Genomic DNA, 136586 nt, shown 5'->3' with positions numbered 1-136586 from the left:
ATCTGAACATTGCATTGCCTTAGTTTTCTTCGGTATGGTGACAAACGTAGACAGCAACCATTCTTGCGGTATTATACCAGTACTGTATATTGTATTGAATATATGCAATATTATGGTTACGGATTTATCATTCAAAAGCTTCAGCAGTTCTGTAGGGATTTCATCAGGTCCGTTTGCTTTTCCATTTTTAGCGTTTCTTATTGCGTATTCTACTTCTTCTTTCAATATGTCTGGCCCAGTTGCATTGATTATCTGAGTTAAGTTGTTTCTATCGTCTTCAAATAATTCATTCAGTTATTCTGTCCATCTTTTTATTTTATTCTCTAGATCTACAATAAGATTTCCATCTTTGTCTTTAAGTTTACCTATTTGGCATTTCTTGATGCTTCCTGTTATCTCTTTTACTTTTTTGTGCATATTGAACGCATCGTACTTTTTCTCATAGGTTTCCATTTCTTCTTTCTTTGCAATTCGGAAAGGCCCAAAGTATGATACTTGGGGAAATCGGAGATAAGAGGATATGGGAGTACTGATGAGGTGGAAAAGACCTCCGAAACCGGTATAGACTCTTCCTGCTCTCTCCGATTTAACCAGAGTATTATGCAGCTGCTGCATTTTCGTGTTGCAAACAAATTGAAAATGTTTATACATTTTTAATTTTTGTATTCTGTGATATTTCTTTTCCGCAGATAAATTTTTTGGTCATTGTCTGCTTTTCCTAGACATTATGTTTCTTCTGTTATGACTCCTAAATATGTAAAAGTTTTAACTTTTAACTTGTTTTATTTTGTTGCTTAAATTTCTCTATTAAATTCTTTTCTTGTTTCTCCTATCTGCAAACTTTTGTTTTATTGATATTTATCTTCATTACATTTATTTCAGGAAATACTTCGTTCCATTTTTCCAAATTATTCGGCATTGATGTTCTCATTGTATATTTTTTGTATTATTCTTAGTAACTTCTTGTCTATTCCTTTTTCTCTTAGTATTTTCCATTGTTTCTGTCTTGGTACTTTATCGAAAGCTGTTTCTAGGTCAATAAATGCTACATATATTTTGTTTTCCCGTTGCGGTGGTTTTTGCTATATGCTGTATAGCAGCGGTGCTCAAAGAGTCGATCGCCAAAGTTTTTGAAGTCGATCGCGATTCACGGAAAAAATACAAATGAAAAACATGTGGACCCTAATTTACTTCTGCATACATATGTGAGATGGTTGAAATAATTAGTCCCGAAGTAATTTCTTTCCTAGAAGAACGAGGGGAAAATTTACTTCAAAACGAAAAGCTCAGTGATCTGGCTTTCGTATCAGATTTAGCAAATCATTTGAACCTCCTTAATTTGGAAATACAGGGTAAAAATAACCATTATCGATATGATGAGCGCAGTACATTCCTTTGTCAACAAATTTTTATTATTGATTAATCAAATGAACAGAAAGAATTTAAACAACTTTCTATCGTTGAAAAAAAGGTTAACCGCCCATTTGAATTATATTTATTATGAGACGGAGATGCAAGTAGTTCATGGCGAGTTTGAAAGATGCTTAGCTGATTTTAAGAAACTGACAGATATTGTAACATTCATGTCTAATCCATTTTCTTGTGAAGACCTGGAAAAAATTGCCACTGAAATATTAATTACTTTTAATATGGAGATCATTTCCCTCCAAAATGAGGCACTGAAAATAATTTCGGATACTTATATACACCTATTTGGTCTTTCATACCGTATAACAAATATCCATCTTTGAGGCAAATAGCTCGGAAGCTCATAGCATTCTTTGGATCAACGTACTTGTGTGAGTCTGCATTTTTTCAAATGAAGGTAGTGAAATTAAAGTATAATAATCGGCTAACTGACTAAGATATCTCATCATGGAGGAAAGGCAGTTTTGTTTTAATTTGATTCAGAGTTGGACCACCATCTACAGATAGCTATTTCTGCATCTTATGATTCATCAGTATAGCTATGCAGTCCGATCTCTGAAACAAAAATCAACAATCCTGCCTTTTAAAGGAAATCACCGCGATGCAGTAATTCCACCTTTGAGACGCAAAACAGCGGCATCTCTAGTAAAACTAGGAAGACGACGAAAAGACCCAGATGCAAAGTTTACTGTAATAAAATAATTGAAATAAAACAATAAACAATATTTTAAATCCAAGACTTTTCGTCGAAAGAAACTACTTTCTGGTTACATCCAGAATCTCCGGCTTTATAAGCACGGATACGACGAATATAGAAGAAAGTAGAAAGGACAATGGTCACGTATCTACTCCCTTTTCGTCTAGGAAAAAGTGCCGAAAGACAGTTTTGAGTACTCAAAAATCTGAGTAAAAAACAACAAGATAGCTATTTCTGCCTCTTATGCTTCATCAGTGTAGCTATGCAGTCCCATATCTCATCATGCTTGCATCTGGCCCTCGATAATTCTGTACCATCATATGAAAATCTTGTGAATATTATGCAGTGCCATGCCAATATTTCTTTCGACCAATTCCTCTTTTTCCGTCGATCTTTCCATTGAGTATTAACTGCAGCATCCTGTATCTGCTACCTCTCATTATATGCCCCAGATATTCAAGTTTTCTCTTTTTTATCATCTTCATTAAATCACCTTCGCCTTGACCTACTCTGTTTAAGACTTCTCTGTTTGAAATGCGTTGAACCCAAGATATTCTGAGCATTCTACGATACGAACACATCTCAAAGGCTTCTAATTTGTTCATCATGTTAACCTTCATGATCCATGTTTCACATCCATATAGTAATACAGGATACACATAACATTTTAGGAACTTGATTCTTAGTTGTAAGTTCAGCTGAGAGTTGCTCAGAATAGATCTAAGTTTCATAAATGCTCCTCTTGCAATTTCTATACGAGCTTTAATTTCTTCATCCGGATTTAGTGTCTCGTTTATCCAACATCCTAGGTATTTAAAATGGTTAACTTTTGTTATTGATTCATCATTGACAATTAGTTGCATAGGGCCGACGTCTTGTTTACTAACCATAAGTAACTTTGTCTTTGTTGCATTTATGTTAAGTCCGTTATTGGAGCATTCTCTAGTGACTCGATCTATAAGGAATTGAAGATCTTCGATATTTTCAGCCATGATCGCGGTGTCGTCTGCATATCTGATGTTGTTAATAGTTTCTTCCCCGATTCGAACTCCACATTGTCCTTCCAAGGCTTCATTAAAAATTATTTCTGAGTATACGTTAAACAATAACACCTCTTTGAATGCAAATTTTGTCTGTTTCTTTGCCGTCTACCAGAATAGAAGCTTCTTGATTCCAATACAGATGTTGTAAAAGTCTCAGATCTTTATCATCTATTCCAATCATTTCTAGATATTCAAACAACATATAATGTTGAACTCTATCAAACGCCTTCTCAAAATCTATAAAGCAGACGTAAATTGGTTTCTGTACTTCCCATGATCGTTGAAATAATGTTAACATTGAGAACAAAGCTTCGCTTGTTCCCAATCCTTCTCTGAAACCGAATTGTTTGTTTCCCATTGTCTCTTCACATTTCTGCTTGATTCTATTAAGAAGTAGCTTGAGAGAGTGGCTCATGAGACTAATTAGTCTAAAGTCTTTACATGATGATGTATTAGGCTTTTTTGGGAGTGGAATAAATGTAGACTCTAACCATATCTGTGGCATCATGCCAGTCTCGTATATATGGTTATAAATGTTTGTTAGTTGTGAGACATTGTCGTCATCCAGAAGTTTGAGCCAGTCTGATGGTATTTGGTCAGGGCCTGGAGATTTCCCATTTTTGCTCTGTTTGATGGCTTTCTCTACTTCCGCTTTTAAAATACTAGGACCAGTATTCGTATACTTTGTGGTGTTATCCTAATAAAATTAGGATAAAAAACATGACTTTAATTACAACTCTCTGAAGTTACAACTTTTTATTAAATAGAAATGTGCAACAAAAATTTCTATTTTTAATAAAACTGTTGTTTTTTACTAGCAGTCGATCGCTGGACGCTTCCAGTTTATGTGGTAGATCCCACACAGTATAAGTCTGAGCACCACTGCTGTATAGGTACTCATACCACTTCTAAATTCACTTTGTGGTTCGTCTAATGCTAATATGTGTTCTGTCATTATTCGTAATAGTTTGCTTATTATTTTGTGTAAGAGTATTTATTATATTCTCTCTTATCTCCTTTTTTGTTTATAATTATTATAGTGACACTTTCCAATCTTTCGAGATATTTTTTCTAATATTTTATTAATTATTATTTTTTCGTACTTCCGGGCCTAAAGTGACAACTTCACTCCCTTGTGACAGGTACTAAAGTGTCACATTTAATCCCTCCGGGATTAAATATTGACGAAACTCCCGGAACGATTAAATCACAAACAAACGAATTTAAGGGATATTTTATTGAAAAATATAATTAATTAGAATGGTAATTAACGTTAATATTCAAATTAATATTGTGACAGTTCGTCATATTGACCAGTCTTTCCTGGGTTAATGCAGCAGGTAACTGACGAGTAACAGATAGGTCCTTTTCATATTGAACTGGTGTTTGTTTCGAAGATCCTGCGGAAACAGGAAGCGAGAATGAGGACTGTGGCATAACTATAGTGGACGAATCGGCGACTTGACCAAATATTTTATCTGAAATTTTTTGTTTATTTTTAATAGACGATTCAATATATCCCTCGGCCACGTTGGAGGATTTCCATCCTCCATGTCTCTTCAGCACGTCTATTGTTGCTCCCGAATCAGCTAACAAAGACGCAGATGTGCGTCTAAAACAATGTCCCGTATAAGACGTCGCATTTTCTAATTTCAAGAAAGCTGCTATTTGCCGTGGAATTGTACCAAACATGTTTTTTCCTACTACTCGCGTAGTACATTCTTTGTTGATGTATTGAACAAAAAATTTTGAATGAGTTGTCCCTGTCTTTCGCAATGCCACATATTTCCGAAATATCGCCACAAAACTGATGGCACTGTTTTCTGAATTTTTGATCACAAAATTTCGGTCAATTTTATTTTTGGTGTTTCTAATCGCAATTAGGAAGGAATCGCCCAAATCTCTCACATCGTCGATTTCTAAATCAACCAACTCTTTTCCACGACAAGCTCCCGCAACGCCCAAAATAAGTGCAACCTACAAAAAAATTGATTTCTTAAAATTTCTGAATATAAACAAATTTCCAAATTTACCTTAAGCATTAAATATTTATCATCCGGAGCCTCCCGTAAGAACTGATCTACCTGCTCAGACGTGAGAATTCTTGACTTCTTTGGCTTAAATCCCTCATTTCTTCTCTTCAAAAAAGCTAATAATTTTGGAAATTTACTTATATCAATATCTTCTCTAATGTTAATAACCGATTTCAGCATTGAGTAATGTGCCCAGAGAGTTGAGGCACAAACCGCTTTTGATTTATCATCGAAGTAGACTAACAGCGCATTTTCAGTAGGTTGTCTCACATTTTTTAAGCGGCACCACTTTTTAAAAGCATCGTACTGCTGCTCGTATAGTTTTCTAGATTTCGGTGGTAACAATTCTTCACCTACTTCGGCTGCTCTTTTATCAATATCAGATACACCTTCTTCACTCATGATACCAATAATTATCAATAACAATGTTTCTTTACAATGACACTAGTAATGACAATGTTTCTAAATTATAACTGTCACAACGCAATGTTACTATGGTAACTTATTTTAAAGACAGTTTATTAAATGAGTTGAAGAGAGAAAAAACTGATTGAAATTATTGAAATAATTAATAAAATCATACCGGAAGTACGAAAAGTATCGTATATACCTTGCGACTGAAGTACATTTAATCCTTCAGGTAAATTATGGCCCTCCCTGCGGTCGGGCCATAAACTTTACCTTCAGGATTAAATGTACTACTTCAGTCCCGCGGTATATAATGTACTATTAGTAAGATTTGTTCTCCATTTTTCCATATTTTTTTATAATGTCTATTGTTAATCTATCCGCTTCAGGATATTGCGTTTTTATTGCTTTTTCTAGTTTTCCTCATTAATGTAGTCCCTTTACTTTAATTGTATTTTATTTTGCCATTAATTTACATACAAAGTTAACCTCATTCACACAGTTAAGAAATGCTTTTGATATAAGTTTCCGCAAAAGTGGAGGAAACGACAAAAAGAAATTTAATTTATTTTTAGAATTTTAAAGCAAAACTAACATTTTACATACTACATAACGTCAAATTTTATAATATAATCCGTGTGATCGGAGCAGTAAGTCACTTGCTGTTACGTGGAGTAAATTTCCGACTATTTTCGTATGCTTGAAATGATGACGCACTGGTAAAGAACCATGGACTCAAGTGTAACTTATAATTTTTTACAAAGGTGTTCATAAAACACTTTAGCATTAACATTCCATTGATAAAATCATATAAAGGCCTACCCAGCTCTCAGTTTGTTTTAAATTGGATATACAGGGTGTATCATTTAGAATGTCCAATCTCTGAGTTGTAGATTCTAGACCTCAAAATATTAAGATTTAACCCAAATCACTTAAATAAAATATGGCTCTTTACTGAGTTACAGGGTGTTTTATTTAAAAATTTAAAAACTATTTGACGTATTCTTGTCATACTTTGCAGAAAGTGTGGCTGCTACACACCCTATTAAATTGTGATAAATAAACGTTGTTAGCTACTACCAGAGGCGTACGACAGGGGATAGTGAATGGTTGACCGTTCCCAAATTCTACGCCACTGGGGGAATTACTATTTTACCGCAATTTTTCGCTTCTCCAATACTTTCTATGTAAATAGTATACTCTTGATTGGTAACGATAAAGTCATTAGTTTTCGAGATATTTGAAGTTAAATAATATGAAACGGCACAGTTATTTTGATTAATGTATTGTGTCGCTTCATTTTTAACTTCAAATATCTCGAAAACTAATGATTTTATCGTTACGAATGAAAGTATATTATTTCCATAAAAGTATTGGAAAAATCTAAAAGTTACACTAAAATATCTATTTCGTCAGTGGCGTATATTTTGAAAACTAATAACTTTAGCGTTACCAATGAAGAGTATACTATTTACACAGAAAGTATTGGAGAATCGAAAAATTGCATCAAAAAAAGTAATTCCCACAGTAGCGTAAAATTTGGGAAGGGTCAACCATTCACTATCCCCTGTCGTACACCTGTGGTAGTAGCTAGAAACGTTTATTTATCACAGTTTAATAGGGTGTATCGTAGCCACACTTTCTGGCAAGTATGGTAAGGATACGTCAAATAGATTTAAAGTACTGGTTAAAAATAGTTTTTAAATTTTTAAATAAAACACCCTGTAACAAGCCACACTTTATCTAAGTGATTTGGGTTAAATCTTAATATTTTGAGATCTAGAATCTACATTGGATATACAGATTGGACATTCTTAATGAATCACCCTGTATGCAAGTGCACTGGTTACCCCGAGTAAATTCAGATTGGTGGCTGTATCATTCTAAATTTATTGGTTAGTTTAAGTGGCTTATGATTTTTGGAAGTCGAAATGTGAAGATGGATGAAAGAGTTTTCCTGTGTTGTTACAGTACAAAAGATTTATTTATTAGACTAGAAATGTTTTGAGTTTTTATATGGCGAGTTGCCAATTGCCAGGACGAGAACTAATGATGTCAATCTTATTATTTAGGTGATAGGTACGGTTACCTTGTAACTTTTTACAAATAATGGAAAATTTAAATTATGTAAACAAACCAATCAACTTTTTACAAATTTATAAAACGTACAAGCCGATAAATAGCGGACGTGGAAGAATCTACAATTTGCATTCATCACCTGTCCGCTTATCTAGATAAAATTACAACAGGATTCTGCAACCTGAGTACTCGTATATAAGTAAAATAAAAAAAGGAAAGGCAGCTTTAGATTTAATTCGATTCGAGGGCCTCCACCATCGGTTTACATATGAGGACCCTAGAAGTAAAGGGGTATAAGTGAAATTTTTGTAAATATTGAGATAATTGCACCACTGAACTGGAAATATTTCATTGTATTTGGTGGTAAAGAGATCTAAGCGATAAGTCTAACAGGTGCTGCTTTCTAGCGCCAAGTTACTTAACCTCCAAGCCAACTATGAGTAGAGCTTGGAAGAGAAGAGATACAAGTGTGCTTGTACCCCTGTTCCACTGTGTCAGACTGTTAGTTGAGTTTGTTATCATTTTGGATGGGTAGAGCCGGTAGTGGTAATCTTCTTCTTCTTTTGCCCTTTAATTCGTCCAATTCTGAACATAGGCTTCCCCCAGTTTCCTCCATTCGCTTCTGTTTAGTGCTTTCTGTTTCCAGTGCGTTCCTCCTATTTTTTTAATGTCGTCTCCCCATCTCATCTGGGGTCGTCCTCTTGCTCTCTTTCCTGTCCATGGTCTCCATTGTTGTATCGTGCTATTCCACCTATTGTCCGTTTGTCTAGCGTTATGACCTGCGAAGCTCCATTTTAGCCTGGTTATATGTTGACCTGCGTCTTTGACTTTTGTTCTATTTCTGACCCAGTTGTTTTGCTTTTTGTCTGTCAATTTTACTCCTAACATTGCTCTCTCCATGGCTCTTTGTGTCTTTATTATTTTATCCATGTTTGCCTTGGTCAAGGTCCATGTTTGGCATGCGTATGTGAGAATTGGGAGTATGCACTGGTCAAACACTCTTGTTTTTAAGTATTGTTGTATTTTTTTATTCTTTAGGACCCATTTTAATTTTCCAAATCCTGCCCAGGCTAATCTGACCCTTCTTTTTACCTCCGCTGTTTGGTTTTCCGTTATTTATTTTTATAATCTGTCCCAAATATATATAATCATTAACCGCTTCTATTGTGGTGTCGTTTAGTATTACGTTTCTATTGTCTTGTGTGTTTGTCATTGTTTTTTGTTTTTGTTTGACAAAAACAAAAAGCAATGTTAAAGTAATACTTTATTGTAAACTGCAGTGTTTTACGTTTTCTTTATGTGGCACGAATGTCAGGCGCCAAGTAAATATCAGAAAATATCACATTGTCTCATAATCCTTCCCCCATCTGCATGTGAAACACATAACTCGATCAATTCGACATATAAAGTCGCATTTAGCGACAATTGTGGAGGTCAAAACAAGAGTCATCTGACAGTCAAATTTTGGCTCTACATTGTTAGAAACACTGATATTCAAACAGTAGATCATCGCTTTTTTATAAGTGGCTTAGTTTAAGTTTGTTATAATGAGTGTGACCTAGACTTTGGTTTGATAGTTAGAAAAGAAAAGAACCACAAAGGACCTGTATGTACATACCTCAACATTGGATGGAGCTTTTAACTTCTACAAGTAGAAAGTTATTTACAGTGCAGATGGAAGAAGATTTTTTAGACTTTCAAATACTTGCGCCATACTTCAAGAAGAGCATAAGTGGAATACAAAGTATGCAATGGTTACATTTTCAATTAAACCTTTAACCCTATTTTAGAAGAAAACAGCTGGAGGTAGCATAAAAGGGTTTAGTGAGCTATCTGTGAAACCCACTCGAGCTGACAAAAATTCTGCCCTTCTGGCAGATTTCTTGACAGTACTGATTGACAGAAGACCGCTCATTCAGCAAGCTAAATATTCAAATCTTTAACAGTTACTCAACTACGTACCTCCAATTTACCATGAGCTTTTCACAAATCTGTGACATGATGATCAAGCTGGAGAACTAGCAAACTCAGAAGAAGCAGAAGTCAAAAATGACGATCTGGATCACCATTAAAACACTAATGTCGACGAATCATAAGTCAATAATTATGTATTAGTGTTATGGTAAAAAATAAATTTCTACAAAAACTTAAAGATCTTTTTAGCTGTTTTACCTTTATGATGCATTTCTTAGAAGTAAAGGGGTACAAGAGCTACTTAGCAACCTAAAAATGGCTCCAAAATAAGTAAAGTTAATAAAAGCATGATTTTTTGTTACAACTAAGAATAATAATGCCTACAGCTACTAAACCGCAGAAGATAAACTAGCATTAAAAAATCATGGCAATTACAGTAAAGGCTAAACTTTGAACCGCGTTTACTCAAAATTTACTTTTTGACACTTATACCCCTTTACTTGTAGGGTCCTCATATAGTAACGCATCCGTACGCATGTAATGTTTTATTATTTTGCTTAGTGGGACAGCCAGTGGGATCCACCACAGGCGGCTCTGAAGACTCTGGTCGTCGAATTAAATCTAAAGCTATCTTTCCTTATGGGTCGGCCCCAAAATCGCAACTGTCATTAACACGCCTAACTTCACGCGTAACTTTGATACGAGAATTATAAAAAAATATGCATTGAAATCCAGATCCCGTAATTTTTTAAACATATACCATTTTTATTCAAAAATCCACAAGGAAGAACTTCCTGTAGTTGGCTGTATACCATTAATTACAAGTAAAATTTAATAAAAAAAATTTGTTCTGGTAAAAGGTATATTAGTTTAAAAAGCCCTATAGGGCTACAAACATAAACAAAACGTTTTCGCTCTATAACAAGAGCATCATCAGTGTTACAAGCACATGATGAGCCACCCAAAAATACAAAGGTTAAAACCTTTTACAAATAGACTAAAAGTCTTATATAAATATAAACATCCTAAATTATTAACCCACTTAACACCTGTGGGAGTCGTATGTTGCCCTAAAGCCACATCCAAAGGAATTTTATCCATCCCATGTCTGTTGCCTCTTATAACACAATGACCTAATTAATTAACCCACTTACCACCTGTGGGAGTCGTATTATGTAGCCCTAAAGCCACATCCATAGGAATTTTATCCATCCTTTGGATTTTAGGATGTTTATATTTATATAAGACTTTTAGTCTTAGTATTAAAAGGAAATCACCGGCGGATTCGGAAGATCACATTGTAAGAAACCAGATAGATTACATTTTAATCAAATCCAGATATAAAAACACTATAAAGTCTGTGAGAACATACCCCGGAGCTGACATAAATTCAGACCATAATCCACTAGTAGGCGTAATGAAGATAAAATTAAAAAAGATCCAAAAACAAACAAATATACCACGATTCGATGTCTCAAAGATAAAAGAAGAACCTATACGTCAGAGTTTAAAACAAGAAATAAATGATAACTTAAAGAAAATCAAACAAGACGTGATAAAGACAACAGATGTTAATGACAAATGGAACATGATACAAGAAACGTTTGTAGAGGCAGGAAAGAAAATATTACAGACAAAAATAAGAAAAAAAAACAGAGATGGATGACTTCAGAAATCCTAGAGTTAATGGAGGAAAGAAGAAAACATAAAGGCAGGAATAAGGCAAAATACAAAGAAATACAGAGGTTAATAATAAAGAAAATAAAAGAGGCCAAATCCACCTGGCTGACAAATCAATGCAGTGAAATAGAGGAATATTCTAAAAAACATGATAGCTTTAATATGCATAAGAAAATAAAGGAAATCACAAATACACAGCGAAAAAAGAAAGATGGCCTTCTTAAAGACATAAATGGAAAAATTATTATAGAAGTCAAAGAGAAATTAAAAAAGTAGAAGACAATAATAGACAAGAACCGGAAGAAATCGATAGCGAAACGGGACCAGAGATCATAATGGAGGAAATCGAACAAGCAATACGAAACGGAAAAACTGTAGGTCCAGACGAAATACCTGCAGAATTACTGAAATGTCTAGACCAGGGGTGGGCAAAAGCCGGCCCGCGGGCCGGATCCGGCCCGTTTGCTTACTTTATCCGGCCCGTTGAAAAATTCTTCTTCATCAAATTTATTTATCTAAATGCTCTAAAATGATACTTATAGCATTTATGACAAAAATTTTTTTTGGACAGTGCAGGGAAATAACTCCATTAAAAAGATTGGCGGGTACACAACGTTCGTTCACAGTATAGTCTTCCGGCCCGGGAGACATTTTGAAAATGTCAGTTTGGCCCTCGCTTAAAAGTATTTGCCCACCCCTGGTCTAGACGATGAAACTCTACCTGTACTACTGGATCTGTTTAATGAAGTATATAAAACCGGAAAAATACCTCAGGAATGGTTGGTGTCCACATTTGTAACAATACCTAAAACAATATATGCCAAAGATTGTTCGGACTATAGGACAATATCACTAATAAGCCATACCCTCAAAATATTTCTAAAGGTGATTCATGGAAGATTATACAGAAAGCTAGAAAATGATATGGATGATACCCAATTTGGGTTCCGCAAAGGACTTGGAACAAGAGAGGCATTGTTTGCATTTAATGATATTTATTCCTGTTTCATCGACTTCGAAAAAGCGTTCGACAGAGTCCGACATGAAACTGATAGAATTATTGAAAAACAGAGATATAGACAGATGAGACTTACGAATTATCATCAATCTGTATTGGAATAAAAAGGCCAATATAAAGGTAGACGAACAAGAGTCCGAGAATATTGATATAAAGAGAGGGGTAAGACAGGGTTGTGTACTGTCGCCGTTACTGTTTAACGTGTACAGTGAAGCCATATTTCAGGAAGCGATAGCGGAACTAAGTGATGGAATCTCTATAAACGGAAGAACAGTAAATAACATAAGATTCGCTGATGACACCGTTATAATGGCAGACACCCTTGAGTCGCTACAAGAATTGTTAAATAGAATTAACGATTATTGCATTCGATATGGACTCAAAATAAACAAGAAAAAAACTAAATTTATGATTGTCTCAAAAACACAACATGGAAATGAAAGATTAATACTAGAGCAAACCCAAATAGAAAAAGTAAAGACATACAAATATCTGGGAACCTGGGTTGATGACAAAAATGACCAAAGCAAAGAAATTAAAGTCCGAATTGAAACTGCAAGGCAAGCATTTATAAAAATGAAGACACTGCTTACAAACAAAGACCTTCAGTTGCCTCTCAGATTGAGGGCTCTAAGATGCTATATATCTTCTATATTACTATACGGAATGGAAGCTTGGACATTGAAAAGGCAACATATAAGAAAAATAGTAGCGTTCGAAATGTGGTGTTGCAGAAGAATGTTGAAAATTCAGTGGGTTCAAAGGATTACCAATGTTGAAGTGCTACGACGTTTAAATAAGGAGTTAGAAATTATGAACAGTATAAAAACAAGAAAACTAGAATATTTGGGTCACATTACCAGAGGAGAGAAATATGAGCTGCTGAGAGTTATTATGCAAGGAAGGATCCAAGGAAAAAAAAGCATAGGAAGAAGACGCATCTCCTGGCTGAGGAACCTTAGAGAATGGTTTAACTGTAGTTCATTACAACTGTTCAGAGCAGCAGCCAACAAAGTGACCATAGCCATTATGATATCCAACCTCCGCTAGGAGATGGAACTTTAAGAAGAAGAAGACTTTTAGTCTATTTGTAAAAGATTTCAACTTTTTATCCTTTTGTCGTCACTGCAGCATCTATTTGGCTTGCATATTGTAGAAGCCTTGGAGGTGTCACCAGGGAAATGAACCAATAAGTTTTTTAATTTAAAAATCTTTTAGTAATATTTTAATATTTTTCAATATTATTAGTGTTGCTATTAAGATTGAAAAGCTTTACCTTTCAATTGCCATATGACGCTAGTCACCTAATCCATTTACAGTAGTTGCAATGTGGGGATAAACTTTCACGGTTGGCCACTCGGAGTATGGAGCTGCAGGACTACGCCTCTCCGATGATGACTCCAATAAGAGTCGAAAATCGCCGATTCAGAGTGCTGTGGTGCGCTCCGTATTCTAAGTGAAAAATTAAGATTGTTTTGCCTTCGCATTGCAACTGAATAAAAATGGTATACATTTTTATTTTTTATTAAGTTTTATTTTTATTCAGTTGCAATGCGAAGCCAAAACTGTCTTAATTTTCACTTAGTTTAGAGAGCGCAACCAGCACTCTCATCTACGATTTCGCCTCTTACTAGAGGCTCATTAGAGAATGCATAGGTTGCTATCTCTGAACCAAGTTTAAATTACCCAGTCTATTAGTCCCGGCATTGCAACTAACGTGATGGTAGTAGGTGCCTAGTGTCATCTGCTAGATACAAGTCAAAGCTTTCAACTTAATAAAATATTGAAAATAATATCAAATTGAAAACCTATTGGACCATTTTCCTGGTAACGCCTCCACCGCTTCTAGAAATTGCAAACCAGATGGATGCTGAAGCAAAGAAGACACGAGGAATTCTGCAATTTGCAATTCACAACCCCGTCTGTTCAGCGTGGTAAATTCCAATGGAAATGGACCTATGTTACTCAATAGGAGTAATACTAATAGAAAAATGTATATCATTTTTATTTTCTATTAGTATTAGTCCTATTGAGTAACATAGGTCCATTTTCCGTTGGAATTTACCACGCTGAACGTGAATTGGGTTATGAATTGCATGAATTTTTGAATTCCCTCGTGTCTTCTTTGCTTCAGGGTCCATCTGGCTTGCAATTTTTAGAAGTGTAGGTGTTACCAGGAAAATGGCAGAATAAGTTTCAATTTGATATTATTTTAAATATTTTTAAATATTTTATTAAGTTGAAAGCTTTGACTTCTTTCTTATTATAAAGTGAGTACAAAGACATACATAATAATTTTTTTTTGTAATTCCACCTTCAATTTACCATGCACCTCTCGTAAACTATTACCGATAAGGTAGAGTTGTCGCTGTTTTGGGCCGCACCCTTTCCTTATAGTGATTATATTTCTCACCAGCGACATCTACTGACCGTTTGTGAAAGCTTAAAAGGTAGCCGATATGTTACACTTTGTTTAAGATGTTGGAGTTTGTTTTATGATGAGATAAATAATTCCTTTATAAGATATAAATGCAATAGATACAAAACTCGGAATTTACATGTTTACGACCTTTTTTCATGTTTAAACTGTTACGCAATATTTGTCAAACACATAATTTGCCAATTTCTACAGTTCAAAAATATCACATGAATATTTACTGGCGGTCAGTTTCAGTTAGTCTTTTATTAATTGGAAACTCAATTTCGAATTAAAATTTCACCCTTTTATTTAGAAATACAAATACACCTTTTGTTGACTTTTTATTAACGGCCACAACTGTTAGCTGTCATGCTCTGCCAGGCACATTCACTTTTTGAGATGTAAGCCATTTTCATTTGTACAGTTCTACTACTCAAAAAAGCGAATCATCAATTTTTATGTGGAAGGGCGACCACAGCCATCATCTTCAACGTATCTCGGCCATCTTGAAAACGTTCAAACCTCTTTTGAACACTGCACCCATTAAATATTGATTATCATACTTTTCTTAAAAGCGTTTGATAGAATCCAATTAAAAGATGTGATACACCTACTATATGACAAAAATTTACCACTGAATATCATAAAACTGATAGAAAACATATATGTAAGAAATAAAATAGAAATGGAAGTCAATGGAATAATCACAGAACCCATAGAAACAAACACGGGAATCAGGCAAGGCGATTCACTAAGCCCTCTACTGTTTAACATAATGTTGGATGCAATAATAAAACAAGTGAAGAAAAATAGAGGGTACAAAATGGACAATAAAAAATACTCTGTTACGCTGATGACACCGTGTTAGTAGCAGAGTGCGAAGACGACCTACAAAGATTATTGCACGACTTCAACATTAACGCAAAAGAAATGAATATGAAAATATCAGCCCAAAAAACAAAAAGCTTAGTAATTGCCAAAGAACCAATAAGATGCAAATTGGAGTTACACAATCAAATTATACAACAAGTAATGACTTTCAAATATCTGGGAATTAATCTGTCAGCCGACAACAATATCGAAGAAGAGGTAAAAGACCAAATAATTAAAGCCAGTAGAACGGCCGGATGCCTAAACGACACAATTTGGAAAATCAAACACCTAAGATTGGAAACAAAGGCCCGAATATATATATATATAAGTCAGTTATTAGGCCAGTTATGACTTACACGGCCGAAGCAAGACCAGATACAAGCAAAACACGAAGACATCTGGAAACCAACGAAATGAAGATCTTAAGAAGGATTGCTGGAAAAGGACTACAGGATAGGGTAAGAAGTGAGGAAATCAGACGCATATGTGGAATAGACAATATAAATACCTGGGTAAAGAACAGAAAAGAAGAGTGGAAGGAGCACATAAGCAGGATGTCTGAATCAAGGATAGTAAGAATAGCCAGGGACAAGTCACCGTTAGGCAGGAGAAGTATAGGACGCCCAAGGAGAAGATGAAATGACAACTTAGGGGGAGAATGAAAGGCACCGTTGAAGAAAAACAGGCAGTACTGCCTATATAAAAGAAGAAGAAAAAGAATACTTTTCTTCCAATAAATTGTAAGTTTCGGTAGCGATGCTTCCAAATTCCATGTGAAATTTAACAACAATTCGTTGCTCTAGTGTCATGTTTACCATTTTTCCGAAGGAACAGAAAAATAGTCGGTCAGATGGCTTAGTGGGCTGAGGCGCCCGATCGACAAATCTAGCGGATTTACGATCGAGGTTCTATCCCGGCACGGTCGTTGAAAAATAAAAAGACCAACGACGTAGTATAAAATTCTACAGAATCTACGACTTGGTCTGAAATAAGCTGGTGTCTGATCGACCACGGCCCATGGAGGAGCGGTAGGGTAAGGGATAAGGGCTTACGGCTTGATGATACTCCTCCATAGATCCCTACCGGAAGGGCGTTGACTCTTAATAACGGTGTATATATAGAGAAAAATAACTAATGAAACCGAACGCTACACTATACAGGTGTGGTAATCTGAAAACTGGATATAACACGCATAATTGGTGCGAAAAGAACAGTATGAGGCTGTTCTGCTAATAGAGAGAGACCGAATATAGTATGAAATTAGTACCGACATACGAGCTTGTTTTAACACCCATTAGATTGAATTCTTGTTTTGTCAATATGACATCCAGTTTTGATAACGAAAACGTCAAATAAACGTTTATTTTTCATTATTAATGTTTCTGGTTTTATTTGCAAAAAAAAACAGAATAAAGGAATAACCTTTACAACTGAACATAAAATTCAAATTATTAAATGGCATTATTTTAAGTAAAGTATAGTGGCGATCATATAATCGGTAGGTTTTCATTTTCATTCGAAGATCCTGTACTAACAAAATCTACAGTTCGCATTATTTTTAAATTTGAAAAAACCGGTTATGTCAAGAATACAGTAAAACCTGTCATATCCGGATCAATGTGGCGACAGACCGATCCGGATATGAAAGAATCCGGATATCAAGACCACTTCTTTTATAGTCTCTGACATGTTTTCTCCTTCATACATTCCAGTAATCAACGCCGTCAATAACTTTCGTCGATAGACACGTTTTATATATTATATAATCAGTGGCGTGCGGTGACTTTTTTGAAAGGGGAAGCGATTCAATAAGGATATAAAAATATTTTCTTAAGGGTCGAGGGTCGAGCCACTTTCCACCTGATAACACTCTGATGCGCAGGGGCTCTCTATCAGCAAAGTACTTAATTATTATGTGAGACGTCCTGCGTACAAGGACTCACACACTAAATCCGTGACGCGTGAATGCGTGAGGCACTCTATTCCCTCTATTTCCAGTGACTAGTGACCTATCATTGATCTGTATTGCTAGCTCGGGCCTTGAGTCCTCGCGCCGGGCTTGGTTTTCTAAAGAAGAATCCTATTTAAAAAAAAAATTATACTCCGAGGCATTTTCCACAACAAACAACTTTCACTAAAATGACACTTATTGATACTCGAGGTCTATTCTCCTATCAACTTCTGATAATTGTTGAATGCAGTCTTTTTCAATGTATAATAGGGCTAACTTTCAACGCCTGTCTTCGCTTGTTGAATTTCTTTTAAACTCTTAATTTGCAACTCTTAATGCATCTTAATACTGCAAAACTTCATTCAACTGATACACTTGTGGCTGGGATAGTTGGTAGTACTAATTCACACAACTTGACCACTTCATACAGTGACTTGTTTAAACCAGTAGTTATAAAGAAATCCCAGATTTCTGGGTATTTCTTTATCATTAATGTCAGTTGTTTCATAAATGACACTTAACTGAGAATGCAAAGCTGGGATATCAAAAAATTTTCATTATTTAATCGTAATGAAATAAATTCCTCTGTGGGAAATTTTGATGAATTATAATTAGAAATATTAAGATTATATATATATAATTCTACAAATTTTAAATCGTTAAAATTTTGAAAGCTAGAATTCATTTGTTGTAGAATATTATCAGAAGGTCTCTTTGTTTCCTATGTTTTCTCTGTCTCCGAAATTATCAATCTTCATTATTTTTCTTTCATGTTCAAACCCCATGTTCAGTTTTATCCCAAATATTTTTAAACTGCTCTCGTTTTTTTAATTATCGTATTAATAAAGTCATCAATTTGTCTTATACAAAATGCAGTACCATTTGATTTCTGTAAAATGTCAAATAAAAGATCAGTAAAAGGAAAAATCTCTGCAAAAAATTTAAATCGAAATATTTTTTAAGCGAATGTATGTAATACCTAAGCACCCCTTAGCAGCAGTAACAGTCGGAGCATCTCACTTTCGCGAAGGCGATAGGATAAGCGCTTCCATGGTACCAAAATTCGCGCGACTAGTGGGTGCGGTCATTGAACCCTGACCACTTTTTAAACGGGACAACTGTACGACAAGCGGCGATTTTCAGATGCGCTTCTGTCAGGAGTGGACCAAATAGTTGAATTGTGTGCATATTGAGTTCGTTCGTACGCGATTAATTTTTAATATTTTTCAATGCCTATTGCCTAGGTAATATGTAGATTACTTGGATTAGGGAAAATTTTTTATTATTAAATATTAATTAATAATATATTTTCTTATATCGACGTATAAATAGGGAAGCGGCGCTTCCCCCGCTTCCATGGACCGCACGCCTCTGTCTATAATACATTATTTCGCCCTCTTTTAGTTTTTTTTGGTCGAGATGGGACGGTGCGTTGTCCAACAGCAGGACTGCCTTTCTCGGTAGATTTTGGTAGATCCGGACGGCAGAACCGTCCGGATTAGGGATGGCAAAAACAAATTGTACATCGATATATTGTATCATATAATACATCGAATGAAGATATCGATATACGTTATATATCAGACAAAAAATATCGATAGGTGCGATATATCGATATATTCTTATATAATTAAATAAAATAAAAGAATTACTAAAATAAACTACTAAAAAAGTAAATTATACAACATAATAAACAAAAGGATGAGGTTTTCTTCAAAATTTAAAAGTAAAGATGCACTTACGTATAAAATCCTTTAATATTTTTAATACATACAGAGTATCAGTAAAGAAGTACATACAGTATCAATACAGAATTTTTAAAACTCTTATATTAAAAATTACTTAAATTATAATTATATGTATGTTTATATAAATTTATATCTTATGTATGTATATATATATATATATATATATATATATATATATATATATATATATATATATATATATATATATAGATTCAAAATAAATTTAATTCTTGTGGCAGTGAATTCTAAAATATTAATTTTGACAACCGTTTGCCTGCTAAACGGTTCCTTGTTTTGGTAGCAGTTGCTTCTTCCAACACCAGTAATATTGACATCTTGAGTTTTAGGGTTTTTGTCAATACAATACAGTTATTTTAAAACTTTATAGAATGTACTACATGAACGTTACAAATGGTAAATTTGAGATCGTTTTATTTGGGTTTACATAGCCTGTCCTCTTGAAAAACATTGTTAAAAGTTAAAAAATATGGTACTACCTGCAAGCCTGCAACTTGGACAATAAGTTAAGGGCAAGGGTGGGTATACGACATTCAAATAAAATAATACTGGTCGAAAATCTTGATTATAATATTTTTAGAGTGTAGTAGTGTAGTAGAATATTTCTTTAGTACCCATAATATACTAAGCGTCTCAAAAAAAATAAGGATATGATTTACATTATAAGATTTTATTATAATTTTATATCTTGCCAATATGGCATATTAATCTTGTGTGGGCGATATATTGAATCTCAAATATCGATATATTTTCCGATATATCGAAAGTTGAATATCGATATAACTTTAATTTATCGATACATCGTTGCCATTCCTAGTCCGGATATTACAGGTCCGGATGTGGCAGGTTGTACTGTAATTCTTGGTGAGATGCATCAATTATTGTAGAAAATGCACGGATAGTGATGAAAATTTAATTTAAAATAGTTAAAATTATAAAACTGCTATTTTTTAGAATCATTTTTTTTTTAATTTATGCAGTTAAGAATTTAATATGTTATTTTTCATGAAGTGAGATTAAAGAAACTGTTGATTTAATCTAAGATATGAACCTGTTTTTATCATTTTGTAATTATATCGTTGAAATATTTCCACAGACCATCTAAAAAATAAACTTTCTTTCGGCAAAAATGTACAGACAAAACTAGCCATAGTGCTTACGGGTATATCACAGACGTGGTTACATGTTATTCTCTCAGGACATATAAGCCTATATAATATTTTTTCTCAGTTCGTTGCGTTGTTTTAATGCCCTATAGTAAGACACATTTTTCCATACCTGTATAAATTTAAGTACAAAAGCCAGAGCTACTGCATTCGTTATATTCGCGGTGTGCGAGTACTTGGAGTGGATACGAGAAACGATCGTGCGCGAATAGCGGAGAAATTTTTTCAACTGTCTTACATAATTCATGTTGTCAAGTGAAATTGGCAAATTGACGTATATTTCATACCTACTGTCATTGAAGTAGAAAAATCATATGTTATTCACAACATTGATATGATATGCAATTATTATATAAAAGTACATTTAATTAATTGTATTTTGCTTGCAGTACTGCATTTTAAAAACTAATTTTATTTACTACATACAATCGTTTACCTTTTAATAACATAACCTAAATCTTACTTTTTCTTCTTGTAATTTTTTTGGGCTACGGCCTTGACAATTATCCAACAACCAGGACCAATATGATTGGCCAATATAATTAAAAGTGCGAAAAAAGTTGCTGAGCTATGAAACCAGGTGTCGCTTTTCCGAAATTGCATGGTCCCAATATGGCTTTACGCTAAATGGTTATTGCTCTCTGACATTTGACGCATGACTTTTCTTACAGCAACGTCAGCCCCGTTACTAAAAGTTGATCTATATGTACCTAAAAGTTGATCATGTCGAGAATTTTGTGAAATGATCTTTTAATTACTAAAAAGGAATTGTTTATCTGTGGTTATAACTGGTATTATTTATATTAGTACAAAAAATTACGAACAGGTATTCTGAATTTGGAGTTTAATTGTCTTGTGAGACAATTATGTGAAAATCCGAGTCAAATGGTGATAAATTTTAGCTTTTATATTTGTTTATTGGTAACAATATTGTTTTTTAACGCCATTTGTGGGATTTTGTATGTAAAAACGTGTAATAACTATAAAAGCGAATTCAGAATTAAGATTCGTCACATTTACAATTTATATACGTAATTCACTTTAATAAACAGCGACAAGTTACCTATTTAATTAACTTCTATCCAATGACTCTTCATAATGCAATTTCAGTGGGTAATAGTACGGCAGTATAACCAATAGGTAGTGAGCATCTTCGAAGTTGAATATAAATAGAAGCATCAGCAAAAATGCTTCCTGATATAGGACGTAACACAGTAAATAGTAAAGTATGAGAACTTAATCGAGGTTGTAAAGAAATGCTCGTATTTATTTATTGGTTAAACTGTGGTAATATGCCGATGTTTTAACCAGCGAGTTATTCACGAAAAATTATTTAAAAGTCGAGGAAAAATTATTCATAATTCACAAATGTGGTCTAAAGATAATAATACACTTCTTCATAATGAACGACACATCAATTTTATTAAAAAACATTCCAAATTTAAAACCTTTTGGACGCGTTTCGGCCCAACACCAGCCATCATCAGCAGCAACAGGTAACAAACCAAACAGGAAGGAGAAAAAATCAATCAGTCGGCTCAGTCTAGTTAAATTATACCACAGAAATCTAAATTTAAAATTAAACTACTTCACATGTTGTAATTCAAAAGATATTTAATGATAAAATCATTTAAGGAAGTACACATACCCAAACTTATATGGCCAGGGGTGGCCAAGCTCCTTAATAGTCCGAGCCATTTTTCAAAATTTGAAATGTTTCGAGAGCCACAATTAAACAATTACCTAAAAAACAGAAGGTATTAAATTTTTCTCTCGCAGTTTGGATTTCACGAATTTTAAAGTGAAATAAAATGGTTAACATCATTGTTTCAAATATTCAAATAATTTTACAAGCAGCCTTTGCTAATTCAGGATACTTCGATTCTTCATCATCCTTCCATCTTTTTCTGGGACTGCCTACTTATCTTCTATATTATATGGAATCACCATCTATCTCAAAGCAATATTTATTTCTTTTGAAAAAACTTGTTATTGTTGCAAAGAATGAGGGTTTTTATTGAAAATAAACAAATCGATAAGACAATCAGATAGTATAGCTCGGTACGGTATAGGTTATTTGCTTGAGTTGCAAATTGAACGAAAATAAATAAACTAACTTTTGCGTCCAAAGACGAAAATATGCCTCATGTGGGTTATAGAACTTACAATGGGGAAAGATTATTGGTCTTGTGGAGCAAGTAATGTTCTCAGAGGGACAGAGCTGTAGAGCTAGGCGTAATATAGGGCGTTCTGTCCAAAACCTACGCTAGGTAACAGAAACTAGGAAGCTCAAAAATAAAGAAAGGGAAAGTCGCCAAAAAGTAATGACGGCTCGCCACGATCGTTTAATTGTCCAATCAGCTGGAAAACACCTACCCATTTCTCACCTTCGGCTCCAAAGGCAACTTTTGGAAGCTACAGGTGTAACTGTTTCAGTTGAAACGATAAAAAGAGTTTGTGTCAAGAAGTATACAGCGGGAGACAGTTATGGGTTCTCGAGTTATCCAGGCAGCACAAGATTGATCGCCTAAATTGGTGTCTTCACCACCAAAACTGGAACATTGGGAATTGACAAAATGTGCTATTTTCAGAAAAAGTCGGGAATTGTGTTAAATTAGATGACCCACGAAATCGTGCACTTAGAGGTCGAGGAAGACAAGCAAGAACGAAAACTGTCAGATTTGTTCACAAATATACAAGGGGAAGTGTAATGTTCTGGAGAGGAATCGTGATCCGTAAAAAAACTCCTATTGTTTTCATCCAATAAACTTTAACTGCTCACAGGTATGTTGATAACCTGTAGTTAGACTCTGGAGAGGTGCAACAGGAGAAAATTTAATTTTCATGCATGATAGTGGACCTCCACATACCATTAAGGTACGATTCCGAACAAGACCGCAAACTGCAAACCGCAGACAGACCTACTGGTCATCGACAGACCTACTGGTTCATATGGTTTCTTATGAGCTTGATGTCGAGTAGAGCGGCAGTGTCGCCGCCGCACGCAGAACGTCGCCACCGCAGGACTGCACCAGAACCAGTAGTGTCGCCGACCGCAGAGCGACAACACGTATTCTTGCTGTTTCCAAATTGACTGAAAAGTGAAAAGAATTGAATTTCTTGTGAAAATGAGTATTTCAAATGAATAAGAAGAGCAATTAATTAGTTGTATAGCAAAATATTCAGTTAAATAATTGATTGATTCGACTGTTACTTGATGGAAGTTCATTTTATCTAACAATAAAACACTGAAAACGTATGTTTTTTATACTTCCGAAACATCTGTAGTCATATAGTTATAATAAATTTTGTGGAGGTATAGAAAACAAACATTTTCAGTGCTTTATTGTTAAATATTCAGTTATTTACGACGCAAGCTTCCTTCAAATTGTCTATTTTTAAATAGAGACCTAGTTGACTTCCTTTTTCTTTTATAATGCAAAAGTAAAAGATCGTCGTCATCTTCTTCCATCAAAAGATATAACATTAATTCATCGTTGTTCATTGCGTCTGACATCCTACTTATGCGACTTTTAATATTGTACTATTATAAATTCCCATCGTGCAATGCTGTTGTCGCTATGATATAGATGCAGTGCAGTTCTGCTCGGAATTGGTCTGACCGCAGACGACACTGTCGCTGCAGTCTGCGGTTTGCGGTCTGCAGTCTGCAGCCTCTTTCGGAATCGTACCTTTAGAGTGACAGAGACATCCTTAAAGCAGAAGGTATCCCTTGTTTGGAGTGGCCTGCTTGCTCGCCGGAGCTTATACCTATAGAGTATTTGTGTGATATGCTTAAATTAACTTATTAATTAACTAATTGGCTTAAATTAAATTTAAGCATATCCCAGCTCTAATTAAAAATTAGAGCTCGCCGAGATAATCCACAAAATACCGCACGGCTAGTACAAGCTGCTCTTGAAGAATGAAGCAACCTACCACAAAAGAATGTTGATAATTTCTGTTCAATTTTCACATGCAAAAAATATTTTTATATTTTTTGCTGCATTAAATCTCTTATTACAACCCTTACTTTAAATAAGTACCAGGACAACCCTGTCCTCTACAGTACCATTCATCCCCTCCTAATCTTACCCTCTCTCGTAACCCTACAGACAGACAATTTTGGGTTCGCGACAGAAGAAAGCCCTCTCTATCATCATCCGGTAATACTATATTATTAATCTATGATCATCAGCGGTTCGACCGTCAACAAGTACCTCTTGCAACACGCGAGGGAGCAATCTCTCAACTCTTACACCCGCAAAAGGGTGATCTCTCTACCATCAGCCGTTCTACGGTCAAGAAGTAACGCTCTTCGGCTATACCCACACCCACCGTAGGGTGAGACACGTGAGGGTGCAACCTCATCTCGACCTTATCAGCCTTTCTTTTGGGCTGAAACGAAATAGCAATACGTACGTTACGTGCACGAATAGTAATCATAAACAGTAATTCGGGAGTGACGTCATACACGATTTCGCAACAGTCAGAACGCGAGGCACGTGGTACGAAAACAGTCATCTCGTGTGTGACCGGCTTCCGCTTCAGTGTCCCGGACAAGGCTTCACAGTTTGGTAAGACTTTATACACATGTTAATATTGTCTGTATAAAACCTTATATTTTATCTTCCCTTTTGAATCTAACCTAACTTACAGTCCACATCCTCGGAAAGTATATTCATGCTTTCATATATGTACAAGTTATCGTACAATTTCATTAGCAGCGTGCCCACGCAAATATAAGCTTGCATAAGGACTAGAGGTGATAACACTGACTACAAAAAAAAAAATAAAAATAATTTAAACATTAATCGTTTTACATTGAAATTTTTTATGTTATTGACTTTAAAACAAGTAGTTTCAATTTGTTTGTTAAATGCTTTATTATTTTATTTAATGTTTATGTATTTGTTATTAAATTGCTTTAAAATAAATATTGTTTGACTTCGTGTGTTTGTTTTTTTAAATTCGCGCGAAATAATAAGAAATATCAGATGATTCCATATAAGTTTGGGTGTGTAGTAATCTTATTGTGTTTCCCATTAAATATATTTTGAACCACAACATGGGGAATAGCATAATTTTAAATTTTGATTTTTGGTGTGTTTTAACTAGACTGAGCCGACTGATTTTGTTTTGTTGTTACCTATTGTTGCCGATAAGTCCAAAATGTTTTAAATTTGTAATGTTTTTTAATAAATTGATTTGTGGTTCATCTTGGTGAAAGTGTATTAATATAAAAAGCGATATACATACGAAATTTACCTTTCTGTCTATTAAATAAGAATATTTTCCAACTTGATTGTATTGAGAGTCAAGGGCCACTCATATCAGATGAGGCAGAGCAGTGCCGTTTTGTGTTTGTTTTTTAACAAATACTGTTTATATTATAAGAGCTAGGAGAACGATATATTTGAATATAACAAAATTAAGTAGCTTTGACAAATAGACGATGACACGCGTACCTAGTCGCTTTGATTATTTTACTGATGTTTAGTGTCTTTAATATGTTACTCGTGGTTTAAGAAAATATTGCTATTGGGTTATTCCCTCTTGTCTGTCATTGAAAACCTCCCTAAAGATTTCTTTAGAGTTTAGTTTAAAAATACTGAGTGACAAAACACAACCCTGTTGCACTCTACGTTTGATGGATAGTTTTTCAGTATGTCTCTATTTTCTATATTTTAGCAGTCTCCTATGGTAGTGGTCAAGTCCTACTGTTCACAGGCAATCGAAAGAGTGTATAATGTTGTACTCGGTCGAATGTCTTCTCGAAGTCGATAAAACAAACATAATCGTGCTGTCCCTGCTGTCGGAACTCACAACTTTTTTCTAAGAGAATGCGTATACAAAATTCCTATCTATCGCAGTCTATTTCTAAATACAAATTGTTTATTGCCCATTCTACTTTCGCGTAGAATGAATACTCGGATCAGTATAATTTGTAAAAGTATCTTATAGTAGGGCAGCCCAAGCGGGGATTTTTGCAGTTACTCGAGCGCGTCAGATTATCATATGGGGAGAAACCTGGTATCCTGCAAATGTACCTCTACCATATATTGGCTCTTAACACAGGAAAGTTCGTTAAGGGAGGCCCGAAAAAAAAATCTATCCTTAAAAATACTCGAAATTGTCAGATTAAGATAAGGTAAGTTAAGTACATGCAAAAGAGTGTATATTTCAAAAATCTGACGATTTGACTTAAGTAAGGAAATGGGTGAGTCAAAAAGTTTCACAAAAAAAGCGAATATTTCGCGAAATGAAAGTCAGATCGAAAAACTAAAAAATACGTCATCAATATTTTTCAAAAATCTGTCGAATGGTACTAAACATGACCCCCACGGGGAGGGGTAGGGGGTAAATTTTAAATACAAACCCCGCGATATTTCGCAAAATGAACATCAGATCAAAAAACTGCAAAATACACTTTCAAAATGTTTTTGAAAAATCTATCGAATGGTACTAATCACGACCCCCACGGAGGCGGGGTGTGGGGTTACTTTAAAATCTTAAATGGGATCCCCAAATTTTTATTACAGATTTGGATTCTTTACGTAAAAATAAGCAACTTTTATTCGAGACATTTTTTCGAATTATGGATAGATGGCGCTATAATCGGAAATAACGATTGTTGGAAATGGAAAATTAAATTAAAAAATGGCAAGCGTCCACTAAAATGGAAAATTTTATTTAACTTTTTTTGATTTTAGGACCTAATAATCACGACCCAATAGGTTCCCATAACGCTCGAGTGACTGCAAATTTAACATACTTTGCTCCCCTACTATTAGTTGTGTGGCTCATTAAACTGATTAGTCTAAAAGCGCTGCTTTGGTGGACCTGCTCTTCTTTGGTAATAATAAACAGTGACTCCGACTAATCATCTGGTATTTTTTCTCCGTTGTTTTGGTTAAAGAAATTGGTTAATACGTTGACGGGCAGAACATATACAGGGTGAGGCAGATAACTGGCCTATTAGAAATATCTCGAGAACTAAAGGCAACAGAATCATGAAAATTGGAATACAGGGGTTTTGAAGGATGATCTATTAAATGAAAATATTTTCATCTCTTTGCAACTTCCGGTTATACCGGAAGTTGATTATAACTTCGTTTTTTTTAATGGGACACCCTGTATATTTTTACATTTTTGGATTCTCTTCGATGTCTTCTTTCCTAAACTATGAGGATTTGTAATGTTATACAGGGTATTTTAAAAGATAAATACGTTTTTTTATTAATTTCGTAGCAATGTCCACACCCTGTAGAATTGTAGTAGTTTGACAACTAAAACTCTACTTACGTTCAAATGATTTTTAATATAGCCTACTATTGTTAAGAATTATTAGTATAGCTAAATTTTTAATTTTAGTATACAGGGTTGGTCGAAACTCGGAATGAGTATTTTCTGAGTTTTCTTAAATGGAACACCCTGTATTTTAGTATTGTAATGAAATGATATTTTATGGTACTTTTTTATTTCTTAGCATTCCCTATACCTAACTGCTTTAATTTGTGCTTAATTGTTAATCGCACCAACAATCTTAATTACGTAGGTATTTTGATAGCTAAACCATTATTGGTAATTTTAAGGATCAGTCTGGATTAATATGTATTTATTTCTGAAAGATTATTTGTAATTGAATATTTTCACGGCCAACCTAATAAAATTTTACGTATTTTTTGTTGCAATTAATGTTTAGCTTTAATCACCAATAACTCACAAATTAAAGCAGTTAGGTATAGGGAATACTTATAAAATAAAAAAGTACTATGAAATACCATTTCATTACAATACTAAAATACAGGGTGTTCTATTTAAGAAAACTCAGAAAATATTCATTCCGAGTTTCAACCAACCCTGTATACTAAAATTTCAAAATAAGCTACACTAATGATTCTTAAAAATAATAGACTATATTAGAAATCACTTGAACGTAAGCAGAGTTTTTAATGTCAAACTATTGCAATTCTACAGGGTGTGAATATTGCTACGAAATTAATAAAAAAACGTAAATATATCTTTTAAAATACCCTGTATAGTATTACAAAATCTGATATTTTAAGAAAGAAGATATTGAGGAGAATCCAAAAATGTAAAAATATACAGGGTGTCCCATTAAAAAAAAACCAAGTTATAAGCAACTTCCGGTATAACCGGAAATTGCAAAGAGATGAAAATATTTTCATTTAATAGATCATTCCTCAAAACCCCTTTATTCCAATTTTCATGATTCTGTTACCTTTAGTTCTCGAGATATTTCTAATAGGCCAGTTATCTGCCTCACCCTATATAGACGTCTAATTTCCATTAATGTAATGTGACACAACGTCTATAGACGACATTTCTAAAATATCGGGTTGTGGCGAAAAATCGGTGTCAAAAAATGTCACATTATTACATCTACAGATGTATATTGTTCGTCCGCTATAACTTTTCCCATGCGTCACGATGCATTTTCAAACAGAAGTCAAAACATAAACTGAAACGTACGCCGATATGTGTAGTATATATATAGTATACAGTATACAAAATGTATATACACATCGACGTTCGTTTCACTTTATGTTTTGACGTCATTTGTTTGAAAATGAATCGTGACGCATGGGAAAAGTTATAGCGGACGAACAATATGAAATGTGACACGACGTCTTTGGTCTTCGTACACATGTTTCAAGGGCGGATCCAGGGAGAGGGGGCCATGGCCCCCTCCAAGAATTAGTACATTAGTCCATTCAAGAATTGAACATATACATATATGTACAAAACAGGGGATTAATATATTTTCTGGACTAGAATTGAACAAAAGGAGTAACGGAAGCTTCAAGAATGACATAGAATATTTTGTAAATCAAAATGTTGATAATTTTACAAATTGCCAATTGTTAGAACGACCTTGCCAGCCATCAAAATCGTATCAATTTCAATACTTTGTACACACAAAGAATCAAAAAGAAATGGAGGGATACTTGGGTCACCAGCACTTACAACAAAGGTGTTGGTTGGTACTTTCGCACAGTCAAAAGGGATTGTTGTACAAGTATGTATTGCGTTTTATTTTTCTAATGAAAAATATGGTCGCAATAAAAGAATAACAGCCCAAGGCCTTGTCACGAAACCTTTAACGTCTTTCGCCAAACTCATGGGCAAAGATGGAGCCATATCAACCCATGAAAAAACATCATACCACAAGGAGTGAGTTCAGGTTGGACTGGATTTTCTACAAAGTTATCGCAACCCACAAAAGTCAGTAATTAACCAGATAGACTCTCGGAGGTCTAAACAGATACAAGAAAACAGAGCAAGACTACGACCAATAGTAGTGTCGTATAGTGTTCTTAGGTCGACAAAATATTCCTCTAAGAGGCCATCGTAATGATGGCCTCCTGCTTCTGGATGAAGATGCTGGACCTAACAATGAGGGGAACTGTTAAGGACTAAAATCACGTCAGGAGATAAGACTCTTAAACAACACCTATCATCTTCCCAAGCAACATACATTATTAGCACTAGTCAAAATAAATTATTGATAACATGTTGTGGTAAAAAAATAATTGAACAAATAATTAATCAGCTTCAACGTGCAAATTATTACTCTGTCATATTTGACGAAACGACCGACGTATCCCACGTGGAACAACTTTCTCTAAATTTGAAATACATACACAACTCGTCACACACATTCGTCTAGCTAGACTTTGTCAGGTTCATTGACGAGAACATAAAAATGGACGAACAAGGCCTGACAGAAGAAGCATTGGGAAAAATGGTATTAAACTTGTTGAAAGAACTACACTTCTATCCGAAGAAATGTGTAAGAATCGGTGCTGACTTTAATACTACTTTAATAACGATACGTTTTGAGTGTCTTTATGGTACTCAAAAGTGTGTGAAAAGTACCTTAAAATTCACCATTGTAACCCTAATTTTAAAAAATTATCACCAGATAACCCGCCCCAAAAAAGTTCATGGCCCCTCCCGAAAATCGGTCCTGGATCCGCCGTTGACATGTTTACAAAAAATCTTAAAAACCTCATTGCTTCCATAAACTATTCTCTTTGCAAAATACATATAGTGTCACAACACTTGCTTATACATTTGACGCACTGTCCGTCAACGTGTTAAGTAGGTAAATGTTTTCCTCGACCAAAAGTTTAAGTAGCTCAGCAGAGATTTGATGTGATTCAGCTGATTTATTATTTTTGACTCGCTGTATCACTTTTCTGACTTCTGATGTCATTACACTGGGACCTCTGTCTAACTGTTGTTCTGAAGCTATTTCCTTGTGGCATTTTTATAATTACGTATTTTTTATGGGAAATAAGCCACAATTTTACTAAAAAATGAATTTATTAACGTTTCGAAGCCCAAATCGGGTTTCGTTGTCAAAATACAAAATACTATTGTATTGTCTAACTGGTTGCCACAGGTAGTATGTGTTTGGGTAGCATTTTCTTGAGATGCATCTTAAAAATGATCACTGATGTATCTCTCTTATTCTTCTGCGTCCCATCTTGTTACTGTTGGGTATTTGTAATAACGGTTATTTTTTGGCAGAATTCGATTAGACCCTCACCTCTTTGATTCCTCTCTCTCCAAGCCAAAAGTTCCGTTAATGTTTTGCATTATCTTCTGTCCAACTTTGGCATTAAAGTCTCCCATAATTATTATTCTTTCGTGTTTCTTTGTTGTTTTTACCACTATTTCTATTTGATAATAGAATTCTCAAATTTTCTGCATATCTGCGTCAGCAGTGAGAGTATAAACCATTATATTATTTATTTTATTATATTATTAATTTATATTTACAGGTTTGGCATTCAGCTGGTAAACGTTACGGTGGACCAATGCATAGGAATGCTTAGATTTTTTCATGTCACTTTTGTGTGATGTTAAGCGAGCTTTTAGGGAACGGCTTGTTAGGCCGTTGCAAATAAGCCAGATAAAAAGTTCATTTTGTTCATCTCCTCTCTGCACATACGTTCAATCTTTTTTTTTGTGTGAATTTGATGGCCTTGGCCGAGCCAATTAGCCAGACATTTTGTTATTTTAAAAACAAACAAATTTGTTTTTTCAATTTTTCCTGTATTTCTAACTCTAAATACATAACAAACTAATATATTACAATTATAATAATACACTGTTTAGACACTGTTAAATAATACCTTCAATCTTATTCATATTCATTTTCAATCCAATATTGTTGCTTCTTCTTCCAATTCGGGGATCGTTTGTTTTAGGCATTTATTATTGTTTTAGCTTTCAGTGAAACTGAATAATTATACCATGATAAATAGGTTCCGTATTTAATGAAGCCATATCAATCGAAGTATGTATCAATCATAGAAACCTTTTCATTTGAACTCAAAGCTTGTATCGTTTGAGCTACTATACCAACTTATTGTAATTGTAACTTGTTATATTCAAATGAATTGTTACGCCATAGTCCTCGTTCTAGTAGGTGATAACTAGGAATTAAATTTATAAATATTTTTGTGTGTATGTGTGAAATTATTATGATCGAGAGAGTGAATTTGCTGGAGACGGAGTCTTTAAGTTATTCTATTAAATATACATTTAAATTATACAACTATTGTTTTGTTTTTACAATAAAATGTTATAAATGAAAAACCAAAACTTGAGTTTTATTTATAAGAACGTTGACTAAATTAACTATAAAACGAAATACGGTAGGCGTTGTGTACAAAAATCTCGAACAATCTGGTAGCTTCTAGAAGAACTAGTTTTACTAGGAGAATACTATATAATAAAATTTAAGCTACCGAAAATTTCTTTGAAAACAAAAAAATGAACAAAACGTAGTTCTTTGACATATCCGCTGATTTTTTCGATGACAATTTTCGCTGACAAGAAATCTCGGACCTGTAGTCTTAATTTGTCATATAAACGTAGAAAGCATAAGTTGCTTCAAAAGCTAAAACTTATCAAAACTTTTAAAAGGTAACAACATCGATCTAGTCGCTATACAGATTGTTCGAGCCATTTAAATATTTGATTAATTGTTCTCCGGTTTGAAGAACCACCCTATAGTCAAAAATAGTTATTATATTAGGAGTTTCAAAAACGCAGAATGGACACATTCTTCTACTCAGATATATACGTTCTGTTTTGATAATAATTGCGTTGTTGTTTTGTTGAATATACAAAAACCTTCGCTTATACGGTGGGAAGAATTTAACCTTGTTATAGGTACCGAGCCGAGAATTTTCGTGCAGTGAGCAGTGAGCGTCGTAAAAGATTTTTAGTATTCAGAATTCAGAAGAATATCACTGATATCGGTTGGATGTGCGTGGTTTTTTGCACCGCCGGTAAATAGGGAACCTTTTTAAGATACCGTGTAGTGGTAATAATAAGTTTGACAAGAAATACTGTAATGCACGTTTTACATTCCGGATTATGGTATTTACTAACATTTTAATTATACGCGGTGTGTTAGAACTATCCATTTTAGAGATATACGGCTAATTTTTCGTCATTTAATAATTTTGCAAGCTGTTAACTCTTTTTACTTAAAAGCTAATTATAGAAGATAAAAGTACAAAGGCTTTTATTTAATTTCGAATCTCGGGGGTTTGTCTTAAATCGGGTAGATTTGTCTTAAGATCGGGAGTTATGTGTGTGGGGGCCTATATGAATTTTAGAGGCCCCCACACACATAACTCATTGTGAAACTGACGAGCAACTTAAAACGGGATAAAATATCAGGATACGAATTGTTAGGAGCAACCGATCACCCATCTTACGCGTAGCAACATAATATGGTAATCAAAGCTAAAGCCTTCTTTATATTATCTGGCTCCACTGACGACGAAATCCAGAGCGTCGTGGTAAAAATTGAAAACATGAAAAATGAAAACATCTAGGGTTGATAACATTTACAAAGCACCAGCTACACTCTGGCCAGCCCATGACATCTGCATACACCATCTTCTTCTTTTGGCATCATAACCCTAGATGGGTCTTTGCCTGTCTGGCTATGTCCTTCCATTCAGATCTCTCTTGGGCCCTTCTCCTCCATTGTCTTATATTCATAGTTTTCAGATCGTCTTCCACGTCATCCAACCATCTCGTCCTGGGCCTTCCTTTTTTCCGGCTTCCACTGTAACATCTTCTTTGTCGCTGAACATGTCCCGGCCATGACAGTCTTTGACTTTTCACAAATCTTACAATGTCATACCCTTCATTCAGTTCATTAACCTCGTCGTTTCTCCTGATTCTCCATGTGCCGTAGTCCTCTTGCACCGGGCCATATACTTTTCTCAGTATCTTTCTTTCGAATGTCCTGAGTTGGGCTTCATCTTTTTTCGCCATTACTAGGTTTCACAACCATAGGTTACTACGGGTCTAATCAAAGTTCTGTAGATGGTCATTTTGGTTCTTTTGTCTAATTCTGCATACACCATCACTCTGCAATATGTAGGTGATTACAACAGCCGCTATAAGCAATTTAGGCGCAGAGACTGACACTAACGAGAACCCACTAGATGGATGGTCAGAGAACCAAAACCTCTCGCTTAGTTTTGATGCCAAGGAATACAATCCTAATTTGAGAGTCCTTTAGAATGATAACAACGGCCAAATCCTAGCAGGTACACAAATACCTCTAATTACTACCACTCCACGACCAAGTTGGAATCTCAAAACAACCAATTGGACCAAATTCTCCATGCAACTAGATAAATGCTTAGGATGGTTACCTCTACTTACTTACTCCGTGGCGTTACAACCCTTCGTGGGTTTTAGCCAATTCGACAACATGCCTCCGCACTGTTCTCTATCTTGAGCAACCTCTATCCAATTCTCCACGTCCATAGTGTTCAGATCTCCTGCTATATTATCTCGCCACTGGAGTCGAGGACGTCCGCGTGGTCTTCTTCCAGTTGAGACTTCCTCCCACACCAGTCTTACTGTTGTTTGGTCAGAATGTCTTCTGAGGTGTCCTGCCCATTGGAGTCTTCTAGTCTAAGAGCTAGTGAACCCTCCGACTAAAGGTCGTCCTGTAAGGCTAGAAATTTGTCTAGTGATAATTCATAGCACACCAAGGCTAAAAACCATGACCTGGCAGGCATCAGCCGTGCACGTGTATCTACCAGGTGAATCGAAAAGTGCAAATTTAGGGGGTAAAATAAACTTTCTCCTGTAAAGTTTAAATTTAAGTATGTGTTTGAGTAAGTCATTTAGAAGAAATGTGTACAATGACAGGCGATTCTGAAGAGCATAAGACCTTGCCAGGCGAGGGGAAAGATTAGGGGTTTTTCCTAAAATTATCTTTTTTGCATCGAACAAGTTTTTTTAGGTTTTTGAATCATTCCAAACAGAAAAGGTCTTTAGTGACTTTTCTCTTAGGTTAATAGTTTTTGTTATATAAGCGATTAAAAATTTTGAAAATTACGAAATCGGCCATTTTTAACCCTAAATCGGACATTTAACTAAAAATTTCAATGTTGCCAAGGTAGGTAGATATTCTTTAGACATTGATTGATGAAACACCGGAGAGTTTTTTGCAATACAATATCGAAAACCCCTTTGTTTTTTAATTGCTAATCAAGCGGGCGCGACACTGTAGCCTAAATGAGGACGTTTGAGTTTATTATCTCGAGAATGGGCAAATTTGACGTCATCCATCTGGGCGTGATGACGTAATCGATGATTTTTTTAAATGAGGGTAGGGGTTGTGTAATTGCTTATTTGAAAGGTTATTTATTTCTCACAGGGTGTACAAAAAAAATTTTTTTAGTAAATTAATTTAGACAAAAAGAAGAAAAAATTTTTTGTACACCCTGCATAAATAATTATGTTAATGTTTATATTACTGAATAGAGAATTTAATAACCTTACAAATGAGCTATCACACAACCCCTACTCTCGTTTAAAAAAATCATCGATTACGTCATCACGCCCAGATGGATGACGTCACTAGTATTATATATATGCCAAAAAGTCCTAATTTAAAAATAAAAATCGACCTGTCTGAGGATTTCTCTTCAAATTTGCCCATTCTCGAGATAATGAATTTATGCAAACTCAAACGTCCTCATTTATACTACAGTGTCGCGCCCGCTTGATTAGCAATTAAAAAACAAAGGGGTTTTCGATATTGTATTGCAAAAAACTCTTCGGGATTTCATCAATCAATGTTTACAAAATATCTACCTACCTTGGCAACATTGAAATTTTTAGTTAAATGTCCGATTTAGGGTTAAAAATGGCCGATTTCGCAATTTTCAAAATTTTTAATCGCTTATATATCAAAAACTATTAACTTGAGAGAAAAATCACCAAAGACCTTTTTTGTTTGGAATGATTCAAAAAACCTAAAAAAACTTTGTTCGATGCAAAAAAAATAATTTTAGGAAAAACCCATAATCTTTCCCCTCGCCTGGCAAGGTCTTATGCTCTTCAGAATCTCCTGTCATTGTACACATTTCTTCTAAATGACTTACTCAAACACATACTTAAATTTAAATTTTACAGGAGAAAGTTTATTTTACCCCCTAAATTTGCACTTTTCGATTCACCTGGTAGATACACGTGCACGGCTGATGCCTGCCAGGTCATGGTTTTTATCCTTGGTGTGCTATGAATTATCACTATACAAATTTCTAGCCTTACAGGACGACCGTTAGTCGGAGGGTTCACTAGCTCTTAGACTATTCTGGACTTTATTTCTTTTATGATGTTGGCGTCTGGGTAAAGTTCTTCGAGCTCTTTGTTAGTTCTTATCGTATATTGTCCTGATGCTTCATCCAGCACAGGCTCAAAAGATCTTCCTTAGGATTTTTCTTTCCCAAACACGTAGTCTCCCTTTGTTTGCCTTTGTTATCGTCCACGTCCAACACGTTTCGTCCACATTTTCTGTCTCACTACATCTAGGCTCTGGAGTAGCTCGTCTGCTACTTCTTGATCACCGGTCTATATAAAAGCATGCTATTTCTCTTGGCAAATTTTCGTGCACCTCACCATCATTTACTGGGCTATTTCTTTGACAGAAAATATTTTTGAAAATTACAGTCTGTACTAATTACTAAAGTTATACAACCAACAATGCAACAATTATGTTTACAAAAATTCAAATTTATGTAGAAATTAAATTCTGATAACAATAAAAATTATAATACCTAATATGTACAATATAAAGTGATTATAAATTAAGCTGTAGAAGTAACTAGTTAACTTACTGATAGGCAAGATTTAATTTTTTCGAAATTTAAATAAGTATCTTTGTTGTGTTGTATAATAATAGAAATTAGAAAAGTATGTTTACTGATAAAATTTCAAAATAACATTTGACTTTTTTGTGACCTTTTAAGGAAGATGTAAAACTCAGGAATAATTATTATGTTTTATCCACTTTAAAATGTACTTTATAAATTATTATACTGTGATATAATACAGATTATGTTTTGAATTACAAGATTTTACTTTTATATTTTATGTGAAGATCACAATAAGGTTATGTTTTGTCATCATTTTCATTTATCTGCTACTCCTAACAGGATCATATTTTTGTAACAAATTGCAGATGTTCAAAGTAGTCTCCAGTTCAATAAAACGTTTCTACAAATCTCCGAATTCAATTTTAAAAATGAGTGTTAGATCAGCATCAGCATCTTGTGATAAAAGTAATTCTATTGATCAAAAGTTTGGACTGCCCAAAAGATATGCAGGAAGCAAAGAAAGTGTCTGGTAAGTGATTAATAACATTTTTATATTTGTACCACTTTTCAAATTCTCCCTCCAAACTGGAGTGTTCCCTGACTACTGGAAAGAGAGTTTTCTAAAGCCCATCTTTAAATCCCATGACAAAACCTGTGTAACAAACATTCTAACCGCTCTACTTGAACCCCTACTACTCCAACTACAATTTGGGTTTAGACCAGGAAAATCTACAGAATTAGGTAATTCTTCTTAGTCACTTCACGTCAGGTGGACTTCTTGCTGAATACCTTGGAGAAGGGGTATCACACAATATTTTGTGGCATAAGTTAAAACTGATTGGGACTAATGAGCTGTAATTGTCATGGATCCAAAGCTACTTATTTGATCGTAGACCAGATATGTAACCAGGATGATCTAAGGGGAGGGTTACATCTACTTGAAGGTCTCTGGGAGGCATGGAATAATAATGGTGTTAAGCGTATAGAGCTCAAAGTACATAAAAAAGGGGGTTTATAACCTAGAAAACCACCCCCTGGTTTCACCTACGTCGTATGTTGTAGACTGATTGTTAAAATTGACACTTTTCTTTTTGAAATAATATAAGTTCCATCAGGAGTGCCTCAAGGCTCTCACCTTGGACCACTCTTGTTTAATATTTTCATAAACGAATACATGGATGCTTCAGTAAGTGTAATTAAATCTCCTGGGGATTGTGAAAAACTACAATATGTTTTAAATAACTTGCTAGAGTGGTGTAATAGAGATGGCACGGAACTTACTTCAACTAAATGTAAAACTGTGACTTTTTTTCGATCCAGAGATACTATTGTTTTTAACTATAATATTGGTCACTATAATCTTAAAAGAACTTCCCTTTTTAAACACTTGGGGGGTCACCCTTGATACAAACTTACAGCTTTCTCATCATCTAAATTTAGATAATGTTGTTAATAAAACTTTGCAGATACTGTTTTATTAGATGTACCCAGGACTTCACAAATATTACAGCTTTAAAAACCATCTACTGTGCTTTGGTCCGTCCCCATCTTGAGTATGCCTTTTGTGTATGGTCTCCTTCCTATGGAGTTCATATTAATGGTCTTCAGTTAGTTGAACATAAATTTTTAAAACAAATTGCATATAAACTTAATATCCTGGACAACTACAATGATACAGATAATCTTAATATCCTAAATATGGCACAAATCACTGCCTGCCACAAGAGAAGGGATCTGTCACTTTCTACAACATCTTACATGGAAAAACTGGAACTACAGAGCTTCTTCAAAAAATTAATATTCATGTCCCACTAAGAACAACTAGGGCTACAGTTAATTTCCATTACCCAATCCACTGTAATAACTATGGTCTTAACAACTTCCTCACTAGAACTGCCAGACTATCAAACCAGCACCTTAACATTGACCTTTTTCAATCATATAGCAAATTCCTGAGTCAGGTTTTAGTAAACATTAATTAAGTAAGACTTATTATTAATTATTACTCATATTCTGCGAATGTTGTTTAATATGATTGTTATTAGGCATGTTCTGTAATTTAAAAGTTTAACATAAATAAACATTATTTCTTTGTCTGTTAAGAGAACTCATCCTAATATTTAACAAAAGAGGGCAACTGATTTTCATTTCATTTATTTAAAGATGCCTACTTAGTGCTTAATAAATCAAACAATAAATAAACTTATAAATAAACTTAATAAGCTCATAAAACACCTTAGTACCTATGTGATGTGGTTTTGAGCTTCAGAATTGACAATAAATAACTCATCATTTTCAGAATACACATGAATGTAACCCATAATGTTCCACAACCTATCAACCAACACTATTCATTGTGATATTTTTGTAATTGTTTATTTGAAGTCTAGTTATTAACTCATTATACAGTTAGTTTTAAAGCCACAGGCCACTATTTTATTATTGTATAAATACAATATTATTTGATAAATACAAACTTTGAGCATTTCTGCTGAGAAGTAGTTTATTGTCATTGAAAAACTATTTTTAGATTCACCTTTTTATAAAATAAATAATATTTATTTTGTAGTCAATAATAAGAGCTATCTTCATCTTGGAACAATAGCTTCAATATATTTTATCCTTGTATTTCCATATTCCTTTTACTCCCATATTTAAATGTGCATCACCATATACATCATCATGGTGCTACAGCCCTTAAAGGGCATCGACCTTCCCAAGCTTTCTGCGTAATTCTGCTCTGCCTCTTGCTTGGATTTTCTGCGATCTTTTCAGCATCAAGTGTTTCCCCCTAACCTATCCAGCTCAGCTTTAACCTGCACCGTCCTATTATTCCAACTGGTTGCACTGTTAAAATCTTTTTGAAGTTATACTTCTTTACGCACGATATGAGGGTGAATTTTAATAGGATTAAAACCTTTGATCCTGGCGCAGTCGCATTAGAACTTTGTTCTGATTGGATGTTCAAATGACATGACAAAAATTATCCGATATGGCAAAACAAAAAAGTTTATAATTGTAGTGATTTTTAAATAGTTTTTAAAGCAACAGGTACGTAATAATTGTAAATGTATCATAGGTACCCTGCCGTGCTAAGCCCAAAGGCGGTAACTGATTTTTTATCGAAAATGAGATTTTTGTATTTCTAGGTAGGTTTCATTATATTATAATGCTTCTACAACTCCAAAGACTTTGTAAATATATTCTAGATACCCATTATAATACTTCTACAACTCCAAGAACTTTGTAAAATATATTCTAAATACCCTGTTCTACCTAGAAATACAACAATCTCATTTTCGATAAAAAATCAGTTACCGCCTTTGGGCCTAGCACGGCAGTACCTACCAAAATACATAGTATGTAATATCATTTGCACTATCATTTGAACCTACCAAAATACATAGTATGTAATACTTTTATTTACATAATTTGATTACCATCAAAATTTCTATCAATATTCATCTAATATATTGTTTTCTTACTCTATGTTTTGTTGTATTTTTTCAATTCTAAATCATTTCAATTCAAAATAATTTCAATTCAAAATCAAAATAATTTGATTTACATAATGCAAAAATGTCAAAAGTTTAATCCGTTTAGTTAGTCGATCCTCGCACATAATGACACACCGTCTCCGTGGCAAAGCATTTAATGCGAGTGAACCCCAATACAACGCCAATACCAGCCGCGCTGGTACGTTGGTTCAAATCCCAATAGAAACTTTATTTTTTTATTTTTTTTATACATTTTATGATTGTAAGTATATTTATTATATAACTTTATTTTCAGAAAATACATATTTAGTTGAAAAATTTTCCGACAATTAATGTTCAGAAATCATTTGTGGCATTTTTAATGTGTTTGTGTGTGTTTTATTCTTTTATTATTTTAATTTTTGGCACTGTTTTAATAAAAATGGTTGAGAAGTAGTAAGTATAAATTAGTTTTATATTTAAATAAAATATAAATAAAAAGTATATTAATTTCGTTTATAATCATATAATCATATAATAGAAGTATAACTTCTTACGTGCGTACAAAGTACACACACATTCTTTTTTATTATCTCCAGCAATTCGTTGGTTTGCAAATTTTAGAAACCACGAAGGTGTTACGAGAAAAGTTGGTTCCAATAAAGTTTTATTTTTGATATAATTTTTAATTTTATTAAAAGTAAAATATACACTTGTCTTTTTAATTATGTTTGATTCCAGGACCCAGGCTAGATGTCCTGTTAAATGCCAATAGACCAGGGCGCATCTGTAAAAATATTAGTACATTTGGATGTTGAGAGGTGACTGATATTTTTTGCAGAAATTGCTTGAAAATAATTCATATAATAATAATTGACTTATCCTCCCCCTTAAAAAGTCCGGAACATTGTTATCATAATTGTTATGATAAATAATCAAAACGTCAAAAAATTAAGGAAAAATTCGATTTTTTCACTAACATAAAGAGTTCAGAGAAAATTTGCACTAACATAAAAGTTGTGTAATTAAATTTCCTACAATATAGGATTGGTTAAACATTTTAAATATTGTCACCCTTGTTGCAAAATAGCAATACTTCCGAAAAAACCATAAAAAAACAAGTATTCGCATTTTACGTTTTTTAACCATTTATGCTACACTTAGGACCTTCATATTTCACCCAGAAAAGCTTTATGATATAATAAAACAATACTCAATAAATTTCATTAAGATCGGTTTAACAGATTTTGCAAAATAAATTTTGCAATCTAGCTGTCGCAAAAAAATTCATGTTTTCAAAATGTTGCAGGACTGAAAATAAAGCAGATAGCAAGTTGAATTTTTTTTACATATTAGAAGAATACTGTACATTTTATTTGCAATTTGCAAAATTAAAATCGGTTAACTATCACGACGTCAGGAATTGTTTTAAATAAACATTAATTTTTGGTGCTACGCGCAGGATAGCGGATACGTTTGCTCTGATTGGGCATTCTAATGACCTTTGATAATAATTCATAAATTTTAATATAAGTACATTTCGATATAAATAAATAAATTTGTTTATTGCAAAATAAAACACATACTTCGTCATTTGAAATAACACTTTTTTTAGCAAAAACTTTATTTATTCATATATTTTAACTTAGAGAATAAAAGTTTATTGAAGTTATACTTCTTTAGGCGCGATTGAGAGTAAAATTTCATAATACTGCGCGCATGCGCACACAGACAGTATGGCGTTTAGTTGCTAAATCTTTCAAGTTATGTATAAATATATTAGTGCAAGAAAAGTTGTGAAAAGAATATAATAGTGTTTTTAGTAAATATATTTATTATAATTTTTGTGTCTTTGGATATCTTTCTCAGGAGTAAAATGAGTATTATTAAAACATTTTATTGTATATTTATTTTATACTTCACCTTGCCTGTTTGTTACCGTGAATTGTCATTAGGTACGTCCGAACCGATACAGACACAGTTCTCGTAGCATATTTGGTATAGCATTCGGCCAGAGATCGAGAGGTTTTGAGTTCGAATCCGGAGCAATCCTATACTTTTTTTTTATTTTTTTGTAAGCGGTAAGCACAAAATTAGTTTGGTGTTTAAAAAAAATTAAAAACAAACTGTTTAAAGTATATTTATTTTTAAGAAATGGAAGTATAACTTCTTACGTGCGTACAAAGTACACACACATTTTTTTTTTATTTTTAAACATATGCAATTGTTTAAACAATATTTCACAAACAATAATCAAATTAGTTTGATTTTTGTGAAATTAAAATATTAAAATACAACAAAATATAGAGTAAAAAATTAATATATCAGATAAAAATTGGAAGAAATTTTGGTGGAAATCAGCTTGTGTGAATCGAACACCTCTGTCCTACGCGTGGCACCAAAAATTAATGTTTATTTAAAAAAAATTCCTGTCGCTGTGGTAGTTAACCGATTTTAATTTTGCAAATTGAAAATAAAAGGGACAGTATTCTTCTATATGTAAAAAAATTCAACTTGCTATCTGCTTTATTTTCAGTCCCGCAACATTTTGAAAAAATGAATTTTTTTGCGAAAGCTGGATTGCAAAATTTATTGTGCAAAATCTATTAAACCGATCTTAGTATAATTTTCAGTATTGTTTTATTATACAGGGTGTCCCGAAAAGATTGGTCATAAATTATATCACACATTCTGGGGTCAAAAATAGTTCGATTGAACCTAACTTACCTTAGTACAAATGTGCTCATAAAAAAAGTTATAGCCCTTTAAAGTTACAAAATGAAAATCGATTTTTTTCAATATATCGAAAACTATTAGAGATTTTTTAATGAAAATGAACATGTATCATTCTTATGGCAGGAACATCTTAACTCAAAATTATAGTGAAATTTGTGCACCCTATAAAAAATTTGTGTACGTTCCAAGCAATTCATTATTGTGGTACCATTAGTTAAACACAACGTTTTTAAAACTTTTTTGCCTCTTAGTATTTTTTCGATAAGCCAGTTTTTATTGAGATGCGGCTTCTTTTTCAATATATTTACGTAAAAAATTTATGGGGGTTTTGTTCCTTTAAACCCCCCAAATGTTTGTGTACGTTCCAGTTAAACTATTATTGTGGTACCATTAGTTAAACACAGTGTTTTTAAACCTTTTGTCTCTTAGTCTTTTTTTCATAAGTCACCTTTTATCGAGATGTAGCTTCTTTTTCAAAATATACCTAAAATGTAAATTATAAATAAATTTTCAGATTATTAACAGGTCTCTACAAATCGTACTTAACCATATACAAATATGTGGTGGATTCGACAAATATTCAAAATATCTCGATAAACACTGGCTTATCAAAAAAGTACTAAGAGGCAAAAAAGTTTTAAAAATAATGTATTTAACTAATGGTGCCACAATAATAATTTAATTAGAACGTACACAAAACTTTGGGGGGTTTAAAGGAACAAAACCCCCATAAAATTTTTATGGAGTGCACAAATTTTACTTAAATTTTTTTTAAGATGTTGCTGCCATAAAAATGCCACATGTCCATTTACAATCACAAATCTCTGAGAGTTTTCGATATATGAAAAAAAATCGATTTTCATTTTGTAACTTCAAAGGGCTGTAACTTTTTTTGTGTGCACTATCGTATATAGGTAAGTGAGGTTCAATCAACCTATTTTTGACCCCAGAATCTGTGGTATAATTTATGACCAATCTTTTCGAGACACCCTGTATTATAAAGTTTTTCTGGGTAAAATATGAAGGTCCTAAGTGAAGCATAAATGATTGAAAAACGTAAAATGCGAATACTTGTTTTTTATGGTTTTTTTCGCAATTATTGCTATTTTGTAACAAGGGTGACAATTTTTAAAATTTTTAACCAATCCTATATTGCAGGAAATTTAATTACACAACTTTTATGTCAGTGAAACTTTACTCGGAAGTGAATACTTTTAAAGTTATAATCAAAAAAGAAGAAAAATATCGAATTTTTCTTTCATTTTTTGACATTTTGATTATTTAAACAATGTTCCGGACCTTTTTGAGTGGAAGAATAAGTCAATTATTATTATATGAGTTAATTCCAAGCAATTTCTGTAAAAAAATATGAGTCACCTCTCAACGTCCATCTCAAAACAGATGCGCCCTGGACTACAATGGTTTTGCTTGATTATAGTTGTAATATCTTTTCCACCAAACTTATGGTTGTAAAAAACTGTTTTTGTACTGTATTGTTATTAGGACCAAAGCAAGTTTATCACATAAAATCTAAAATAACTTTCATTCAAGCTAGATTTGTAATTCTGTATAATATATTAAGAACATTCATTCCAACATGTTTGTACTTTTATTTTATAGGTGACATTCAGGATGGTTTTTAAGTTAATTCTATTATTGGTGATCATTAACACATTAAGCGCCATGGAGGTCCCTAGGAACCGATATAGGAAGTTCCCCATAGGGACCTCTGTGTATTGACGAAACTGCTACGATCAATTAATTTTTTGGTCTATCCCTTTCTCTATTACCAATATCTTGTCTAAAACTCTGTTTATTAGCTTACTTTCTGTGTATCGATAAAAAGGAACCATTTTTTGATAGAAGAAATTTTGATATTCTTATATCTTTTTGGGGATTCGCCGCTCACCTAATAGTTCAAGATGTTTTATTTGCAACATTTTTGCATCATCAGTTGAATTCCTTAATATGTTTTTTTTTCTTTAAGGACTGAATATATACAAATGGCAATCGATCTTAAACCTCTCAACCTGGGACAGGGATTTCCAGATTTTCCTGCCCCACAATTCATTATGGATGCTTTAGCAACAGTTTCCAATAAATCAGATTATATGTTGCACCAATACACCAGAGGATTCGTAAGTAATTTTCAACAGTACAATTAATTGTAAATGTAGCAGTATACAATATCATTGAATGAAACAGTCCTATAACATTCACAAGAAAAAATAGGAGGAACAGTCCCCGCGCTAGAATGTAAGACGCTTGCCTCCAAAACTAGCATAGGCGCCCTTCGGTTCTTTTAAATTAACTTTTATATATATGACTTTCTCTGAATGAACTAAAACAAATCCGACTGCTAGTACGGAATTGCAACAAAATTTCACGATACGTGTGCCGTGGCGACATATGCTACAACAATCGAAAGTCTTACTTCAATGAAATTAAAAATACTTAATACATACTCATATTATGTTAACGTTGTTTAATATGGTTGTTATTAGGCATGTTCTGTAATTTAAAAGTTTAACATAAATTGTAATTGTGCTTTGCCTGATTATAAATAAATAAACATTATTTCTTTGTCTGTTAAGAGAACTCATCCTAATATTTAACAAAAGAGGGTAACTGATTTTCATCTCATTTATTTAAAGATACCTACTTAGTGCTTAATAAATCAAACAATAAATAAAATGCAGTAAACTCATAAAACACCTTAGTACCTATGTGATGTGGTTTTGGGCTTCAGAATTGACAATAAATAACTCATCATTTTCAAAATAGACATGAATGTAACCCATAATATTCCAAAACAGATTAACCAACACTATCCATTATGATAGTTTTGTAATTGTTTATTTGAAGTCTAGTTATTACCTCATTATACAGTTAATTTTAAAGCCACTATATTATTGTATAAATACGATATTATCTTTATAAATACAAACTTTCAGCATTTCTGTTGAGAAGTAGTTTATTCTTAGGCCAAGTAAAATAGTAAATACGAGTAAGTATACAAATAAATCACAAAATTTTCAATTTTTAGGGACACCCAAGATTAGTGAAGGCTTTAGCAAAGTTCTATTCTAAATTAATAGGTAGAGAAATTAATGAAAAAACTGAAGTTATTACCACTATAGGAGCATACGAAGCACTAAATGCTGCTATTATGGGACATACTGAAGTTGGTGACGAAGTTATTATCATAGAACCTTTTTATGATTGTTATGAACCTATGGTTAAGTATGCTGGTGGGGTCGCTAGATATATTCCGTTAAGATTGGTAAGGAGTTTGACTACATAAAAGATTGTAAAATTTCTTAATATTGCAAAATTGAAAGTTCAGTTTCTATTTTACACAGCGCTCTGTTGCCACATCTAAGGAATGTCTTCCTAGTCATAAAAATTAAATGATTTTTGTAAAAATAGTTCTGAAATGTAATATTTTAATGGACGGTGGTATTTACATTGCTTCAAACAATTTTTTTGTAGGTTGATATACAGGGTGTCCAGAAACTCTACCGACAAACGAAGACAGGAGATTCCTCAGATAATTTTAAGACAATTTAACCCAATTTACCCATTTCAAAAATGCTTCCTAAGGGAGCTGAAGCTATTTTAAAATGGCGTCTGATGATTAGTTTTTCTGAAATACCTCCAAAACGCTTTTATTTAGAAAAACGGAATTTGGTACGCGTATTTATCTTCTAGAGATAAATCGATTCCGTCCATTGCGAATTTCTAGTAACGGTCATAGGCGTAAGTTTTGGATAGAGCAACGGTTATTTTATTGCATAACTTTTTTGGCTTTAATTTTTAAGCATTTTTGACTCTGGATTAATAAATTGTGAGGTATTCTAATAGTAAAAGGTACTCTTGCTTTAAACGGATGCACCGTTTTCTGGAAAAAATCGATTTGAAAATTTTTCGTTTTTTGAATTTCAAAAAAAATTTAAAAAAAGAATATTTAGAAAAACGAAAACTGGTATTTTTATTTATATTCCAGAGATGAATCGATTTCATTAATTGCGAATTTCTACTACCGGTCATATGCGTCCGTTTGAGATAGGTAAACGGTGATTTTATTGCATAACTTTTGTGTCTTTAATTTTTAAGCATTTTTGACACTAGATTATTAAATTATGAGGTACTCTAGTACTAAAAGTTATTCTTGCTTTAAGTTGGTAAAATACACCGATTTTTTTAAAACTTTTCAAAATTCTTTTTTTTTCAAATTCAAGTAACGAAAAGTGTTCAAATCGATTTTTCTAGAAGACGGTGTGTCCTATCGACTTAAAACAAGAGTACCTTTTAGTACTAAAATAGACTGGTATTATAACATTCTGCTAAAAATTAAAAATTATTTTTAAAATTTTTTTCTGTTTCAAAAATTACGCGATACTTTTTGCGTTTAGTGTACCTAGTGTTAGATATAAAATAACGCGCGACCGATCGTGTGACCTAAAAGAGCGCGACTGTTCCCGGGCTAAGAAGGTTTCGCGGTACATATATTAAAAAAATCTTTTTGGCACTTTTAGTTGTTTTTCACCACTGCAGAGGGCATCTTCCAGAAGATGCATTCTAATTTCAAAAAACTGTGTTTTTTTCTTAAAGTTTGCATCACCCTGTGGAATATTCTAGCATTTGTAGAATACTGAAATTAAAACCTAACTTTAGCCTCATGCTTTCTCAACATTTTGTTGTTTGATTGATTCGGTTATGTTGGATAATAAAAAAGTTAGGTGCTTTAACAACTAGCCATGTTTTTTATCAATACAGGGTGTTTTTAAAAAATTTTGGCAAAGTTTAAGGGGTAATTCTGCATGAAAAAATAATGACAGTTTGCTTTATAAACTTATGTCCGCAAATGATTCGTTTCCGAGATAGGTGGTGATGAAATTTTTCTGACAAACTTACGATTTATTTATTACTTACTATTGGTGCGATTTAATACGTAGTTATTACACATTTTTTGGCATACAATTAGGCATTTAATATTCACCATTGACGCGCATACGGGTAATACAGGGTGTCTGCGTAACTTTGCACCAAATGGGAAACTTTTTTAATATCAATTTTACGAAAAAAAGTCATTCTTTATAAAGTGCTCTGCATAGTCTAAAACCTAAGGTGCAATCATCAGATATCAAATTTTGTCAACAGTATACGAGGTATGTCAAAAAATATTAATTTCGCTCAAGAGCAAACTACCTTTATATTTCAAAATATCAAAAAAATTTATTATGAAAAGTTATTTGTAATTAAAAACCATATTCAAATATGCAATAACAGCCATCTACGAGAAAAAAAATTTCTGAGATTTTCCTAAATTACTGATTCCGAACATCATTTTTATTTATTAGACCTGTAATAACTCTTATTAATAATTTTAGGAAAAAAAGGTATTCTTCATAAAAATCTGTGCATGGTCTAAACCTCAAGATGCAACCATCAGTTATCCCAAGTGTGTTAATTTTATACGAGGTGTATCAAATAATATGAATTTAGAAAGAATTCTTTCTATATTCTTTCTAAATTCATATTATTTGACACACCTCGTATAAAATTAACAAACTTGGAAAACTGATGGTTTTATCTTGAGGTTTAGACCATGCACAGATTTTTATGCAGAATAAGTTTTTTTCCTAAAATTATTAATAAAAGTGTTATTACATGTCTAATAAATAAAAATGATGTTCGGAATCGGTAATTTAGGAAAATCTCAGAAATTTTTTTTTCACGTAGAAGGCTGTTATTGCATATTTGAATGTGGTTTTTAATTACAAATAACTTTTCATAATAAAATTTTTTGATATTTTGAAGTATAAAGGTAGTTTGCTCTTGAGCGAAATTAATATTTTTTGACATACCTCGTATACTGTTGACAAAATTTGATATCTGATGATTGCATCTTAGGTTTTAGACTATGCAGAGCACTTTATAAAGAATGACTTTTTTTCGTAAAATTGATATTAAAAAAGTTTCCCATATGGTGCAAAGTTACGCAGACACCCTGTATGATGGCTCATATTACCCGTATGCGCGCCAATCGTGAATATTAAATTCTTAATTGTATGTCAAAAAATATGCAATAACTACGTCATAAAACCCACCAAATTGAATTTGCAAATTTTAACCGGTTTTAAAGCAATAAATAAATCGTCAGTTTGTCAGAAAAATTTCAACACCCCCTATCTCGGAAACGAAGCATTTGCGGACATAAGTTTATAAAGCAAACTGTCATTATTTTTTCATGCAGAATTACCCCTTAAACTTCGCCAAATTTGTTTAAAAACATCCTGTATTGATAAAAAACATGTCTAGTTGTTAAAGCACCTAACTTTTTTATTATCCAACATAACCGAATCAATCAAACAACAAAATGTTGAGAAAGCATGAGGCTATAGTTAGGTTTTAATTTTAGTATTCTACAAATGCTAGAATATTCCACAGGGTGATGCAAACTTTAAGAAAAAAACACAGTTTGATTCGTACACCCGGTATTCAATGAGAATTTATCTGTTTAGCAACAATATTATTAGAGCAATATTATCAAGGAACAAGGCTATAACATATTAAAAAAATCACTTAAATCGGACAACAGGTTTAGGAGATATGACATCAAAAATGACCCATTTTTAAGGTGGCCGGTTAATTTTGGCCCAGAGTGTAAATAATGTCTAAGGATTTTACCAAAGAATATAGACGTGAATATAGACGTTACCAAACGTTTTAGCATAAGATTTTGTGTTCCCACTGAGTAGGTGCATAGACCTGACAACGACTACGGAGCTTACGCGATCTCACCACCGCGGCCTGCTTTGAAGTGACGAATAAACGTGACCATCTGTTCCATATAAAAGCTTCTTCTAGGAGAGTATATGTATATTATTTGATTTTACGTTCAAAACAGCCTAACCGTTCTTCATCACTTTTTGGTATCGTCCACATTTCTGACGCGTAAGTGAGAACGGGCTTGATTAGAGTTCTCTATGTCAATATTTTTGTTAGCTTAAGTACAGTTGAGTCCGCGAGTCCTTACCCGTGCGTCATTAATAGGGCTTTTCATTCACAGTCATTTGTTTCGAGCTTCTGTCATGTGTCACTAAATATTAATATATCTACGTCATACGTTATTGGTATATCCAATGATACAAACCAAAGACGTATGACGTAGATATATTAATATTATGTGACACATGACAGAAGCTCGAAACAAATACCAATCGATGAAAAGCCCTATACCTGGCGAGATAAAACACATACTTTTTATCTAGCATCATTCTCTTCCACGCATGAAACTCATGACAAACCAGCTGCCGTTTGTTATGAAGTAAAAACACATGTTATTTTTATGAACCATCTAGACTCAGTGCATTGAAAAGAGATAGGTACAAAAAAGACGATTCGGTATGTTCTCATATTTTAAGCACAATTTGTTTGACGTTTCTGCTTTGTTTACTTTTGTGGCTGTCAGTCAGTTGAATTTTTTGCGGTTTTTGTCGAATTTTTGCGTTTTGAAGTTTCTTTTTATTACACAAACAGTTGTTTTCACAACTAATTTTATATTGGGCTTTGAACTTTTAAGGTAAATAATTATATTTTGGCAATTAATATTGAAAACATACAAAGCTAACGTCATTCACACAGTAAAGCAATGATTGTGTTTAGGTTTCCGTCAAAGTGAATAAAATAACAAAAATAAAATATGTTATTGAATTTTTTTATAAATTGTTTATTTATTTATTACTTAATAATAATAAAAAAATTTATTAAGCTACTTCAAATGTAGCTGTAATTCTGCACAAAAATTTTGAAGCAAAACTTACATTCGACATTCTATATATTTGATAACGTCAAATTTTATAATAAAACCCGTAATCGGAACAGCAGCCACTTTTTGTCCCTTGTTGTTGCGTGAAATAGATTTCCGATTTATTTCGTATGCTTTAAATGATGACGCACGGGTAACGACTCCCTGACTCAACTGTAGGTACCGTTATAAATACAGCTATAACTTCGCTGCTATTTCTAATTTCTTATTAAAATTCGACAGTATTTCTAAGATACTAAGAAATGTTTTTACGTAAAAAAAACATTTTTTTAATAATTATATTGCATTTTATTTTTAGAATCAACCCGCCGATGGGAGATTACCTAGTTCAGCGGATTTTACCCTGGATAAAAAGGAATTGGAGGGATTATTTAACGAAAAAACGAAAATTATTATAATCAACACACCGAACAATCCTCTAGGCAAAGTCTTCACTGAAGAAGAGTTGACTCATATTGCCGATCTGTGTAAAAAATGGAATGTCTTGTGTATCTCTGACGAAGTGTATGAATGGATAGTGTACAAACCGAATAAACATGTGCGAATAGGTAAGGGAAACATTTTTAATGACATTAACACATGACTTGTTTTAACAAATAAATTTTATCTACTCTATCTCACATTATGTATAAGTTTTTAGTTTGTGAAAACTGTCATTATAGATAGCAGTACGTCTTCTTTTTCCTTCGTGTATGTAGGTTTTAAAGCCTGTTTCTTCTTCAATATTAGCCTCCTAAATTGTTTAAGTTATCGCACCATCTTTTTCTTGGTCTGCCAATACTTCTTCGTCCATTTGGTGACTTACAGTTGAGTGCGGTGTTCACATCTTTTTCTGACGAGTGAGGTGTTCACATCAGTTCCTCGCCAATGTCCTCACAACTCATTACCGAACGACTCACAAGAAAGGAATGTGACAACAGCATCGTCTTGCTCCGTTACTCACTTGCCGCTTTGCCGGCGGCAAGTGAGAGAGAGAGAGTAGCTGAATGTAAATACCCACTCGTATTCGCGCTGCCTCTCCTTTGACTTCCGCCACAAAAACCGACTCTTTAGGTATGTAGATGCAATGGCAGTAGCAGTGCCGGATTAAGGGGGGGGGGCTATGGGACTATTAGCCCCGGCGGTAAATTTTGAGAGACGGTACGTCGCGTTGCTCCCATCACGTTTTAATTATATATGTGGATATTTCAAATTTATGGGGTTGCAGCAGAATGCACTATGGAAAGTACTTCTTTTTTTTAGTTGCTGAAGAAATTTATGTTTTTTCTCAGCTTCAACTTACACATGGATACGACTCACTGATCTATTGAAAAATTGTGGCCATACAACATTTGTTCCAAAAAGAGTTAATGTGACTCGATGGTCAGGACGATTTAATGCATTAAAAGCTCTTAATTTATGTTATCAAGATATAAAGCAAGCACTTTTAGAGTTATCGTCTAACGACAACGAGAAGATGTCAGTTCGCTGTCAAGCAAACAATTTATACGAAAAGATGGCTACGTTAGAATTTGGTATTTATATTGCCTTTTGGTTCGAAGTACTGGAAAGAACTGACCTAGCGAGTAAATCTTTACAAAGCGCAAATATGGACTTACATACATGTTCGTCTTTGTATAGCTCATTACCTACAACATTTTTACGAGTCTCTTACGAGTGATAAATGTAATTTATTTGAACAAAAGGGGCAGCTTTTATCACAACAAACGTAATACAGCAAAGAAATTAGAAGTCGCAAAAGAAAATTAGTTTGAAGAAGCAGATACAGAAGAGATCCTTCCACCGCAAAATAAGATTAGAACCCAAGTGCTGTACAAAACAATTGATTATTTGGCAAATAATCTGAAATCTAGAGGAACAGCTTATGAAGATCTTGCCATCACTTTCTCATTTTTATTTTCTCTACCTCTTTCAGAGGATAATGTGATTTCAAACAAAGCGTCGGCATTAGTGAATATTTATTCGAATGACTTGGATACATCTCTAGCAAGTGAGTGTATTCAATTAAAACATTTTATAATGTCACTACTAGGCCAAGTTGAGTATAAAAATCCAACAACTCACAGTGCTACTTTTGTGATGGAGCTTTTGCATAAAAATAATATAATTGCAACCTTCTCAAACGTAGAAATAGCACTAAGAATCGTCTTATCCTTGATGGTTACGGCAACTGGTGAAAGATCATTTTCCACTTTAAAACGGGTCAAAAATTATTTGAGCAATACGATGACGGAAGAAACATTAAATTCGTTCGCTGTTTTAAATATTCATCATAATCATCTGCTTACAAAATTAGATTTTAATAAAATCATCGACCTGTTTGCAAGTAGGAAGTCAAGGAAAATTTGTAAATAATTATGTTAATTTACTTTAGAAGTTGTGAGTTTGTGTCTTTTTTGTATATTTGTAATAAATTACCTAGTAATATTAAAATAGTTTTAATGAATTGTAAGACGCATCTATACCTACTGGAGAGTGGCGGTATAGTATTACCTAGCCCCCGGCGGTCTGTGAACTAAATCCGGCACTGGGCAGTAGCATGACGAGCAGCAGCGCGAGTGAGCTATTTACACATTCACGCTGCCCACTTCCCTGCCCAATTCCCTGTCCAAGAGGACTGAGTATAAATGCGGTATAAGTTGCACTGACGACTGACGACAAGAAAAGCAGTTACTGGCCGGTCAGTGCCACTGTGGTGGGGGTAAAGATGACTAATGCGAAATGCGGTACAATGCATGGCGCTGCTCTACACTACTGTAATCTGATTAAATACATAAATAGAAACATAATTATATTATAACTCGCAAATTTTGTTCTACTGCCTAGCAGTCTGAGGGCCGCGAAAAATCGCTTCGAGGGCCGCATCCGGCCCACGGGCCGCGTAGTGAGTATGGCTGATCTAGTAGGTGAGGTGCGTATGTAGAATCTGTTTTTCTATTATTGTAAGTCCTTTTGTGTTCTGCTATACATCTGTTAAAGGTCTACCAGTTTGGCCGATATAAGTTTTTGGGCAGTCATTACATGTAATTTTTACATACTTTTTCTAATCACATATGAAGAGTCAGAGGGAAAAACGACGAATGCCATTTTTTGGTCATTTTGCGATTTTTGCGCAATCTGTTAGCTTAGGAAGAGTACTATCAACCTGTGAATGGCCAAGGGGAAATAGCGATGAGAATTGTCTTAACAACACGTCACAAGATTGGACGCAAGGGGGGAAAACAATGAATATTGGGGAGGTTTTTTTATTTTAAATTTCACCCCACCGTGGCGAAAAGGTGTTAATTATTCCCTTTTGCCTAATTGGACATCGGCAAAATATTTACATAAAAGCAAACTAATTTAAATGTTGTCTTCACAACAAAGGACCCCTCAGAAGCCTTATGGGAAATTGCTCTCTGTCAAATGCTCTGAAACTTTGGGTTCTGGTAGTCCTTGATATGTAGAACAAAAGAATCAATGGGCGCGTAGCTCCAAAAAATCATGGTTTTAAGATATTAGCCTCTGCAGTTATAGGTACAGTGAAGACGTTTGAGTTGGAATAAATTCATTTTCTCGAGTATGGGCGACTCTGGTGATAAATTACGAATCAGGTCGATTTTTATTTTTAAATTATAATTTTTTGGCATATATACCATACTAGTGACGTCACCCATCTGAGCTTGATAACGCAATCGATGATTTTTTTAAATAAGAATACGGGTCGTGTGATAGTTCATTTGAAAGGTTATTTAATTCTCTATTCACTAATATAAACATTAACATAATTATTTATACAGGTTGCCCAAAATATTTTTTTGAATTAAATTAATCGGGACAAAAAGAAGAATGTATATAATTTATTTCATTCGAAATACATTTTCCTGTTGACCGAAAACAGGAGAAAATGTTTATTTGATAAATAAATATTGTTTTTCGCTTAAATTCAATATCAAAGCTGCAACCCACCTGCCTCTTAGCAGTTTGAACATTTAATTTAAACGAAAAGCAATGTTTATTTTTCATATTAATATTTTTTTTCTATTTTCTGACAGCAGTAAAATATATTTCGAATAAAATAAATTATATACGTTCTTATTTTTGTCTCAATTAATTTAATTTAACATTTTGGGCACCCTGTATAAATAATTAGGTTAATGTTTACATTAGTGAATAGAGAATTGAATAACCTTCCAAATGAGCTATCACACGACCCCTATTCTTATTTAAAAAAATCATCGATTGCGTCATCACTCCCAGATGGATGACGTCACTAGTATGATATATATGCCAAAAAATTATAATTTAAAAATAAAAATCGACCTGATTCGTAATTTATCACCAGAGTTGCCCATACTCGAGAAAATTAATTTATTCCAACTCAAACGTCTGCACTGTACCTATAACTTTAGAGGCTAATATCTTAAAAACATGATTTTTGGAGCTACGCGCCCATTGAGTCTTTTGTTCTACACATCAAGGACTACCAGAACCCAAAGTTTCAGAGCATTTGACAGAGAGCCATTTCCCAGAAAGTTTCTGCGGGGTCCTTTGTAACTTTGTTTCTCATTTTACCGAAAATGCTTCCAGATACTTTTCGTATGGGACAAAAACTGATCTATTACATTTGTAATACACTTTAATATGGCGTAGAAAAAAAAATATATCCCCTGAATATTGATCCCTTAGTTACAACCCCTAACTTTATTTTTTTTAAATAGCACCCTGTAAGTTAGGGATGAATATTTAGGGGATGAATTTTTTCTACGCCATATGAAAGTGTATTACAAATGGAATAGATCAGTTTTTGTGCCATTCGAAAATCTCTATTCGTTTAAGAAATATAGCCTGGATAAATTAGTCTGGGACACACAATTTGACAAAAATAAACTGATAGTTTCTAGGTTATTTACGAACCGATTTTATTTTCAAAAAATGTGTTGAATAGACGATAAAAGACCACATCCAAAACTATAAAAAAATATATAGAGTGCTATTAAAAAAATTAAAGTTAGGGGTTGTAACTAAGGGATGATTATTTAGGGGATGATTTTTTTGTACGCCATATTAAAGTGTATTACAAGTAGAATATATCACCTTTTGTCCCATTCGAAAATCTCTATTCGTTTAAGAGATATAGCGTGGGTAAATTAGTCTGGGACACCCTGTAGACATTTATCGTTCTTCCCCCTGACCCTTCATATATTTTTTGTTTTAGCAAGCTTGCCTGGAATGTGGGAAAGAACAATAACTATTGGCTCTGCTGGTAAGAGCTTTAGTGTAACTGGGTGGAAGTTGGGTTGGGCTTATTGTCCCGCAAATTTAATGAAAAATCTGCAAATTATTCATCAAAATAGTGTGTATACTGGCGTAACTCCAATACAGGTAAGGTAATTATACCACTATCACTAAAGCTACTTTTAGATTTCTTACTGAAGATCACTTTATTATCAAAATGTTGAGCGAAAGTAATGGAAAGGGTAGATTGTAAAAAGTGACATTTATTAGACCTAAAACATTTGCAACTAACACTAAAAACATTAAAACTGTCATCTGCATATCTCAAATTTTTAACCAAGTTGCTCTTAATTTTAATGCCATATTCATGATCAGCCCATATTTTATTAATAATATCTTGGGATTACACGGTGCAAATAATTGCGGAAGCACACAACCCTGAAGAATTCTATCTATTTCTATATTAAGATGTCTTTTTTTCTAGCTGTACTGCTGCTCTTTGGCCGTAGTGGAGATTTGAAATTTAAATTTACACGTTACACTTTACTGATGACCAAGCCACTCTAATCTAATATTAAAATAATAAATAATAACTCCTCTTAAAGCTCTTTAATGAAATTTATCAGTCGGGTGAGATACCCAATGAATGGCTGACCTCAACATTTATTTGTCTCCCCAAAAAGAAAAATACTAGAGAATGCACCGACAACCGCACTATAAGCCTGATGTCTCACACACTTAAAATGTTTTTAAAGATCATTCATAAACGCATTTACCAAACACTTGATATGGATATCGAAGAAACCCCATTTGGATTCCGTAGAGGCTTATGTACCCGTGAAGATCTCTTTGCATTCAACGTACTAATCCAGAGATGCTTGGATGTGAACCAGGATATGTACGTCTGTTTGATAGATTACAACAAGGCTTTCGATAAAGTCCGCCACAAACAGCTAATGGACGTCCTCAAAGCAAAACAATTACAATACAATGACCTTCGAATTATAACAAATCTATATTAGAAACAACAGGCACACATACGCATTAACGAACACACATCAGAAGAGTTCGAAATTAAAAGGGGAGTGCGACAGGGGTGTGTATTGTTACCACTACTATTCAATGTATACTCTGAAGAATTTATGAAAAGAGCTCTCGAGGGAGAACCTGCAGGAATAAAGGTAAATGGAACGCCAATTAACAAAATTAGATATGCGGACGATACTATCATAATAGCAGACAACCTTCAAGACCTCCAAAAGCTAATGAACAAGATAATTGAGTATGGAGAAGAATATGGATTATCAATAAACATCAAGAAAACTAAATTTATGAGGAAAATAAAATTCCTGTAGCTGGCTGTATACCATAAATCACAAAAAATACAAGATCCTTTGTAAAAGGTATATTTAAAAGACCCTAATAAGAGTTACATCACAAAACAAAACGTTTTCGGATTAATAGGTAATCCATCATCAGTGTTAAGCCCTAACATAGTAAGTATAACATAATTAATAATAGACAATGTTATAAAAGTTGACTAAAGTTACGAATTGACAGAGGCCATACTTACAATAGCATGCATGCGTGAGTCACCAAAAAGTTATGGTTAAGAACCCTTTAAAAGTTTCAATATCTTAAATGATACTACATATTTTTATTAAAACAGATGGATCTTGCACATATTCCTGGATATAATCCAGGGCAACACAGGACTCTAACCCACGTGGATGTGATATGTAAGGAATGAACCTCACATATTGAAAATTGAGTGTCAACTGAACTGAAAGATGAAAGAACTTTAGAAGTATGCCAGTGACAGATTGTCAATGCGACGTTATGAACTATTTTGTTACTTCAGCCAACGAATTTAAAGTTTATGTTGATACATATGTTGAAAATAAAACATTATCAAATATCCATATATTGGTGATAGAAATATTCGAACATAAATGTAAAATTGTGAAATATGTGATGATTAAATATATGAACATGACAAATGATAAATAGGTACTAGGAGTTATGCAATAGAGTGGTAATAGACTTAGAATTGTTAAAAAGGCCTTTTACGAAATACGTCTAGGATAACATAATTTGTTTAATATGTACATAAATGTACAATTCTAAGTTATTGATTAATGTGTGAGTGTTTTGATGACTGATAATTTGATCTAATTTGTTGAGTACAGATAAACCTGACAAAATTGGAAAGTGATGGTATATTTCGTTTGGCTGAAGAAATTTTGTTGTTATGTGCGAATGAGACTAAAAATACTTGATAAGACTGATAACCCAAGAGACTAACCCCAAACCGCCCGAAACTGAATGGATGAATAAGGAAGAAGGGTGGAGGATCAGGGTGGAAGGATGTGGAGATAATCAATAATGTAGAAAATAAAACGGATAATGTAGAAGTATATCTAAATTGCTGTAGAAGTGAAATAATAAGAATGTGGAACGATAAAATGTGAATAAAATGTATTAAGAGTTTGAAGTAGGATGTTGCTTATAGAAAATTTGTATAGAAATAAAAAAGGTAGATGATAGTCAAAGTATGATGATACACATAAGATGAGAGGATATAGATGATATGTGTTATGAAAAAGGTTGTCGGTGTACGGGTTGAAAATCTCGATTAAAAGAAACACAATTACGACTTTTCTGCTTCCCTTTAACTATTTCTAAGTCCTCATACAGGTCCAATTTTAGGAAGTTTTTTTGAGGGATGTTATGTAACAATGAGACGTCTTCTGGGATGTTGAGAGTATGTTTATTTTGTATGAGATGTGAGAAAGTTGAAGTGTTCTCTCTTTTGGTATGTTCTAAGGAACGAGAAGCTAGTGATCTACAGGTTCTTCCTATACAGGGTGAGTCACCACTAACGCGACGGAAGATTACAGCGAAATGGCAAAAGATTTGAAAAAAAAATTAATTAGTGGTTTGTAAGTTGATAAAATCTACATTTTAAAATTATTTTGAAATATACAGGGTGTCCCAATAAATGGCGGCGTATCAAAGTTATATTTTTTCTTATGAAACACCCTGTATTTTATTGCATTTTTTAATTGTCCGCAAAAAATAAGGTATAGTTTCATAAGGCTTCCCTATACCTATGTACAGAGTGTTCTGAGTTATGGTGACTTTTCTTAAAATGTAAAGTTTTAAAAGAAGGCTTATTCTCAAGTTATTTAAGAAATTATAAAAAAATACTTTTACATCTAAATATTTGGTTATTGGTTGAATGTATTTCATGATTAATTGTTACACATTTATTTACAGGGTGTTCAAAATTTACAGTTTTATTATTGGATTATTCAATTAGTCATATGATTCTTATTTTAAATAGAACACCATGTATATTAATAAATAATTATACTAAACAAATCTACCTCTTTCGAATGGTATATGGATGTCCTATACCTAGGTGTCATAGTTTTTGCGTAATTTACAATTATTAAAATTTTTAATCTGTAAATCGATTTTAAAACAAAAGATGTAGTTAATTAACGGCATTGTATGACATTGTCATTTTGTGACAGTACGGTCTGGTAATTATTTTATAATTAATGTATTCCATGATTGATTATTACACATTTATTTACAGGGTGCTCAAAATTTACAGTTTCATTATTGGATTATTTAATGTGTCATATGATGCTTATTTTAAATAAAACACCATGTATGTTAATAAATTATTATACTAAACACAGGTTCCTCTTTCGAATGGTATAGGGATGTTCCATAACTAGGAGTCATAGTTTTTGCGTAATTTACAATTTTCTTAAACGGTAAATTGATTTTAAATATAATATTTATGCACACCCGATTTTTAAACTGTACGAAAGAAATGTTTGTTTACTGTATCATAATGAAATGAAAATTATGTCTATTTACTAGACCATTATTATGAAAAGTAGGTAGATTGGTCTGTATACAATACATTTAAAAAAATCAGGATCTGCTCCAAAGTCTAAAGTCCATAAACGATAAGTTAAATATTAATAATAATCCTGTTCGGTCTAATATTGGTGTAGTTGAGTTTTATACGGATAATAGTGGTTTCTGTTAAGTATTCTAACAGTCGTTTGACTGATTTACCCGAAATTTTTTCTTTACTAGTATTTGGGTTTTCCGTAACAGAAAGCAGGACATCAAGTTCCTTGACGTGATCGCAAATAACTGGTTTATTTTTATTTAACTTTCCGAAATTTCTCAAAAACGTCCTTTTTTGGGTGTCTTCTATCAGGATACCTACTTTTGAGCGTAAACTTTAGAAAGTAAGATACAAATTTGCAAACACTCCCCAATGCAAAGTACCATGTCTACTCTTTCGTAGATAACGTGGTTATTCATTTTTAGGAACAATTAAATTTGAATATCATACATGGATGTTTATATTTTTGATATTTACCAGATCGTACTGTCGTAAAATGACGATGTCATACAATGAGATACATCTTTTGTTTTAAAATCGATTTACAGATTAAGAATTTAAATAATTGTAAATTACGCAAAAACTATTAGAACTAGGTATAGGACATCTATATACCATTCGAAAGAGGTGACTTCGTTTAATATAATTAATAATTAATATACATGGTGTTCCATTTAAAATAAGCATCATATGACACATTGAATAATCCAATAATGAACTTGTAAATGTTGAACACCCTGTAAATAAATGTGTAATAATGAATCATGGAATACATTCAACCAATATCCAACTATTTAGATGTAAAAGTAGTTTTTTTATAATTTCTTAAATAACTTGAGAATAAGCCTTCTTTTAAAACTTTACATTTTAAGAAAAGTCAACATAACTCAGAACACTCTGTACATAGGTATAGGGAAGCCTTATGAAACTATACATAATTTTTTGCGGACAATTAAAAAATGTAATAAAATACAGGTTATTCCATAAGAAAAAATATAACTTTGATACGCCGCCATTTATTGGGACACCCTGTATATTTCAAAATAATTTTAAAATGTAGATTTTATCAACTTACAAACCGCTAATTAAATTTTTTTTTTCAAATCTTTTATCATTTCGCTGTAATCTTCCGTCGCGTTAGTGGTGCCTCACCCTGTATATGTAGCATCACAATTGGAGCATTGTAATCTATAGACTCCACTACGATTTATATAGTTAATAGGGTCTTTAGAATTGGTAAGACACTGTCCTAGATTATTTGGTACTTTAAAAGAAATGTCAGTGTTATCAACTGCTCTTTTAAGAAGGTTTCTGATATCACCGGAAAGACTTCATGATTGAATGATATCCAAGTTCGAATAGAGAAAGCAAGAACAAACTTCAATAAAATGAGAAAGGTACTTTGTGCAAGAGAACTGAAATTAGACTTGAGAATTAGGCTGGCAAGGTGTTATAAATGCAAGTTGGAAGCATTTGAACTGTGGGTGTATAGAAGAATCCGGAAGATATCATGGACCGAGCATGTAACAAACAGCGAAGTCATGAGAAGAGTCAACAAAAGACTGGAAATATTGGAAACCATCAAGACACGAAAGCTGCAATACCTGGGGCATGTTATGCGTAATTAGAGATACAACATACTTCAATTAATTATACAGGGGAAAATCCAGAGCAAGAGAAGTGTAGGAAGAAGAAGAATCTCATGGTTGCCTAACTTGACGGAATGGTACGGATGCACATCAACCGAACTATTCAGAGCAGCAGCATCTAAGATCAGAATAGCCATGATGATTGCCAACCTCCGTCGTGGAGATGGCACGTAAAGAAGAAGAAGCCACTCTAGCTGAAGACGAGAGTGATATAGACTGTATCCATAGCAAACTGGAAGCAGAGTACACCAAGAGGGCCTCACAATTATTGTACAAAAAACCGAGTACTTAGTTGCAGGAGAAAAACCAGCCATTTTTTCGAAAAATATTCGTAAACTATTCGCACGGCACAAGTATTGGACACCAAAACTAGGAGAGAATTGAACTATCGGCCGATAAACAATTGTCGTGTGTGCGCAACTCCTAGTTAGCCAATACTGATTAAACCGTCGGCCGACTTTTTAGTTTGAATGCAATCGGGAAGCCCATCAAATTTTTTGGCGCACGAGACTGAATCGGTGTAATGTGCGCATCTGCATACCTCTCTGTACTGATTAAGAAGCCGACCAAACTATCGGCCGATCAAAAGTTTGCAGTCTGCGTATATGAGACAATGAGCACAGATTACAATAGAAACATGCACCAATAGTCATGAAAGAAACTTTCATAAAAAAGAAAAATTAAAGAAAATTTTACTTGAAGTAAAACACTCCATGGTGTAGTTGGTATATTTTAATAATAATTAAAAAAAATTTGAAAATCCAAAAGGATTACGTTCAGAACGTTTTCGGACTTATCAGTTCATCATCAGTGAACTCCCTGTTCTTGCTAAATAGCCACAGTGCCAAACACTGGTTAAGTTGTATGTTCAATCAAGATTGACAGACTAAACGTGGTTCAATGAAGACCTAATCACATAAAAAATCTCTTAATGTAATACAGTAGAGCATCATGTTGCTGGAAGTAATCCATTGGCATCCAATTTAGGCCAAATTCTTTTACTATTTTTACTGTGTAGTTGAAACATACAACTTAACCAGTGTTTGGCATTGTGGCTATTTAGCAAGGACAGGGAGTTCACTGATGATGGACTGATAAGTCCGAGAACGTTCTGAACGTAATCCTTTTGGGTTTTTAATTTTTTTTTAAATTTTGTTTAAAATATACCAACTACACCAAGGAGTGTTTTACTTTAAGTCAAATTTTATTTAACTAGATGGTATACAGCCAACCTTCGGGTATTATCCCGTTTTATTTATAAAAATTAAAGACGCTGCTCTCATCTTACTTAATGAAAAACATTGTAGCAGGCTCTGGCTGCATTTACTAAAAGTAGAAGTCAGCAACACGAATATACCAACAATAGCGGAGGATTAGTAGAAATCCAGAGACACATCATCTACAATTATACATAATACATATACAACACACAATACATAAACGTTTAATACATAAACACATAATGCATGAACAATACATAAACGCCCAAAATCATCAGAATTTGACATCATGCTTGTTATTTAATAGTCTATTCATCTCCTTAATTGCATTAGTAATCTCATTTGCCTCGTATAATGGTTTTATTGCATTACAGGAGGCTTGTGCCATAGGATTTGAATTAGAAATGGAACGTTTCGGAACTGATGAATGTTTCTTCATGCAGCTACCCAAAGAAATTGAATGTAAAAGAGACTACATGGCAAAATTCTTGCAGGATGCAGGAATGAAACCTGTTATTCCAGAAGGTGGATATTTTATGTTAGCTGATTGGACGCCATTAGGTATAAATCATATTTTTTGTAAACTACATGGTATGGTAAAATGAGAATTGAATGCTTTCACAGCCACAGTTACAATTTTCAGTTATTATAATTACGTACCATCTGCACAAGAAGGATGGATTGTTGATCACGAGTTCAGAGGTGAAAACCTATTGTGGTGTATGGTGAATTACCACTCACGTATAAATGCGTGCTAGTGCGGCAGATTCGTGCAAATATTATAAGTATTGTGCACTTAATGATAGAAGCATATAATTTGGACCACATATACTACACATATAAAGGTCCAAAATTAGATATGAGCATCTCAGATTTTACCTTTTACAAAACTGTCGGGCATCCAAAATGGCGACTATACATATGTGACTAATAGCATGATAACTTTTAAACGAAAAGTCCGACTTCAACCAAATTTGGTATATGGGTTCTTTTTTTGATGTATAAGATCGAGCTCCTGAACCGGAAGAATCGGTTTACCAGAAGTTGTTTTTCTTGATGTTTTATGTAAAAATATGTTGTTTTTGTTCAATTATTTCACCCTGTATATATTAATTTTTTAAAAAGGTAATACCGGCATTGAAAAGAGCGTAAAAATATTTTTTAGGAAATATTTTGAACTTTTTAGTTATATTAATTACCGTGTAATAAATGCATAACTTATCTTCACATGTACCTATGTGCGGCAGATTCGTGCAAATATTATAAGAATTATAGTGCATTTAATGGTAGAAGCATATAATTTGGACCACATATACTACACATACAAAGATTCAAATTTAGATATGAGGCCATCTCAGATTTTGCCTTTTACAAAAAAGGTGGGCATTCAAAATGGCGACTATACATATGTGACTAATAGCACGATAACTTTTGAACGAAAAGTCCGATTTCAACCAAATTTGGTATATAGGTTCTTTTTTTTATGTGTAAGATCGAGCTCTTGAACCGGAAGAATCGGTTTACCAGAAGTTGTTTTTCCAGATTTTTTTTGTAAAAATATGTTGTTTATTTTTTCAATTCTTTCACCCTATGTATATTAATTTTTCAAAAAGGTAAAACCGGCATTGAAAAGAGCATAAAAATATTTTTTAGGAAATATAACTCTTTAGTTGTATTAGTTACCATTTAATAAATGCATAACGTATCTTCACATGTAGGTACTTAATGTGCGGCAGATTCGTGCAAATAATAATATAAGAATTATTGTGCATTTAATGGTAGAAGCATATAATTTGGATCACACATACTACACATACAAAGATTGAAATTTAAATATAAGGCCATCTCAGAGTTTGTCTTTTACAAAAATGGCAGGCATTCAAAATGAATTTGCCGCCCATATGTACATGTGAACATAGTTATACATTTATTAAATGGTAATTAACATATGTCCTAAAAAATATTTTTACACTCTTTTCAATGGCGGTATTACCTTTTTGAAAAATTTATATATGCAGGGTGAAATAATTGAAAAAGAAACAACATATTTTTATATAAAAAAAACAGTAAAAACACAACTTCTGGTAATAGGGGAGTGCAATTAGAACGAAAAGATACAATGTTTCGGAAAAAATCAAACAAGGTTATATTTTTCTAAAACTTTTTTTGTTAGTTTATAAATATGTTAAAGTAAAAAGTTCTACTCACAAATTTCGCCGCTAATTGTTTATTAATTGTTTAATCAGTAACAATTTTTTTTTGTATAAATAATGTTAAGAATATGGGTGAATTCAACATTTTATTTTGATAAAAAATGTTTTTATTTTAGTTTTGATTATGCTGAACCCGAATCTGACATTAAAATTTGCAAATTCAAAATGGCGGATTCAAAATGGCAGATTTTTTTCTAAAAATCCTTAAAAAGCAGTTGGAAAATCCGAATTTTTTTTATAAAACGTGTTTGTTTACATATATGTGGATATTTTTGAGAGGTTGCTGAACCTGAATCATATTTTGATAATTTAAATTATAAAATGGCATATCCAAAATGGCGAATAACTTAAAAAATAGTTGTAAAATCATAATTTCTTTACAAAATGTATTTATTTCTACATATATTTATTTTTGAGAGCTTTTATAAACCTAACTTAAATGTTAACATTATAAACTATAAAATGGTGGATCCAAAATGTGGATCCAAAATGTGGATTTTCTAAAAAGAACATAAAAAAGAACATTTTTTTAAAATATTTATTGTCTTTATTTTTAATAGGTTGTTGAATCTGAATTAAAGATTAAAAATTTAAATTTCAAAATGGCGGATCCAAAATGACGGATATTTAAATGAAAAACAAGTAGAATCCAATCAAACAAATATGGAACTTCATTTAAAAAAAAAAGATAAACAAATAATTTTCAGAATAATATTAAAAATTAAAATGTACTAGAAAGAAAGAACAAATTATTCAAAATCTATCTCTTCAATAGTCAAAAAATTGTTGCAATGGGATCATAAATAAAAAAGTTATTCTTAGTAAAAAGCTCTGCATATTCTAAAACTTTAAATGCAATCAAAAAATATCAATTTTTATCAATTTTGTACAAGATATGTCGATAAATAAAAATTTCAGTTAGGAGTAAAATACCTATATTTTTCATAATACTGAAAATTGTTATTATGGAAAGTTGTTCAGAATTAAAAACGATGTGTCAATATGCAATAACACTCTTCTAATCGAAATATTGTGAACTATAAAGGTACATATTTATGGCGCGAAATATAATTTTTTAACATACCTCGTATAATATTGATAAAATATAATATTTTATATTTGCATATTAAGTGTTAGACCATGCACAGCTATTTATGACGAATAACTCTCTTCATAAAATTAATAATACATCAGTTATCATAAATTATTGGTATACACGTGTGTAAATGCTGGTGTATACACGTGTATAAAATCGCTCCTGCTATTTAGTAAATTTAAGTGGTACAAAAATGATAAAAACAAGTGAGTTCTTCAACAACTAATCCACAAAAGTGCACGGACATCTTCATCTAAAAAGTGAGTTAAAAATATTAGATAAATACACCTAAATTGCAGAAAATCCTTAAATAGAAGCGAATAAAGACTAAAATCCAGTAAAGTAGCTGAAGTCACTTTTTGTCGAATATTCTTGCTAGACATCAATTCCACCAAAATTAATAGACGAATCACTGCGGTAAATAATGGTAGACGTTATTAACGAAGCTACAAATATATCTCAACTTACCGTTTCAGACCTGACCAATCTCATACATAACGCGATTAAAGAAGTTACTAGTAAACAAACACTTGAAATTAAAAATGAAATTGCAGCTAGTCTGGACAACATTTCGCAAATAATAGAACAAAATAAAAAAGTAATTGAACTTGAAAATAAAGTTTGCTTTCTAGATAGAAAGATAAGAAAAAATAATGTGGTTATATTTGGCTTCAAAATCACAGATAAGAATAATTTACTGTCAGAAGTTCTTGCAAAATTAAATTCCCTTTTAGAGATAAATCTCAAAGCAGAAGACATCAACAACGTCTATCAAACACAAAGAGATCCTCAAAAGTCTCCTGTATTTCTCGAGTTTGTCTCCTTTTTAAGAAAGCAAGATCTGTATAAAAATATTGTAAAATTAAAAGGAACAGGTATATCAATAGTAAATGATGCATCCGTTGAGGACCGGGTAATACAAAAAAAACTCTCAAAACATTTAAAGTTAGCCAGAGAACAGAACCTGCGAGCTAAGATAAGAGGTTATAAATTAGAAATAGAGGACCAGATATACACAGTAGATGATTTGGAAGACCTAGAACAACAAGTAGGCTCGCCGTCTTCAGATGAAAGCGATACATGTAGCACTAAATCCAACCAAAATATTACTGTTCATAAACATACTGAGGCCGGCACTTCGATCCAACAGAGTGAGAAGCCAGTGTTCAAGAAACGGAAGCGAGGAAAAATTAACTACAGCCCTAAAACGAGAAACCAGAAACAAACTGCGAACGCTAGAAAATAAAGGCTCCTTTATTTCTTTTTGGTGGAATGAACTCTAATTTTGTTTCTTAGATTTTTATGCTAGATTATACTAATTTATTTTTCTTTTTTTGTATTCTGGTGATTAGGGAATTTATTTATTTTTATAATTAAATGAGTTTTATGTCGTTCATATCAATATTTGTAACTATGCGTCAATATAACAACTAAAAATTATATGAATGCTTATATAGACAACATTAACTAAAAAAAAACAATATTTTAAAATTGTACATTTATTTTCAATTCTTTTCAGCTTAGTATATCTGTAAATTTTTTTTTCTCTTTTTTATTTTCATAATACGTTTTTTCAACACGCTTAAATTTGGGTATTATTTAGTTTGAATATATTTTGATAGATTTTGTACTTATTTAATAAAATGAATGAGCCATTATCTGTTTGTCATATAAATGCAAGATCTATCTTGGCTAACTTTATTGCTTTTAAAGATGCTGTGTTTAATAAATTTGACTTAATTACAGTATCGGAGTCCTGGCTAAAACCAAATATTGTAAATAGAGTAGTCGATTTACCGGGATACAAAATTTTCAGACGGGATAGATCTTTGAGAATAGGTGGAGGTACTGCTGTATATATTAAAAATAGTTTAAAGCCTAAACCTATTACTAATCTGGACAATATTACTTCCGAACAGTTATGGATCTCGTTTTGTTATAATAATAAAACTTACGCTTTGGGTTCACTTTACAGGCCTAATGATTTTTCTTATCACGATTTCGCTAACGATCTTGACTTATGTTTAGGTACATTATCGCCATCGTATGACTATATTGTTTTTGCTGGGGATCTTAATATTAATTTTTTAAAACCGAGTAGCCTACAATGTAGAACTCTACAGTCAATTTTTGACACTTACAGCCTTACTCAAGTTGTTGACCAACCAACAAGAGGTCCAAAACTACTCGATATTATATTATGTACGGAAGCTTTAAAAATCAGTAATGTAAAAGTTACTAAGTGTCCTTTAGTATCAGATCACTCCATGCCATCTTGTTACTTTGGATCATCGGGTATAAAAAAATTTAAACCTTTTGAATTCACTTTTCGTGACTTTAGAAATTTTGAACCGCATTATTTTCATCGAGATCTAGCAGCTTCCGACCTTCAACAAATTTATCTACTAAATGATATTGAAAGTAAAATCAACGTATTAAATTCCACTATTCTAAATTTATTTCAAATTCATGCACCTCTTCGTCAAATTAAAATTACAAGACAAAAGGCTCCATGGTTAACAGACACATTAAGGTATATGATGAAATTAAGGGATAAAGCATTATTAAAATTTAAAAAATCAAAAAATGAGAATCATTGGAATTTTTACAAATCAATTCGTAATGAAGTTAATCATGCAATTAAACGCGAAAAGAAGGCGTATTTTGAATTTCAGTTACGGCGAGGAAAAAATAAAAAATATGTGGAAAGAAATGAAGAAGCATAACATCATTAGTAATAAAAAATCGTCGTCATTTATTCCTGATCATTTGCAAGATCCGGATTCTATAAATAATTATTTCGTTCATGGTATTGGTGGTCACGACATTCCTGATGCTGACGTTTTAAACCACTATTCTTCTTCTAAAATTCCTGGTGTTGATAATTTTAGTTTTACAGTAATTGATGAGTTAAAGGTATATGAAAAAATACTTTCAATAAAATCAAACGCTTCTGGACATGATAACATTAATATCACTATGATTCTTTATTGTTGCCCCTACATTTTACCATTTATTACTCACATATTTAATTTTTGTCTACAAAAATCTATTTTCCCTTCTGTTTGGAAAGAGTCGAAAGTCATACCTCTTCCAAAAACTGATAGTCCTGTTGACTACAATGAGCTGCGTCCCATAAGCATTCTATGTACCTTTTCTAAAATCCTAGAAAAAGTGATGGATGAACAAATTAGGCAACACATTACCAAATTTCACCTCCTACCAGAACATCAGTCAGGTTTCCGTCCTGGATATAGCTGCACTACCGCACTTCTTAAAGTTTTAGATGACATTTACTCTTATATTGACTCCAACAACCTGTGCATACTAGTTTTATTAGATTACTCGAAGGCATTTGATAAAATTAACCACCCTCTACTTCTCTCACTATGTAATTTTATGTCTTTTAGTAAACAAGCGCAAAAAATGTTGAAGTCATATTTAGATCAAAGATCTCAAAGCGTGTTTTTAAATAAAAAGTCGTCAAATAAAATATACCTATCACGAGGAGTTCCGCAAGGTTCTATATTGGGACCTTTGTTGTTTTCGATATACACCTCCCAGTTCTCAAGTTATTTAAATTATATGAAATCTCACTATTATGCAGATGACACACAATTGTACTTAGAGTTTAAAGAATCAGAAGTTGAAAATGCTTGTTCTAAAATTAATAAAGAACTAAAATCTATTTCAGACATTTCAAACAAATTCTGCTTAGGCATAAATCCCTCAAAATCCAAAGCCATGCTGTTTGGACGTAGAATAGAGAAAAATCGAGTAAATAATAAAATACATTTAAAAATCAATAACGAAAATTTAATTCTATCTAATTGTGAAAAAAACCTGGGACTCATATTAGATGACTCCCTAACGTTCTCTAATCATATTTCATCAATAATTCAGAAAGCATTTTGTAATTTAAAACTTTTATTCTCACATAGACAAATGTTTAATAGAACCACTAAAATTATGCTCTGCAATAGTCTAGTGCTTTCACAGTTTAATTACTGTGATGTAATATATGGACCAGCATTAACACAACTAGATCAGAATCGTTTGCAACGAATTCAAAATATGTGTGTCCGTTTCATTTGTGGTATCAGACGTCGAAATCCAACTTCTAAGCATCTTGCAGATCTAGGATGGTTAAATGTTAGTAACAGGCGTATTCTTCACGGATCAGTATTATTTCATAAAATAATGCTAACCAAAAAGCCCTATTATTTATATAAAAAAGTTAAAAAAAGGTCAGAAGTACATAATATTAATGTCAGATTCAAAAATAAACTTAATATACCGAAACATAAAACCTCGTTATTTCGATCTTGCTTCTCTTACAATATTGCCAATCTGTACAATATGATCCCTGAAAATTTCAAAACTTTACCCATCTCTCAATTTAAATCCAACGTAAAAAAGTCTCTATTTAATAATAGCATAAAATTAAAATTTAGATTATAAACCAGTAAATTTGGCTACATTTGTTTAAATGATTGCAAAGTTTATTCAATAAAAATTTATTCAATAAAAATAGATAATTAGTGTTATTATCATATACGATAAATTTATTTTAGCATGTAAATAAGGTCTTTAGGTTACACTAGAATAGTAATTATTTGTATTGCGGTTACGTGGAAGAGCGCTTCTTAGCTGGTGTTTCTAGGAACATCATCTAAGAGCGAACGTCGCCTTTTGCTTTATTATAATTATTACTGTTTGTCTAGTTTGTATTTTTTTTGAAAAAAAGCAATAAAGTCATTATTATTATTATTATTATTAAATAATAAGTGAAAATTTAATGATGTTGGGTATAATTAATTTGAAACAATATTAAAAAAGAAAACAAAATCTTCGATTAGAAGGATATAATTACATATTGGAACATAGTTTTTAATTACAAATAACTTTTCTTTATAAAAATTTTCGATATTGTGAAATATAAAGGTACTTCTTGAGTGAAATTCATATTTTTTGACATACCTCGTACAAAATTAACAAAATTTGATATTTGATGGTTGCATCTTATGTTATATATGATGCAGAGTATTTTATAAAGAATAACTTTTTTTCGTAAAACTGATATTAAAAAAGTTATCAACAGGTTCCAAGTTACGCAGACATACTGTATAAGAGCTAAAAAAAATTTTTTTGTTGAACATTTGTTATTGTTGAAGCTTATTATTAAATATATTTTAGGTAAGTTTTACAGAAAAAAGTTTTGATCACTCTGTATATACATTTTTTCAGCTGGTACTTTTCGGTTTTTATATTACATTTTTGTTATCTTTCTTAGTATTCTCAAAAAGAAATTGTTCATTTCATTTTTAAACTAAAATAATTCAGTGTTTTTTAAATATTACATCCTAGGCTTTAAAAAAATATAAAAAAAATTGTATTAGATTTATTCAAACTTGAGTAATACCGTCTTAAAGTGGTGGGAATTCTGTAAAACTACGAAGTTTTCAAAAATTATATTTTTTGAGACAGCGTATTATTTGAATTAAATTTTTGAGATTTTTTTTTAAATAAAACATCGTTTAGTAAGATGATTGAGAGGTAAGTTGTGCAAATTTGAGAGTTTTATAAGTAAAATTGTATTAGTTACACATTTTTAAATCATTTTTAAACAAAATTCATGTAAGGCTCATTTTCCCCCCACAAGTTACTTATGTCCATATATTTTATTTCTTTTTGTTACAACCATAAGAAAGCTTATTTCATCTTCTTTCATGTCCAATTTGTAAAATTTCTTTTGATCCATTAGTTAAAGAATTACATTTAAAAAACTCAATCGTGCACTTCTTCCAACGCTAGTTTCCAGTGCGCCAATGTGTGTGAGAAGGGTGACTTTGGCGTTATAAATAAAAAATTACAGAAGCTAGAGGTTTAATTTTAGAAAAATCTTTATATAAGGTTTTTTTTGTAAAATTTTCTGAATTTTTCAATGGTCAAGTCAGTTTTTTTCTAAAAATTATATTCTCTGAGTTATTTAAAAAAACATCTAACTTCGCTGTTCATTTGTTTAATAAAAAATGAAGCACCCACTTCTCGAGTAGAACTTTTTGATATGTTGTTTATTAAATATTTTTTAATGAAATTACAAAAAGTTTTATCTTGTTTGATTTTTTCCGAAGTGAAAATCTAAATGCACTCCCCTATAAACCGATTGTTCCGGTTCAAGACCTCGATCTTACTCATCAAGAAAAGAATCTACATACCAAATTTGGTTAAAATCTGACCTCGCGTTCAAAATTTATCGTGCTATTAGTCACATATGTATAGTCGCCATTTTGAATTCCCTTCATTTTTGTAAAAGGCAAAATCTGAGATGGCCTCATATCTAAATTTGAACCTTTATATGTGTAGTATATGTGATCCAAATTATATACTTCTATTATTAAATGCACAATTGTTTCACATATCGGCTGTACTATGCAGGAAAACGGATTATGGTGTAGACGATATAATTTTGAGCTTTACCGTCTTTATAGTGAGCCTAGAATTCTTCTTCTTAGATATCCTTAGTTTCTTGTGGCCCTGAAGATAATTCACACCTGATTTTAGATAACCCCAAAGAAGAAAATCTTAACGGATTAATGTCCGGATAAAAATCAGGGAACTCTATGAATCCTGTACGTCCAATCCATCGATTTGAAAGCGCTTCATCTTGTTGAAACCAAAAATTTTGTTATAACTGGCCGTTCTCTTGAAGTGCAGAAATAATATGGTTATTGAGGTGGTTATTTAGTAAATCTAAATACCGGCACCGGTCTAAAAACTTGGTACAGTGGAACCTCGATAAGTCGGCCCCCGATAACCCGGAACTCCGGCTAACCCGGACTGATTTTTATCAGAAAAACATTTCAACAATAAAAATGTATTGCTGTTACAGAATCTCGTGAACCTAATTCATTCATTTGGTGACGTCATTATACGAACGAAACGATTGAATCCGACATTACTGAAAATATCAAGGTGCAGATGGGACCCTGTCGCGCAATTCGCAGCAAATAAAATAGTCGTATGTTTTTTGCTTCATTTTATTTCGGTTATACATACGCATTTTCAAGGTTCACGAGTTCACGATTTTGTACCAACTCTATGTAATATAATATTTGAGAGATAATGGAACCGGATTGAACTACATATACCATAGTAAAAATGACTCATCATGGCACACCACATTCATTGTGGTGTTATCGAAAACAGGCACCTGTATTATTCTTTATTTATTTGAAACTTTCTTAGCATTGTTTAGAAAAGACTATTAAAATTCTTTTTTTAACAATGGTCTTAGCATTGTTATTAAATAACATAACATCAGAGACGGTATTGTGTGTATTAAAAATTATTCAGATTTCGTGTTTGCGTGTCTTTTGTCTATAAGGGCAACAAAACGTAAAAATGTTGTAGTGACAATGGAAAAGAAACTAGAAGCATTAAGTAGAATTGATAAAGGTGAATCTTGCAGCATTAAATTATGGTGTCGGTACATCTACAGTATCGGATTGGAAGAAAAATAGAACTAAAATCGAAGAATTTTTTTTCAAAATGATAACAAAAGACAGTTTGGACAATCGGTGCAAAGCTAATAAAGCTAAGAATGAGACATTTGACGACGCTTTGTATGTGGTTTTGTGTGGAATGCGAACGTGGTTTACCGGTGTCTGTGTGACAATTATAACGGAGTTTATCTGTAAGCACATATTTTATTAATTTTTACCATTTTCTCCAGCTAACCCGGATTTCCGATAACCCGGATCGGCCGCGGTCCCAATTAATCCGAGTTAACGGGGTTCCACTGTATATTAAAATTAGGAATAACAAATTTGTTTTTAATATTTAAAGATATACCGGGTGTCCCATTTAAATTAAATAACTTGAGGGTATTTCCAGTGAAACCAAAAGTAGGCTAGTAACAAAAAATATTACATTAGATACGCTTTGTTCATTGTAATTGCATACAAAGTTTCATGAAACGTCTTTTTTGTTTCAAAGATACCTTGTGTTCATATTTTATTACTATCTTGTGTTGGTAGGGGAGCCCAAGCGGGGATTTTTGCAATTACTTGAACGCGTCAAAAAATCACATGCGGAGAAACCTTGTGCCCTGTAAATGTACCCCTACCTACCATATATGGACTCTTAATACAGGGGCATGTGTTGGGGGCAGTGCTTAAAAACAAACTATCTTTAAAAACTCAAAAACGTCAGATTAAGACAAGATAAGAGAACATCAAGAACAGGGTATACAGGGTGTCCCCGAAAATAGTGCGATCCTTAAAGGTATAGGTAGAAGGCACAATGTAGAGCAAAAAAGTCTTATAACATTTTTTTCTAAATTGATCCGTTTGACCAAAAACGAAAATACATTTTGATATGCAAATTGAAGTCTGGCAACAACGCGCAACTCAAAAATCTAAAGATTAAAAAAGTAGGTTTGTAGGTCAGTTGCATCTGGTAGGTAAAATAATGTAAATATCAACCAAACCCATATCCATTATTTTGCAGGTAGGTACCTACGATGTCAACAACTCCAAAAATCACACCTCAAAGTAAATAAACAAGGGATTATTAGGAAATTTCCACAGTCACAGCAAGTTCTTCTAGGCTACGTTGCCATGTCATTCAAATTTATGAAAATAAAAATTCACTTATATGGAGAACAATGTAATTTTTTTCTTGGAAACGGTTAGCTTTAGAAAAAAATGTTATAGGACTTGTTTGTTCTAAATTGTGTATTATATCCATACCTTACAGAAACGCACTATTTTCGGGGACACCCTGTATTTAAAAAATCTGACGATTTAGCGGGGCGTAAGGAAATGGGTGAGTCACAGAGTTTCACAAAAAAATGAATATTTCGCGAAATTAACATCAAATCGAAAAGCTGAAAAAAAAACGTGTTCAAATATTTTTTAAAAATCTATTGAATGATACTAATACAACCCCACCCCCACGGATGAGTAACTTTAATAGGAAACCCGCGATATTTCGCAACATGAAAATCAGATCGAAAAACTGAAAAATACAACTTCAATGTTTTTCAAAAATCTATCGAATGACACCAAACACGACTCCCACGGAGGTGGGGTGGGGGATTGTTTTAAAATCTTAAATAGAAACCCCTATATTTTTATTGCAGATTTGAATTCCTTAGGTAAAAATAAGCAACTTTTATTCGAGACATTTTTTCGAATTATGGATAGATGGCGTTATAATCGGAAAAAAGATTTTTTTAAATGGACAATTACATTAAAAAATGGAAAATTCCCACTAAAATGGAAAATAACTTTATTTTGGTTTTAGGACCTAATCTTCACAACCCAATAGATTCCCATAACGCTTTAGTAACTGCAAATTTAGCATTCAATGCTCCCCTACATATATTTTGTGTTGAAAACGATTCTTGATCAAATAAGCAGATAAGATGTAAATACATATTTGCTTTTACAGTACTGATCTTACAATCTGAAAGCTAAAACTTTAAATATAATTTTTGTTGCATATTACTGTTATTGGATAATTTCAGGCTTAAAATATTTTTCCTTTTAGAATCAAAAATTGACATGAATTCAGAAAGTGATCCACAAAAGGACTATCGAGCCACCAAGTGGATGACAAAGAACATTGGTTTACAGGGAATTCCACCATCAGCGTTTTATGGACCAGATCATAAAAATCTTGGTGAACAGTTTATTAGATATTGTTTCTTAAAGGTAAGTAAAGTAACGATTACTGGTAATAATAGCTTGAATATAATTTGGTAAGCAATTTGTGCGTTGTTTACACCTTATAAGGAACTCTGGATGTATTCTATCAAACCCTGGTGTGTTGATATCGGCCAGAGCAGAAAATATTGTCAAAAAAGAAAATAATTGTTTCGTTTTGATTCAATTCGAGTCTCTTGCCATCCTCTGACACCTGATGTTTCGGAATCCATTCCTTTTCAAAGAGGCTTCGCAAGAAGACTGAACTGGACCATAACGAAACGAGAAGATGGTGCAAATATTAAAATACTTGTACCGGAATATGGTTAGACTGTCCTCTAACGGGGAACGATGAAATGAGTGAAAAGAATTTCGACAACGAATCAAGTAATCTGTTAACCGAGGTACACAGTACCAAACGGCGCCGCGCCGCCAGTAAAATTATTTTCTTTTTGTCATACCATACTCTGTATTAGAGTACAAAATGACACGTTTCATATAAGTAATCTGCGGCGCATTATTGGCATATTTTCCTGGCGGCGCCGTTTGGTACTGTGTACCTCGGTTAACAGATTACTTGATTCGTTGTCGAAATTCTTTTCACTCAGAAAATATTGTTCCTATTCTCTCTTCCGATGTGATTCTTGTGTATTGCATGTACTCATTTATTTTTTCCTCGCTTTCAGATTTTCAAATGTCACAAGGGGAGAGGCGGGGTGTAGTAATATATCACGTGTATTTATTTTTTTTTGTAAACGCGATACTCAACCGAACAGCGGCTTTACGTGTATATATATTTTTTTCAGTACATTCTAGATATAAATACTGAATAACCTTAGAATACGAGTGTTTTATTAGTAAGGCAGATAGCCTTTAATTTTAATATTAAAAAAAAAGTTTTTCAGATACTAAAAAATATACTTAAAAAACTGTAACATGAAGTAAAATGTAATTGGTATATTTATTAAAAATGTTAAAAATCAAAATGGATTGAAAAAATGTGTCCAATTCAGAACGTTTTCGGACCTATCAGTCCATCATCAGTGAATTCAAATACTGGCTAAATAGCCCCAGAACCAAACAATGGTTGAAATTATAATGTAATCTACATTATGTTGTAGTAATATTGATCAGGCTAAATGCCGATGTTAAAAGATATAACCTCCGGGAACATGGTGAAACTCTACCAAGAATCAACCATCTTAGGCTAACGTTGACTACCAAATGTGAACACTTTGACTACCAAGTGTTCACACTTGGTAGTCAAAGTGTTCACATTTGGTAGTCAACGTTAGCCTAAGATAGAGTTTCACCATGTTCCCGGAGGTTATATCTTTTAACATCGGCGTTTAGCCCGTTCAATATTACTACAACATAATGTAGATTGAATTATAATTTCAACCATTGTTTGGTTCTGGGGCTATTTAGCAAGTATTTGAATTCACTGATGATGGACTGATAGGTCCGAAAACGTTCTGAGTTGGACACATTTTTTCAATCCATTGGAAATTTTAATAAATATACCAATTACATAGAAGTGGTTTTTACTTCATGTTACAGTTTTTTAACTATATGGTAAACAGCCAACCTAGGGAACTACCCTTTTTAGTTTAAAAAATATACGTGATATAGGGTGGTGGGGAGTCTTAAACCTCACCATGTATCATTAAGGGGAAGGAAGGGGGTTAAAAATGACAAAAAATATCACTTGATTAATGGACGACCCCTGAAGTATTTCATCTGAATTATAGATATGATTTTCGTTTCTCTTCAACTAATATTTTAACATATTGTGTACATAAGGCTTTGTATTTCGTTTTCCTCTTTTTCTAAGGGGCCATCTTTAGAGTGCTTCCTGTGTTGCTCCTAGTAAAGTGACTTACTCTTGTCCATACCATTTCAATGTTATCAGACTCTCGTATTTTCTTGGAAGCAATTTTTTCAGTGGGCCTTTGTTGCCATCGCAGGGTTGTGATTGGTTTCACAATTTACTGCGGCTCTAGGGATTTCACATCCTCCATTATTGATGGATGTTTTTGTTCGTGAGTATGTAGTCGATTGATTATTTTGTCCTCATGTACTTTCGAATGTATATACAGTGCTAGTCAAAAGTCCGTACCCCCCTCGTATCTTTTGAACGGTTATACCTATAATAGTGAAATTTGGAGGGAGGAAAAAAACGGACGTAAGCTTCTTAACTAGTCATGACACATGACGTAATAGTTACAGAGCCACTGTGACCGATAATTTTAAATGGGACCTTATGGCAAGAGATACCTAGTTTGAAAGGTATTCAAAATACCTATTTAGTCGTACTAATTTTGTTTGGGTGTAAGTTGATTTTGGTGAATAAATTAAATAAATATATAAAATAAGAAAAAGTAATAAATATACAGGACTGGAAAGGCTGGTCAGAAAGAATAGTCGCTCTTGAGATGAAAGATGAACAAGGAGAGCCACAGACAATAATTACGGCATATGGACCCGATGAAAATGAGAAAAAAGAAATCAAAGAAAAATTCTGGACAGACCTAAATATAGCAATAGAAAACAGTAAAGGGCGGATTTACGTCATTGGAGACTTCAACGGAAGAGTAGGAATCAAAGATGAGAGAGTAACGGATGTAATTGGAAGGTACGGTGAAGAAGTGAGAAATGATAATGGAAAACGGTTAATAGAATTCTGCGTACTAAATAATTTAATAGTAACAAACACTACCAACACAAAGACATACATAAATTTACTAGGCAAGGACCAAGAGAATCAGAAAAGTCAATAATTGATTACATACTAGTAGAACGCGACAATCGAAAGGTAATTCAAGACGTTAGAGTCAGAAGAGGACCAGAAATAAGTAGTGACCATTATTTATTGGAAGCTAGAATAAAGAATAAAAACAAAAAACCCCAGGAACATACAAAAGAAAACAAAAGAAAAATTGAATACGAATCAATCAGAACTTACAAGCTCAGAAACAAAGAGATTGCCCTAAGATACAAAGAAATGGTTGATTTAGAAATAGCAGCTCTGGAAAATGCAAATGATAGTAACAACCTAGAACAAAAATGGCAATCATTTAAAAATATATTACTGGAAGCGGCGAAAAAAGTATGTGGCATTAGTAAAAGGAATGACAAGGTGAAACAAACAAACTGGTGGACTGCCGAAATAAAACAACAAGTGAAAACTAAGAAAAAACTTTGGAATACTTATTTAGGAAACAAAACAGTAAACAATTACAACAAATACAAAGAGGCAAGAACTGCAGTAAGAGATATGATAAAAACAGAAAAGGAAAAGAGTTGGCATCAATTTGGACAACAGGTGGAACACAATAGCAAAGAAAATCAAAAACTTTTTTATAGAACATTAAAATCTCTGAGAACAGACAAACCTAGTAAGGATATGAGAATTAAAAACATGGAAGGAAAAATAATCACAGATTGAAAGATGGCGACAACACTTCCAAGAATTATTAACTACCACAAAAGAGGATAGGAATAAAGAAAACAGTAACGCGACAGGTAGTGAAGAACAGAGAACAAGCATCGAGATAACAATCGAAGATACAATAGAAGCAATAGGCAAACTTAAAAACGGAAAGGCACCTGGACACGACCATATACCACCGGAAATGCTGAAGTACATGGGAATGAAAGGCGTAAAACAATTAGCTGAAATATTCAAAGAAGCAAGCAAAAAAGAAACAATACCGAAGGACTGGGAGATAGGAGTAATAGTACCGATATATAAGAAAGGAGACCACAAAGATTGTAACAACTATCGAGGAATTACACTGTTATGTTCTTCTCTCAAAGTCTATGAAACAGTACTAGAAAAAAAGCTGAGAAACATTACAGAAACTACTTTAAATGAAGCACAGAGTGGCTTTAGAAAGGGACGAGGAGTACAAGACCATATTTTCACGGTAAAACAAATAATTGAAAAAACGTTACTGTCTAAAAAGAAAGCATATATGGCCTTCATAGACCTGGAAAAGGCATTCGACAGGGTGAAACGACAAACTGTGTGGGACAGCTTGATAAGAAGAGGGGTTGACGATAAACTAGTTGAAATCATCAAAAGTCTTTATAAGAGAAACAGGAACTACATAATACATAAAAACATTAAATCAACAGAATTCGAAACAACTGAAGGACTAAGGCAAGGAGGTGTCATGAGCCCAACCCTCTTCAACATCTTTATGGACGAAATCATGATAGAGTGCACACCACAACTAAAGAAATTGCATGTAGGGTACAGGAATCTCCATAGCGTAACCATTTCGGAATGTGCGTTCGCAGATGATGTAGTAGTTATCTCAGAAAAAGAAGAAGACCTGCAAAATAACCTGCAAGCATGGAATCACGCATTATGTAAACAGGGTATGAAGATAAATACACATAAGACGAAGACCATGGTAATATCGCAAGAACCAGTCGTAATAAATATGAAAATTAATGAGGAAGCAATAGAACAAGTAAACCATTTCCAATACTTGGGCGTTACAATCGAAAATAATGGAAGGCAGGACAAAGATGTTGAAGAGAGGATAAGTAAAACATCAAAACTATTTCATGCAATAAAAAATAGCTTCTTAAACAAAAAGGAAATCACAAGAAAAACCAAACTAACTGTATTTAACACCATATATAGACCAGTGCTTACATACGGCTGTGAATCATGGATACTAACTAGAAAACTAAAAAGCAAGATACAAGCCCTAGAAATGAAGTATTTACGAAGAGTTAGAGGAGTGACAATGAGAGACAGAATAAGAAGCACAGATATACGCACAGATTTTAAGACGAAATCTGTACTTGAGTATATTGAAGAAAAACAACTAAGTTGGTGGGGACACATGAAAAGAATGAAAGACAACATACCGGTGAAGAAAATATGGGAAGCCAGGATACAAAAGAAAAGAAGTAGAGGAAAACCTCTAGAGAAGATTGGGATACAGTAGTCGCTAAAATCATCCAAAGGAAGGGGAAAACAATAGCAGAAGCAAGCCGATTAGCATACAATAAGAAACAATGGTCAACATTTGTACACACGTGAAAGGATGTGCCAGTCCCGACACTGAAAAGTAAAAGGGACTCAAAAGACTATATATATATAATATATTAAATAAATATAATATTGCAGTTTCGCATTGAATTAATAAAAATTAAAATGTCCGCCTATGGTTTTTTTGTCAAAAGTTGACGTTTTTCAATTCTCTAGCAGTTTTTACCTCAATGTCAACCTTTTTGACAAGTAATCATAGGCGGAATTTTGAATTTTTATTAATTAAATGCGAAACTACAATTTTATATTTATTTTATTTATTCATCAAAATTAGCTTAAACTCAAACAAAATTAGTATGACTTAATAGTTATTTTCAATACCTTTCAAACGAGGTATCCCTTGCCATAAGGTCCCATTTAAAATTATCTGTCTTAGTGGCGCTGTAAAGTCATCTGTCACTATTACGTCATCTGTCAGGACCAGTTAAGAAGCTTACGTCCGTTTATTTCCTCTCTCCAAATTTCACTATTATAGGTATAACCGTTCAAAAGATACGAGGCGGATACGGACTTTTGACTAGCACTGTATAGTTGTGGTTTATGTAGGTAGAAGATACATGTTCTAATACTTATGTTCCTTGTATAGTTGTTCTTATGATCCTTATAAACTGTTATTTAATGAGAGTCTTTCTTTGTTGCAGAAAGACGAAAATTTACAGAAAGCAGCCGATATTCTGAAGAAATGGAAAGATGGTTTTTAACAAAGAAATCTGTTGTAATCTAAAAAGATTTTGTGATAAGATGAAATTTTATGTAAATGTATAATAAAATTGTTGTTTTTACATACGTCTTTGTTTTTTAACTTTAGTGTGGCCTACAGTCCCTGGCCATATTATTATGACCACCTATGAATTTTTACAAAAATCAACTATTCCACTGGGTACGTTTTGTTTCAAATATGATTTTTAAATTAAATTTTGTGATGTAATGTTAAGAGGAAACAGTAGCGATCAACAGGTAGCGAAAACGTGTTCCAAGATTGCGGCTGTAATAATTTTGAATATTTTTTCGAGATATTTGGCACACGTATTCGTAATATAATAAAGAATGGCGGAATGAAATAAAAAATTTTAGTAGTTCCAAAATGACACAAAATCTAGGCATCGGATAAAAAAGTTTAATTGAAAAAAGTGTATTTTTTTGTTCTTCTTAATGGCGGTACAGGCTCGTTTTTTTAATATTGTATTTAATTACAGAGTAATTTCCACATATTAATATATTTTTCAAATTGGGCTCTGTACCGCCATTCTTTATTATATTACGAATACGTGTGCCAAATATCTCGAAAAAATATTCAAAATTACAGCCGCAATCTTGGAACGCGTTTTTGCTAACTGTTGATCGCTACTGTTTCCTCTTAATGTAAATAACTATATTATATCTAATAATAAACACCAATAAAATATTTGAAAATATTACATAATTATATACTTTTTAATATTCTGTTGAACTTCTGACCTTAATCAGATGGAAAATATTTGGGAGCTTTTAAAACGAGTATTTTCCGATGAAAAGTTCACTGATTAAAGAACGAATATATCATTGAAACCACAATGACAAATTAAAGCAAAAAAAATTAGCTGCATTCAGAGTATGTCAAGACGGATACAAGCGCTAATCAAAGTTAAAGGGGGCTCAACAAAATATTGAAAAAATAAAAATATGTGATATTTTTAAAAATGTTTTATTGGTGTTTATTATCAAATATAATACATTTAATAATAGACAGCCATAAACCATTTGAAAATATCACATATTTGCGTTTTTTAAATATTTTGCTGAGCCCCCTCTAACTTTGATTACCGCTAGTACCCATCTTGGCATACTTTGAATGCACTTAAATTTTATTTTGCTTTAATTTTTCATTGTGGTTTCAATGAAATATTAGTTCTTTAATCAAAACATTTTCACTAGTGACCTTTTCATCGGAAATTTCTCGTTTTAAAATCTCCCAAATATTTTCCATCTGATTAAGGTCAGAAGTTCAACAAAATATTAAAAAAAATACATATGTAATATTTTCAAATATTTTATTGTTGTTTATTATTAAATATATTATAGTTAATGCATAACATTAACATTGCATAACAAAACTAAATTTAAAAATAATATTTTAAACAAAACTTACCTAGTAAAATAGTTGATTTTTGTAAAAATTCATAGGTGGTCATAATAATATGGCCAAGGACTGTATATAGGGTGAGGCAGATAACTGGCCTATTAGAAATATTTAGAGAACTAGAGACAACAGAATCATGAAAATTGGAATAAAGGGGTTTTGAAGGGTGATCTATTTAATGAAAATACTTTCATTAATTTGCTACTTCCGGTTATACGGGAAGTTCCTTAAAACTTCGATTTTTTAAATGGGACACCCTGTATATTTTTAGATTCTACTCGATGTCTTCTTTCTTAAAATATACGGTTCTGTAATGTTATACAGGGTAGTTTAAAAGCTGATTACGTTTTTTTATTAATTTCGTAGCAAGTTTCACACCCTGTAGAATTGTAGTAGTTGGATATCAAAAACTCTATTTATGTCAAAATGATTTTTACTGTAGTCTATTATTATTAAAAATTATTAGTATAGCTAAATGTTAAATTTTAGTATACAGGGTTGGTCGAAACTCGGAATGAGGATTTTCTGAATGTTCTTAAATGGAACACCCTGTATTTTAGTATTATAATGGAAAGACATTTTATGGTACTTTTTTATTTCTTAAGCATTCCCTATACCTAAATGCTTTAATTTGTGCTTAATTGTTAATCGCGCCAAGAATGTTAACTACGTAGGTATTTTGATAGCTCAACCACTATTGACAATTTTAAAGATCAGTCTAGATCAATATGTATTTATTTCCGAAAAATTATTTGTGATTGAATATTTTCACGGCCAACCTAATAAAATTTCACGTATTTTTTGTTGAAATTAATGTTTGGCTTGAATCACCAATAACTCACAAATTAAAGCAGTTAGGTATAGGGAATGTTTAAGAAATAAAAAAGTAGCATAAAATATCATTTCATTACAATAATAAAATATAGGGTGTTCCATTTAAGAAAACTCAGAAAATACTCTTTCCGAGTTTCGACCAACCCCGTATAGTACAATTCAACATTTAGCTATACTAACAATTTTTAACAATAGTAGACTATATTAAAAATCATTTGAACATAAATAGAGTTTTTGATGTCAAACTACTACAATTTTACAGGGTGTGAATGTTGCTAGGAAATTAAGAAAAAAAACGTAATTATCTTTTAAACTACCCTGTTTAACATTACAAAACCTCATATTTTAAGAAAGAAGACATCAAGGAGAATCCAAAAATGTAAAAATATACAGGATGTTCAATTTAAAAAAAAACGAAGTTATAAGCAACTTCCGGTATAACCGGAAGTTGCAAAGAGATGAAAATATTTTCATTTAATAGATCATCCTTCAAAACCCCTTCATTCCAATTTTCATAATTCTGTTTCCTTTAGTTCTCGAGATATTTCTAATAGGCCAGTTATCTGCCTCACCCTGTATATTATGGACTATTTGCTGATAATGTTACCATCAGAATATACTACATAGAAGATTAAAGGTTGTTCTTGGAAGAGAAATAATATGATGAATAGAAAACTGAAATATGTATACATATTTCAACTATTTTGAAGAGAGTTAAAAAGAACTTCTTCTTCTTTAGGTCCGTATTCAGACGTTGGCTGTCATCATGTTTACAAGTTCCTGACACTGCTGCTGCGTGAAATAATTCTTCACCGTGGAACCACACCATTGTCAAATATTACGCAACCATGAAAGTTTCTTTCGACCAATCCATCTTGTATTATATGTCCTTTGTTTTATATCCTTGTTATTATAAGGAGAAGTAGATGATATTAAAAAGAACTAGGTTTACAATAATTAGGACACCAATTTTTAAAAAAGGATCATAGATATAGTGCAGTCAGTGAGGGTATTTGCCTCAGACTTCCATCCTACTGCATCAATTGACTTGATATTTTCACTGTAAGTAGGGACTAGCTCAAAAAACGCTCCTAATCTTGGGAGTGCAAATTTTTGGTCAAAATTACCACGGAAGTGGTACATACTCTACTCACGGAAGAGAACATAATTCTAAGCAAAAACTGTTCTATAATTTTTTTTGAAAACTCAATACTTTTTGAGTTATTCGTGGTTGAAAATTTGCCATTTTCATTGAAAAATGATACCTTTTCGGACGTTGTTTTGTGAATACCTTAAAAATGATGTAGCGAAAAATCGCGATCTAACGAAAAAAACTATATAAAACATTTTTGTAGCTTATGAAAAATCAAAGAGATTCGTTTCTTCATGAATCTTCTAGTTATAATACAAAAAGAGATGTTGTTCTGAAGCTATTTCCTTGTGGCATTTTTATAAAAAATTAAAAAAAATTAAAACGTTAATAAATTCATTTTTTAGTAAAATTGTGGCTTATTTCCCATAAAAAATACGTAATTACAAAAAGAGATATGATAATCAACTATTTTCAATGGGAAATAAGCCACAATTTTACCAAAAAATGATTTTATTAAGCGAAAAATCAAAGAAGCGGCTGTAATTATGCTAAATGAAAACAATTGTGTCGCAAATTTCTCGGTATAATGCAGTATGATGTGGTTACCCATACTAAAAGAGGAAGTCAATAGAAAGAAAATTTCACGATTAGTAAGTCAGTAACATATCGAGTTAGTACATATTTTATATTTTAGTATTACTTATTGTATATCTATGTATTATTAATATTATTTATAATTTAAAATAGATTAAATAAATTATTAGAAGAATTTTTACTAAGCAACAACATTTTTGTTTAATTTAGTATTATTTTGTATTTTGACAACGACACCCGACTTGGGCGTCGAAACGTTAATAAAATCATTTTTTTGGTAAAATTGTGGCTTATTTCCCATTGAAAATAGTTAATTATAAAAATGCCACAAGGAAATAGCTTCAGAACAACAAGAGATAAGGTAGGTAAAAAAAGATTTTTTTTGGTGCATGCTGAAAAATTCTGTAAAATCCAAATGTTTTTTAAAAAAACAAGATCAAATTGTAGAGCGCATTTTTAAATGTTCTTAAAAATCTTTCTTTTTCTCGATGTAACGAAAATGAAAAAAGATATAGTACAAAAATGTAGGTTTTTTCAGGTAACAATGTTGTTTTTTCCTTTATTACTGTATCTCTTTATCGTTATCGAGTTACATGGAGAAAAAGGAAGATTTTTAAGAAAATTCAAAAATGCGCTGTATAATTTAATCTATTTTTTTTTTCAAAAACCATGTATTTCAAACCCGTCCAACTTTTTGACCATAGTAATAACACTGTAATAAAAGGTATTGTAGAAGTAAAATGATGCATTTAAATCTGGTGGGTGAGGGGTTAAATATACTTCGTATTTTATCTTAAAATAAATTAGTTATCATTTTTTTTGCACCATATCTCGCTTAATTTGAATGTAATGGAGATGTGCTCGTTTTAAAGGTGTTTTCAAGCACTACAAAAGATATTCGTAGCATTATACTCTTAAAATCGACTATTTCTCTGTTATTTTAAGTTGAACACACCGATTTGAGCATGCACCAAAAAAATCTGTTTTTACCTACCATATCTCTTTTTGTATTATAACTAGAAGATTTATGAAGAAACAAATCTCTTTGATTTTTCATAAGCTACAAAAATGTTTTATGTCGTTTTTTTTTCGTTACTTTTAACCGCCCGAAAAGGTGACATGTTATCAAAAAATATAGAATAGTTTTTACCTACACACTTCCATGGTTATTTTGACCAAAAAATGTTCCACCCCCGAGAAGGGGGTGTCCTGTTTTTGCTCATTGACTGGCGTAATAATAAAAAAAGGAGATATAACATAATATTTATTTACAATAGAACTAAATAAAGTAGAAACTACACACAATACACAACTCTTGTGTATACTCCCATTTTTTACCACATGAAGAGATATCTGGAACCATACTTAGCTTCAGGCTTGGGTACATCCTCTGGAAGTCCGGGAGTAGCATCTTCGTAAACAGTTTTACCTTCCACTGGTGGTCTTGGCCTTTCAGTTTTATGTACATGCACGCGATTAAAGTAATCATAAGGGGGTCTGTCTAAACCTAGATTATCTTTTACACATTTATCAAAAACGGCTTGAGTTTTTCTACATCTGAAAATAAAATCACTAATGATTATAAGGAAACATATAGAAAAATATATTTAAGTAATAATAATATTGTATGTATGTATATTGAAAATATAAAATGCTAATATAAACCAGATGATGAATCGTCAACAGGCCCTGGGAAAGTCAATTGGAAATTCTAAACTGTTGAATTCCTTCTTCAGTAATTCTTTTACATCAAAGGTCATGAAAATCTATTTGCAAAGGACAAATCTTTATAAAAATCAAATGTTAAATTAAAAATAAAAAAAAATCAAATTAAAAATTACAAATATAATTATAAATATAATTACAAAAATATATACAATCAAAATAGTGAATTATTTAAATAATTGTAGTATAGTAATTTAGAGTTAGAAATACAGAAAAAATTCCTCCGATTGCAAAAAATGTGTTTGTTTTAAAATATCAAAATGTCTGACTAATTGGCTCGGCTAAGGCCATCAAACACAAAACATTCTACGAATTAAAAATATGTATTCCAAAATTTGGCAAAAATATAATAACATATTATTAACGTATATTTATAACGTATTATTATTCCAATCATCAGGGATTTGACCTCTAAAAATCATCCAAACAAGCTAAATTTGCCGCATCATATTCTAGTTCAATCAGAGAACGCAGTCCTCTACCGGTTTCGAAACTTATTAGTCTCTCATCAGGAGGCACATATGCTGCTCTCTCTGACCCAACCAGGACAAACCCCGGCGTGCAGCTACGGATTGCAACGAACGAAATAGCAGTTGCCGCTAGGGATCCCATGTTTTTGATTTGGTAAAAATATTTGAAGGATACTAGCCCTATATTTAAGCTGTAAAACAGTTTTTTTTTAGTTTTCCGAAGGTTGAAAAAAGCGCACTTAGGTGGTTTCTGAAATAAACGATTCAAATAAAAGTTGCCTGATTATAATTCTCATGAGATCAATAAATCAATAAAATTTATTACTTTTATTGACTGTTCACTATGGAATTTCCAATGTTACAGCCTACTCTTCAATGAAATAACTATACATGGAATTTCAATATTGAGTTTTGGTAACAACTATGCGGCATTTGAAATATGCATAAAAAACTCTGGATTTAAACTATCATATTATAAATAATCTCACGCCATGGGAAATACTTCCTGGAAGAGGGCAATGGATGGAATTTGTTTCTAAGAGAACAGTTCATTATACACAAAAAGTGCTAACAGACATTTTTGTTCAAAATCTCAGATACTTGTTGTTTAAAACATTTTTTTCTAGGCACACAGATTGTTGGTAAATCAATGTTTTCCATTTTCACCCTACGAGGGGGATTTTAGGAGGACGCCCGGGGGTTGTAGTGGCAAACTTTGTTACTTTTTTTGGGTCCCCAAAATTGACATTCTCAACAAAATTCAGCTTCTTTTTGTAGCACTACAAACTGAGGTGGGTCTTACCTTACCTGACCATTTATTGTCTCTCCATCGCATTTGTGGGCTTGGCAAGGCGGTTATTAGAGTCTATCGGCATGACTAACTATTGAACTAATAATACTCTGACAAATGTATTATATATTTGCAACATTTTGGAATGTGCCTAATTTGAAGAATAATTTGAAAAAACATTTGTTTTTAATACAGATTTTAGTCCTCTACAAATAGTTTTTCATGACTTTTGATGTAAAATAATTAGGAAAGCAGGAATCAAACTATGGCCTCTTTGATGATTCACCACCCAGCATATAGTTGTATAAGATTTATGCTATTATTACAACAGTAGTTAATGGATGGATAGATTTAGGACCAGTTGTTGAATCAATAGTTAACTCATGAATTAAAGGGGGGGGGGTGTTTGAAATTTTCGACTTTTTTTAATTATTGTATATGAAAGTGCATAACTATAACTACAACAATACTCCTAGAAAATTTCAGATTGATCGGAGTAATACCTATTACCAAAGATACAGCAAGTTGAATATCCCTACCTTCGACCCGATTTGCCGCGGTTTCGCGCCAGTACGCTTGAGCGTAATGAGAAATGTTCAACAGCTGTTGCCCTTCTCTTTTGTAGATTACTTTGCGATTCGAACAACATATTCCGGTGTGCTCCTCTTTACGATTTGACAGACAAAAAGAAATTGAAAATAAAAGTTGTCAAAGGGTCATTCCATTTCAAATCACTCAATTTTGGAGCAAAAAAAATTTTTGACCTCCGATTTGTCAGAAAATTGGTATATAGCTTCTGCGGAACGTAAAAATAAGATATTTAAGGTAAAAAAATCTTCTTCTTCTTTTTTTCTCAAAATGTTATTTTATGCGATTTTACAGTGATTTGGTGTTAATTTATACAAATTTGCATTTTCTATCGTAAAGTATCAATGAAAAACATAATATTTTAATAGAAGGGACTCAAAAATGTCATTATATGGCATTATAACAAGTTACTTTGATTCAAAACAAGCTTTTGATCAAATTTTATAGTGTAGAAAACGTTAAAATACCGTTTTTTACATTTTTCTCCATTCCCAAAATACATCATAATCGATTTGGCTGAAAATTTGCCCACAATTAGACAAAATATAGTACTTTAAGTGATGAGAAGGATTTGAATTATATTACAATACCAAAAAAGTTACATGCAATATTATAGTCAAAAATATAGGCGTCTACTGTAAGTACAATTAACTCGAAAATATCGACCTCACGACAAAAATTGTTAAAAAGAAATAGTAATAATTGTAAATACGATTTATTTGGAACAATTTCAGTTCCTATCATTTTTGTCGAAAAGTTAAAAATGGCGGAGATATTGAGCAAAACAGGTCCTCCTTTAAAATCAAGATGGCGGCTAACGTAACGGAGGAATTCATTCGTGATTTTAAATTTAGGCTACTATTGACTCCCCTAAAGATCAGAAAAATAACATTTTGGGCAGCTCGGCATTCAAGGTCAAATGCTATCCCGACTGGACTAATATATACTTTTGAGTCTGATATTACTGCATGTAACTTTTTTGGTATTGTAATATAATTCAAATCCTTCTCACCACTTAAAGTTCTATGTTTTGTCTATCTGTGGGCAAATTTTCAGCCAAATCGATGATGATGTACCTATTTTGTGAATGGAGGAAAATGTAACAAACGGTATTTTAACGTTTTTTACACTATAAAATTTGATCAAAAACTTGTTTTGATTCAAAATAACTTGTTATAATGCCATATGACATTTGTAAGTCATTTCTATTAAAATATTATGTTTTTCATTGATACTTTACGACAGACAATGCAAATTTGTTTAAATAAACACCAAATCACTGTAAAATCGCATAAAATAACATTTTGAGAAAAAAAGAAGAAAAAGATTTTTTGATCTTAAATATCTTATTTTTACGTCCCGTAGAAGCTATATTTATACCAATCTTCAGACAAATCGGAGATCCAAAATTTTTTGCCTGAGTGATTTGACATGGAATGTACCCAAAACTTTAAACGCGTTTTTCTCAAAACTTCTCTTTCAAAGGTAGTGAACATTGTAACTCAAAAACTACTCAGCCGATCCACCTGAAATTTTGCATAGATTTTCTTGGACACGCGCCAACTCGTAACTTTTAATGACAAAAATGTTCAAATCAAAATGTACACCTGCCAATTCGCAACTTTTCTATTACCTGACCTGCCAACTCGAAACTTTCTTCGGGTGAATTCGAAACCATTGATTAAATCTAATACCTTAAATATAAACCGAATGTTTCTTGGTTTGCTTAAAAACATTATATTTGTATTATATAATGTACCTATAAAAAATAGCAAAAATTGAAATATCTTAATAAAATAATTGAAACAATATTATAGTGTTTCATTACCACGTGTTATAAATATTATTTCCATCAAGTATAGCTCTACACGCGCTTGGTTTTTATCAAGTATTTGTAAAAACAAAATTTAGATGTTTAGCAATGATAAATTATTTAAATCCATCTGATAATTTAAAAGCAGAGATTTCCCATATGTTTATTTCAAGTCAAGTATAAAGATTATACCTTTATTTAGTTACAAATTCAGCGGTAGTTGATTGGTTACCGAAAAATTATCTGAGGGCCAGAGTTACCAATTGGCCTGTAATTAGGATGGGGGATTAAAATAGTTACGAATTCACCGGGACCCATTTTCTTTGGGCATTTAGTGAGTTAACACTGTCGAGATATATTTGGTTTTATGCTTATTTTTTGTTTAACAAAAATAAATATGTTGATATTTGCCCTTTTGTTACAAATGATTCCACTTTTTTGACTTCCGAGTTCCGGGAACTCAAAAATCGTTAAAAATAAAAAAACTCGACAATAGTACCTCGAGAAACTCATAAGCTAATAAAATCTTTTTGAATTCTTTATTTCACATGATCCAGTGACGAGTTTTGATGTCCACCGCAAAATCCATTTTTTTGGAGGTGTCTGTAAAAATTTGCTGCTGTTGGCATATTTTTCCTTGAATTGTACCTAATGTGATTATTTAATTCAAAAATAAAATAGTGGTACATACCATAGTTTAAAAAAGGAGTGTTGTGTGTACTTTGTACGCACGTAAGAAGTTATACTTCTATTATTATGATTTCAACGAAATTAATATACTTAACAGGTTATTTGTATTTTATTTAAATATTAAACTAACGTTCTTTACCTACCACTTTTAAAAAAATTTTATTAAAACGATACCAAAAATATAAAAAAAAAGAATATGAATCGTCCGGGATTTGAACCCGGGACCTCTTGATCTCCGGCCACACGCTCTACCACTGAACTATATCCCTTTTGCTTTGACAGGTTACAAGATTTCTCATACATACTGACAAATTTAATACAAAAATACTTTAAATATACTTACTATTTTTATAAAATATCTTATTCCCGAGGAAGACAAATCCAAAGACACAAAAATTATAATGAATAATAAATTTACTAAGAACACTAACATATCCTTTTATATGATATAAAATATGACTTATTTGCGCTGACAGCGCTGATACATATCTTGAAAGATTAGCAACGAAATACATACTGTCTGTGTGCGCATGCGCCCGGCATTATAAAATTTCACTCTCGATCGTAAAGAAGTATAACTTCAAGAAATCTTAAAAATGTTCTTGAAATGTTGATTTCAAACCACACCCTCCCCTTGAGTAAACCATGATTAAATTTGATTCAAATAGTATTTCTCCTACTAGGAATCTGCGCTCGATAATCGACTATGTAATTCAACGTCAAACTTCCCAGCTGAAAACCACTGACGTAAGGGTATACCGTGGATCAGAATGTGGATCCGATCATCGTTTACTTATGGCCAACGTGATAGTTAACTATCGCAAAAACAATAATACTCAGGTACAGAATATAGAAAAGGGACAAGAAGTAAGATCTCATAAATATAACCTAGAAAGCTTGAAAGAAGACTCAACGAAATTTCTATATAAATTACGACTGGCCACAAAATTACAAAATGTGGGACGAGAAAATATAACAGCGGAAGAATTATACCAGCAAATTAAAAAATACATTCATGAGGCTGCAAGTGAAGCTTTGGGGTATAAATACAAACATGAAATAAAAAATACAGAATGGTGGTCGGAGAATATGCAAACGTTAGTAAACAAGAAGAAAACTGCTTATCAGAAATGGATGTCAACAAGAAAGGAGGAAGATCACAAGAGATATGCAGCATTAAATCGAGATGTAAAAAGAGAAGTAGTGAAAAGTAAAAATGAGATGTGGGACCGAAAATGCGCAGAAGTGGATAGGTATATGGGTGGAACAAGAGTTGGGCAAGCGTGGAAGGTAATAAAGTCTCTCCAGAGGGAAGGAAAGGAAAAATCTAACATAAAGTTAATAGATCTTAAACAGTGGAAACACCATTATGAGATTTTACTGACAGAAGATAGATGTAAATTCCAAGAGATCGAAATGGAAGATTTAGTCGAACATACACAAATAGTTGAGATAACAACCGGAGAGTTAAGCGAAGCCCTCAAAAGATCTAAAAACGGTAAAGCAGCAGGACCTGGAGACATCCCAATTGAGTTGGTAAAGTACGGACCAAACATATTACATGAGATGTTGGTTCAATTATTTAATAAATGCTTAAAAGGACAAAATATCCCTGATGATTGGAATGTTGGATACATCAGCTCAGTATTCAAGAAAGGGGATAAACGCATATGCTCTAATTATAGAGGAATAACTGTTACCAGCTCAGTAGGGAGGTTGTACGGTCGAATAATAAAGAAAAGAATAGAATCAGAATACGAAGACATGGAAGAACAAAGTGGATTTCGTGCAGGAAGATCGTGCACTGATAATATATTCGTTCTGCAGCAGGTAATAGAAAAACGGAAGGCAAGGAATCTATCTACCCACCTATTGTTTGTAGATTTGGAGAAGGCATACGATACGGTACCTTTGAAAAAACTGTTTCAAACATTGACGAAGGTAGGTCTCAGTAGAGAGTATGTGGATGCTATCGCAAATATATACAAAAATGCAAGAAGTGTCGTTAAAGAAGGAAACTTTATATCTGACTCATTCCCTATATCAAAGGGACTTAAACAAGGATGTTGTCTGTCTCCGACTTTATTTAAAATATATATTCAATCATCGCTAGAGCAGTGGAGGAAACAAGTATCCGGAATGGGAATAGACATAGGCGGTGGTAAATGTCTAACAACTTTGTTTTTTGCAGATGATCAGGTAGTCGTAGCGAATGATGAGGAAGACATGGACTACATGTTTAGAAAACTAAAGAAAGAATATGAAAAATGGGGCCTCAATATGAATATGTCAAAGACAGAGTATCTTAAAATAGGGGATGATGAAGAAGATCCAGAGTTAGAAATTAGAACCACGAAAAGATGTAATGAATATAAATATCTCGGATCTATAATATCTAAAGAAGGCACTACCAAAAGAGACATCGAAAAGAGAACGCAGCAGGGCAAAAAAGCGGTAAACATTCTGAGCTCTCTACTGTGGTCTAAAGATATAAGGCAAGAAACGAAATTGACAATCTATCGTACCTTGGTAGAGCCTATTATGACTTATGGGGCAGAAGTTTGGCAGATGACAAAAAAAGATAGGAAAAGAATAGAAGTAGTAGAAATGGATTATCTAAGGAGAGCGTGTGGTATATCTAAAAAAGATCACATCAGGAATGAAGATATTAGAAGGACGACACATACTGTATATTCCAGTGTAGATAAAATTGAAACTAGACAACTAGTGTGGTATGGTCACGTGAAACGAATGAATGAAGATAGATGGCCAAAGAAAGCTTTAAATTACATACCACACCAAAGAAGAAGAAGGGGAAGACCTTCAGTTGCCTGGGAAGAAAATGTACGGCACATCATGAAAGATAGAGCCATCAAAGAAGACGAATGGATGGACAGAAAACGATGGCGGTCGAAATGCGAGAAGCGGCAGAGGCTGTAGGAACCTCGCTGATAGAGATAGAGATAGTATTTCTTAAGAAGTTGTTCAATTCAGATGCGGTTCAACTTTCGGATTTATTAAGTCCGAATACAGATGTGGTAATAATGTTGCCAGTTATTAATGAACGGCTTGGAACAAATTTCATCATGAAAATTGTACATAAAAATGTGTTCTGCAGTATAAACGTTGGTGTTCATATTATAAAAGTTAATGATTTGTGACGTAATGTCACATAGTGTTTACATTTTCTTCTAGGATTGATGTGAATTTGTTGTGTTAATTAGTATCAGTGATTATTTTTGTGTTTTACATTTCAACATATGGAAGAAAGTAATAAAAGAAAGAGAACTACTAACTTAACGTCAAGAAAAACATATTATGTTTATGTTGAATTTTTTAGCTTATATCTAACAATAAAATTTTTTTATCAAATAAATGTTTTTTCTTTTGATTTTCTGCCCAAAAAATTCCTAAACTTTTTAAAAGCTTTTCCAATTTGTTGTTACCTGATTTTTACACGTAATGAAAAACAAGTGAAACTTTTGGCAATAGGTATTTAAATTACCACGCATTAATTTGTAGAAAGCATTATTTATTTTTGTGCTGAGAAATCTAATTTATTTTGTGCTGCCTATGTGCATCACTTTGTTATAATAATATAAGAACATTTTTTTAAAGTCGAAAAAAGACTTTTTTAAAGAAATTGTATTAACAACAGCTAAGAAATCTTTGTCCTCTATATCTCCATAATCAAAATCAAAGACATCATTATTAACAATAGCCATAATTATTATTATAGACATGGAATTACAATAGATATTATTACTGTAAATCTTATTTACGACTGCAAAGAATAATACAGTATATAGTGCAGTAACTATGGTTGTTTAAATCTGGAATTGTGTTGAAAATATTTAATTTAAAACCAGAAAGTAAGGTTACAAATCTCTAGTTAACACTGTTAATCCTTCGTTTTTGAGCGATTAAGCTAATCTCTTGTTAACAGGTGGTTAAGTGTTAAACTTGCATTGAACAATGCAATATGAAGTTTAATTGACAATTATTTTTAATCTGAAGAGTATCAATCAATTGAACAGTCGGCCCTTATTGGCTTTACAGAAGATGTGAGTTTATTAGTATGTCTAATGCCTGGTTGCACCAAAAAATCTTAAGCTCCAGCAGCTTATAGATCCAGTTTTCGATTTTTATCTAAGTACGTCTTAACTGAGACGAAGTTTAAGATGCAATCCAAGTGGCAATCCATTGTGGCAAGCTGAAAATTGATCTAAGGCTCAATGGTGCAACGTGTAGGTTTAGTCAGCTGAGCTTAATACATGTCTTAAGCTTAAGATCTGTTGGTGCAACCAGGCATAAGCCTCTTATTTTGTTAATTAGTTTCTAGCCAGTACTATTAGTTGAGCCAATCAATACACTAGAAATATTGGCATATGGATTTACAGAAATATGATCCAATATTTTAGCTTTTAGACAGCTTTTATTATAATCCAATTTCCAATTCCAAGCTCGATTCCAGCTTATCCTACATCCCCCATATCTCATCCATTGTCTCAAAATCACTTCAACTTTTAGGGTTTATCAAATGTTGTGCTAAAGACTTTCTAAATATCCCATCCATAAAAATATTGTATTGTTAACTTCTGAGACCTCACCTAGATTACTGTTCATGTGTTTGGTCTCCACACTATAACACCCATATTCTAGCTATTGAGAGAGTTCAGCACAAGTTCTTAAAATTTGTTGCATTTAAACAAAACCAGAGGGTTGATGAAATTAACTATTCTAATATAGAAAAGTCTCTCAACATAACCTCTCTCCAAATCCGTCGCATGCTTAAGGATCTCACAATGTTTTACAATATACTACACTCCAATAATTTTGGTCCTCAACTATTGGAGAAAATTAGCCTCCATGTTCCCAGTAGATCTAAAGAATTACAGACCCATAACTTTACTAAATGTGATGTACAAACTATTAACCAAGATATTAACAAACAGATTGACAACTAAATTAGATGGATACCAGGCAAGAGAACAAGCCGGATTTAGAAAGAGCTTCAGTACAAGTGACCACCTTTTAACGATGAAGATATTAAGCGAAAAAGCTAACGAATATCATGTCCCGCTATACATGGCATTTATTGACTCCGAAAAAGCATTTGATAGTGTGGAACACTGGGCAGTAAAGAATTCCCTACAAAACAGCAGAATAGACTACAGATATACTGACTTAATTACAAATATACAGTGGAACCTCGATTATCCGTCTCTCTATTAACTGTCACCTCTGTTAACCGTCAGGGTCCATACCTACATAAGTTATATTGACTACATAAGTAAAAGTAAAAATTTAGTCATCAATTCATTTTGTTTGAGCATGAACGTACAGTTATGCCACCACCGCATTTTTTTATGTAAATAATTTTTGTTCTTATTCAGGGCTCTGGATTAAATTTCAATTTAAATAGGTGATACCTGAAATGATACCCTGCTTTTAGAGTTCTATTTTTAGAATCGCAAGTCGAAAATAAAAATTCACAGCACAATAATTATTACAGTCAATATCAGTGTGTCACCATAATTAAATTTGATTCAAATTCGAACATTGATTGGTCACTTAGTCGTTTGATCAATTAAGTTTTGTTAATGTTCTGTTAACTGTCTTTTCGATTATCCGTCATATCCTTGGTCCGGTGCCCTGACGGATAATCGAGGTTCCACTGTATATGATAAGGCAACAACAACTATTAAGCTAATGAAACAAACGGAGCTTATTAAAATAAACCGAGGAGTAAGACAAGGAAATACCATCTCGCCCAAGCTATTCAACCAAGCGCTAGAAGATGTGTTCAAACAACTACATTGGGATGGCTTGGGTATAAACATAAACGGGCAATATCTGAATCACTTACGATATGCTGTTGATATTGTATTAATAACAGAAAGAAGTGAAGAATTACAAAGAATGATGGAAGAACTAGATAGACAATCGACAAAGATAGGACTGAAGATGAATTACAGTAAAACAAAAACCATGACCAATCAACAAGAAGAACTAATAATTACAGTGGCACAAACAAGAATAGAACAAGTAAAAGAGTATACAGGGTGAGTTTTTAGTGCGGGATCGGTCGATAATTCCATTATGGTATAGAATATCGAATAAAGTTATTTAGAAAAAATGCAGGCAATGATATTCTCCAGGCTTGGAAATATGTCCATTTCTACAGGGTGATCAGTAACTGCGTGGTATATCAAACATATAATTTTTTAAATGGGACACCCTATATATTTTTCATATTTATATTCCTCTAGTAATTCTTGTTCATATAATATAGGGTTTTGTATTATTATACAGAGTATTTAACAAGTTATGACCATTTTTATTTCGAAATCCCTATGAGATTAACACCATGTATATAAAGAAGTAATTCATAAACAATAATTTGTTTTATATAATAAGATAAACAATATACTGTAGTTTTTAAATTAAGTTTAATTGAAATCATTGACGAATATTTGTATACAGGGTGAACTACAAAGCCAAATTATGATTTTCTAAATTTTTTTAAATCGATCACCGTATATTTTATTTTTTTAAAATATTGTATTTATGATACTCTTTCATTTTTATATAGCATTCCCTATACCTAAACTCATTAGTTTCCGAGATATTTTAAGTTTTCTTCAAATTTCGGGAGTACATTCAATTTTTCTAGTACAAATAAGTTAGTGTATTAAGTGATAATTAAACAAAATTATTTTTATTCAATAAATAACTAACACAAAATATAAATCATAACAATGTGCAGTGAATGTACCAATAAATGTGATATTAAGAAATTATCATATTTCCCTAATATACAAGAATTGTAAAATTCCAACAACAAAAAAATTGTCTTGTATATAATAATATAACAAGATTATTTTTATTCAATTAATAACTCATATAAAACATAAATCAAAACAATATACAACTGATGTAACAGTTTTTAGATTGTCATATAAACAGTATTCTAAGCCAAGAAATTTTTAGTAAAACATCCAATTTTATAAGCACTTTTAAACTACAAAACAAAATTACGATTTTCTCAATTTTTTAAATAGATCTCCCTATTATTTATTTTTTAGGAATGTTGTATTTATGATACTCTTTCATTTTTTATAGCATCTCCTATACCTAAACTTCTTAGTTTCTGAGATATTTTTAGTGTTCTTCATTTGCCGGAAATACATTTAATTTTTATAAGTGAAAATAACGTAGGTAACAAATAAGTATTGTGTAATAATCTAACAAATATTTGCATTCAATAAATAACTAACAAAATGTATAAACCATAACAATATTTAATGAATGTACCAGTTAATGTGATGTTAAGGATATAAGTCTAAAGTAAGTCATTTTCGTAAGTCTATTTTTGTAAGTCAATATCATTAAAAGCTTCTCTTGTTCTCTTATTCTATCAGCTTCTATTTTTCATATTATCAGGTGTTGTTGGATGCTTCTGATATACAATTTTTTTATATAGACCCACATGAAAAAATCAATTTTGGAAGAACTGGAGCACCGTCGTGTAAAAACCTCAATTGTCAAAAAAAATGTGGGCCAATCAAATAATCGCCAACAATAGCACCTTAAACATTTATAGATCACCTAGTTTGACTATGAGTGTTAACAAAGTAGAGATTTCTTGATGCATATTAATGAAAATTAGTATGAACATTATAGTATTAATAACTGCGCATCACAATCTGCAATTAGGAACGTGTTACTAAAACCTTCTTGGCTTAGAATACTGTTGATATAACAATCTTAAGACTGTTACATCAGTTGTATATTGTCTTGATTGACGTTTTGTGTGAGTTGTTTATTAAATAAAAATAATCTTGTTATATTATTATATCTACACAAGACATATTTTTTGTAGGAATTTTACGATTCTTGTATATTAGGGAAATATGATATTTCCTTAATATTACATTTATTGATATATTCATTGCATATTGTTATGCTTTATATATTTTTTAGCTATTTATTGAATAGAAAAAGAATAGAAAAAAAAAAGAAGTAAAAAAGTGTTTTTCGCACATATTAAAATATATATTAAAAAAAAAACACAGTAAAATAATTAAAAAAAAACAAAATAAAAAAAAGCTACACAATGTACCAATGTATCTATAAAAATAAAATTGTAGAATGTACTTATGTTATAAGAAATTTATGACTATGAATCTGCAATCAATCAGAAACAAGTCTGGCTAATTGGCTCTGCCAAAGTCATTTTTCAAAAAAAAACAGCTATTTATTGAATAAGAATAATTTTGTTATATTATCACTCAATACTAACTTTTTCTAGAAGAAAAATTGAATGTGTTCCCGAAATTTGAAGATAACTGAAAATATCTCGGAAAGTGATGAGTTTAGATACAGGGAATGCTATATAAAAATGAAAGAATATCATAAGTACAATATGTCTAAAAAATAAAATATAGGGTGATCCATTTAAAAAATTGAGAAAATCTTAATTTAGTTTTGTAGTTCACCCTGTATACAAATAATCGTCAATGATTTTAATTAAACTTAATTTACAAACTACAGTGCATTGTTTATCTTCTTATAGAAAACAAATTATTGTTCATGAATTAATTAGTTCTTTATATACATGGTGTTAATCTCATAGGGATTTCGAAATAAAAATGGTGATAACTTGTTAAATACTCTGTATAGTAATGCAAAACCCTATATTTTATGAACAGGAATTATGAGAGGAATATAAATTTTAATATGAAATAATATATAGGGTGTTCCATTTAAAAAATTATATGTTTGATATACCACACAGTTACTGATCACCCTGTAGAAATGGACATATTTTCCAAGCCTGGAGAATAGCATTGCCTACATTTTTTCTACATAACTTTTTTCGATATTGTGTACCATAATAGAATTATCGACCGATCCTGTACTAAAAACTCACCCTGTATATATCTAGGACAAATCACTAGATTAAATAAAGAAAATCAAACCGAAGAAATAAAGAGAAGAATAAGATTGGCCTGGGCATCATTCGGAAAACTGTCTTATATTCTAAAGAACAGAAAATACCCGCAATACCTAAAAACAAGAGTATTCAATCAATGTATACTCCCTGTTCTAATATATGACTCTCAGACATGGACGTTTACAAAAGAAAATATGGAAAAAATAGCAGACAGAAAGATCCATGGAAAGACAAATGCTGAACATTTAACTATCAGACAGGAAAAGAAACGAATGGATCCGTAACAAAATAAAAGTGAAAGATGTCTCTACCCAAGTAGCAAAGCTTAAATGGAAGTTCGCCGGACACACCCTACGTCAGAAGGATGAAAGATGGACTAAGATACATTGGAGACCGTAGAACCACAATGACGAAAAAGAGGAAGGCCACAGATGGGATGGTCAGATGACCTGAAGAAACACACTGGGTCAAAATGGATGCAAATTGCCCAAGATAGAGAGGCATGGAAGAAGGAAGAGGAGACCTATATCCAAGGATGGATGTTTAGGGCTGATTAGATAGATAGATATTTCCCAGTAGACAAACGAGGCTAAATCAACCTTTTTACATTAGACCCCATCGCACTAACTACGGACACAACTCCTTCATGTCCAGAACACCTAGGTTTGCTAACCAATATTCGGAAGGATTAGATTGTTATAGTTTTCCAAATGAATTTAAAGCTCAGCTTAAAAACTGTGTGTGATAACTTGATGTCCTTGCGTTTTGTACATTTTTTGTTAATCTTTATTTAATGTTCTTAGTTTGTATGATTAAAATTTTTAAATTTACTTTAGGTTAGGGTATAAATCTCCTGTGATTAATGTTTATACTGTATTTTAATTGGGTGATTGCCCCTTGATAAATAAAATAATAAAAATATTTTTACACAGAAGTTCAAAGATTGTAGCTAATAATATAATATATTTACAGATATTTGCACATTATGTTAAACGACATTCTGCACATAAGAGTAAGTACTTACGGTACAAGGGCCTGATCAGGGCTAGATTTGTCAAGACAGTTTACATACTGCATGAATTCATCTGCACAAGTTGCTTTAATCTTTCTAAAGAAGTTCATGGCGCAGCTGGTAACTGCTTTACCTTCATTTATACATTTTCTTGGATCTTTCAACTCATCGCGACAGAGAATAAACTCCTAAAAAACAGAAATATAGGGTATTGAATTGATTAGGTAATACTTAACCTCACATTATTTTCCCATTCGCAAGTTTTTCCTACATGAAAGGCACCCGCTTTAAGTGCTGGGCCGGATAAAGGGATTTCTTGAACTGTTAATTCTTCTTCAGTGGGAAGATGTACATCGTCTGTAATACCCATATTTTATTAATTTATCTTCTCCAGCTCCAGCAACTTCTATAAAATTTATTTATCTACTGCTTTTGACATTTCGTTTGACACAACGTCAACGTCACAAACACACAGTATGCATAGTTATGACGTCTGTCATATTTGGAATAAGTCACTCTGGTATATTATGTTCTGTGCTTGCGTTTATTGTTTATTTACGCTGTGTCTAGGTACACGCTAACGTGTACGCAAATAAAAAAAGTTAGGTACACGCTAAACGTCATCAAGTCAGTGACGTCACTATTTAGCTTGCACTGTTACTGGTTTTTTGCGTACACGCTAACTTGAGCCGCGTGTATGCTGTGGTAAGTACTGGTAAGTACCGTGAGTGCCAGCGTGAGGGAAGAATTTGTTTAATCGCGTTGTGTTTACACTTTAATATTGATTAGTAGATTTCTTATTTTTTATTTGTTTAGTGTTTATTTTTAAATTAACTATGGAGTGTGGACAAAGGTAGTTCTAATCGCGTCCAACCATCAAATAATTTGATCAAACTGGTTTGAGCAAACTGAAAGTGACAGTTAGTGACGTCACATCCTGAGTGTTCATTGTGGATAATAATGAAAAATTTTAATTTTAAATAAAGTACAAACAAGTTAGACAACTCAATACAAAAAATTTTATCAAACTAGACTGATAGTGAGAGCACAGATTTTTAGAATTTCAAAAAAACTGCAATTGTGACGTCACTTTGACGTACTTCCTCAAGTACGTCAAGTTTGCTCAAACTGTTTGATCAAATTATTTGATGGTGAGACGCGGCCTTTAATAAGTTTAACAACATTTTAAAACAGTATGAAAAAGATAAGAGACTATAAATTAATATATAATTTTTTAGTCATAAGTGATAAGACCAAAAGCTTTCACAATAATAATTAACTTACGTATAAAAATTATTTTAACAATATTTTCTAAATGTCATGTCAACTAAATACATATTTATTTTGCTAGCCTGAATATATACTTTTATATTATACACATTGATTTATTACACTTAAGTTTGAAACATCTGAATAGTTCTGCTTCCCTTCCCCTTCCCTTAATAACAAATATTTTTCTATCAAACAAACACTGCGCACGCTAAATAATGACGTCACTATAGCTTTATGAAGTTTAACTCGCGTGTATTCTAACTTTTTTATTTGCGTACACGCTAGCGTGTATCTAGACATAGCGTTTATTTAATCCGTATCCCGCCGATTTCATTCATAGGAGATTCTGACCAATAGAAAGCTAGAAAGGCAGAAAAATTAAACTGATTATTTTTTAATGATTTTAACTTCCACTCGTATTCGCTCCGAGCGTTAACAAAGTGTCAAAGCAAAATCGACCGACCTGCTCATGGTGGCGGTTTTTTGAAATTTTATAAGGACGCTTTGTGTATGTTTAAATGAGACATTTAAAAAAATTTCGTGTCACGCTAGTGATATTATGTATTAATATAAACAGAAAATAAAAACGCAGTATAAATTCTTCACTTTCCAATATTGATTATCAGTTTGATTTTGTATGCATAACCTCACTATCGCAGTTTATGTCAATAAATATTTATTAACGAAAAAGAAAATATTTTGTTGCACTATAAATTACAGTATAAATTAATAACTAATGAATTCTAACAATTGTATTCGGTTATTATCACTACAAAATAAAATATTCAAGTTTAACAAAATAATCCCATAAGACTCAATGTTAAAACGTCCTTACAAAATCTGACAGCGTATCACGTGACTGTACGTAGAGGGGAGACGCACGGAGCCAATAGTAAGATATTTGATCACGTGTTTAATTCTGTCCAATCAGATTAAAATTATATTGAGAATTATCTACTGTAGAAAATAACCGATAGAATTTTTTTTAGATTGTGTCTGTTTAATGGCAACCAGTTTCCTAGTTTTGACAATTTGGTCCAAGAGCTGTGAGACATTTTTGAGTAGGTATTTTAGGCAACCTGAAAATTTTTCAGGTGACTCTTCCATGATAGCCTAATACAAAAATGCCGGTCTGGCTGGAGGGTAGCGGTTATTTTCCCCAAACATCCCCCCCAAAGTTAAAAAAAAAAGGGTAAAAATTGTTCCGGACAGGGAAGTACAATTATTATTTTGACAGGGTATTTTTTTAATATCAAAAATAAATATTCTAAAAAAGACAGAATTTTTTTTGGTGAAATTTCTCAACTGCCATGTGATCAAACAAATTACGCGTACATATAAATGAAAAGCGCTATAGGTAAGCAGCAGTGTGAGAAAGAGCGTATACCGATAGCTGTTTGCGTTCTCTGTTGTACCTGAGCGAGTCCGTTCGCTCTAGAAAAATCGCGTGACCTGGCGATCCCATGTTGTTGTGTCTCGAAACGTTAGAGTAATTATTATATATTATAGTTTTTTAAGTAACTTTTTCTTAATTAAAGGAAAATAATACGTACTATACAATAGATTTTGCAAATATGATAGAAAAAGACAGATTTATTATTATAAATATATAGGTAGAAAAGTATAAAAGTATAAGCTAAATTAATTCTGTGTCCGAATCTTGTACTTCTTCTTCAAATTCCTCATCTGTGCTTAAATATTCACTGTCTTTTTCTTCGTCAGACTCCCCTCGAGACTCAGATTCCTCTTCTACATGATCTGTAAATAGTTGTAATATGTATTTAGAATTAATTAAAAATTAATTAGCGATAATTTAATTGAATTACTACGTATTCTCTGTCCTTTTATACGGAGTCGAAGCCTGGACAATCACGGGCGCATCTGAAGAAAGACTTGCCATTGTTGAGATGTGCTGTTATTGAATAATGTAAAAAATATCATGAACACAACACGTAACAAACACGGAAACATTAAGAAAGATAAAAAAGGCAAAAGAAATACTCAACACTATAAAGGAAAGAAAGATGAGCCAAAATAAATATTCATTCTCTTCTTCTTCGTCAGACTCCCTTCGAGACTCAGATTCCTCTTCTACCTGATCTGTAAATAGTTGTAAATATGTATTTAGAATTAATTAAAAATTAATGTATAACTAATACTTAATACTTTTCCTTATATTATAAATTACATCATGTTTTTTATTTCTTAGTATATGACCAAAGTAGCTCATTTTTCCTTCCTTCATAGTGTTGAGTATTTTTTTGACTTTTTATCTTTATTAATGTTTCCGTGTTTGTTACGTGTTGCGTCCATGATATTTTTTACATTATTCGATAACACCAAATCTCAACAATGGCAAGTCTATCTTCAGATGCGCCCGTGATTCTCCAGGCTTCGACTCCGTATAAAAGGACAGAGAATACGTAGCAACTCAATTAATTAATCACTAATTAATTTTTAATTAATTCTAAATACATATTAACTATTTGCAGATCATGTAGAAGAGGAATCTGAGTCTCAAGGGGAGTCTGACGAAGAAGAAGACAGTGAATATTTAAGCTCAGATGAGGAGTTTGAAGAAGAAGTACAAGATTCGGACACAGAATCAATTTAGTTTATACTTTTATACTTTTCTACCTATATCTTTATAATAATAAATCTGTCTTTTTCTATTATATTTGCAAAATCTATTGTATAGTACGTATTATTTTCCTTTAATTAAGAAAAAGTTAAAGTAAACACCATCTATCTATCGCCCGTCGGCAAATTCAAACAAAAATATAACTCCAGACCATCTTTGACCACCTTTAGTCCAGACAAATTAATATATGTATTTAATATATTTTTACCACCAAAAATGAGATGTTTTAATCAAATATTGCTTCAAATATAATCTGCAGAATAATTTTGAATCACGTTCCGCTAATGAACTTGCTTTTTTGTCCTTAAAAGTAGAAAAAAGTTTCAATTATATTGCTTAATATTTCATCTAAATATAATCGTCTAACAATTTTAACTGTACTAATGCCCAAGTATACATTTTCAAGTGTTCAACTTGATTGATTTACAATGAGTAACCCGGTTGTAAAAATACCGGCGTGTGCTTAATCAAAGGGACATTGGTTTACTCGAATTTCATAACAATATAAATGTTATCTGTTTGAATTTGCCGACGGGCGAAATATCTATGGACCCGACTTTACTTAAAAAACTATAATATATAATAATTACTCTGACGTTTCGAGGCACAACAACATGGGATCGCCAGGTCACGTGATTTTTCTCGAGCGAACGGACTCGCTCAGGTACAACAGAGGACGCAAACAGCTATCGGTATACGCTCTTTCTCACACTCCTGTTTACCTATAGCGCTTTTCATTTATATGCACGCGTAATTTGTTCGATCACATGGCAGTTGGAAAATTTCACCAAAAAAAACCTGTCTTTGTAGAATATTTATTTTTAATATTAAAAAATACCCTGTCAAAATAATAATTGTACTTCCCTGTCCTGAAGGAATGTACATAGCTTTGCATGTATAGTTGTATATTTTATACTCGTTAATAGTATGTACAGATTCAGATGAAATCTTCTGAAGTTCAGATGCATCCCCTGAAAATAATCCTGGGGCGCCCATGCAAGTATCTTGCAGAGTTAAAATCGCCCTCAAATCGCCTGGCCTGTTTATTTTCTTTATATTTGAATATTTAAATTTACTTTAAAGTCACGTCAATGATATTTTTTGTAATAACAATTTTTACCCTTTTTTTAACTTTGGGGGGGATTTTTGGGGAAAATAACCGCTACCCTCCAGCCAGACCGGCATTTTTGTATTAGGCTATCATGGAAGAGTCACCTGAAAAATTTTCAGGTTGCCTAAAATACCTACTCAAAAATGTCTCACAGCTCTTATACTAATTGTCACATTTAAGAAAATATCCATAATATACGTATTAAAAAATAATCTTTAAGTAACGACAGTAAGAATAAATAAGAAAATAATGCTTCATTTTTACTAAAATTTGTTGTCATTGGGCAATAGCTACTCGAGCCCTGCTGGCTCTCGTGTCTATTGCCAGACAACAAATTTTCGAAAAACTGTCCCATGTCGCATTATTTTCAATTAATTCTCACTCTCTTGTGATATTATACCCGATTATTTTTTAATGATTTTAACTTCCAATCGTATAGTAAGATATTTGATCACGTGTTTAAGTCTGTCCAATCAGATTAAAATTATACTGATTATTTCATTCATAGGAGATTCTGACCAATAGAAAGCTACAGAAATCTATTAAATTGATAATTTTTGATAATTTCCCAGATAGCACATGACATCCCGAGTACGTCTGTTTCAGGTCCCAATTAAGGCCGAATGTACGGGGACCTCAATCGGACGTTCCCAGGAATTACAAATTCAGACGTCCCCAGGAAGTACGATTACGGACGTCCCCAGGACGTCTGTTTCAGGTCCCGCTAAGTCAGAATATAATGGGACCTTAATTGGACATCCCCAGGAAGTATGATTACGGACGTCCCTAGGAATTACGAATCCAGACCAATTCAGGAATGGATCTAATAACCTTCAGTTATTTGGCATTTGCAGTGTTGCCATACTTTATTTTTTGTTTCTTGTATAATTCCAATCAATGGTATAATCAAATACTATGAACGTCCATAGTATTTGGTATAATATACAAGAATAGTAATATTGTATAAGAACATTTACTATATAGAGATAGATTTATAGTCTAAACAAAATTTATACAGTTTATCTTCATTTATCAGTTGATCCTCCTTTTTATAACAGTGTTAGTTAACTTTGAACATAATCTACTGAATAATTTAAATTTAAATTAATGTCTTAATAGTAATCAATAATAAAAAGAATTTAAATTAGCTTTTGATTTAAAAACATTTATACAGTTGATCTTTATTTATCTTTTTTGTAACAATTTTAATTAACTTTGATTTAAAATGCCCCTTTTGAGTTTTTTCTATCCAGTATTTACACTGATATTGTACTATTTACTTTTCCAAACTTTATTTTTTTGGTGCTTCAAAACTATTGAAGCAGCTATTTTTAAATGTAACTTTATGTGATGTGGTTATGTTTGTGGAAAAAATTGAGGATACGGCAACGGTGTCATATTATGTCAAGCTTAGAACCTTGCCTGGCCAATCATATAGGATAGGATAAGGAGGTTTTAGTCGGACGTCCTGGGCACGGATGATTTTGTAACATCGGACGTCCTCGGTACGTCCCGAGGATGTCCCAGGACCTGAAACGTACGTCCTCAGGAGGTACGAATGTCCTAGTGGTACATCCCGGGTACGTCCCAGGGATGTACTTGTGCTGTTTGGGTTCCCGTCGTCAAGTATATTACGTCAGATGCCCTTCGTTGCTATGAAAAAATACATTTCAGTGACATTAATGACAATTAATGTTTTAAAAATTATAAAAGTGATGACTTTCAACCGTAAAATATTTTAGGTCTGGATCGCGCGTATGAAAAAAAAATTGAATAATAGCAAGCTGAAAATTTGTTAATTAAAGGGTGTCTAGTCGTACAAACTTTGATATATGGGAACACTGGAACAGAGGAAGTTTTAATTGTGGAACAGGTTAAAAATTTGGAACGGTCCGACAACGAAAACGGCACATGTATTTTGTCCGACAGAACAGACTTAAACTCTGCGAACAGAGATTAAACTCTCATGCATAAATCAGACTGCTATTTATCACCAAATGGGCGTTTGAATGAGTGGAACATGTAGAATATGTCAAATGACAGGAATTATAACAGGTGATAAAGAGCAGTCTGTTATTGGAACAAATTGCACTCGATCTCTAAAATTAATATAGATTTTTTGCCCTCGTGACACTTTGAAATAATTTCACTCGCCTTCGGCTCGTGAAATTAAAACTGTCAAGTGACACTCGGGAAAAATTCAATAATTTTAGAGCTCTTGTGCAATTACTACTGATTATTTCATTCATAGGAGATTCTGACCAATAGAAAGCTACAGAAATCTAAATTAAATTGATAATTTTTGATAATTTCCCGTCGTCAAGTATATTACGTCAGATGCCCTTCGTTGCTACGAAAAAATACATTCAGTGACATTAATGACAATTCATGTTTTAAAAATTATAAAAGTGATGACTTTCAACCGTAAAATATTTATAACAACTGTGTGTTTAATTGTACTAATTTGTACTTACATAAATAAATTACAATAGAATTTTGGTTTTGAACAGTTTTATTCATGAAATAATCGCAACAAATTGCACTCGATCTCTAAAATTAATATAGAATTTTTGCCCTCGTGACACTTTGACATAATTTCACTCGCCTTCGGCTCGTGTCGAATTAAAACTGTCAAAGTGTCACTTGGGAAAAATTCAATAATTTTAGAGCTCTTGTGCAATTACTACTGATAATTCCGAGGCAAATGCACATGAAGTTTTAAATAAAAATACAGATAATATACAGGGTGTCCCGAAAAGATTGGTCATAAATTATACCACAGATTCTGGGGTCAAAATTAGGTTGATTTAACCTAACTTACCTTAGAACAAAAATTCACATAAAAAAAGTTACATCCCTTTGAAGTTACAAAATGTTAATCAATTTTTTCCAATGTGTCGAAAACTACTAGATATTTTTTATTGAAAATGGACGTGTTGCATTATTATGGCAGAAGCATATTAAAAAATATATAGATAGTGACATTTGAGCACCCCATAAAAATTTTATGGAGGTTTTGTTAAAAATCCCCCAAACTTTTGTGTACGTTCCATTTAAATTATTATTGTGCTACCATTAGTTAAACATACTGTTTTTAAAACTTTTTTGCCTCTTAGTACTTTCTCAAAAAGTCAGTTTTTATCGAGATATTTTGAATATTTCACAAATCCACCAAATATTTGTAGGTATATTACCTGGTAATAATATGAAAATTTATTTATAATTTACATTTTTAGGTATATTTTAAACCATATTAAACAAGATGCCACATCTTGATAAAAGGTGCCTTATAGAAAAAATACAAAGAGGCAGAAAAGTTTTAAAAACACTGTGTTTAACTAATGGTACCGCAACAATAGTATAATTGAAACGTACACAAGCATTTGGACTAGTTTAAAGGAACAAATTAAAATTTAAACAATTGTTTAAAGGAACGAAACCCCTATAAAATTTGTATGTAAACATATTAAAAAAGAAGCCGCATCTCCATAAAAACTGGCTTATCGAAAAAATACTAACAATCAAAAAGTTTTAAAAATAATGTGTTTAACTAATAGTACCACAACAATAATTTAATTGGAACATACACAAAAGTTTGGGGGGTTTAAGGGAACAATTGTTTGTGTGGGGTTTTAAAACCCCACACAATTTTTATGGGGTGTACAAATTTAACTGTTGTTTTTTTTTAAGTCATTTCGATAATAATTGTAACTTCAAAGGGCTGTAAATTTTTTGGTGTGCACTATTGTATACCTATAGGTAAGTGGGGTTCAATCAACCTATTTTTGACCCCAGAATTTGTGGTATAATTTATGACCAATCTTTTCAGGACACCCTGTACATAATTATGGTAGGGAAGCCCAAGTGGGGATTTTTGCAGTTACTCGAGGGCGTCAGATTATTACATGGGGAGAAACCTTTGTACCGTGAAAATGTAGCTCTACCATATATATTGGCTCTTAATACAGGCAGTTCGTTAATTGCAGAAAAAAAATTTATAGGTAGTTAGAAAAACTCGAAATTGTCAGATTAAGATAAAGTAAGTTAAGTACATGTAAAAGAGTGTTAGTCCAGGGCTCATCTGTTTTGAGATAGACGTTGAGAGGTGACTCAAATTTTTTTGCAGAAATTGCTTAAAAATAACTCAAATAATAATATTTGAGTTATCCTCCCACTCAAAATGGTCCGGAACATTGTTTAAATAATGAAAATGTCAAAATATGAAGGAAAAATTCGATTTTTTATTGGTCTTTTGAATATAACTTTAAAACTGTTCATTTCTGAGAAAAGTTGTACTAACATAAAAGTTGCGTAATTAAATTTCCTACAATATAGAATTGGTTAAATATTTAAAAAATAGTCACCCTTGTTGCAAAATAGCAATACTTGCGAAAAACCATACAAAAACAAGTATTCGCATTTTACGTTTTTCAACCATTTATGCTACACTTAGGACCTTCATATTTTACCCAGAAAAACTTCATGATATAGTAAAATAAAATAACACTGTAAATTTCATTAAGATCGGTTTAATAGATTTTGCAAAATAAATTTTGCAATCCAGCTTTCGCAAGAAAAATTCATTTTTTAAAAATGTTGCAGGACTGAAAATAAAGCAGATAGTAAGTTGATTTTTTTTTGCTTATAGAAGTGTACTGTACCTTTCATTTGCAATTTGCAAAATTAAAATCGAATAATTACCACGGCGTCAGGAAATTTTTTAAATAAACATTAATTTTTGGTGCTACGCGCAGGACAGCGGTGTTCGATTCACACAAGTTGATTTCCACCAAAATTTCTTCTAATCTTTATCTAATATATTATTTTCATACTCTATATTTTTTTTTATTTTAATATTTTAATTCCACAAAAATCAAGCTAATTTTATTATTGTTTGTGAAATATTGTTTAAATAATTGCATATGTTTAAAAATAATAAACTTTTATTCTCTAAGTTAAAATATATGAACAAAGAAAGTTTTTGTTAAAAAAAGTGCTATTTCAAAGGATAGAGTATGTGTTTTTATTTTGCAATAAACAAATTTATTTATTTTTATCGAAATGTAATAAAAATTCAAATGTATCAATCATTATCAAAGGTCATTGAAATGCCCAATCGGAGCAAACTATCCGCTGTCCTGCGCGTAGCACCAATAATTAATGTTTATTTAAAAAAATTCCTGACGCCGTGGTAGTTAATTGATTTTAATTTTGCAAATTGCAAATAAAAGGTACAGTACACTTCTATAAGAAAAAAAAAAATTCAACTTGCTATCTGCTTTATTTTCAGTCCTGTAACAATTAAAAAAAACGATTTTTTTTGCGAAAGCTGGATTGCAAAATTTATTTTGCAAAATCCTAATGAAATTTACAGTATTGTTTAACTGTATCATACAGTTTTTCTGGGTGAAATATGAAGGTCCTAGGTGTAGCATAAATGGTTAAAAAATGTAAAATTCGAATACTTGTTTTTGTATAGTTTTTTCGCAATTATTGCTTTTTTGCAACAAGGGTGAATAATATTTAAATTTTTAACCAATTCTATATTGTAGGAAATTTAATTGGGCAACTTTTATGTCAGTACAACTTTTCTCGGAAATGAACACTTTTAAAGTTATAATCAAAAAACGAAGAAAAAAATCGAATTTTTCCTTCATTTTTTGACATTTTGATTATTTAAACAATGTTCCGGACCATTTTGAGTGGGAGGATAACTCAAATATTATTATTTGAGTTATTTTTAAGCAATTTCTGCAAAAAAATTTGAGTCACCTCTCAACGTCCAAATGTACTAATATTTTTACAGATCCGCCCTGGTCTATGTATATTTCGAAAATCTGACAATTTGAGCGGGGCGTAAGGAAATGGGTGAGTCACAAAGTTTCACAAAAAAAGACGAATATTTCGTCAACTGAACTTCAGATCGGAAAACTAAAAATATGTGTTCAATATTTTTGAAAAATCTATCGAATGACACCAAACACAACCTCCACGGAGGTATGTACCTATGTCTTTGTGCTCGTAGAATATATTGGTAACAATTAAATTATGTTCTGGACAATAGTCGAACAGTCTTCTACCATTGTTATTTTTTGTTGATTCCCCGTGATTTCTAGTAGTGATGTAGGTGAGAGTTGGACAAAACCGGGTACCACTCCAAAAACCGTCTGTATCTTTTGCTATGAGAGAGTAGCAAATGTTTGCTGCAGATTGAAATATTCTCAAATGACTTAAGTTTGATATGCCAACGCCAATTTTTAAGAATATTCTTAGATTTCTAATTTTTTTATTTTTATGAAAATATTGCAAAATACCCGGTTTTGTCCAACCGGTATGATAAAACCGGGTAGTAACTTAATTACCATGTAAAAGTACTAATTGGCAGAAAAGAAAATGTTTATTAAAAGTATGTGAACAAAAGTCGAAAATATATGAACAGAAGTCACAAATAAAAACTTCATTTACATCGTCATAAGCCCATTTGGTGCAAGACACACATTTTATCCAGCCTTCCTTCGCATTATAATTTGAAAATAGTTAATTGTAATATAGACACGCATCGTCATTATCTTCTTCCTCCAAACTCTCCAAAATTTTGTTTTTGGTGCAGCAATTTTTACCATGTTTTTTCTTTTTTTTGTCCAGTTCATTTAGTTTTAATTTTTTTACGACTGGAGATTTTTTTAAATTTTTCCTACTAGCTTTCTTACTAGCTTCTTCAACAGAAGAAGGCACACGTTGTAGTTAACTAAAAGCAAAAAAACCACTGCAGAAACCGGAAGTAACAAGAGGTCTGATAAAATCGGGTACCCGGTTTTGTCGATTTTCGGACTACCCGGTTTTGTCAAACTCGTAAACAAGACATTAAATGTTATTTAAATTTTTAAATTATGATACAATATTCAAAATTTTTGGCCAAATTAAGGGTAATATACTAGGTACCTAACATGTATTACATTTTGAAATGGCCATTAGTTATTCATTAGGGGAGAAAACAGCTATCAACTTACCTTAAAAATCGAGTTTCCTGCATAGAGAAATAACAACAAGGTGTTGTTATCTCTCTATGGTTTCCTGCGTCAAAAAAAAGGTGAGGTCTTACCGCTCTGGCACAGATTACTTAAATGAGGTAGAAATGAATACACACGACTGTTATTGGTAATGGGACACTAATTTTAACATTGTCTAATAGATAGAAGCAGACAGTTAGAAGAATTAAGGGGTACCCGGTTTTATCAACCTATCCGGTTTTGTCCAACTCTCCCCTATACTGGTAATCTCTGTTCCATACTCTGGCATTAAAATCTCCAACAACATACCTACTTAGGTCCCTTCTAGCTTCAGTTACTTAAAATACTTTTTCCCAGAAACATTCTTTCGTTTTGATTTTTCATCCTCATTGGGTCCATATGCGATGATTGGGCTCTTGAGCCCTATTATATTTAATTTCAACTATTATTATCCTTCCTGATAGAGTTCCTATTTCCGCAATAATTTTTTTTATTGGCATGTATTACCTATATAACCTACACTCTACACCTTCTGTTGCTCTTTCTTTTTAATCAACTCCAGTGTTTAACATCAGATATCAATTTTCCAGTTCTATTGCTCCTTTAAAGCTAAAAATCTAAATTTGCCTTGTCGAACTCCCTTTTTAGTTCTTTCTCTTTTAGTGTAGGAAACAGAGGTTGAACCTTGCAAAATCGACACAAGTCCGGTTTTATTTTTTTTTCTGGTATATCAAGGGGTGCTTATTCTGAGACTAATTTTTTCTTAAAAAATTTCGCCCCGGAACCCCCTTTTAACCCCTTTAAAGGGGGTAATTTGTGGTTTTTGCGGAACGTAGCCCTTCCTGTACCTTTTGCAAAAAATTTCTTTTACAGAAATATGAAGAGGACTATATTTTCTACGATTTATTTTTCAACAGCATGTCTATCACCCACCGTTTAGTGGGGGTGGGGCCCCAAATTTGACAAGTTTTTAAAAAAGATGTTTAAAAAAAAATTAATTTTCCCTAACTGTAATGGAAATTAAGAAGAAATCCTGCGGAAATTATTCACAAACAAGTGACTGATTTTTTGGTATAGGTTTCACTTAAGAGTAATTGCCCTTTTTTTAATTACAGGGTGTTACATTTTAAAAAACCCCTTTTTATACCACCTGAACCGTTTATGATAGAGTAAAAAGACTTTCAGAGATTACCCATGTACTGGTGCTATTTACAAATTTGTATAATGCACCCCCATTTTTTCCCCGGAATCACCCAAAAAAAAAGAAGAATTAATAAAGAAAGTGATTTTCTTGGAATCCTTCACACACAATGCCCTTAATTAATATACTTCATATATCATTTTGTGCACTTTATAATTACCCATGCATGGACACCAAAAGCGATTTTATAGTGCAACCCCCTGTAGCCAAAAAAATAAATAAAATGGGGGACTAAAAAATTTTTTTTTGTTTGTTTTTTGATCCATATGGGCATATGCTTCATAAATAGTGTTTTTCAAAAAAATATATGGTTATTGCAACATCCCTGCGGAAACCACCCCTATCCTTGAAAATATACTGCAGAAACTACCCCTATCCCTTGGCGAGCATGTTTTTACGATTTTCTCATTACCTATGCATTCTTTTTAAACAAAATTTATACAAGGTTAAAGACCACTATTTACTCTAAAAATTAGGTCCTATTCATTTTTCTCGTATAAGCAACCGTTACGGCACAGTGGCGCCGTAAACCTCAGATATGCTTTGGCGGGCTCCAGTTTTTGTTTTTTTTTCGTCACCTGTTCGTTTTATTGATAAAGTACTTATGTAAAATAAAACAACACAGTGTAACCGTGTAATCTACAAATTATGACCTATGCACATTTTACATTCTTTCTGCCCCAAAGCCACAGTGGTGGTCCAAAATCAATTTTTGCATATTTTCGCCACCTACACGCATTTTATTGCATTAATGCTACCTTAACAGCACAATATTCACCATTAGTGGTCGCTAAGCAGTGGCGGATCCAGGGAGGGGTGATGGGGGCGATCACCCCCCCTCTCAAACCAAGTGATTTTATTTATTTTTATTTATTTATAGTATTATACAATTGACCTGGCCTCTTGTGACTAATCCAGGTCGTTTCCTGATGGGATTACAGTAGTTTATTACAATATTATTATTTTAAGAATTTTTTCTATTTGACTAATTAACAATAGCCCTAATCTACTACTAATTATGAAAACTACAAAGTGTAAACAATTCTAATAAACAATTCTAATAAACAAATAACAGCAACTAAACAAAAACTAATAAACAAAAGATAAATTATTACTTTTTTTTTAACATATAATTTTTATAAAAGTGCTCCCATTTCTCATTCTCAGATGAGAAATGCCAGCACTATTCATCTAAAAATAGTCACGAATAATTTTAAGTGCAGGTCTAATCGACTTTATGATATTCTCAATGGTATTTCGGTGAGCCTCAGACCATTGGGTTTTAAAATTTCAGGTTTTTAGTTTAATTTTTTTTTTGTTTGATTAATATTTTTTTTTTTGATTTTTGATTTATTTTATTTTATTTTATATTTGATATTAATTTTTAATTATTTATTATATAAATATTTATTTAATTATTCCAATATTTTATTTTATATTTTTATATGAAATTTTAATTTTTTTTTGTATAATTTCTTATTCAAATTCATAGAGGTTGGATATTATTTACTTGATTTCTTCTTCGTCTAATATTATATAATTCTAATTGTTTCTTTGATATTTATTATGTCCGCTAAATTATTTAGTGTATTAAATAATTCTTCATTTTGTATTATATTTTCTATATTTATGCCAACAAGGTCTCTTCTCATTCTTTGTAATTCTTGTGTATTTGTTTGTCTTTCGCAAATAAATACTATGTGTTCTGGTGTGCCTATTTCTCCACATTCACAATATTGATTGTCTTTTAAGTTAAATCTATGTAGGTATGTAGGGTACGGACCGTGCCCTGTAAGAAAATGGATTAATCCTTTTTTTGGGTTAAAATAATTTGGTATATTATTTAAATTTGGAATAAAATTATAGAGACTAATTAAAAAACCAAGTGATATTATATTTAAAGATTATAAAAATATTCATGTATTTTTATAAAAAATTAGCCAATTGGCACCCCCTTCTTAACGATGCTGGATCCGCCAGTGTCGCTAAAGCATAAAAAGTACGCCATTCTTATAAAAATAATAATATAGAATAAGTATTTCTATAAAAATAAATTAATATTTTATAATCTTTAAATATAATATCACTTCGTTTGAGAGGGGGGGATCGCTCCCATCACCCCTCCCTGGATCCGCCACTGCTTAGCGACCACTTAATGGTGAATATTGTGCTATTAAGGTAGCATTATTGCAATAAAATGCGTGTAGGTGGCGAAAATATGCAAAAATTGATTTTGGGCCACCACTGTGGCTTTGGGACGCAAATAATGTAAAATGTGCATGAGTCATAATTTGTAGGTTACACCATGTTGTTTTATTTTACATAAGTACTTTATTAATAAAACGAACATGTGACGAAAAAAAAAAACAAAAACTGGAGCCCGCCAAAGCATATCTGAGGTTTACGGCGCCACTGTGCCGTAACGGTTGCTTATACGAAAAAAATGGATAGGACCTAATTTTTAGAGTAAATAGTGGTCTTTAACCTTGTATAAGTTTTGTTTAAAAATAATGCATAGGTAATGAGACAATCGCAAAAACATGCTCGCCAAGGGATAGGGGTAGTTTCTGCAGTATATTTTCAAGGATAGGGGTGGTTTCCGCAGGGATGTTGCAATAACCATATATATTTCTGAAAAACACTATTGATGAAGCATATGCCTATATGAATCAAAAAGCCAAATAAAAATTTTTTTTCAACCCCCCATTTTATTTATTTTCTTTTGGCTACAGGGGTTGCACTAGGAAATCGCTTTTGGTGTCCATGCATGGGTAATAATAACGTGCACAAAATGATATATAAAGTATATTAATAAAGGGCATTGTGTGTGAAGGATTCCAAGAAAATCACTTTCTTTATTAATTCTTCTTTTTTTTGGGTGGTTCCGGAGAAAAAATGAGGGTGAATTATACAAATTTGTAAATAGCACCAGTACATGGGTTATCGCTGAGTCTTTTTACTCTAGCATAAACGGTTCAGATGGTATAAAAAGGGGTTTTTTAAAATGTAACACCCTGTAATTAAAAAAGGGCAATTACCCTTAAGTGAAACCTATACCAAAAAATCAGTCACTTATTTGTGAATAATTGCCACAGGATTTCTTCTTAATTTCCATTAAAGTTAGGGAAAAATAGTTTTTTTAAAAACATCTTTTTTAAAAACTTGTCAACTTTGGGGCCCCACTCCCACTAAACGGTGGGTGACAGACATATGCTGTTGGAAAATAAATCGTAGAAAATATAGTCCTCTTCATATTTCTATAAAAGAAATTTTTTGCAAAAGGTACAGGAAGGGCTACGTTTCGCAGAAACCACAAATTACCCCCTTTAAAGGGGTGAAAAGGGGGTTCCGGGGCGAAATTTTTTAGAAAAAGTTAGTCTCATAATAAGCACCCCTTGATATACCAGAAAAAAAATAAAACCGGACTTGTGTCCATTTTGCAAGGTTCAACCTCTGTTTCCTACAGTATTTATTATGTTTTGATATTCCTGGTCCCTAACTTAGTAACACTTATTGCTTTCCTATTTTCTATATGTCTCTATATATTTCCTTTTACTTTGACATTTTGTCCATTATTGCTACCTAGCATAGCAACAACAGAAGACATGTAGATGACACCGTGATCATGACAAGATCTGCTGAACAACTCCAATTACTACTAAACAAAACAAACAGTTTCTGTGAGAAATATGGAATAAAACTGAATATAAAAAAGACCAAATATGTGATAATAACTAAGAAAACAAATGAGGCGCTCAGAGCAACAGTGGCCTAACCCCAATTTGAGATAAATGCAATCTTTGTATTCGTATTTCCATTATGCTTATGGGATGGCGGCGCTACAAATTTTGCACCATTTAGAATGCAAATTTACAATATCTGGGACACGTAATGAGGGGATAGCGATATGAAGTGATAAGACTGATAATACAGGGAAAGATAAGAGGAGGAAGGAGTATAGGAAGAAGGAGAGTGTCATGGTTGAAGAATTTAAAGGACTAGTTTAAATGCAGTTCTATAAAACTCTTCAGAGCAGCGGTAAATAGAGTAAAGATAGTGATGATGATATCCAACCTTCGATTGGGAGACGGGTCTTAAAGAAGAAGGGATGGTACCAGAGTGAGCAAATTAAATGGTTATGGCATGTTCAATTTCGAAATGCTAGTCACCTAATACAAAGAGTTTCTGCTTTGTAAGTTCCTGGAACGAGTAGGAGAGGAACACCAACGAAGATTTGGCGGGAAACCTTTAGTGTGCTTTAGTCAAGGCATGTCGATAAAGGGAATTTATATCGGTATGGACCAATACAGAAGCTTATGGAAAAATGTAATCAGGGGAGCCGATCTTGGATAAAGGCAAAGGCAAGGAGAATTATGTTATATTATACAGGGGGTCCCGAAAAGATTGGTCATAAATTATACCACACATTCTGGGGTCAAAAATAGTTCGATTGAACCTAACTTACCTTAGTACACATGTGCTCATAACAAAAGTCCCTTTGAAGTTACAAAATGAAGATCGATTTTTTTTTCAATACATATATCGAAAATTATTATGGGCCATTCCACGAACATACGCCTGTTTTGGATTACTTCGACAACGAATATTTTACTGTGAAACATAAGAAGTACGAAAGTAAATGGCGCTAATAATTATTCCAATAAACAACAATGTAATTTGCAATTTACTTTCGTTCTTCTTATTTTGCACAGTAAAATATTCGTTGTCGAAGTAATCCAAAACAGGCGTATGTTCGTGGAATAGGGTATAGAGATTTTTTATTGAAAATGGACATGTATCATTCTTATGGCAGGAATATCTAAAAACAAAAATATAGTGAAATTTGTCCACCCCATAAAAATTTTATGGGGGTTTTGTTCCCTAAAACCCCCTCCAAAGTGTTGTGTACGTTCCAATTGATTCATTATTGTGGCACCATTAGTTAAACACAACGTTTTTAAAACTTTTCTGTGTCTTAGTATTTTTTCGATAAGCCAGTTTTTATCGACATAAGTTTTCTTTTTTAATATGTTTACATAAAAATTTTCTGGGGATTTTGTTCCTTTAAACTTTAAACCACCCAAATGTTTGTGTAAGTTCCAATTAAACTATTATTGTGATACTATTAGTTAAACACAGTGCTTTTAAAACTTTTTTGCTTCTTAGTCTTTTTTTGATAAGTCACCTTTTATCGAGATGTGGCTTCTTTTTCAACATATACCTGAAAATGTAAATAATAAATAAATTTTCAGAATATTAACAGGTCTCAGGTCTCTATAATAGTACTTAACCATACAAAAATATGTGGTGGTTTCGACAAATATTCAAAATATTTCGATAAACACTGGTTTATCGAAAAAGTACTAAGAGGCAAAAAAGTTTGAAAAATATTGTGTTTAACTAATAGTGTCACAATAATCAACCTATTTTTGACCCCAGAATCTGTGGTATAATTTATGACCAATCTTTTCGGGACACCCTGTATATTTCGCTCATAAAAAATGATTTATTTACCAAAGATTGAAATTTTTGAAGTGAAACTTCTTTAGGGGCGTTGTGCGATTTTTGGATAGGGGAAAAAGCATTGAATTTGCGACCGTCATCGCGACCTTCATCTTTAGGGACGTTATGCGATTTTTGTATAGGGGAAAAAGCATTGAATTGGCGACCGTCATTGCGACCGTCATCGCGACCGTCATCGCTTATGCTATATATATTATGTGCATGTATATAAATTGTGTAGAGGCATTTAAATTTAAAATAAATGTAAAACCTATTTTAGGATGGGGAAAAATGATTGATTTCGCGACCGTCATCGCGACCGTCATCTCTTCGGCGAAATAAATTTTGTACGTATCTATATTATGAGTATGTATACATAAATTTAAAAGCATTTAAATTTAAAATAAATGTAAAACCTATTTTAGGATGGGGAAAAATGATTGATTTCACGACCGTCATCGCGACCGTCATCGCTTCGACGAAATAAATTTTGTACTGGTATTATTATAATGTACGTATAATATTAACACTAATATTATTGAAGTGAAAACTTCTTTAGGGACGTTGTGCACTTTTAAGATGGGAAAAAATATTGAATTAGCGACCGTCATCGCCATGGCGAAATACATTTTTGAAGTGAAAACTTTTTTAGGGACGTTGTGAACTTTTTAGATGGGGAAAAAGTGTTGAATTAGCGACCGCCATTGCTTCTGCGAAATAAATTTTTGAAGTGAAAACTTCTTTAGCGACGTTGTGCACTTTTTAGATAGGCAAAATATTGAATTAGCGACCGTCATTGCTTCGACGAAATAATGTTGTGAAGTGAAAACTTCTTTAGGGACGTTTTGGTCTTTTTAGATGGGGAAAAAGTATTGAATTAGCGACCGTCATTGCTTCGACGAAATACATTTTTGAAGTGACCACTTCTTTAACGACGTTGTGCTCTTTTTAGATGGGAAAAAGTATTGAATTAGCGACCGTCTTTTCACTTCAGCGAAATAAATTTTTGAAGTGAAAAGTTCTTTAGGGACGTTGTGCAGTTTTTAGATGGGGAAAAAGTATTAAATTCGCGACCGGTATTTGTTCAATGAAATAAATTTTTGAAGTGAAAACTTTTTTAGGGACGTTGTGCACTTTTAAAATGGGGAAATAGTGTTGAATTTGTGACCGTCATCGCTTCGGCGAAATAAATTTTTGAAGTGAAAACTTCTTTAGGGATGTTTTGCACTTTTTCGATGGAAAAAAAGTATTAAATTAACGACTGTCATTGCTTCGACGAAATTAATTTTTGAAGTGAAATCTTCTTTATGGACGTTGTGCCCTTTTTATATGGAGAAAAATATTGAATTATCGACCGCCATCGCGACCGTCATTGCTTCGACGAAATAAATTTTTGAACCGAAACCTTTTTTAGGGATGTTATATACTTTTTAGATTGAGAAAAATGTTGAATTAGCAACCGTCATCGCTTCGGCGAAATAAATTTTTCAAAATGAAAACTTCGTTAGGGACGTTGTGCACTTTTTTGTAAATAAATTTTTAAAGTGAAAACTTTTTTGGTGACGTTGTGTACTTTTTAGATAGGAAAAAATTATTGAGTCTGCAACCGTCATCACTTTGCCGAAATAAATTTCGTACGTACATAATATATATTATGTGTATGTATACATAAAAAGCAACTGATCTTGTAATTTATATACTATAAGAAGTTTTCACTTCTTTCGGCACTCCCACGAGTGCTTTAAATTTTTTTTTTGAATATTTCAGTAACAATATATGTCTGTAAAAATCACTGTCTCAAATAAGTTAAACCTTTATTAAAAACATCGTCACATCAAATCAAAAAGCAAAATGTATTATTACAAAATAAACAAACTTTTATTGGACGCTACAGAAAGTGGTTACTGGAAGACAATTCAATTAATTATCACTGCCAGAAAGCCGTTCGCGAGGGAAATTCGCGGGATTTTATTGAATTAACCGGGAAATGTGACGGTAAATGGAATTGTAATTACTTTGCTCAGAGAATACATTTTCCCGATATTACTCGCATACTGCAAACTATAAAAGTAGCTATATTTTTCGAGAAAAGTCAGTCTCTGCAGTTCCGTCGAGTGCACCAGTTCAAATATAAACTGTGAGTAAATTTTCATTTTATTTCTAAGTTTTGATGTTTCTCGTTTTTGTATTATTTGTCTATAACTTTTCATCTACAAACTTCTCATGCACTAGTCGTATATGCACATTCTTTATTATGCGAATATTACGTAACAAATTCGTTCATATCTGCCAAACAGAGCTTTGTAATTATTTTATGTCTTATTTTTTATTTACAGTTATCTGACATTTATTTATCTGCCGTACATTTTATTTTTACTTTTTTCTGTCTGGACTTTGGAAAACCAGATATCATTAATTTGCTCTCTTCTTATTATATTTATTATACCTGTATTTTCAAAGTTGTCTTTGTCAAAGTTGCTTAGGACAAAATTTAAATTAAATTTCGTGGCTAGATTTTCAGTTGAGCGTCATCTCATAAGGAGCTTTCTATATTTTTACAAGTAATATCACCTTCTATGCTCTTTTTCTTCCGACTTTTCCCATTGTGAGTTCGTAGTTCGCATATGTGTTAAAAAGTGTAGGTGATAGCAGACCACATCCCTGTTTGAGATATTTTGTTGCAGGCCTTGTTTTTCTATTTCAGTACCTAACTTTATTTATACCTGTTTCTTCATACAGACTTTGTGTTATATATATCCTTTTTCTTCTTCTTTACGTGCCATCTCCGCGACGAAGGTTGGCAATCATCATTGCTATTCTCACTTTAGCAAAACACTACAGCCCGAAAGAGTTCAGTTGAGCTGCATCCAAACCATTCTCTGAGATTTCTCAGCCAGGCCATTTTTCTCCTACCTACTCTGCGCCTTCCTTGAATCTTTCCCTGTATAATTAATTTTAGGAGTTCATATCTGTCACCACGTGTTATATGACCCAAGTATTGAAGTTTTCTTATTTTGATGGAATCCAGTATCTCCCTGCTGTTCTGTATTCTCCTTAGTACTTCCTCATTGGTTATTCTGTCTGTCCAGGAGATTCTCAGCATTCTTTGATACGTCCACATCTCAAATGCTTCCAATCTATCGAGGCATTGTTTATTGAGAGTCCATGTATCGATGTCTCCACCCCATATAAAAGAACAGAAAATACATAACATTTTAGTACTCGCTTTCTAAGATTTAGGCTGAGGTCTCTACTACATAATATTTGTTTCATATTAGTGAATGCACTTTTAGCCTTTTCTATTCTAATTCGGATTTCTTTGGTATAATCGTTTGTTTTACTAATGTTTGTCCCTAAATAGTTATAATTCTGAACTCGTTCTATCGTCTTATTATTTACGTATAGATTGATGTTTCTAATATTTTTCTTTGATATAACCATGAATTTCGTTTTCTTTATGTTTAGTGACAGACCAAATTCTTCACTCGTTGCAACAACCTTATCTAAAATTCTTTGTAGATCTGTAATAGTTTCTGCTATTAGTATTGTGTCATCGGCGTATCTAATTTCATTTTTATGCCTGCTACTTCATTTCTAATGCTTTTTTGAATATATCTTCTGAGTATGCATTAAACAGAGATGGCGACAAGACACAGCCCTGTCTAACGCCTCTTTTGGTTTTTATTTTATTGGTGTTTAAATTATTTATTCTTATGACAGCTTCTTGTTCATAATACAGATTATTTATTATTCTTATATCCCGTATGTCGATGTTCTTTGTTCTTAGTAGTTTTATTAACGGATTATGTTTCACCGTATTTATCCATTTCTCTTTAATGTACATTCTCCTCATTGCTTTCCATAGTTGTTTTCTGGGCATATTATCATATGCTTCCTCGAAGTCGATTAAGATCATATGCAATTTCATTACATAAATATTGTAATTTCTACATTCTGTCACGTCTCATTTTCTATGTACATGACATACATAGGATAGCTTCTTTCCACTGATTGGGTATTTTTTCTTTGATCCACACTTCACGTATTAGCTCAGTGATTTCTTCTTGAAGCCATTCGCCACATTTTTTAAAAAAACACTGCAATTATACCGTTTTCTCCCGGTGCTTTCTTGTTTTTTAAGTTCTTTATGATAGCCATAATTTTTTCCTTGGTAGGTACTTCTTCACTCACATTTGGGTTCCTTGCTTCTTCATGTGCTAGTTGCATTTGCTCTCTTTCTCCTAGGTCGTCTGTGCATAATATGTTCTCGAGATAATTGGCCCATCTTCTTAATTTTTCATCTATTATACCTAACAGATTTCCCTCTTCGTCTTTATAATATCGTGATGTGGTTTTGTACTGGGTTTGATCTCGTTTTATTTCTTCGTAGAAATTCCTGACTTGTCAATTTAAAAAAATTTCTTCAATGCGGTCTAATTTCTGCTCTAAATTTAACCTCTTCTTTCTTCTACAGTTCTTCTTTGCTTCCCGTCTTTTTTCAGCATACGCTTGTTTACTTTCTCCATTATTTCTCATTATTCTGTTTATTCTGGCTTTATTTCGATCCCTAATGGTTTTCTTACAATCCTCATCATACCAATCTGTTTGTTTACTTTGTCTGTTTCCCCTTAGCTGTACCCATCTGCTTTCTCTCATCTACTGTTGCCTGACTTTTCAGTTTCTCTTCAATTTGCTACCCGAATTTTTCTTAACCTCTCCATCCTGAAGTAGTGCAGTTATATCTTTTCATTTTTGTACAACTAGTCTTATGAATTTTGGGAATTATTTGCTCCATTTTCAACTTTAAAGTGATCAGAATTTGCATCTGCACCTCTATAACTTCGGCTATCTTTTATGGCTAACGTATGTTTGGCTTCTATTAACAAATGGTCTATTTGATTTACTGTTTGTCCATCTGGTGATACCCAGGTACCTTTATGAAATTCTTTGTGGTCGAAATAAGTACTTATAATTCGCATATTGTGTTCGAAAACTATTTCTATTACTCTTTTTCCATAGGTTACTGTCCCTACGTTTACTTTTTCCCCAGTTAATTGTGTAAATATGTCCTCCCTGCCAATCTTGGCATTGAAATCTTCTACAATAATTGTAGGGTAGGAGATTTTTAGATAATTATTATTTTGGTGTCATATGATGGTATTTTATAAAACAAATGCACTAATTGTTCATAAAAGCTATCTTTAACATCCTCTTCTGTATTTTCCGTTGGTGCATGTACATTTATAAGGGTTATTTTTCTATATTTTCCCCTTATTCTTATTTTGCATAATCTGCTTGTGACTGCCTCAAAGTCTATCACCAGATTGGCAAATTTTTTCTTTATAAGGAATTAAACCCCAAATATACAAATACTCAAATGTATTGAGCTTTATTCTACCCAGCTCTAGGCAGTTGCACAGAACGTGGTCCGCTATCTCGTGTTCAGTCAGTCCGATCTTATTCAATGTGCTCCTTGAGGCCACAGTGTCCTATAAGGAGTCCTTATAATAATTTGCAGACCATTTCTATTCAGATGTAATAGCTCTTGCCCCTTCTACTCTTGAGCCAATAGTGTCATATTATAAGGAGCCCTACAATTACTCGCAGACCATTTCTATTCAGATCTAGTAGATCGTTGGATCTCTTTTTCGAAGGTTCATGTATAAAAGCCTTCAAATGTTTAAGACCCAGTTGTTCTTTTCAGTGGTTACATTTCATCCTTTCCACCCAGTACGATATCGTTCTTTTGACTATGTTTCTTGCTATACCAACGAGAAGTTCTGAGCGTATGAATGTTTTTTTCTGAACTTCTTCTGGCAAATAGATCCTCTTTTCAATATTTTCGTTATCAATATGTCCAGGTGCCCAGAGTAAACTTACCTCCTTACTTTTTTCGATCCGGTCAGATCCAGCAGATAGTTCCAAACTAATTTGGAGTCAGTTCGATTAGATTTGAGACCAAATTTGAAATCCTTATTCATGTGCCTCTTTTGAGGCGACATTGTCCTTTTAGGAGACCTACACTCATTCGTAGATCATTCTTATTAATATCCATTACACCTTTGATCTTTTCTTCGAAGATTCATGTATCTCATATTAGTGTTATTTCCGCGGCGGAGGTCGACAATCATCATATCTATTCGAACTTTAAAGACGGCTGTTTTGAAAAGTTCATTTGATGTATGTACCTATGCTTCCCTATGTAAGAAGCTACCTATGATTGGATCTTTCCCTGCATAATTAGTTGGAGCAAGCTGTAAGTATCTCTCACCGCGTGTTGTATGTCGGAGATATTCCAATTTTCTTGTTTTAATTGTATTTAAGGATTCTTCTATACACTCATAACTAGAATGATTCCAGTTTTCATTGATGCCGCATTCAAGGTCCAAGCTTCGATTGGACGACAGTCGAGAAAATGTAGCACCTCGCCAACTTAACTCGTACCTCCAACTTCAAATCTTTTATGTCAAACACTCTTCTTGTTTTATCCTTTTATATTCTAATTTTGTCTTGAAATATTCAAGACCCACATACCAGAATTGCCTTTGATCCGTTCCACCCAGTCTGATATGGTTCTTTTGGCTGTACTTTTGGTTTTGGGTCTATGATTGTTTCTTTTGCCCCTCCCTGGCAAGTAGGTCCGCTTTTTCCTTCCCTCAATACCAATACTTATGTCCAGGTACCCAGAGGAAAATGGCTTTGTTACTTTTTAAGATCCGAATCAGACCCTCTAGACAGTTTCAAACTAAGTTGAAGTCAATTTGATTCGATTTTAGCATCTTTAGTGCTATTTTGACTATATGTGCCAATACCGATCTCTTTAAATTCTCTTTCAGAGGTCATTGTTACATAAATGTCTGCCTAGAATACATAGAACAGCTGAGTGAAGTTCAATTTGGATTCAGAGCAGGACTCGGTACGAGGGAAGCACTTTCAGCTTGCAAGTTCAAATACAGAGCCAGGGATGTCAACTGCGATGTGTAGGTATGCAAGTTTCATAGATTTCGAGAAGGAATTTGATAAAGTCCCACATGCGAAACTACTTAATATCCTAAAAACATCAGGACTCGATGGTAAGGATGTAAGACTCGTCTCAAACTTATATCTCCAACAAAAAGCAACAGTTCGATTTGAAAACGAACTGTCCGAAATCTTCACAGTCGAAAAAGGAGTTAGACAGGGTTGCATACTGTCACCAGCATTATTTAACATATACTCTGAAAACATCTTTAGAGAGGACTTGGACGAATCAGAAGATGGTATTGCAGTAAATGGACAACTTATAAATAATATTAGATATGCAGACGATACAGTATTGCTGGCAGATAGTGCTCAGGGGCTCCAAAGGATCATGGATAATGTTGTAGAAGCATGTAACAAATACGGCCTAAAACTAAATTGTAAGAAGACAAAAATAATGATCATTAGTAAAAACACCAACATAAACTCCCAAATTACCGTAAACAATACACCCCTAGAGAGAGTACACAAAATATGCTATATGGGCTGCAACATTAAGGGTACTTGGGATCATAGTTACGAAATAAAAACTCGTATTGAAAAAGCCGGAAGATCTTTTAACAGTCTTAGGAAGATTCTGTGCAACTTGTCTTTAAGTATCAATATACGCATAAGAATTCTTAGATGTTACGTCTTTAGTGTCCTCCTTTATGGAGTTGAAAGCTGAAGTCTGGCAGAAGATGCCGCAAAACGGTTAGAGGCATTTAAAATGTGGTGCTGTCGACGTACGTTGAGGGTCTCAAATATACACCACACAACTAATATAACTATTCTCCAGAGGCTAAGAAAAGATAAAGAAATAATTAACACCGTAAAGAACAGAAAATTGGCTTACTTCGGCCACATTATGCGTAACGATAAATACCGACTGCTACTGTTGATTCTGCAAGGAAAGATTGAGGACAGGACGTAGACATATATCCTGGCTGGCCAATCTTAGGAAGTGGACTGGTCTAACGTCAACTGATCTATTTCGAGCTGCTGTAAATAGAATAAGATGGGTCAATGTGGTCGACAACATCTCCAGAAGATAGGCACCTTTAGAAGAAAAAGAATACATAGGTATATTACCCTAGTAAAATAGGAATTATCCTGTAATTTTAGATCCGCCGCCTGTGTACTAGGTGCAGTCTTACAGTTTGGTCGAGCGATTCCTCTGCCCTATCCCTTTCGTGGACTGATGTCCACCTGGAAAGATACTTTGCGCCTATTCTTAAGAAACTGTATAACAGCAAAAGTATTTAACTATTAATACAACTTTTATTTCAATATTTAAGACTAACTTTATTTTATTTCTAGATAAAATGGAAAGCCACTTCCAGAAAACACTTACTCTCTTTTGCGTAGTAATTTTCCTTGTATTCGGAGTAATGTCTTCAACAGATGCAGCGTACAGAAGGCCTCCTTTTAATGGGTCCATTTTTGGAAAAAGGACTGCTGGAAGTAACGGTAAAAAACATTTCTTTTAATCGTTATTGACACTGATTTCATTTTACTTCGTTAGAGGTCGCTATTAGCATATATTGGTGCATTATTTTACTAATAATTGACAACCGGATGGTACGCGTCAGTTCAATTTAGTCCTCTCACAAAGCCTTTCTGATGAAACGTAAACGTTGAAACACTTGTAAGAGAATGGTGAGAGATTCGAAATGAATCGAAGCACAACCGCCTATATGTTATTTAAATCAAAAAATGATTTATATTTGTTGTAGTTTCTAATCCGCAGTGAGAAATATGGTTTAAATCTTAATCATATCTATCCTATGATCTTATATACCCGTTATTCTTCTTCTTCTATTGGTATTATAACCATGGATGGGTCTTTGTCCGTCTGGCTATGTCCTTCCATTCAGATCTCTCTTGTGCCCTTCACCTCCATTGCCTTATGGTCGGGGAGCAAAGTATGCTAAATTTGCAGTCACTCAAGCGTTATGGGGACCTATTGGGTTGTGATTATTAGGTCCTAAAACCAAAAAAAATTAAGCAAAATTTCCATTTTAGTGGGGACTTCCCATTTTTTTTATTTAATTTTCCATTTCCAACAATCGTTTTTTCCGATTATATCGCCATCTATCCATAATTCGAAAAAATGTCTCGAATAAAAGTTGCTTATTTTTACGTAAAGAATCCAAATATCCATAAAAAATTTGGGGTCCTATTTAAGATTTTAAAGTAAACCCCCACCTAAACTCCGTGGGCGTCGTGTTTGGTACCATTCGATAAATTTTTCAAAAACATTTTGAAAGTGTATTTTGCAGTTTTTCGATCTGATGTTCATTTTGCGAAATATCGCGAGGTTTGTTTTTAAAATTTTAAATTTACCCCCCATCCCTCTCCTTGGGGGGTCATGTTTAGTACCATTCGATAGATTTTTGAAAAATATTGAAGACATATTTTTTAGTTTTTCGATCTGACGTTCGTTTCGCGAAATATTCTCTTTTTTTTGTGAAACTTTTTGACTCACCCATTTCCTTACGCCCCGCTCAAACCGTCAGATTTTTGAAATATACACTCTTTTGCATGCACTTAACTTACCTTATCTTAATCTGACAATTTTGAGTAGTTTTAAGGATAGATTTTTTTCGGGCCCCCCTTAACGAACTTCCCTAGCTGTGTTAAGAGCCAATATATGGTAGAGGTACATCTGCAGGTTACCAGGTTTCTCCCCATATGATAATCTGACGCGCTCGAGTAACTGCAAAAATCGCCGCTTGGGCTCCCCTACCATTATATTCGTGGTTTTCATTTCGTCTTCCACGTCATCCAACCAGTTCGTTCTGTCTGGGCCTTCCTTCTTTTCGTCTTTCTATCGGCTTCCATTGTAATATTTTTTTTGCTGTCTTTGTATTTTCTTGTCTTTGGACATTTCCCAGCTATGAAAAGTCTTTGACTTTTCACAAATCTTACAATACCATACTGTCCATTCAATTCATTCACCTCGTCGTTTCTCCTGATTCTCCATGTGCCGTCTTCCTCTTGCACCGAGCCATATACTTTTCTCAGTATCTTTCTCTCGAATTTCCTGAGTGGGGCTTCATCCTTTTTCGTCATTACCCAGATTTCACAACCATAGGTTACTACGAGTCTAATAAATGCTCCGTAGATAGCCATTTTGGTTCTTTTGTCTAATAATATACCCGTAGGAAGTTATAATATATTAGTTACTGAGCCGTGATGGGAATGATAATTTTGTTATGTTTGCTACTCATGACAAGTGATATGACACTGACACACTGTGGTTCCAAATGCCAAAAAGGTGGCCATGAACCTTTAAAAGCGTATATTGTTCATGCACTTCGGAATTACTTTCGTACTTAAGGGATTTTGGCATCGCTGATTACGAATCTGACATTATTTTTTATGAAAAACAAAGTGGCGGATCCAATATGGCCCAAAGAAATTCGAAAATTTTATTTTAAACGTATATTTTTTTGAAATTATATATAATAAGGAAATTTTCAAACTGCTGATTACCAATACATTTTCTTTTTGAAGGCAATATTTAGAACCTATTATTTAGGTATAACCGCCCATACATACGCAACAATCGCCAGATTCATATCATATGCGTCATTTCACATCTTTCTATTCAAACATCTGCCAGCAATGCTTAGGCAGTTAAAGGCAGCTAGACCAATGTGATTCTGTATCTTCTGACTGTACCTTTTGAGATTAATAATCATTAATCGCAGAATTATGCAGAATTATATACCTACTTTTTGAATGTATTTTTAGGAAATTTTGATTATTTCAAGTATATTTTTCTGTTTATTAATTAACAAATTTTATGCATGTATTGTTATCAAATCTTTAGAAAACTTTTATTTGACATTAATACGTACTTGGAAAAAGAAGAATTTGCTTTACAGCAATAAAATTGATAAACTACAAAACGCTTGACAGCGTTTTCAATATACGCGTTCTTTTTTACTTTCACTGCCGGCCATGCACGACCTTATATAGCATGGCTCACTTGTCCCGGAGTTATGAATAAGAATAGATCCGGTCTGATCCTTATACCTGCGTACATTACGACTCTGCGATAGTATGAGAAAACAACTGTAAACATGAAAATCCCTAAATAGGGACTTTTTAGTATATCCTTTCTGTCTTTGGGTTTTAGTTCAACCTACAATTGATTGACGAATCCTAATAGGGCTAACTATTTAATAACGTTGAAGGGAAGCAAACTTTTAGAGAGAAAGGACAAGGCAGTTACGTATACCTTCTTGATCATGGGCGCCCGCAGAGAGGGGCCAGGGGGGGCCGTGGCCCCCCCTGAGATTTTACTATTTTGTATATTTTTCTGTACTCAAACCTAAAAAGTTCATACCTTTACGTTGACATAAAAGGTATATTATACAAGTATATAAACCAAAAACAAAATTATGGAGATAATATTATATTAAACTTAGACCATGGTCTAAGATATTAAATATAATACGTCGAATACCTACGAACCTACGCGCCTTTTGAATGCAACCGGCAACGTCGTAGCACAAGCACAATCACATGGTGGTGGTGGTGATAGATAATCCGGCCACGCACCACCATTCTACCTGTTTTCGTCAAGCCGCTCAGAGTTCACAGCCGTTGTTTATTTTCTTTGCGTTGAGATTCGCAGTGTATTTTATTTTATTATTATCGTGTTAGCCTTACGGGCGGTTTCCGGTTTCTATCATTTAATACAAACACAATCCTTATCAGGTAATTTGATTTATTAACATTTTCCTTAAACTGCATGACTATAGTTTTGCTGGTTTATTCTTTAGAAAAAAATGGACATTCGAACATTCTTTAAAAGAAAAACAACCGCCCTCGAGGAAGTTACCGATTCCAAAAAGAATAAGGCTTCAACTCGTAGCCCTATCCCTAGCACAAGTAGTGACATAGCACGCGAAGAAGAAGGGGAACATGAACATGCAGTAAAGGAAGCAGAGCCTAGCACTTCTTCGAATAGAAATACTTTAGCGGAGACAGCAGATCAGCCTGATGTACAAGAAACCATTGCCCGAATATTTCCAGACGGTCAATCAGAAGACATTGGAAATTTTGTAAATTCCTCGTCGATTCAAGATAAACAAAAATACCAATACGATATATTAAGAAGTCCGTATACGCCGTCCCCTACCTATGATTTTAAGCAAGATGTTGATCCAAATAAACGGCCGTTTGTACACAAATGGCTTCAACAATATGACTGGTTGGTTTATTCCAAAGTTCTTAAAGGTGCCCTTTGTAAGTATTGTGTGGTTTTCCCACCTGTTGTGACACACGGTAGTACCTTAGGCGCATTTATAACAAGGCCATTTATAAAATACAGGGATTTCCACACGCAGGCCAAGAACCATTCTAATTCTGCCTGGCATAAAGATTCAATTATCCGTTCCAAAAATTTTATTGATGTGATGTCCAATAAAAAACTAGATATATTGTCTCTGATTGATGAGGGAAAGCAAATAAATGTAGCGGAAAATAGAAAAAAAATTCTTCCAATTATAAAAACAATAGTTTTTTGTGGAACTCATGATATGCCTTTAAGAGAAAGCAGAAAAATTCTGGAAATTTTTTGGATCTCTTAAAATTCAGGATAGACGCTGGTGATACAACTTTAGAGAATCACTTGTTGAACGCAGGTGGTAACTCTAAATACACTTCTCACAGGATCCAAAATGAAATAATTTCATTGGCAGGACATGTAATATTAAAAAATATTGTCGAAGAAGCAAATTCTTCCAAATATTTTAGTGTTATGGCTGATGAGACTGCGGACATTTCGGGACATGAACAGTTATCTGTTGGTATACGGTATGTATACAAAGAAAATGAAAATTTTACGGTGAAAGAAGAGTTTCTTGGTTTTGTGAAATTAGATAAACTAAACGCTGATAGCATAGCTTATTCTATTTTGGAGTTTTTGGAAACATCAGGTTTAAACATGGACAAACTTGTAGGGCAGGGCTATGATGGATGCTCAACAATGGCTGGTGAAATTCACGGTGTTCAGAAGATAGTACAAGATAAGTATAAAAAAGCATTCTATTTTCATTGTGCCTCCCATAGGTTAAATTTAGTCATAAACGACATTAGTAACATAGTTGAAATTCGAAATACCATAGGTACTGTTAAAGACGTAATAGTATTTTTTAGAGAGAGTACTCTAAGAAGAAACCTAATTCCCAATATACTTTTGTTTTGTGAAACTCGTTGGTCAGCTAAATATAAATCTTTGCGGATTTTTGCTGAAAATTTTAAAATAATATTTAAAACACTTTTTGATATAAAAACTGGGCAAATTTTAATGAACTCTTCTACTACAAAAAGAGCAGCTCAGTTATGGGCTGCCTTAAATTCCTTTACGTTTGTTATTTGTCTAGTTGTGGCAAGTAAATATTCAAATATTTTAGAGCCCATTGCAAATACGCTACAAGGTATTTCAATTAATTTTGTAGATGTTCATCACCACATAAATTTAATTACCAGGACTTGTGAAAAACAGCGCTCAGAGGTTGATTCAAATTTTGCAGACATTTTTTCCTATGCATTATCTATCTGTGAGACCCTCAACATAGAAGTGGGAAAACCACGAATTTGCGGTCGACAAATTCATAGATCTAACTATGAATCTGATTCAGCAAAAGATTATTTTAGAAAATCTATATTTATACCGTATTTAGATTATCTGATTCTTGCCTTAAAAACAAGATTTTCTAAAGAACATGAAGTCGCCTTCTCTTTGTTTAATATTTTACCAAAAAATATAAAATCTTTAGATGTTAAATCTTTCGCAATTAAGGTAGGAAATCTATACAACATTGAGAATTTGGAAAGCGAATTAAATATTTGGAGAGAGTATTTATCTCAATCTCAAATAGCTGAGAACATAACCATTGAAGATCTTATTCAGCACTGTAAATTTTTTCCTGCTATCAAAGATAGCTGCATTCTTCTACTTACTTTGCCGTGTACTACCTGCACAATTGAACGGAGTTTTAGCACCTTACGCAGGATTAAAACGTGGATAAGAGCTACAATGGGACAAGATAGACTTGTTGGGCTAGCATTGTTGAGTATCCATCGAAATCGTCTATTAAATATTTCCAATTTTTCCACTAAAATACTAGACGAATTTTGTCAAAATAACAGAAGACTGGTTTTTAGTTAAGAATAAAATTGCATGCTATTTTGTATTACTTTTAGGTATTACTTTTATTACCTTTTAGCATTAATAACATTTATTATAATATTTTGTTTTGTATTTTTTAAGAGTTGCTTTCGTGGTTTTGTTATTTGTTCCTAAAAGAAGTTGCAATATTTTGTTTTCTTAACGTTTTAAAAATATAAGTATTACATACAACAGTTTTTTATTTTGCCCCCCCTGAAAAAAAATCCTGCGGGCGCCCATGTTCTTGATGTGTAATAAATATAGTGCCCTCTATATACGAGTACACCTATTATTTTATTGTGTTATTAGTCTATTCCTGATAACATAAAATCTTATATGACATTTTCTAAAACAATCAATGTACAAATTATATTCCATTTTTTTAGATTTCGAAAACGCAGGAAAGGCACTATCAGCGATGTGCGAAATAGCAAGCGAAGCATGTTCCTCCTGGTTTCCAACGCAGGAAAAATAAAATGCCGACATAGCTAATGACATATGGACTGAAATGGATACGAATTCACTCACAACTATCTATAGTTAGTTTTAAAAACATTTTTGTAAAAATTGAAAAATAATAGTAGAAATAAATAAAAGATGTCTAAGTATAAGAGTTTATTATTTCTTACACATATTTGAATAACTTGTCAATTAACGAAATCATTAAAGTACTGCTTCAAATATTTATATTATTAAAATGTAAATGTATAAATGAAGTATTTATAATCACTTGGTAAATACTTCAGTGTTTTTTACATTTTATATTCTTTATTCATCCGAGATAAATAAAAAAAATTTGATATTGTTCTAAAGCTGTTTTTTTTGTGGTGATGTGGTACAACATAATTTACTATTATTTGGGTTGGTCAAGCCACACTTTTATTTTAAAATAAAGTTTATTTTACGTTCAATTAACATCGAACTAGGTATATTTTCGATAAATGTATTGGGGTCATTCCATTTCAAGTCACTCAATTTTGGAGCAAAAAAAATTTTGGTCCTCCGATTTGTCTGAAAATTGGTATATAGCTTCTAAGGGACGTAAAAATAAGATATTTAAGGTCAAAAAATCTTCTTCTTTTTTTCTCAGAATGTTATTTTATGCGATTTTACAGTGATTTGGTGTTTATTTATACAAATTTGCATTTTCTATCGTAAAGTATCAATAGAAAACATAATATTTTAATAGAAGGGGCTCAAAAATGTCATTATATGGCATTATAACAAGTTACTTTGATTCAAAACAAGTTTTTGATTAAATTTTATAGTGTAGAAAACGTTAAAATACCGTTTTTTACATTTTTCGCCATTCCCAAAATACATTATAATCGATTTGGCTGAAAATTTACCCACAGATAGACAAAACATAGGACTTTAAGTGGTGAGAAGGATTTGAATTATATTACAATAACAAAAAAGTTACATGCAATATTATAGTCAAAAATATAGGCGTCTACTGTAAGTACAATTAACTCGAAAATATCGACCTCACGACAAAAATTGTTAAAAAGAAATTGTAATAATTGTAAATACGATTTATTTGGAACAATTTCAGTTCCTACCATTTTTGTCGAAAAGTTAAAAATGGCGGAGATATTGAGCAAAAAAGGTTCTCCTTTAAAATCAAGATGGCGGCTAACGTAACGGAGGAATTCATTCGTGATTTTAAATTTAGGCTACTATTGACTCCCCTAAAGTTCATAAACATAAAATTTTGGGCAGCTCGTCATTCAAGGTCAAATGCTATCCCGACTGGACTAATATATACTTTTGAGTCTGATATTACTGCATGTAACTTTTTTGGTATTGAAATATAATTTAAACCCTTCTAACCACTTAAAGTCCTATCTTTTGGCTATCTGTGGGCAAATTTTCAGCCAAATCGATGATAATGTATTTTGGGAATGGAGGAAAATGTAAAAAACGGTATTTTAACGTTTTTTACACTATAAAATTTGATCAAAAACTTGTTTTGATTCAAAATAACTTGTTATAATGCCATATAATGATATTTTTGAGTTCTTTCTATTAAAATATTATGTTTTTCATTGATACTTTACGACAGAAAATGAAAAATTTGTTTAAATAAACACCAAATCACTGTAAAATCGCATAAAATAACATTTTGAGAAAAAAAGAAGAAGAAGATTATTTGACTTTAA

The 136586-nt window shown here is 32.7% G+C and overlaps 3 protein-coding genes across 5 annotated transcripts; 2 read left to right on the top strand and 1 right to left on the bottom strand.

Annotated features, from left to right (window-relative positions):
* The first annotated feature begins 36540 nt into the window (after positions 1-36540).
* LOC114329352 (kynurenine aminotransferase) lies at positions 36541-81594 on the top strand. Of its 3 annotated transcripts, none has more exons than XM_028278414.2 (9): positions 36541-36578; positions 37022-37185; positions 44856-45006; positions 45915-46151; positions 51001-51250; positions 55900-56066; positions 63097-63283; positions 75587-75750; positions 81454-81594. In XM_028278414.2, the coding sequence occupies exons 1-9, from the start codon at positions 36555-36557 to the stop codon at positions 81511-81513; spliced, it is 1404 nt and encodes a 467-aa protein (XP_028134215.2). In that variant the 5' UTR covers positions 36541-36554; the 3' UTR covers positions 81514-81594. The 3 variants fall into 3 exon arrangements, with proteins under 3 accessions (XP_028134215.2, XP_028134216.2, XP_028134217.2); XM_028278415.2 differs by having other exon boundaries at positions 36547-36753; XM_028278416.2 differs by lacking the exon at positions 36541-36578 and adding an exon at positions 36666-36683.
* A 5109-nt stretch (positions 81595-86703) lies between these two features.
* Positions 86704-101964, bottom strand: LOC114329355 (NADH dehydrogenase [ubiquinone] 1 alpha subcomplex subunit 8). Its single transcript, XM_028278418.2, has 3 exons — positions 101741-101964; positions 101512-101687; positions 86704-87009 (listed from the first exon to the last, which is right to left on the bottom strand). The coding sequence occupies exons 1-3, from the start codon at positions 101867-101869 to the stop codon at positions 86787-86789; spliced, it is 528 nt and encodes a 175-aa protein (XP_028134219.1). The 5' UTR covers positions 101870-101964; the 3' UTR covers positions 86704-86786.
* A 20254-nt stretch (positions 101965-122218) lies between these two features.
* LOC114340937 (SIFamide-related peptide) lies at positions 122219-135035 on the top strand. Its single transcript, XM_028291712.2, has 3 exons — positions 122219-122373; positions 128556-128705; positions 134811-135035. Exons 2-3 carry the CDS (start codon positions 128561-128563, stop codon positions 134897-134899), a joined length of 234 nt encoding a protein of 77 aa, XP_028147513.1. The 5' UTR covers positions 122219-122373; positions 128556-128560; the 3' UTR covers positions 134900-135035.
* Positions 135036-136586: the final 1551 nt, after the last annotated feature.

The sequence above is a fragment of the Diabrotica virgifera genome, chromosome 4 (assembly GCF_917563875.1).
Source record: "Diabrotica virgifera virgifera chromosome 4, PGI_DIABVI_V3a".
Lineage (NCBI taxonomy): Eukaryota > Metazoa > Arthropoda > Insecta > Coleoptera > Chrysomelidae > Diabrotica > Diabrotica virgifera.
This window is presented reverse-complemented; position numbering and strand designations above follow the sequence as displayed.

Bases quoted from the DNA above. Each gene is read 5' to 3' on its own strand.
- LOC114329352 (XM_028278414.2), top strand. From the start codon at position 36,555: ATGTTTACAAAAATTCAAATTTAT. The intron at 63,284-75,586 runs GTATAAATCATA...TTTTCCTTTTAG, and splicing joins AGCTGATTGGACGCCATTAG to AATCAAAAATTGACATGAAT. The intron at 75,751-81,453 runs GTAAGTAAAGTA...TCTTTGTTGCAG, and splicing joins TTAGATATTGTTTCTTAAAG to AAAGACGAAAATTTACAGAA.
- LOC114329355 (XM_028278418.2), bottom strand. From the start codon at position 101,869: ATGGGTATTACAGACGATGTACATCTTCCCACTGAAGAAGAATTAACA. The intron at 101,688-101,740 runs GTGAGGTTAAGT...TCTGTTTTTTAG, and splicing joins CTTGCGAATGGGAAAATAAT to GAGTTTATTCTCTGTCGCGA. The intron at 87,010-101,511 runs GTAAGTACTTAC...TTTTATTTTCAG, and splicing joins CCTGATCAGGCCCTTGTACC to ATGTAGAAAAACTCAAGCCG.
- LOC114340937 (XM_028291712.2), top strand. From the start codon at position 128,561: ATGGAAAGCCACTTCCAGAAAACACTTACTCTCTTTTGCGTAGTAATT. The intron at 128,706-134,810 runs GTAAAAAACATT...CCATTTTTTTAG, and splicing joins AAGGACTGCTGGAAGTAACG to ATTTCGAAAACGCAGGAAAG.